The sequence below is a fragment of the Zingiber officinale genome, chromosome 10B, assembly GCF_018446385.1.
Source record: "Zingiber officinale cultivar Zhangliang chromosome 10B, Zo_v1.1, whole genome shotgun sequence".
Classification (NCBI taxonomy): domain Eukaryota; kingdom Viridiplantae; phylum Streptophyta; class Magnoliopsida; order Zingiberales; family Zingiberaceae; genus Zingiber; species Zingiber officinale.
The window spans coordinates 93,903,332-94,047,510 of NC_056005.1; the positions used below are offsets into that span (position 1 = coordinate 93,903,332).

Here is a 144,179-nt window from a genome sequence, read left to right on the forward strand (position 1 = left end):
AGTTGAAGTCTTCTCCGGACTTGCACTAATGGCAAGTCATCAAGACGACGACTGCGAGTCAAGCTCTTCCGAAATGAGCATCGAGAGTATCGATGAAGGGGGAGTCACGTTGGAAGATAGCAGCAATTCAGGGGGAGAAACGGACAACGAGATCAACAAGATAAATCAGGTACGATCTCTTCCTCCCGATAAACTCTTTAAGTTTATTAAGTTATTAACTAAGGATTACTGTAAATTAGAAAAGGAAATTAAGAATTTAAAAATAATATTAGCTAAATCTTGCCCGATAGAAAAGTTCGACAGAATTAAATTAGAAAATGATAATTTAAAAATACAAGTAAATAACTTGAAAATTCATGCATGCTCATCTAACACCCATGTTAGAAAATTTAACAATTTAAATTAGTATTTTAGATATCATAAGAGACAAATTAGGAACATTTCAAAAAGATATATCCCTAACAAATTTTTAGTCAATCTAGTAGGCTGGAACCTATATTAGATTCCAAAGTCCTGTTTAACTTGAACCATTAGTTAGATTCAGCACTTTTAGCGAGAAAATTAGACATTAAATTTCTTTATGAGGTTTTGTGTAAGAAAGTGGTTGTTACTCCAATAACCAAGAAGGCCTAGTGTCTCGCCACTGCTTAGAAGCCAAAATATTGAAATAAAATGTTTAATTAACTTTTTGATAAAACATTAAGATTGAAATTTAATAATGCTTTAAAAAAAATTTAAAATATTTTTGCCTACGTTAAAATTTATTCGGAAAACATTTTTTTTAAGAAACTTAGAAACTTTGTTGAAAATTATTGCAAATGTTTAAGTTAAATCATTGAAATTATTTTCAAAAATTTTCTAAGTTTTAACCCTTAGATTTTTTTTTTAACCCCATTTTTTATGTGATCAAAGGGGGAGAAGGAAAAATATAAATCTAGGGGGAGGTAAACTAAAATTTAAATTTTCTATCTTTTTTTGTACTTTATTGCAAAATTAGTTAGTTTACTTTTTATGTCTATTTACCTTATCTTAACTTGGGTTGCTCACATCAAAAAGTGGAAGATTGTTGGAACCTCAAGGTTGTTTTGGTGTGATCAACAAGTTAAGTTAGGTCCTGTGTATTTTTAACCTTATGTCTAAGTGTGCAAGAGCTAAGGAGCACAGGTAGTCGAGCGGAAGACGCGACTAGCGAGAAGATGGCACGCGGTGCGCCCGAGGGATGTGGTGCTGCAGAAGAATACACTGGCGGACGAGAAGGAAGTGTGCGGTGGTTCCGAGGGGCGAGAAGCCGGAGCGGAAGACTGCTCGGGGAGTAAGAGACGCAGCTAGTGAGAAGGTCGGCACGGGATGCGACCGAGGGACGAAGACTGCGAATGAGTACGCTGGCGAACGAGAATGAAGCACACGACAATTCCGAGGGACGAGAAGCCGAAGCGGAAGCCTGCTTGAGAAGACCGGAAGTTGGGTTCGGGTGAGCCCTATTCCGAATGGCTGAAATCACCCAAGCAAGCGGAGCTGGATTAGAAGAACTGGACCGAGGCAAGCAGCACCGGAGTAGAGGGCCCGGACTAGAAAGTCAACTTGGTTGACTTAGTGGTCCGGGAGCCCGGAACCATTCCGGGTGCCCGGAGTTGGACTTTATCCAGAGCAAGGTCAAAGCGTGATCCGTTCGTAGGGAATAAAATTGTATCCCCCATGGCACCTGGAACCCTTTGGGGTGCCCTGACCAAGAATATAAATACAGTCCTGGTCCAGAAGCTTTTAATCAACACAAACAATTTATTTCCAATACTTGTACACTTTATTTCTAGGTTAGTTTCTCTGTTTTGCGCTTTATTGCTGCTATTTAACCCCCCTTCTAGCTGGCCACCGCAATCCAACAAGTTAGACTTGTATCCAAGTCCGAATTTTATTATACATAGCTCTTTTAGATCCAATATCATGTTTAGATACTTGAATCATAAGGTAAATTTTTTCAACTGTTCTTATAATTCTTTAACTTGACTTTTCAAGATAGAATTTTCTTCCTCAAGGTTTGCAACTTGAGTTGAATTTCGGTCTTGAACTTGGTCAGTTAAGAAGGTCAAGCTTAGTTGTTTCTTAAGGATGTTAATTTCTTTAAGGAGGAATTTAGCGTGTTCCTCAGTTTTTATTAATTTTTTATTTAAGCAGGAAATTATTTTAAAAAAATTTACAGTATAATTAAAATTTACCCCAGTTGGTTCATCTGAACCGGATGTGGATCCATTGCTCGACTCATATTTAGGCTCGTCTTCTTGATCCAATTCACCTCTGGTTGCCATCAGTGCGAGGTAACTTGCTTGTTTTGGTTCGCCGACTTTTGATCCATCCGAGGACTTGTCCCACATCGCTTGGAGCACCTCTTTCTACTCTGTCTTCTTTGTCTTGTCTTCGTTTGAGCAATTGTATTGAAGTGCCCCTTCTTGTTGTAACAGTAGCACGTGACGTTCGCCTTTGGGTTGTTAGATGTGGACTTGGACATCTTGTTCATGTCATCTTTGGAGAAGTTTCTTTTACATCTAGTGAACATTTTTTTACCATATTCACTAGCTGCTCTTCTTTCGTCAGACTCCGAGTCAGATTCTGTCTTTGGCTCAGGTTCGTGGTTTGCCTTCCTTTGAAGTACCTACAAGGAAGGAGATCCCTTTCTCGACCTTTGTGGCGTTAATTTGTTCGTGCAATTCCAATTTACAAAATAGCTCGTCTAATTTTAACTTTGAAAGGTTTCTCGAAAATTTATAGGCATCTACAATCAATGCCTACAGTGCATTTCAAGGAAACAAAATCAGAACATACCTGATAATGTCGCGGTTTTTGAGTTGATGTATGATCATGTGTAGGTCGTTGAGGATATCCTTGATCCTCACATGTTGTTGGCTTGCAATTTCTCCATCCCGCATTTTGATATTAAATAAGGAATTCAATAGGAGGTCACGTTTCGTTACCCTCGAGTCGGTCGTTCCTTCATATAGTTCGACCAGTTTGTTCCACAGCTCCTTTGGGTTGTTGAACGGCTTGACTCAGTTCAACTCTTCCTTGGTCAGCCCGCATTGGAGGCTATTCAACCCCTTGTTGTCAGTCTAGGCCTTCTTCTTCATATTCGGGTTTCATTCCTCTAGGTCGATAGGTGTTTTGGCTGCTTTATCAACTAGAACCTGGTACCCACGTCGGATTGAGAACCACTGCTCGATGTCAATTTTCAAGTAGACCTCTATTCTCTTCTTCTAATACAGAAAATCGTTTCCGTTAAAGAGAGGAGGGCGAGCAGTAATGTATCATTCAAGTTAGGTCATTTGAGTTATCTTGCAAAAAACTATATGGAGAAAAAAAATGTTCTAAGACTAAGTCTTGAATTAGCAGAGTTTGAAGAGAAAAAAAAATATCGATAACTCGAATGGTGTTGCACCAACTTCGAGTGAAAACTAAACTAGAAAGAATTATTTGAAAAGGTAAATTTTACCAATTCAAATAAGATCCTAAAACCTGAAATCCAAAAAGAAATAAAATAATTACCCCTGCTTGATTGATGGTTGCACCAATTCAAAGCATAATCTAGCTCTGATACCATTTGTTGGATCGAAACACACATGAGAGGGGGGTGAATCACGTGGCTTTAAAAACTATTTCTTTTTCTTTTTAAAACTAAGTATGAGTGCAGCGGAATAACAAGAAAACAAGTAAAAAAGGCATACATTCGATTTTTACTTAATTCGGAGCTTTCAGCGACTCCTACTCTAAGACTCAGATCTCACAGACCTATCAATGAGTAATCCATTAAAAACGTCTTCTGGAATCGCCAGAAGAGAGGATCAAGTACAAAGAAAAGTCAGGACAAGTGTAACTGTTACACTTTCCTTTATGCAAAAATCAAGTACAGTATGAAACATTCATTACCCAACACCTTTGACGATGATCGGATCTGTCTCGGTGTTGGACAGCTCCTCAGCAGTAGTAAGGTGTAGCAGCGTCGTAGCAGAGCAACAGCAGGAAGTCAGAGGACTCAGAACATCGAATGAACGCGTAGAAACTTGTAAATGAGGTGTTTTTGAGTTCTTGGTCGAGAGCCTCTTTTATTGAGTGTTGAAGGTGTTGGTGCAACCTTAGGTCAAGGTTGACCTGGTTGACCCGACTCGAGGTGACTTGACTCGAGTTGTATTTTGATGTTTGACTTGGAAAGATTGTCGGTGCAACCTTAGGTCAAGGTTGACCTAGTTGAGTTGCATGTTGATGTTTGACACTCGTGAGAGAGTTCTATTCTTGATGTGAGACAAGAATAGATGGTTGGGAGATTATTGGTGCAACCCTAGGTCAAGGTTGACCTGGTTGACCTAAAAAGTCCAAGTATGGAGACTTGGCACTTGAAAAGTCCAAGCAGGGAGCTTGGCACTCGAAAAGTCCAAGTATGGAGACTTGACACTGGAGAAGTCCAAGCAGGGAGCTTGGCACGTTGGAAAGTTCTGGTGAGTGAAGCCAGGCAGTGGGAAAGTCCTAACTGGGATGTTAGGCAGTTGGAAAGTCCTGGTGAGTGAAGCCAGGCAGTGGGAAAGTCCTAACTGGGATGTTAGGCAGTTGGAAAGTCCTGGTGAGTGAAGCCAGGCAGTGGGAAAGTCCTAACTGGGATGTTAGGCAGTGTGGAAATCCTGGTGAGTGAAGCCGGGCAAAGAAAAATCCAGATGGATCAAGGGTGATCGGACATCTGGTGTTGGGAAGTCCAAGTAGATCAAGGGAGTGATCAGATACTTGGCACGAAGAGGAAAACCCAAGTGGGTCAAAGGGATTGACCGAATACTTGGTGGAGAATTCTAGCAGGTCAAGGGAGTGACCAGATGCTAGGAATGATGAACCAACAGGTCAAGGTTGACCGGATGTTGGTGTAGAAGCCTGAGGTTTAGGGCTGGGGAGTTTGGATCGGTCTGGGGACCGATCCAGTGATACACTGGATAGCCCGATCGGTCACCAGACCGATCAGTAACCATCCAGTAGCCTACTGTAGGTTATCTGATCGGTCTGGAGACCGATCAGACAACGATCAGAGGCGCGAGAAGAGAAGCCTGATCGGTCTACGGACCGATCAGGAGGTTCCCTGATCGGTTACGGACCGATCAGGAGGTTCCCTGATCGGTTACGGACCGATCAGGAGGTTCCCTGATCGGTCTGTAGACCGATCAGGAGGTTCCCTGATCGGTCCATGGACCGATCAGAGATGGAACAGAAGCGAAGGCTAGGGAATGGATCGGTCTGTGGACCGATCCACATGGAGCCTGATCGGTCTGCAGACCGATCCAGGCACTAGCCGTTGCGACGCAACGGCTAGATTTCTTCTGTCTTCGTTGCAGGTTTTTCGCAGGTTATAAAAGGAGATCAAGGCTTTGGTGCTACTTCTTTTTTTTACTTCTTCCTGACCCTAAGTGCTGCTGTGCTTGAGCTTTGTTGAGCTCCTCCAAAAGCTTCGCGTAAGCTTCCGACTGGATCACCTGCTGTTGTAGGCGCTTGGAGCTGTTGCTTCTTTCAGTCGACGAGAAGGCAAGATTGTTTTTACATTCGTATTGTCTTCTGCTTTCTTGTATTTCTTGTACATTCATCTTGCTGTTGCAAGAGTATTGTGGCGAGGTTTCTCCACCCAGAAGGAGTGTTCGTATTAGCCGGTTTTCCGGGGTTTCATCCACCGACGGATTGATAGACTTCGTCCACCTTACGGACACGCCGAGGAGTAGGAGTATCATCTCCGAACCTCGTTACATCGGTTTGTTTGAGGTTTATTTTCTTTTCCTTCGTTTCTACGTGTTATTTTCCGCTGCGCTAACCCTAGTTTGTAGAAACGCGACGATTTGGGGTCGGCTATTCACACCCCCCCTCTCTAGCCTCCGTACGAAGGATCCTAACAAGTGGTATCAGAGCAAAGGTTTGCTCTTCATCGGATTAACACCCGGGGAGCACGAGCTAGAGGATGGATCTACTCGGAGAAGATGTCACCATTCCACCTTTCTACGAATGCGGTGACTTCGCGTATTGGAAGGTAAGGATGAAGTACTTTCTTATGACTAACATAATGAATTGGTTTTGTGTACAAGAGGGTTTTACTCCTCCGGTGGATAAGGAAGGAAAACCTCTTGAGAAGAAGGAGTGGACCAGAAAACAAATTCACAAATCCGAAATCAACGAAGAGGTAACGAGAATAATTGAATTTTCATTGCCTACTAACATCTTGTGTAAGATAGGTTACAACAATGCCAAGGAATTATGGGATAACTTGGCCAAGTACCATAAGGAGAGCTCCACTTCAAATCATGAAGAGGAGACAAGTGAGTCATCAAGTAGCTCACATCATGGAGGAGAGGAATTAGAAGTTGAGGGTTACTCAACATCTAAGGACGAAGAGGAGGAGAGTTCTTCTTCAAGTTCGGAGCAAGAAGAAGAAGCTTCTACCTCCGAAAGGGATGAAGAAGAGAGCTCGCATCCACCCTCAACCCTAGGTAACTCAAGCAATTTAAGTTCAATTAAATTACACATTATGTGCTTTGAGTGTAGGGAACATGGACATTACAAGAGTAAGTGTCCAAAGAGGGTAAGAAAGACTCCACCGGCGCCAAAGGTCAAGGAAGCCGGAGTCCCGAAACGCAAGGGCAAGGAGCACATCGTGTGCTTCCAATGCAAGCAAAGGGGACACTATAGGAGCCATTGTCCGAGGGGGAGGCAACCTCACAAGGGCAAGAGACCGGGCACATCGATAGGGGGAGTTAAGGCAAACCCTAAGGTAACCTCTAAGGTTCATTTTTGCAATTCTAATAAAATGCATGCTAGGAATTTTATTGCACTTGTCGATAATAACAAGCATGATAACCTTAGGAATCAATACATGTGCTTAGGAGCTAAACATGTGAGTCTAGATAAGGATAATTCTAGAAAGGCTAACCCTAGGATCAACCCATCTAAGGCTAAGGATAACCTAGGTAGGAATCCTAAATCAACTAGACATATGCCTAAGAATACCTCAAGGAAGAGTGATAAATCAAAAATTGAGGTATTAGAGAAGGAGAATCAAGTCTTGAAGTCAAGACTTGATACTTTGGAAAAGACTCTTAAGAACATGGAGAAGTCATCCCTAGGGTTTAAGGGTCAAAAACCAATGTCCAAGGACAAGAAAGGTATGGGTCACAAACCTAAGTCCCAAGTGGTCAAGCCCACCTATCATGATGTTCCATTCGATTATGGAACAAAACCTAGGGCTAGGAAGACCACCAAGGTCACAAGGGGAGTCACCCCTAGAGTTGATCTTGATGAGTCCCAAATGACCAAGGCTTCAAAGCCTAGGAGGGTCATTAGGAGGGTTGCTAGGGAAGTCATCCCTAGTGAATATTTAGTGAACCCAATGAGCTCACATAGATATTGGGTTCCTAGGAGCATCTTCTCTATCCCATAGATGGGTTAGAGAGTGTCAACTCCAATTAGAAGGGTAGTTAACCCAACTTTGAGGAAATTGACACTCAAGGAGCATTTTCAAGGTTTTGATAACCTTTGAAAATGAAAAAGAATTATTATTTACTCCTTGAAGAGTAAATTGTGCCATATTTGAAAAATATCGATTTTAATATTATTTGGCACAATTTAAGAAAACCTAGAGAAATACCATAATTGGGATTTTGGTTTTCTCTTAGGGATATATGGGCAATCTAGGGTTAGATTTTAAGTTAGCTAAGGCTAAGGATACTTAGATAGGAAATTTAGGTATTTTATTTGTGCTAACTTGCCATGATTGGTTGCCATATTCCATGTCATGACATCATATTTATTTTATTATCATTTGAAATGTCATGATAATGCTTAGGCTAGTTTATATGTCATGCTTTATTTAAGTTTTCAAACTTTATGCCATGACATCATGACATTGGCACATGTTTTTACTTATGATATCATTATATGCCATGTCATCATCTTTTGCATTATAATCAATGAAATTGATTTGAGGACAAACATATAATTTGATATTGAGATCAAATTGGTGTTTAGAAAATGTATGAGAACTTAGCCTAAGTTGACCTTAACCCATATCTCACATCAAATTGACTTGAATGTGGTTTGATACACCTTAGATGTGTGTGAGATATTAGGGTCATGAGTTAGGATCAAGGTGCATTGTCCTTGTACCTAGATGACCCTAATTCAAGAAATTAAGGATCATAGGGAAAGCTTGTGTACAAGTCATGTACATCTAGCCCTAAGATTATGGTCCTAAATTCAAATGGTTTTAAAAGCATTTTAAAATTGATTTGAAAAACCTTGATGAAGCTTTCCTAGTGATAGCATTCATCATTGAACATTGTGATACAAAGTTGAGTTAAACTTGAACTATTTCAAAGTTTTTGAACTTTGTATCAAGATTGAAAAATGGAAGTTATTTTCATAGAAAACTATTTTTCCATGATAGTATATGTTATGAGGAATGTATCCTCAAAATTTCACAATTTTTTGAATTTTCTGGAATTTTCTAGGAGTTTCTGAATTTCGGGAAGGAAATTTCAGAAATCTCCTGTCAGAGTCTGGATCGGTCTGGGGACCGATCCAGGGAAGTCCTGATCGGTCTGCGGACCGATCCAGTGAAGCATGGATCGGTCTGCAGACCGATCCAGTAAGATCCAGAGAGCTTGGTACGATCTGGTGAAGGCTTGATCGGTCTGGTGACCGATCAGTGACGATCCAGTGCGATCAATAAAGCATGGATCGGTCTGGGGACCGATCCAGGGGGCTTTTGATCGGTCTGAGGACCGATCAGTGCGTGCCAGTTTCTGTTTTTCAGCATGTGTCTGAAATTTCAGTTTTTGGGAGTTGAGTTTCGGGTTTCTAAAGGTTTGAAACTCTCCAAGACATTGTTGGTGCAATGGTCAAGGGGGAGTTGACCTTTAAGGGGAATTTTTACCTAATTGTCAAGGGGAGTTAACTCTTAGGGGGAGTTTTTACTCCTTAATACTTTTGAGGATTAGTGACATAGGATTGTCACTAAGTTGATTGTTGAGTTTAGTATCAAGGGGGAAATTAAGAGTTCCTATGAAAGGTATGGGACTTTCATTAGGAAGAAAACTCTTGACCTTGATACCCTCCTTTTTCTTTTTGATGTGTGTCAAAAAGGGGAGAGTGTTCATTGGAGAATTATTGGAGAACCCAAGTTAGGTTATCGGGTTAACCTAAGCTAGGGGAAGAATGTCAAGGAATGTTCGAGGAAGAACATTGGAATTCTTTTTGATGTGTGTCAAAAAGGGGGAGAATTATTGGAAAACCCAAGTTAGGGTATCGGGTTAACCTAAGGGGAGAATGTCCAGAGAATGTTCAAGGAAAGAACATTGGACATTGGAAGATGGTTGGAAAACCTAAGTTAGGTTATCGGGTTAACCTAACTTGATTATGAGTTTTGTCAAAAATCAAAAAGGGGGAGATTGTTGGTGCAACCTTAGGTCAAGGTTGACCTGGTTGACCCGACTCGAGGTGACTTGACTCGAGTTGTATTTTGATGTTTGACTTGGAAAGATTGTCGGTGCAACCTTAGGTCAAGGTTGACCTAGTTGAGTTGCATGTTGATGTTTGACACTCGTGAGAGAGTTCTATTCTTGATGTGAGACAAGAATAGATGGTTGGGAGATTATTGGTGCAACCCTAGGTCAAGGTTGACCTGGTTGACCTAAAAAGTCCAAGTATGGAGACTTGGCACTTGAAAAGTCCAAGCAGGGAGCTTGGCACTCAAAAAGTCCAAGTATGGAGACTTGACACTGGAGAAGTCCAAGCAGGGAGCTTGGCACGGGAAAAGTCCAAGCAGGGAGCTTAGCACGTTGGAAAGTTCTGGTGAGTGAAGCCAGGCAGTGGGAAAGTCCTAACTGGGATGTTAGGCAGTTGGAAAGTCCTGGTGAGTGAAGACAGGCAGTGGGAAAGTCCTAACTGGGATGTTAGGCAGTTGGAAAGTCCTGGTAGTGAAGCCAGGCAGTGGGAAAGTCCTAACTGGGATGTTAGGCAGTTGGAAAGTCCTGGTGAGTGAAGCCGGTGGGAAAGTCCTAACTGGGATGTTAGGCGGTGTGAAATCCTGGTGAGTGAAGCAAGCAAGAAAAATCCAGATGGATCAAGGGTGATCGGACATCTGGTGTTGGGAAGTCCAAGTAGATCAAGGGAGTGATCAGATACTTGGCACGAAGAGGAAAACCCAAGTGGGTCAAAGGGATTGACCGAATACTTGGTGGAGAATTCTAGCAGGTCAAGGGAGTGACCAGATGCTAGGAATGATGAACCAACAGGTCAAGGTTGACCGGATGTTGGTGTAGAAGCCTGAGGTTTAGGGCTGGGGAGTTTGGATCGGTCTGGGGACCGATCCAGTGATACACTGGATAGCCCGATCGGTCACCAGACCGATCAGTAACCATCCAGTAGCCTACTGTAGGTTATCTGATCGGTCTGGAGACCGATCAGACAACGATCAGAGGCGCGAGAAGAGAAGCCTGATCGGTCTACGAACCGATCAAGAGGTTCCCTGATCGGTCTACGGACCGATCAGGAGGTTCTCTGATCGGTCTGTAGACCGATCAGGAGGTTCCCTATCGGTCCATGGACCGATCAGAGATGGAACAGAAGCGAAGGCTAGGGAATGGATCGGTCTGTGGACCGATCCACATGGAGCCTGATCGGTCTGCAGACCGATCCAGGCACTAGCCGTTGCGACGCAACGGCTAGATTTCTTCTCACTTCGTTGCAGGTTTTTCGCAGGTTATAAAAGGAGATCAAGGCTTTGGTGCTACTTCTTTTTTTTACTTCTTCCTGACCCTAAGTGCTGCTGTGCTTGAGCTTTGTTGAGCTCCTCCAAAAGCTTCGCGTAAGCTTCCGACTGGATCACCTGCTGTTGTAGGCGCTTGGAGCTGTTGCTTCTTTCAGTCGACGAGAAGGCAAGATTGTTTTTACATTCGTATTGTCTTCTGCTTTCTTGTATTTCTTGTACATTCATCTTGCTGTTGCAAGAGTATTGTGGCGAGGTTTCTCCACCCAGAAGGAGTGTTCGTATTAGCCGGTTTTCCGGGGTTTCATCCACCGACGGATTGATAGGCTTCGTCCACCTTACGGACACGCCGAGGAGTAGGAGTATCATCTCCGAACCTCGTTACATCGGTTTGTTTGAGGTTTGTTTTCTTTTCCTTCGTTTCTACATGTTATTTTCCGCTGCGCTAACCCTAGTTTGTAGAAACGCGGCGATTTGGGGTCGGCTATTCACACCCCCCCTCTCTAGCCTCCGTACGAAGGATCCTAACAGAAGGCACCTTCCATGACACTGAAGGTGCCTTCAACCCCCTAAAACTTATCCCGTAACTTCAGTTTCTTATTGTCGCTAAAGTTTTCTACATTGAATAAATTGACTATGTTATCAATTGAGAAAAAAATTATCAAACATCTCGATTATTCAAGCTTGATTGATATTTTTACATCTAAAATAGCAAGATGTGTGACATTTAAGTGATTGTTGATAATCTTTTACTTATGATTTGATTACACCATTTATACTTTGAATATTATATGTCATTTAACTTATATGTTTTATATTTTATACGTTTAATTAAAAAAATGTTATTCCATTTAGGGGGCCCATTTTTAAAATTCAATTCAGGCCAAGAAAATCTCAGGTACGGCACTGTGACTGCCTCCTTTAACTTTGGGTCCATTTTAAATTTAGTTAACTACATTGAAAACTAAACTTCTGTCACAAAGCATATAGATGTTAAAACAAATCGATCAAGCCATAAACTCAAGCTTAGTTAACCAATTTTTCTAATATATTAAATTAGAGAAAAACTTTATAAACCAACGACTTAGACCTATATTATATGAAATTAAATATTAGATTATAATTAAAAACATGAGCAGAAGATGAAAATTATAGAAATGAGGATGTTAAAATAGATATGCGAACATATAAGGATTGATCCTGTCCAAGCGCTGAGTCGACGGAAGCTAGGGACGTGGCACACTCCGCTGTCTCCGACTGTTGGTGTAGATCTCCGGTGAACCTGCAAAGAAGTCGAGCCGGGAGGGAATTTCCCGACGACGGCCCTCTGACGCTTAAGTCAGGCAACGAGAAATGAGAGAGGCAGTGTAACTGTGGCTACAGTGAGGATTGCGCATACCTTCGTCGACATCTGGGGGTCCTTATATAGGACCCCGTGGAAGCGCGAGCACGCTTCTCGATGCGTGCACGCTTCCCCAAACATACCTTAACGAACCCATGTCAGAAAAGTAACCCTGACGCCATTTCGCAATCGTCCGAGCATATCCCGGATATGATGGTGGAAGCTTCCACCGTATGATCCTGTGTACGGCTCGACCGCCAACCCTGCTGTCTGTCGGCGGCAGACGTCTCGAGGATGATGTTATCCCCTGTCTCCTTTTGTCCTCTTGCGCCTCCTGTCTGTTCCAGGGCCGAGCGGATCGGCCGCTCGGCAAGCATATCACTTTTGCCCCGGTTGTAGGTATCGGTCCGACTGGGAGGACTCCCGGTCATATGCTCGGATGAGATTGCTCCTGCCTGTCTTTGTTGCCTTGTGCCCCGGCCGAACGGGCATCCCATTCGGCCCTGAAACCTTTTTACCTTGAGCATCGGAAACCCGACCCCTAGTCGGGTTGTCTTTCCTTCGGCTCGGGGGATTCCCGGTCGGTCGGCCTTCTCAGCCAATCGCTCGGGTGGCCGGTCGACCCTCTCAATCTGGTCGGTCGGGTCTCAGGGTTGAATCTCTTGACTTTTGACCTCCACGTATCATTGACCTTCCGCCAACGAGGGTCCCCTGTCCTTACCACCGGATCACATGCCTCCCCCCAAGTCTAGTCAAAGGAGGCACTAAGTCCGACCGACTGGACTGCTGGTCGGCCGGAGTGACACCGCTCTGCCACTTTCTGGAATGTTCCTCCTCACGATCGCTCGGCCACTTACTGTCGCTGGCTTTGCTACCATGTCGACGATCAACGCTGACGCCCTTCGGATCTCCTCGGGATTCGTGTAAATCCTCTCCATTAAGACTGGGTACGCGCGCTGCGCGCCGTAATGGCACTCATTAAATGCGCCCCTATGGCATAGCGCCACGTGGCGTCATCGTGCAGCTCGGCGATGTGTCCGATAGGACATCGACGGTTTGAAATGAACGACCCGATGTAGGCCTCGGTTCTTGTGACCTGCATCCGACGGTTGAGCCCTATCGGGCCCGACCTTATAAAGCCTTCACCTTCTTCCTCCACCGCACCTTTGCCTTCGCGTGTCCCGCAGCCTTCTTCGGTGCTTCAGCATTCCGGCGACTCCGATTTTCCGTTTTCCGACGATTCCCCGCCTTCTTCCATCGATCCCCAGCTTCTTTGTAAGGTTCCTCCGCCTTTCTTCTCTGTTTCCCTTGTGTTTTTTGTCAAGTTCTTGTCTTCTGGTCGCTGTCCCCTTTATCATCTTATTCCTCCTGCTGTGTCCGACTTTGAACTCGTTCTTCCCTCACCATCCGCTCGGCCTCACAAACCGTCGAGCGGAGCTATCTGTTTTTTTCGCGACCAATTCACAGCCGGTCTGCGGTTTCCTCTCCACCCCTTCTTCATCGACGTTTGTAATTTCTTTGGTCTTCTGCTCGCCCAATTAGTTCCCAACACTTTTCGCCTTTTGTGTGGAGTGGTGGTATTGTTCAATATACAACGCATTCCTCTCCGTCCGGAAACTTTTTATTATTTTTATTATCCCAAGCAGTCCGAGCTGGGTACCTATCTATTCCAGGCTCGGCCCGGCCTAGTCTTCTTTGATAAACTTCTCTCCTCCAATAAACACTGGAAGGAGTATTACTTCTATCTTTGTCTCCCCGAGCGGGCTCCCTTTCAAACCAAATGGCAGGTCGGGCCGCCTACATCTCCTGAGCTAAAAAGATTTAAGACCCGACCAGATTATCTCCAGGTCGTGAACATGCTTGCCGGTCTGAAGCTCGATATCAACAAGCTTCTGCCTGAAGGCGTGCTGTACATATTCGGCCTGAGTTCGAGCCGAACTCCACTCCCGAGCAGCTTCGGTAAGAATTTCCCTTGGGTATGTACTTTGAGTGCTAATTGATTTTCTTCTTTTTCCTTTGCAGCGAATATCGTCATGGAGTCCGTGATGCTCGGGATTTTGAAGAGAAAAGCGGAGGCGCTTGAGGCGACAGTCGCCAAGGAGATGGAGCAACTGGGCATTGCTCCGGTCGGCCCTCACGAGGACGAGAGTGAAGAGCAAGCAGGCCAGTCGGCCGCTCAGGCTTCACCAATGGATGCCGCTGGCGGTGCATCTAGCAAAGAACCGGTCGTTCGGGAGGAAAGCTCCGATCCGGAGGACAAACTCCCGCTCGACAGGAAAAGACGACGAGTTGAGAAGCCCCTCCGTTCGGCAACCTCCGCAGTGCAAGCATCCAAGCGGACGGGCACCGCCTCTCTACGCGGCAAAGAACCATCGGTCGAGGCGCTCTCCTCCGACCGGACTCCCTCTCAGCTGGATGCGCAAGCGACCCCCTCGAAGCAGTGTCGGTTGCCTCCCTTCCTCCTGCACCACGGCGAGTCCTCCGCTCGGGCATTTTGTCCACGTTGTCCAGCTCGACCTCTGATCCTTTGGCTTCCGCTCAGACGACTCCGGGCCAGTGCCACACTATTAGGGCCACCTTGCACCTCCCTACTGAGGCGTTCATGGCCAAGTCCGATCGGCCGATGACCCCCGACCATATGATCACTATGAAGGGGCCTCTCGCTGAGATGTGGGCGGACGCTCGGGCCCGTGTGGCCATGATACCACTCGACAAGCTGGCTGATAGCCACATGCAGCTGTCCACAGGGGTAAGCTCTATTTCCTCTTCTTTATATAACCTTACCGATCGGCTTTTTAATCTTACTATGTACATCAGCGATGGGTGAAAGAGATTGCTGTCTCCAACCGACTGGTCATGGTGGATGAAGAGCTGAAGAGGCTAAAGAGTTTGGGCGGCCCGTCCTCCCAGGGCCCCTCATATGTCGAGCTGCAGAAAGAGCTCAAGAGGACCAAAGATTTGTTGGAGGCCGAGCGAAAGAAGACAGCCAACCAGGCCTATACGCTGGCCGACTTGAAAAACAGGTCAAAACTCTTGACCGGAAAATAAGCCTGGCCACCGATCGGAAGAAGCAAGCTATTGCCGATCTGGATAAGAAAAACGTTGAGGCGCGAGCCCTGGAGCAACGAGTTAAGGAGTTGAAGGAGCAGCTGGACGGCGAGAAGGCGGGCCGCTCGGGGGAGGCAACCAAACACAAGGACGAACTGAAGACCCTGCAGGAGGCTCTTGAAGCTTCTCGAGCTGCCTTCAAAGAGTATCAAGAGGCTGAGCCAGGTCGAGTCACAGCCCTGAAACTGCAGCACACCCGCTCAAACGAATTTTCTGAGAAAGTCTGCGAGCAGATGTATACTGCCTTTGAGTTGGCCATTGCAGCCACGACGGACTATATGAAGTCCAAGGGCCAGCTTCCCGACTCCGCTGTCATCCCGGCCGAAGACTACGCGACGCTCCTTTCTTCCATCTCGAAGCACGTTTATAATTTCCTTGAATGAAGTGTTTTTTGTAATCACTCCGACAGACTCTAATGGCCAGAATTTTAATGAAAATATGTCGTCCTTTTGTTAGATTACTCTTTTTTCGTCAATACCAGTGTCTTCCGATCGGAGCGCGAACTACTATCGTTCGCGTCCCCCACCGACTCGTTAATCGTCTCTCGTCTTGCCTTCCTTGCTTTCAAAATGAAGTTTTTACGAAGTATTTTCTGTAACTGGGTCGCTTGTCTGAACACATCCATCTCTTTAAATGGAATTCCCGTTGGATGTTCGCGAAGTACCTTTTGTAACTTGACCTTTTGTAACTTGGCCAATCGACCGCTCGACTCACAGGTCGACCTTTTTATTATCTTCTTCCGGCCGGAGGGTTTATAGTCGCTGGTTCGACTCTAAGATTTAACGTCGCTGCTCGATGGTCTTCAGGTCGGAGGATTTAAAGTCACCGGTTCGACTCTAAGATTTAACGTCGTTGTTCGACGGTCTTCCGGCTGGAAGGTTTATAGTCGCCGGTTCGACTCTAAGATTTAACGTCGCTGCTCGACGGTCTTTCGGCCGGAAGGTTTATAGTTGCCGGTTTGACTCTAAGATTTAACGTTGCTGCTCGACGGTCTTCCGGCCGGAAGGTTTATAGTCGCTGGTTCGACTCTAAGATTTAACGTCGCTGCTCGACGGTCTTCCGGCCGGAAGGTTTATAGTCGCCGGTTCGACTCTAAGATTTAACGTCGCTGCTCGACGGTCTTCAGACCGGTCCGACTCTAAGATTTAACGTCGCTGCTCGACGGTCTTCAGGCCGGAGGATTTATAGTCGCCGGTCCGACTCTAAGGATTAACGTCGCTGCTCGATGGTCTTCAGGCCGGAAGGTTTATAGTCGCCGGTTCGACTCTAAGATTTAACGTTTCTGCTCGACGGTCTTCAGGTGGGAGGGTTTATAGTCGCCGGTTCAACTTTAAGATTTAACGTCGCTGCTCGACGGTCTTCAGACCGGAGGGTTTATAGTCACCGGTCCGACTCTAAGATTTAACGTCGCTGCTCGACGGTCTTCAGGCCAGAAGGTTTATAGTCGCTGGTTCGACTCTAAGATTTAACGTTGCTGCTCGACGGTGTTCAGGCCGGAGAGTTTATAGTTGCCGGTTCGACTCTAAGATTTAACGTCGCTGCTCGATGGTCTTCAGGCCGGAGGGTTTATAGTCGCCGGTTCGACTCTAAGATTTAACGTCGCTGCTCGACGGTCTTCAGGCCGGAGGGTTTATAGTTGCCGGTCTGACTCTACGATTTAACGTTGCTGCTCGACGGTCTTCAGGCCGGAAGGTTTATAGTCGCCGGTTCGACTCTAAGATTTAACGTCGCTGCTCGACGGTCTTCAAGCCGGAGGATTTATAGTCGCCGGTTCGACTCTAAGATTTAACGTCGCTGCTCGACGGTCTTCAGGCCGGAGGGTTTATAGTCGCCGGTTTGATTCTAAGATTTAACGTCGCTGCTTGACGGTCTTCCGACCGGAGGGTTTATAGTCGCTGGTTTGACTCTAAGATTTAACGTTGCTGCTCGACGGTCTTCAGGCCGGAGGGTTTATAATCGTCGATTCGACTCTAAGATTTAACGTCGCTGCTCGACGGTCTTCAGGCCGGAGGGTTTATAGTCGCCGGTTGGACTCTAAGATTTAACGTCGCTGCTCGACGGTCTTCAACAATGAGCTTTTAGCTCGGATAATATACGCCCGGCCGAACGACACGGGGTCTTCGCCATCGAGCCTATGGCTCGGATAATTTACGATCAGCCGAACGACACGGGGTCGTTGGCATCGAGCCTGTGGCTCGGATAATATACGCCCGGCCGAACAGCACGGGGTCTTCGCCATCGAGCCTGTGTCTTGGATAACATACGCCTGGCCGAGCGGCACGGGGTCTTCGGCATCGAGCCTGTGGCTCGGATAATATACACCTGGCCGAACGGCACGGAGTCTTCGCCATCGAGCCTATGGCTCGGATAACATACGCCCGACCGAGCGGCACGGGGTCTTCGCCACGCCTTCATGCAGCTACCCGCTTGGTGCACAATGCTCATGTCTTTGCTTTGTTCTTATAACTTTCGTTCCTACAACCAAATGATACATCCGAACGGAATATTCATGAAATATATTACATCGCCGAACCTTTCATCCGGCCCGATAGGGCTAGAGGTGGTTTGCGCTCCATGGTCTCTCTAGCCGCCGTCCATTCTCATCCTCCAGGTAGTAGGCTCCCGATCGGAGCTTCTCGATGACTTTGAAGGGTCCTGCCCAGGGAGCCTCCAGCTTGCCTACCTCCCCGACCGGCTTCACTCGACTCGCGGCACTTTTCGAGCGGACTTGGCTTCGGCTCGGACCATCTCCACATAGCATCTTCGAGTTGTCAATTGGTCTCCCCGCACCTCCCCTACTTGATCTTCCACCGGGAACTTGATCTTCTGGCAGAAGGTAGAGACGACCGTCCGGAACTCGTTGAGAGCCGGTCGCCCCAAGATAACGTTCTACGCAGAAGGAGCATCAACCACGATGAAGCTAGTGGTCCTTGTCCTTATGAGCGGCTCCTCTCCAACGAGATAGCCAGCCGGACCTGGCCGACTGGCAAGACTTCGTTCCTAGTGAACCCGTAGAGGGGGATTGTCATTGGCAGTAGTTCAGCTCTGTCGATTTGCAGTTGGTCGAAGGCCTTCTTGAATATTATATTGACCGAACTGCCTGTGTCAATGAAAATGCGGTGAATAGTATAGTTAGCTATTACCGCTCGAATGATCAGGGCGTCATCGTGTGGGACTTCGACCCCCTTGAGGTTCCTAGGCCCGAAGCTGATCTCGGGTCCACTCGCCCTTTCCTGGCTGCAGCCGACCGCATATATCCTCAGCTGCCTTGTGTGTGTCTTTCTGGCTCTATTGGAGTCTCCTCCGGTCGGGCCTCCGGCAATGATGTTGATCTCGCCTCGGGATGTGTTGCCCTTATTCTCCTCCTCCCGAGCGGATGGTCGAGATCGTTCATAAAGGTAGATCCGCTACTTTAGCGGCCCCCTAGTGCCGGCCCCATGGATATGGAGGGAGGTTCATGCAAGTACACAGGCCATAGGCGCATGGCGAGGTAAATCCCAGGTCGTCAGTTCCTGAGAATCGACCCCTGGCCATTACGCCAGAGATACCATGCGCCCACCATCTGCGCTACGCCCTGGGGGCATGGTCGAGGTCATTCATGCGATGCCTGATGGTGGGCTCCGGTTTGCTGACGATGTTGCCGCTCGAGGGATCTCCTTTCTATTCTTTGAACGTGGCTCCGTTGTCGATGTCGCCGGTCTGGTGAAGGTGATCGGCGGCGGTAGCTCCTTGGCGCAGGATGAGTGATGGGGGGGTGTTGTGAGTAGCCGACTGATGGAGTGAACAGAACATCGGGGGTCCATACCTTCCCCTTGGGCTTGGCCGATCGACCGCGACTTGCTGGACGACGTGTGGTCGAGTGTGCTGATGAGGACGGGCGGCTTCGGCTCTCGGTCCTCTGGGGGGCTGGTGACTGACGGGCTGCTTCCGCTCGGCGTAAGCTGGTTGGTCATTCAGGGCTTCCTTTTTTCTCGCCGTCTGGGCTTCCTCCACATTGATGTACTCGTTGGCCTTATGCAGCATGTGGTCGTAGTCCCGGGGCGGCTTCTTGATGAGCAAGCGGAAGAAATCACCGTCCACGAGCCCTTACGTGAACGCGTTCCATTATTGTTTCCGAGGTGACCGTTGGAATGTCCATGACCACCTGGTTGAAGCGTTGGATGTAAGCTCGGAGTGACTCCCTCGAGCCTTGCTTGATGGCGAACAGATTGACGCTGGTATTCTGGTGGCGCCTGCTGCTTGCAAAATGATGGAGGAACGCCGTTCGAAATTCTTTGAAACTCGTGATAGATCCGTCCGGCAGCCTCCGGAACCACTGATGCGCCGATCTCGAAAGGGTTGTGAGGAACACTCGACACTTCACACCATCTGTGTATTGATGCAGAGTGGCAGTACTGTCGAACTTACCCAGATGGTCATCTGGGTCGGTTGTCCCGTTGTATTCCCCGATCGCAGGGGGCACATAATGTCTCGACAGTGGATCACGCAGGATGGCATCTGAGAACTGCCGGTTGATCCGCTCGGGTGACGCGTCCGTTCGGGGCGCTTTTCCTTTTCTGACTTCCCGGACGGGTGCTTCGTCTGATGAAGATCCTTTGTCCTGATTAGCCTGCGCGACCTCCGAGTGCGTCTGGAACAAAGCCCGGTGAAAAGGTATCGGGGCGGGCGGCGCCCCCATCTGGGTGTCGGTCGGTCCCTTATTTTGCCCCCATATTGAGAGCTGCTCCGGCCGCTCTTCGGGTGTCGCTCGGTCCCCTGACGCTGATGTCGCCTGCTGCGCTGCCCGCTCAGCCTGAGCTTTCTACTACTGCTCCACGATTTTTGCTGCTCGCGCTTGGATGAGCGCGTCGAGTTCTTCTGGGGAGAGCGTCACTGTGAGTTGGAGTCCATCTTCTTCCATCGTCTCCGCTCGGATTCAGGTGCGTTCCCACAGACGGCGCCAATTTGATCCTGTCCGAGTGCTGAGTCGACGGACGTTGGAGACGTGGCACTCTCCGCTGTCTCCGACTGTTGGTGTAGATCTCCGGCGAACCTGCAAAGAAGCCGAGCCGGGAGGGGGTTTGCCGGCGACGGCCCTCCGACGCTCAAGTCAGGCAACGAGAAATGTGAGAGGCAGCGTAACTGTGGCTACAGTGAGAATTGCCCATACCTTCGTCGACGTCTGGAGGTCCTTATATAGGAACCCAGGAAGGCGCGGGCACGCTTCTCGATGCGTGCACGCTTCCCCAAATATACCTTAACGAGCCCATGTCAGAAAAGTATCTCTGACGTCATTCCGGAATCGTCCGAGCATATCCTGGATGTGACGGTGGAAGCTTTCGCTGTATGATCCTGTGTACGGCTCGGCCGCCAACCCTGCTACCTGTCGGCGGCAGATGTCTCGAGGATGATGTTATCCCCTGTCTCCTTTGTCCTCTTGCGCCTCCTGTCTTTTCCAGGGCCGAGCGGTTCGGCCGCTCGGCAGGCATATCACTTCTGCCCCGGCTGTATGCTCAGATGAGATTGCTCCTACCTTTGTTGCCTTGTGCCCCGACCGAACGGACATCCCGCTCGGCCTTGAAACATTTTTACCTTGAGAATCGGAAACCCGACCTCTAGTCGGGTTGTCTTTCCTTCGGCTCGGGCGATTCCCGGCCGGTCGACCTTCTCAGTCCGGTCGCTCGGGTGGCCGGTCGGCCCTCTCAGTCCGGTCGGTCAGGTCTCAGGGTTGAATCTCTTGACCTTTGACCTCCACGTGTCGTTGACCTTTCGCCAACGAGGGTCCCCCGTCCTTACCATCGGATCAAGGATGAACACGGTAATTATTAAAGAAAAATTATGGAAGACATGTTTAAGATGATATGTATAATTTCAATTAAGCAATGAATACTTATTTAGTAATAATAAATTAAAATAAAATTTATTTAAATATAAATGATAATACAATAGAAGATATAGTCTAATGATATAAAAGGATCCATATATCCAATTCTACCTAGTAGAATAAAGTTTAATTGTAATTGTTGTATTGGATTAGACTATTATAGTAAAAGGTGATTACGCTCACCTCAGATATCCCTTACAGTCCATCCTCATGTTACGTAAAGGCATGTAAATTACGAGATCAGCTTATAACTAACTGCCAAGTGACTAGAGGGTGGGAAGAGTTTTTTTTCCCCGAGGATATGTACCTATCGAGAATTAATCCCTTGCCTATTATACTTGTATTAGGTTAGAGTAGACCTCATTTATCATAAAAATCATATGGAACATTATTTGTGGCAAAAGGTGATTCACTCACCCCAGCGCTACACCAATCCGTCCCTAGGTCAGCACAGAAGAGGTAAATCACGGATGACTATTAGTCATTAGTGTAATAGTCAGAGCATGGGGGAAGACATGCCCAGGCATGCTGAGTTTTGACTCTATGACCTAATGTGACAATATCTCATGTCTCAATTATCGCACCATCTCGAAGGAACATATGGAACATTATTTATGATTTCAGAGCAGGTGGAAAGATGATATAGTTATTTAATTGTTATTGTTATATATTTTCAAATTATCTATAATGAGTTTATAATCGGAGTCGATATGTTTGTTTTATGTTTTTAATTGATATTATATGATCCGGTGCTAAGACGAGGGGGGCTCGCCCGGCTGGAGGCCGAACACCTGGCAGACGTTGGACTGGGCGGATTACCTTCCTGATCAGCAAGAGGAATAGCCGACCCGACATTTCGACAGCTCGGCCTGACGCTGAGTTTCCAACGCTCATAAGGCAAAGCGAGAAGAGATAAAGGCCAAGCGGTCATCCCGCTCGGCTAACAGTAGACCCGGCGTCAACCCTGCAGTTGAGGCTCACTCGCTCAACACGATGGGTGCTGACACCAAGTCACCGACCGAGCGAGCATTCTCCCGGACGATGTTATCCGACGTGGCCTCCGCTCGACCCGGGAAAGGCGCTAGCCGAGCGGTTCCTCCGCTCGACCCGGTAAAGGATAGAGGGAGCAGGTGGTGAGATCTTCTTGGAACCAGTGTCGCTGACAAGAGGCATGGCCAGCGGCCTGGTCGGACAGAGAATTGTACGGTGGAAACTTCCATTGTCACGTCAGAGATATGCTCGTGCTCTTAAAGTAAGGTGTCAGACATGCTTTTTTGACACATCCATTCTACGTATGCTTTGAGGAGCGTGCACACCTCCGGGAGTGTGCACACACCTCTGGGGAGCCCTATATAAGGATCCCCAAACTTCGACAGAGGTATACTCACTTCATTACTGTAGCTACAGTTCTCGCTTTTTCTTTGTTCTACTTCTTTCTGCCGGAGATCTGACTTGAGCGTCGGAGGGCCATCGTCGGGGAACCCCTTCCCGGCTCGGCACTGTGTTTGCAAGTTCACGACGGCAGAGGATTTACGTCTTTGAAGTCTTCGACTAGTCAGCAGGAGCGCCACGCCTCCAGCGTCCATAGACTCAGCTCTTGGACAGGATCATTATATATTTAATTTACTCTATAATTAATTAGCTGATCAATTTGATTTGATAAAATTTTTTTACTAGCTATCAGGATAAATTGAAAAATAATCATGATAAACAATTTATCAGTCCAATATTTTTAGATAATCATTTATTAAAAAAATTCATTCATCAATTTATCAAATTGTTACTTGATTTTACACCATAGTCCTAAGCTATATCCTAGTAATGTTATCGAATTGGTTTTTGATATAGAAACATACGATAAAGACAAACATGGTGGGACTCAAATGCCATCCAAATCGGTGGAGCTCTTAATCTTATCTAAAAGAATGTCATACTAATTTTTAAAAACACCATTAAATTTGGTGATATTTGCTCTTCTTCTTTTTTTGTTTTTTTAATAAAAATACAAAAACAATGGATGATGTTTTAATTAACATAATTGCTAGGACTAATGTGGGGGAATTTTGCTTGTTTATTTGCCAGGAAAGTAGGAAGGAAATAATAAATTGAAATAAATAGTTAAATTTTGTTAGAAATGGATATGTTATCAGGTATTAGAATAAATTGAAGAGTAGTATTCTGACATCTTTATTAAGAAAAATATATTTATTAATTTAATATGCGGTCGATAAATTGATATATGAAATAAAAGAAAAAAAATAGTTTATATCTTTTGTTTTTTTTCATGCTTATGACTGTAATTTTGGCTACAAATTTTATTATTTTTATTTTTTATATCCTTTTTTCCGAATAAACAACACAATGTTTTATCCTATCTTTTATCCATCTTCTTCTTCCCTCACAAGTAAACAAAAGCAGTGAAAGTTCGAAACTGCCCTCGCTGCTAGAAACGCTTCCGTCGTGTTCCTTTCGCGTGCCTTTCTTTCTTCCTCCTTCCTCCTTCCTCCTTCCTCCTTTCTTCTTCCATGAAGCCTGTGGCTGAAACAGAGCACCTCGATTCCTTCTCCATCGCCATCTCAAAGAAGGGCCATCTCATGGCGTCGAATCCTCCGTTTTCCTCCTCCTCCTCCTCCTCCTCCTCCTCCAGTCCCCGGCCAAGTATAGCCCAGTTGAGCAACGATCACATCATCTCCGTACTCCTCCTCCTCCCCATCGAATCCGTGCTCTCCTTCTCCATGGCCTGCAGAAGGTTCAGATCCCTCGCCTCCTCGGACGCCCTGTGGGAACCCATATGCCGGCGGGACTGGGGCGGCGCCGGCGCCGTCGACGCGCTCGTCGCTTCCTTCTCCCCGCAAGAAAGGCTGCGGATTTCCTGGAGGCGGCTTTATGCTCAAGTTTCCCATCTCAGTTCCCTTTCTTGCCGCCGATTGTCTTGCAATAGTGGCGCCTTTCCCTCTCCCAGGGCTTCTCACTCCCTCGCCTTCGTCTCCGATTGGCTCGTGCTCTTTGGCGGTGGATCTGAAGGAGGTTTGCACCCTTGTTTGTACTTTTCTTTAGTTTCTATCATATTGAGTGCCGAAATGCTGGAGTTTGACTACAGTTATCTAAGAATTTTGCTGGTTTCAGTGCCCTGATTGATTCTGATTAATCATTGACTATTAGCATCTAATTTTTGCTTCTAGTTTGTCAGATTAAATTCATAGAGATTTTTTTTTTTGTATAGATAGTATGCTGCAACATATCATCCACTTTCGATTTAATTTTTCTTGTTTCCCGTTCTATTGATTGTTTTTCAATTGAAGATGCAAAAGTACAAAGTTGTAGATGATGCTTGTTCTACAATTGGATTTGCATTAGCCGCTAAATAAGTTACAAAGAGGAATCTAAATCACACACCTTCAATTGTTGGGTTTCTACATATTTGACTCATAAAAAACGTATGCAGAAGCACTTGGCAGTCAACAAGGTTTATATGAACCATTACTTTACCAGCTTAGTTCATGGATCTTAGATAATCCTGCTATTATTTGTGATCTAGTTAGGAAGACTTATTTTTTAGAAAATCTCAAATTGAAGCAATCACATGAGGGTGGAATAGCCAATTATGTTTAAAGTGTAACCAGTCTTGCCACTTAAATGCAACCTAGCAAGTTTCTAGGAAATGAACTCAAGTCTTGCTATTCCTAGCATTCTGAAACCAGACAGATTCTCTGCTAGCATTCTTTCTCAAAGTAAATAAAGATGGCAATCGACTGTTTTTCCTTCAATCCATGTTCAGAAGGATATGCTCTGTTGTCGTTCCTATTTCTCGTTCTGTACTTCAGAATGTTTAGATGATGGTTTGCAAGGAAGATTTTTCTCTTTTGGATTTCATCGTTTGACATTTTTGTTATTGAAAAATAAGCAGTTCTCATTTACTTCGACTTTTGGGTCCTTGTTACCTGATATACACTGCCAAAATCTAAGGAAAGCTCACCGTTCACTGCTATCGTTGGATGAAACTTTATGTAATACAACTTAAAAAATTTTAAATATTTTCTATACAAAAATTGAAATGTGTTCTTCCTGATTGTAGTTATCGTGGTTAATGTATCAACTGCATGTTTTGATGGACATTAGATAGAAAATTTTGAAGTATTATGTTAGAACAACTGTATAGATAGTTTAACAAAATGAGTAGCTCTGAAATTTTAAACTATCCCTTTGCAGCTTTACCATGAATTTTCACTCCTGGATATTGGTCTCCAAAGTAAAAAATTCATCAAAATTCGTCAGCATGAGAATATTATTTTGTTTACTTTTTGAACTGCATCTCGTTCTATTCTTGTATTATCTGAACAAATTAAGAAGAGTAGATCCATATCATCTAACTTTGTCAGTTACGAGATACCTATTCGAATTAGTCCAAAATATTCTAGAACGTATGCTAGAAATTCAATGTTCTTCAGACAGAATCTTCTATTTGCATCGGGGTTAATATCTAAGGTAGTTCTAATAAGTTTTTTTAACAAGTTCCTACATCAAATATTTGCGAAGTCTTATAATCATTTAGTCTGATTTATAGAACTATTGAACAACCATTCGTCAAGATTAACAGATACCATGAAACTTAGCAAAAATAGTTTTTGCTTAAATAATATGCCATTCTTTTTGTTGCTAAGGTGTTTTTTCCCTCTAATTATTAGGGCGCCATCTCGATGATACATGGATAGCATACGTTGGAAATGGATGCAACAGGGCACTAAGTTGGCAACACATTAATTCAGGCATCCCGAGTGGACGATTTGGACAGACATGCACTGTCCTCGGCAACTATCTAGTTCTTTTTGGTGGCATCAGTGATAATGGAGACCGTTTGAATGATACATGGATCGGAGAGACCTTTTATGAGGGACAAGATATGAGAATTGCATGGAGGCTGCTGAATGTGAATTCTGTAGTTCCATCTCCTCGTGGAGCTCATGCTGCATGTTGTGTTGCAGATTGTAGGATGGTGGTGCATGGAGGAATTGGGTTGCACGGCCTCAGACTTAATGATACGTGGATTCTGAATTTGTCAGACGACTTCAGATCTGGCAGATGGCATCAGATAAATAATGTTCAGTCGCTACCTCCGCCACGCTCAGGTCACACATTAACTTGGATTGGTGGAACATATATGGTTCTGTTTGGTGGGAGGGGATCAGGATATGAAGTTCTTAATGATGTTTGGCTCTTGGACATCGGTATCGCTAATTCCGAATGGAAGGAACTCAAGTACGAGCTATATGGTTTACCAAGTGAAATGCCCCTTCCACGAGTTGGACATTCAGCAACACTTGTATTAGGGAGAAAGATTCTGGTATATGGTGGTGAAGATTCACAGAGGCATAGGAAGGACGACTTTTGGGTGTTAGATGTAGGTGCTCTTCCGAGGTTCCAAACAGTAGGATTAAAGAAATCGCCAAGAAATTTTTGGAAAAAGCTGCAAGTTGAAGGTCACCACCCGTTGTACAGGTCTTTCCATGGCGCCTGCACTGACAAGTCTGGACGCTATGTCTATATCTTTGGAGGTATGGTCGATAGCATCATTCAACCTGCTGAGCCCTCTGGATTGACTTTTAACGCGGAATTGCATCAGATAGAGCTTGTTCTCCAGTTATAGCCATGTGAAGCTTTAGACGATATGGCGCACGCGTACAAGTAATATGATACAAAATCAGGTGCACCTTGTAAAACCTGTCTGATGATTAAACTTCGCACATGGACCTGCTTGTAAGAATAATGCTCCTCGAAAGTAAGAGTCCATAGTAATATTGGTTTGTTGACCACATGTTTGTACAGAGTTCAGGACTTTCTGATATTTGTTAAGGATCTAGTCTCGAAATGAAGGCTACCAGGAGGTTCCAGTAAGTTACATAGTGAACTTTGAACACCTAGGGTTTCTGCTGGAATTCTCAATTTAGGAATTAATACAGCAGTGCTTCATATTGGATTTCCAGAAGATGTTTTTGTCTCCAAAGAGTGTTTGTGGAAGAACACATTCTCCATACTCGCGACTCTGACAGCGTAGCATGACCAGGTTCTTCTGTCTCGAAGAGGCGATTTTCATGGTCCCATCTTTCAATTTTGAAACCGAGATTGACCTTAATCCATGTCCTTGACAGAATAGCTGGTACCATTCACCCAGGTCTATTGTTCTCCAGCCACGGGCCACTTTTAAGCGACAGGGTTATCGATAAAGGAATGTTTGTAACCAGTGAGGATGCTGTAGATTCTATTCCTTTGCAATAGATGATGGATAGATCTGGAAGTAGTTGTGACGTTGCCAAGCCACAAAACATGGATCTAGCAGACAATAATAGAGCATGGAGCTTCACCAGTCGGCTTGTCTTTATGCCTGGACTCTCATATGTTGTGGTCACTGGTTAAGCAAGAAGAGGGGACCGACAATTTGGCAAGACAATCTGGTCCTGCAGCTGATTATATCGCATCTGGACAGTTGCAATCTCAATCTCGATCCACTGAGCACCTTGTGATGTAGGGGACATGGCTCATGGGCGCGTGCCAACTCTCGGAAGTAATGTTGTTCTCTTCAAGTAAGAATACTAAACCCTCTGTTAAATATCTCTCTGAACAAAATTGCATGCCTTCATTGTCTCAGCTTGATGTTCTAATGCATTGCGTCAGTTCTCTTGGCTTCATTTTGTTTTTCATTCTCAATGAATATAAAAATGTAGATGGTTAACAACGAGATACAATTTATTTAAATATAGATAATTATATAGTAGATGATTGAATTCATTTTTACATGCCTACACAAAATCATTTATAAAATAGCATGTGTCCTTCGAATTTGGCACTATGCTAGGTGTCACAGAGTCAATTTCTACCTTGGAAATTTTCATGCGCTGACACCAAGTTTCGCACTTGATTCAACCCATAAACGCACCTCGAAAGTGCAAGAGAATACACAAGCCAAAGGCACAACAAAGTCATAAGCAAGAAACACACAATGTAGAAAAACTCTCAACCTTTATATTCACAATGATAAAGGACTACAAAGTGGACTCTTTACTAATTGCTCACACATTCTTTTCTCTCTGCCCATTGCTCCAATGCTACCTATTTATAATGCATAAGCAGAAGTTGGTTTGGCAGTTATAAATGGTTGCATGACAGTTTTGTCAACTATCATTCTACATACCTCAAACTGTTTGTCCACATCATTTGTTGTTTTGATACCATGCCAAAGGTCAGCCTACATCTTGTGCTTAGCCTAAGCTTGGCTCCATGAACTTAGGCAGAACAGCCCCCTTGTTCCTCCATTCATCGTGTTGCATTGCATGTGCTTGCCGCATGCCATGTCGCACATTTCCTACAAGCCTTGCTTGACTAAATGCTCAAACTCTGCAAGTTCAATCTTCACATCTGTTCATCACAATCAAAGTTGGCTTCCCGCTTGACTTGTACTTGGACAACCCCGCGCACTGCCGCAAATCCTATCGCTAATTGGCATGCCTTGCGCATATATCCAATAAGCTGGATCAAAGGAGCAACATACCAATCTTTATGCCCCGCCTTGCAATCAAGTTAGCGGGCTAATACTAGGGCATAATAATTTGGCACTAATAGACGGTCTTCCTCTATGGTTTATCTATTTGATAAATTTGCACAATTTATGCACACTTAGAGATCGATTTTTAGAATATTCATTTTTATCGGGATTCAAATTTTGATTCTCTTATTTGTTCCACTGCACTGTACTTATGGAGCCATCATGACTGACATGGACACACTAGTTGAGACGTAATGATCGTGCTAACCTGCTCAATATATACCGAATATATAAAAAAAAAATTTAAAATAAATTTTAGTATCATATCCTAACAATAAAAAAAGAATCTATTTCTATACATGTGCAAAATATAGAAAAAGTTATTTTTTAAAACAAATAATTTATTTAAAAAATATATATTTTTACAAATAAATTATTTTGTAGAGAGCCTAAATGTGTAATACCTTTAATATATTTTAAAAACAAAAAACGATATCATAAAACTTATTTAAAGTAATTTATTTATGAATTATTTATAAACATGAATAAAGGCGAATTCCCTTACTTTGAGCTTTTTCACAAGTCTTTAAAATGCATTTGAAACTTGTTAATTTGTATATTCTTAGTATTAAACAAATATAAATGTGGTGTAATCGAGTTAAATATCAAAATAAATGATAATGTTCCTAATTGTAATTCTCATTTAAGAAAGGGAAAAAAGGATTACGAAGCAAACTTAGTTTCAAGATTAAACTATTTCTAAAGGAACTAGATACAAAACTCTACAAACAACGACACTCTCCACATTCTTCCGACCTACAACCCTAAACACCCGACCGATTGCTATGTGAAACTTTTCCACCTTTGACGAAGGGTAGAGCTTGAGTTTCACATTCAGCCTCGCCGTAGAAAGACAAAGAGTGAACCCTTGGATCCCACCCCAAGCCTTATTTTCTCATCAATGTATGTGATTTGTAGCTTGACCTCGCTCTGAAGGCCGTACGGGAACTCGAGCGGCCCCACCTTCAGCACCGGAGGTTCGAATATGACTTGGACCCATTTACTGTCCAGCACAATCAGTTTACCTGAAAATGGCTCTTAGGTTAAAGAACTGAAGATGATCCTCGCAAAGAATTTCCGAACATGTTCATCGTGTGTCGGGTGTTTAACCTTTCAAGGATACTTCTCCATTGAGGACCCCCAAAATAGAAAAAGTAACTTTGTTCCTCACGATATCAGGAGCTTCCAATGCCTGTACCATTTCGCTTGTCTTGAAGATGAGTCGCCCAATTACGCTTCTATAGCCTCCTCCCGGCGATGTTGGCCTCGAACAATACACTACATCCCATTCTGAGGTGCATATCCAGGCATGAGCTTGTTAGACTAATACTTGGCACAAACAATCCTGGATGTTCATAGTTTCCTAAACTAGTGATAGGTAAATTCGATAGGGAAAACTAATAAGAATTGTGTGAGGTATGCTATCGAGAATTTGTTCATAGGCAAAGCTTGAAACATACCTCCAAAGATGAGAGGGGACTTGACCGGCTCATCGACACAATATCCCGCGAGCTGATCAGCCACATTCGACACCTCTTTGTGTCCATCGTTACTAAGCGCAATCCCTCCATCAGTTCCTTTGACCTACAGCACCAACCAATCTTACTGCCACAGTTACCCATCTATTTGCAACTAACCCTAAAACTACAGGCAATTTGAATTCCAACTCCCTCCAAAAAATTTGCTTTTACAGAAGTTGTTGAAGAAGAGGAACTTCAAATTGTTAAAATGGAGGGAAGGGTAAAATATACTATTTGAATTGTAGAGGATAAATTGGAAAATTCCCTAATAAAGTTGAAATCCAGTTCCCAAGAAAAGAAATTCAAATTTTGATAAAGTGTAGAAACCCTAGGAGCAGTGTGATTCCATCGATTTCTTGTTCTTTAGATGTGTAAAGGATAGAACCTTGGATAGGATGGAGGCGACGAGGTCGTCCGGCGCCGCCGCTACGAGGGGCTGCGACGAGACGGTGGCGCGGACGGTGGGGATTTTCCAGCGGCGTGGCAGCGGGATAGAGGAGGGAGGCGGCGAGACCGTAGGGGAGAAGAGAGGAAGGACAACGGAGGACGCCATGGCCGGCCGGCGGCGGAAGAAGGTTCTCGATCGTTTTCTTTGGCTGTGCCTCCCTTCTAACTTTGCCTTACGCCTCACTATATCTTTTTTCAAGTATTTATTTATTTATTGGAAACTATTTTCTCGTTTTTGATTGGATGGTTCTTGATTTCGGATAAGAGAGAGATAGTGGGGGCCACTGGCTACGTGGCGAATTGCTATGGCATTGGGCGTTTTCCGAAATCCAACCGATTCAACTCTCTGCCACCGAGTCAAAAGGACCGAGTTAAATAATAATAATAATATTCATTCTCGATTTTTTCAAATAAAATGGGGCAAATCTCACTGCTACATCGATATGTAAATGGAGCGCGTATCTTATCAAGTTTTTTAATTATTCTGCTTTATGAAATACTTTTATATAACTCAGTGAAAAAAATAAATTAAAAGTTTATTAATTTCCTTAAAAAAATTATGGACAGCATGTGTCGCTCACGTGCGTGGGGGTAAGCGTTCTGGAAGCGAGTTCAGTGGCTCAGCGACAGGACGCGACGCGGGGGAATCGGGACTCGGCGACCTCGATGAACCTCGCCGGCACCCCCGAGCACGCTTCGAGTCGCCGGAGCACCGCGCCCATGCCGCTCCCAAAATCTCCGGAACTGGAAGGCTCCTCGTTGCCATCCTCATTCTTGACGCCGTCGTCGCCCTTGTCATGCCGTGCGAAGATCTTGACGGCGAACCAGAGCGCGGCCGCGAGGGCCACCCGTCCCGGCTTCGCGCCGACGACCACCGAACGAGAAGAGAGTAATCGCGCTGCTGCGGCCGCGCATCGCCGCGCGCTCCTCAGCCCCAATTTGCCACTCCAAACACTCAACACCCGCTCTGCCCTCTCGTCTCCAAACTGGCGCCGCCGACCCCGCCGCTTCGACGGTCCTCGCTGCTTCTCCGGCCGAGACGCAGTCCTCGACTCAGCGGCGGACAGGCACGACGAGCTCGAGTGCTCGGCGCCATCGCAGTGGCTGCAGAGGGAGCGGAAGGGCCGAACCACGGCTCCGGAGACGACGCAGGCCCCACCGTCGACGGCGCGGCACTCCGCGCAGGCCACGCGGCGGACGTGCCGGGCAACGAGAAAGTTAGCGCCGTGGACGGAGGCGTCGCAGGACCAGCAGAGGAAGGCGTCGTCGGAGTCGCAATAGAGGGAGGCACCGCCGCCGCACAGCTCGCATTGCTTCTCCATCGGTGCCGTCGGAAGGATACGCCGTTGCGCCTTCCTTTATAAGGCGGCGAACCGGAAGAAGCCTGCTGCCGGTTTAGGTAAACCGGGTCTGGTTTTGTGGTCGGAAGAGGAAGAAGATGGTCAAAATTATTTAATTAGTTTTTTCTTTTATTTAATTATTAATTTAAGGCCAGAAATTTTAATAAGAATTTTAAAGAGAGCGCAATCGAGAGACGTGGAGTAGACGGAGGACGCGCACGTCGCTGTCGTGGTCGATGCCGGTTGGACCCGGTTCGGTTGAATTGACCTGGTCGACGGAGAAGGAGTTGAATTTTATGGAGAGCGGTCCACGGGATGGCCGATGACATGGACCATCGAGTGATTGGACGACAACGTCTAAATCGACTCGCCGGCGTCGGGTAATCTGGACACGTAAGCAAGTCCTAAACCGTTCGCCTCGGTAAGGAGCAGGGACACGTGTCGGTTTCGGGCATGGGAATGCGCCTAACGGGTGTTGTTAACTTGTTGGCAGTTGCGTTCACTCGACGATTTGCAGCCGAAGACGTTTTGGTAGCCGTTTGGTCGAAGGAATGGAAATAGTCAAATTTAAGAATTTAAAGAATATAAAGAAAAAATTTGATGAACGGATAATATTGAATTTGGGATGATTAATTTCGTAGTACGGAAGTTTTTCATTGATTGTCAACCTAAATGAAAAATACGCATAGTGAATAGTTTAAAAGTTCAGCGTCATGATTATATTTTTTATTTAAAGAAAAAATTCTTCTAAATATATCATAGATAGAAATAGATAGAATTAAATTGTTGATACCTAAATGATAACGTGATGTCTTTCACTACATCATAGTCTAAGAATTATACTTATTCTTATTTTCCTAATGTCCAGTCTTTTCCTCATGTCTTGACCATTTACACTAATGACTAGTAGTCACCCGTTATTTATCTCCTCCGTGTTGATCTAGGGACGGATTGGCAGAGGCGCTGAGGGCGAGCGAATCGCTTTTTACCACAAGAATTATACTTATTCTTTGTGGGAGCATTGAGAACGAGCGTATTCATCTTTTACTACCAAGAATTATACCTATTCAGAGAAACTTTTAAGATAGATATGTGAATATATAAGGATAATATAATAAAAATAAAATATTAGAGAGATAGTTGAAGTTATACCTACTAAAAGAAAAAATTTAAGAGACACTTCTAATCATATATGTGAGGCTGATATTAGGAGGGTCGTTAATATAGCGGATCTATATATTTTTAAGAGACACTTCTAAGATGATATAAATATGTACGTAAACAACTAGTAAATGTTACAATTTAGTGATCTTAAATTATAAGAGCATCCATAATAAGATCGAATATTTCTCCAAAATATTTATGATTCCCACATTTACATCATTAATTAAATATCTCATTTCTTAAATATTTTAGTGATTTCAAAATTCCTTCTTAATATCCCCTTCCAATGAGAGATATTTAAGATAGGGGATATTTAGAGAAATATCCCTTCTAAATATCCCTTATTGTGGACGCTCTTGTTGGGATCGTTCGTACTCGGCTAGAGAGGGGGGGGTGTGAATAGCTGCCCCAAATCGTTCGCGTTTCTTTCTACAAACTAGGGTTAGCGCAGCGGAAATAAGAACAAGAAACGAAAACAAGAAGATCAAACCTCAACGCGTCGATGTAACGAGGTTCGGAGATAAACTCCTACTCCTCGGCGTGTCCGTAAGGTGGACGAGCCCTATCAATCCGTCGGTGGATGAGTCCCCGGAGAACCGGCTAATAATCACTCCTTCTGGGTGGAGAAACCTCGCCACAAAGTTTTGCAAAAGCAATACAAGAAGGAGTATACAGCAAGAAGCAAAATACAATACAACTGTAAAACCTTCGCTTACTTGCCTTCTCTTCGACTGGATGAAGCAGCCTACAACAGCAGGAAACCATCGTAGAAGCTCACACGAAGCTTCGAACTCAACAAAGCTCAAGAGCACAACAGCAGCTCAGAGAAAGAAGAGGAAGAAGTTATCGCGCAGCAGCAGCCCTCGACCCCTTTATACCAGAAGACGAAGAAACTAGCCGTTGCGTCGCGGCTAGAACCCCGATCGGTCTGGACCGATCAGGTCCTGATCGGTCCCGCACCGATCGGTTAGTGCACGTAACCTTCGCGTACTCGATCGGCCGATCGAGGATCGGTCCACGGATCGATCCCAACTCGGCCGTGCTTCGCGACGCCGTCTCTGATCGGTCCCGGCCGATCGGACATAACTGATCGATGCGTGGACCGATCACCGCCTTCTTTCGCCTCTGTTAAGCTGCGATCGGTCACGAGACCGATCAGGTGACTCATCTGTTCGGTATCTAATCGGTCACCGGACCGATCGAGGAAAGTATCTGATCGGTCCGGTGCCCGATCCGAGCTTGGTTTTGCCCAAACCAAGTTCCAAGACTTCCAACCAATATCCGGTCAACCTTGACCTATTGGTACTTCATCCCTAGCATCCGTCACTCCTCGACCTGCTAGAACTCCTTGCCAAGTGTCCGGTCAATCCTTTGACCTACTTGGACTTTCCAACACCGTAAGTCCGATCATCCCCGATCCATCTGGATTTTCCTTGCCCGGCTTTACTCTAGGACTTTCCACCGACTTCACTCACCGTGATTTCCACACCGCCTAACATCCCGTTAGGACTTTCCCACTCACGGCTTCACTCACGGGACTTTCCAACCGCCTAACATCCCGTTAGGACTTTCCCAGCTTCACTCACTGGGACTTTTCCGTGCAAGTCTCCATACTTGGACTTTTCCAAGTCTCCATACTTGGACTTTTCCGATGCCAAGTCTCCATACTTGGACTTTTCGCGTGCAAGCTCCTGCTTGGACTTTTCCGTGCAAGTCTCCATACTTGGACTTTTCCATGCCAAGCTCCCTACTTGGACTTTTCCGTGCCAAGTCTCCATACTTGGACTTTTCCGAATCAGTCAACCAGTCAACCCTGACCTACGGTTGCACCAATAATCTCCCAAACATCTATTCTTGTCCCACATCAAGAATAGAACTCTCTCACAGTGTCAAACATCAACATGTAACACAACTAGGTCAACCTTGACCTAAGGTTACAGACAATCTCCCAAGTCAAACATCAAAATACAACTCGAGTCACGTCAACTCGAGTCGGTCAACCAGTCAACCTTGACCTAAGGTTGCACCAACAATCTCCCCTTTTGATGTTTGACAAAACCATAATCAAGTTAGGTTAACGATAACCTAACTTAGGTTTTAAATCATCTTCCAATGTCCAATGTTCTTTCCTTGAACATTCTCTGGACATTCTCCCCTTAGGTTAACCCAATAACCTAACTTGGGCTCTCCAATAATTCTCCCCCTTTTTGACACACATCAAAAAGAATTCCAATGTTCTTCCTTGAACATTCCTTGACATTCTTTCCCTAGCTTAGGTTAACCCGATAACCTAACTTGGGTTCTCCAATAATTCTCCAATGAACACTCTCCCCTTTTTGACACACATCAAAAAGAAAAAGGAGAGTATCAAGGTCAAGAGTTTCTTCCTAATGAAAGTCCCATACCTTTCATTGAAACTCTTAATTTCCCCCTTGATACTTAACAATCAACTTAGTGATAATCCCATATCACTAATCCTCAAAAGTCTTAAGGAGTAAAAACTCCTCCTAAAAGTCAACTCCCCCTTGACAATTAGGTAAAACTCCCCCTAAAGGTCAACTCCCTCTTGACCATTGCACCAACAATGTCTTTGAGAGTTCCAAACCTTTAGAAATCCACAAAACCCAACTTCCAGCTGAAATTTCAGACCAACAGCTGAAAATCAGAAACTGGCACGCACTGATCGGTCCCCAGAACGATCAGAAACCCCATGGATCGGTCTCGCACTCGATCGTCACTGATCGGTCACCAGACCGATCAGAACTTCCCTGGATCGGTCCGGTGACCGATCCACACTCTGAAATCAGAGATTTCTGATTTCCCTTCCCGGAAATTCAGAAACTCCTAAAAAATTCCAGAAAATTCGAAAAAATGTGAAATTTTGAGGATACATTCCTCATAACATATACTATCATGGAAAAATAGTTTTCTATGAGAATAACTTCCATTTTCAAATCTTGATACAAAATTCAAAAACTTTGAAATAATTCAAAGTTAAGTCAACTTTGTATCACAATGTTCAATGATGAAAGCTATCACTAGGAAAGCTTCATCAAGGTTTTTCAAAACAATTTTGAAATGATTTCAAACCCTTTAATTTGGGACCACAATCTTAGGGCTATATGTACATGACTTGTACACAAGCTTTCCCTATGATCCTCCTTTTCTTGAATTAGGCTCATCTAGGTACAAAAACTATGCACCTTGATCCTAACTCATGATCCTAATATCTCACACACATCTAAGGTGTATCAAACCACATTCAAGTCAATTTGATGTGAGATATGGGTTAAGGTCAACTTAGGCTAAGTTCTCATGCATTTTCTAAACTACACTTTGATCTCAATACCAAAATGTGTTTTTATCCTTAAATCAATTTCATTGATTCTTAATGCAAGAGATGATGACATGGCATAAATTAATAACATAAATGAAAACATGTGCCAATGTCATGATGTCATGGCATAAAGTTTGAAACGAAACTAACACATGACATATAGATAACCTAAGCATTATCATGACATTTCAAATGATAATAAAATAAGTATGATGTCATGGCATGGCATATGGCAACCAATCATGGGAAGTTAGCACAAATAAAATGCCTAAATTCCCTATCTAAGTATCCTTAGCCTTAGCTAACTTAGGATCTAACCCTAGATTGCCCATATATCCCTTAGAGAAAACCAAAATCCCAATTATGGTATTTCTCTAGGTTTTCTTAAATTGTGCCAAATAAGATTGAAATCGATATTTTTCAAATATGGCACAATTTACTCTTTAAGGAGTAAATAATAATTCTTTTTCATTTTCAAAGGTTATCAAAACCTTGAAAATGCTCCTTGAGTGTCAATTTCCTCAAAGTTGGGTTAACTACCCTTCTAATCGGAGTTGACACTCTCTAACCCATCTATGGGGTAGAGAAGATGCTCCTAGGAACCCAATACCTATTAGAGCTCATTGGGTTCACTAAATATTCACTAGGGATAACTTCCCTAGCAACCCTCCTAATGACCCTCTTAGGCTTTAAAGTCTTGGCCATTTGGGACTCATCAAGATCAACTCTAGGGGTGACTCCCCTTGTGACCTTGATGTTGGTCTTCCTAGCCCTAGGTTTTGTTCCATAATCGAATGGAACATTATGATAAGTGGGCTTGACCACTTGAGACTTAGGTTTGTGACCCAAACCTTTCTTGTTCTTGGATATTGGTTTTTGACCCTTAAACCCTAGAGATGACTTCTCCAAGTTCTTAAGAGCCTTTTCCAAAGTATCAAGTCTTGACCTCAAGACTTGATTCTCCTTCTCTAATACCTCAATTTTTAATTTTTCATTTTTCTTTGAGGTATTCCTAGGCATATGTCTAGATGATTTGGGATTTCTATCTAGGTTTCCCTTAACCTTAGATGAGTTAATCCTAGGGTTGGCTTTCCTAGTGTTATCCTTATCTAGACTAACATCTTTGGCACCTAAGCACATATATTGGTTCCCAGAATTATCATGCTTATCATTCTTGACAATTGCAATAAAACTACTAGCATGAGTCTTATTATTATTGCAAGAGTGTGCCTTAAATGTTACCTTAGGGTTTGCCTTAGCTCCCCCTATCGACGTGCTCGGTCTCTTGTCCTTGTGAGATTGCCTCCCCCTCGGACATTGACTCCGATAATGTCCCCTTGCATTGGAAGCACACCACGTGCTCCTTGCCCTTGCGTGTTGGGACTCCGACTTCCTTGATCTTTGGCGCCGGTGGAGTCTTTCTAACCCTCTTTGGACACTTACTCTTGTAGTGCCCAAACTTCCTACACTCAAAACACATCATGTGTAATTTGCTTGAAATCACAGTGTTTGAGTTACCTAGGGTTGTGGATGTAGATGAGCTTTCTTCTTCATCCCTTCAGGAGATAGATGCTTCTTCTTGCTCCGAACTTGAACAAGAGGAACTCTCCTCCTCTTCTTCCTTGGATGTTGAGTAGCCCTCAACTCCCAATTCGCTCCCTCCATGATGTGAGCTACTTGGCTCACTAGGCTCCTCTTCATGGCTTGAAGTGGAGCTCTCCTCATGGTACTTGGCCAAGTTATCCCACAACTCCTTGGCATTGTTGTATTTACCTATCTTACACAAAACACTAGTAGGTAATGAAAATTCAATTGTTTTAGTTACCTCATTGTTGATCGTGGATTGGTGGACTTGTTCCTTCGTCCACTTGTTCTTCTCTAGAGGCTCTCCTTCTTTATCCATTGGAGGAGTAAACCCTTCTTGTACACAAAACCAGTTCCACATATTAGTCCTAAGAAAATACATCATCCTTACCTTCCAATATGCGAAGTTGTCGTTGTAGAAGGGTGGAATGGTGATGTCTTCTCCAAATTGATCCATCTCTAGCTTGTGCTCCCACGGGTGTGAATCCGATGAAGAGCGGCCTCGCTCTGATACCACTTGTTGGGATCGTTCGTACTCGGCTAGAGAGGGGGGGTGTGAATAGCCGCCCCAAATCGTTCGCGTTTCTTTCTACAAACTAGGGTTAGTGCAGCGGAAATAAGAACAAGAAACGAAAACAAGAAGATCAAACCTCAACGCGTCGATGTAACGAGGTTCGGAGATAAACTCCTACTCCTCGGCGTGTCCGTAAGGTGGACGAGCCCTATCAATCCGTCGGTGGATGAGTCCCCGGAGAACCGGCTAATAATCACTCCTTCTGGGTGGAGAAACCTCGCCACAAAGTTTTGCAAAAGTAATACAAGAAGGAGTATACAGCAAGAAGCAAAATACAATACAACTGTAAAACCTTCGCTTACTTGCCTTCTCTTCGACTGGATGAAGCAGCAGCTTCAAGCAACGCCTACAACAGCAGGAAACCAGTCGTAGAAGCTCACACGAAGCTTCGGAACTCAACAAAGCTCAAGAGCACAACAGCAGCTCAGAAGAGGAAGAAGTTGTCGCGCAGCAGCAGCCCTCGACCCCTTTATACCTGCGAAGAAGACAGCGAAGAAACTAGCCGTTGCGTCGCAACGGCTAGAACCCTGATCGGTCTACGGACCGATCAGGCCCTGTGCTGATCGGTCCCCAGACCGATCAGTTAGTGCACAGAACCTTCTGTGCGTACTCTGATCGGTCTGTGGACCGATCAGGCTACAGCTGGATCGGTCCACAGACCGATCCGCTTCCGCGACATCGTCTCCTGATCGGTCCCCAGACCGATCAGCCTGCCTTTCTTTTCGCCTCTGTTCGCTTGCTGATCGGTCACCAGACCGATCAGTAACCGATCAGAGAGTTTCTGTTCGGTATCTGATCGGTCACCAGACCGATCAGAGCAAACAAGGTATCACTGGATCGGTCTGGTGACCGATCCAGAGCTTGGTTTTTGCCCAAACCAAGTTCCAAGACTTCCAAACCAATATCCGGTCAACCTTGACCTATTGGTACTTCATCCCTAGCATCTGGTCACTCCCTTGACCTGCTAGAACTCCTTGCCAAGTGTCCGGTCAATCCCTTTGACCTACTTGGACTTTCCAACACCAGAAGTCCGATCATCCCTGATCCAAAAGGACTTTCCCACTGCCTGGCTTCACTCACCAGGACTTTCCCCGTGCCAAGTCTCCATACTTGGACTTTTCCAGTGCCAAGTCTCCATACTTGGACTTTTCCAGTGCCAAGTCTCCATACTTGGACTTTTCGCGTGCCAAGCTCCCTGCTTGGACTTTTCCGTGCCAAGTCTCCATACTTGGACTTTTCCAGTGCCAAGCTCCCTACTTGGACTTTTCCGTGCCAAGTCTCCATACTTGGACTTTTCCCGAATCAGGTCAACCAGGTCAACCCTGACCTACGGTTGCACCAATAATCTCCCAAACATCTATTCTTGTCCCACATCAAGAATAGAACTCTCTCACGAGTGTCAAACATCAACATGTAACACAACTAGGTCAACCTTGACCTAAGGTTACACCGACAATCTCCCCAAGTCAAACATCAAAATACAACTCGAGTCACGTCAACTCGAGTCGGGTCAACCAGGTCAACCTTGACTAAGTTTGCACCAACAGCTCTAACAAATGTACACCTCAAGAAAGAGAAATAACAAAAAATGATTAGTAACGATAAAAAAATATAAAATTTATTTAAATATAAATGATAATATAATAAAGTCATGGCGTGAAATGATCTATATAATCAATCTCGCCTAATTAGATAAAACTTGAATATTATTAAAGTATGTATATTGTAACAATTATGAATCCGTAGTTACTTACTGTAATAGTACCAAACAAATTTTGTTTGGAATATATATATATATATATATATATATATATATAATTTGTTTGGAATATATATATATATATATATATATATATAAAAGCATTGCACTTTTTAAAATTTTAACCTAAAATAAAAAAGTAGCATTTAATTTGATATATGAAATAATTATTTTGCAAATTAACCCTTGCCATGATTTAGTACAACTTATGATTTCTAAATAGGGTTGTAAACAAGTCGAGCCAAGCTGAATCGAGTTTTAAGGTATTCAAATTTATTTGATAAGATAACTGAGCTAAATCAAACCGAGCTTAAAATGAACTAAGCTTTTAAAATAATTGTTCAAGTTTGACTTGGTTTATTTTTTTATGTGCTTGAGCTTGTTTGAAGCTTGACTTGAGCTTGGTTCGTTTAGATGTTATCAAGCTCTCAATTCAAATTTGGCTTGAGTTTGGTTCGAGCTTGACTTTAATTTGGTTTGTTTAGATATTATCGAGCTCTCAATTCAAGTTTATTTGAATATTTGAAACTTTTAGTTGTTCGATTGGTTATTGAGCTTTATAATTTAAATTTATTTATTTATTTTACTTTATTATTTATTTAGCATATTGAAAATAATTTTATTAATGAATATGATTTGTGAATGTTGTTTACAAATATTACTCACGAATGTTAATGAGTTAAACACATATGTGTTCAAGCTTGTTTATTTAATTTAACGAGCTATTCAAGTTTGTTTGTTTAATTGATCTTGGAAAAAATATCCATATGGTACCAATTGCGGCAAGACAAGCCTCATTCAAGTGTTGCATCTCAACATTCATATATAAGTTATCCAATAATGAAATTTTGGAGGACTAAAATGAAATTTCGTACATAGTTTTTAAAGTCACGACTCGAAGCAGGACCAAGGATTCGACATCTCGTATACCAATTCGCGACAAAAGTTGTTCCTCGTGCATCAGTTGTCGTTCGCGACATAAGTAGCGTGTCAGCTGGGAAAAGAGACCGCGAACCAACGCACAGCAGCGTGCTCCTTCCTTCCTTCCTGTCTAGGGTTTCTTCTTCGATCTCTTTTTCCTTTGTCCTTCCACATCCCTCTCTCGTCGGGCTGCAGATCTCCCTCTTTCGCCCTCCGATGGCGTACGTCGACCACGCCTTCTCCATCTCCGACGAGGACATCATGATGGGCGACTCCAGCTACGCCATCCGCAGTCGGCCCCCCATCAAAGAGATCGCCTTCGCCGTCGCCCTGCTCGTATTCGGCTCCCTCGCCATCGTCGTCGGCTCCATCATGGCCGCCAACCGCGTCGGCGGCGACCGCGCCCACGGTACCTGATTTCCCTCTCAATTTAGTCCAGTACCAACTCTTTATGCCGGTCCTTCTTCACACCCTATTATTGGGATTTTACGATTTAGGGATTTTCTTCGCGATTTTGGGGTCCGTGCTTTTCCTGCCAGGGTTCTACTACACGAGGATAGCTTATTATGCGTACAAGGGGTACAAAGGCTTTTCCTTTGACAATATTCCTGCTGTCTGAGAACTATGGATGCATTTCTTGGCTCGCCATGGATGATCCCTTCTGTATAGTATGCTTCGACAACACTTTACTAGGGTTTCTTTATCTCTTGGTCTCTTTCTTCTTCTTGGACAACTTGCATGTAATTTTTCGTTGAAATAATGATAATAAACTGTGTTATGTGAAGTCTTGAAGTTAAATTGTCTACGTGTGCTTGCTAGTTGATAAATTAGTGTAATATACATTGTGAACAATTGAGTTTAGAAGAACCTCACGAACTGCATTATTCTGTTGTTTGACAAACTGTTCTATATATATTTTTTTTGTTAGAATTTCCCTTTTCCCCCTAAATAGAACAAGTAGTATAACATACATCACACAATTGAGTTTAGAAGAACCTCGCAAACTGCATTATTTCTGTTGTTTGTTGACAAACTGTTCTGTGTTTACAGTTACCTTTTTTTTTTCCAGATATCTAAGAGATGTCCCCTTGTTAATCTCATTTTTAGCTCATTGCTTGATTTTGCATCTCTCAAATAGTTTGTATTTTTTTTCAGGAAACTGGCATATATATGAGGTTCAATCTTATGGTAATCTAGTAGATATATTCTCAGTACTTGCTGAGATTTAACTACTGTAAATGAACATCCAAGATTAAAGAATGCGCTTCACTGCATTAATGCCGATCATTTTATGTTTTCACAGTATTTTAGCAGAGATAACACTTAACGTATTTGGGTTCATTCTTATTTCTTGCGCAAATTTGAACTGTTTGAGTTGTTTCATCATATCCAATTACTGGTCTGATTCATCATTTTCTTTGTGTTTTTCTGAATCACACTAACAAACGGTTTTAACATGTTTTTTTCCAGACTTGTTTCCACTTATAGTTTTTTCACACCTTGGATTTTTGTGTTTAATCAGACCAGACCATTTTGGTGGATATATCAATAAACTTCCACATTATTCTTAGGAATATAATGTTCATTCGATGAATCAAAACAACCTTGTATGCCTACCAACAAATGGTTTCTCATTCTCTTTGTTGCCAATCAATATGACTTAAAAACTTCAGTTCCAAAATTTTTTGTATTGCCACCCACACGACCTATATGATATTGCTTAAGAACAACATAGTAGAATTGGTCCATGGCTCCGACTTCAGAATACATATTCGATTGTGTTTTACTCCTTATTTTCATTTTTATTTATGTATTTATGATTTTTTTTTTCAACTTCGTGCTTCTTCTATCTTAAACTGTGTTGCTTTAAAGTGGTACAATGATATCAAGCTAAACATATTTTGAATTTTGATGACTGTTGCATTACTTCTACGTGGGTTTCAACATCTAGCAAACTTGGACAGAGTTCATACAAGTCACTTGTTAAAAGCCACTAGTCATTAGGCTTTATGATTCTGTATAATTGTCAATCAACCTCTTCATCTTGACTTGTATGTAAAATTGCAAATCATTGTTGATGGTGTTCCCCCCCCCCCCCCCCCTCTTGAAATTGTTATTCCTGTTTGCTCCATTATGAATGGATTGAGTTTATGCAACTTTACAATGCAGTTGTTAGTATGCAAAAAGTTTGGTCAGAGAATCTACACTCTTGTTTTTTTAGTAATCTAAGTGTACTCTACGCTTTGTCCAACTCATTCGTGAGGTAGATATTCGTTTCATAGTTTGTTTATCGGATAAATTTTAAGTACAGACACTCAAAAGTTAACCTACGGAATATTCATTGAGAGATTCAAACATGTACATTCTTTTTTTGAGGCTGGTAATTGAATCTGTTTGAAGAATTTCATAAGATGAGTCAATAACTAGCCTCTGTGGGCTTTGTTTATTTTTTATTTTCTATAGTTGACACCTTGTATTTCTTTGGCTCGATTAATCTGGGGGTGGCCCGTCTGATCCTGTGTAAGTTCTCCACCGACTAGTGGAATATAAATTGATTAAATGTATATAGATGTTCATTTTGACAATCAACTTTTTTGGTCCGTTATCGTTCATAATAAGCAACGATAGAGTTTTGAATTTTAGAAACCTGGTCTGGCTTAATAATGGCACCCTCCGTGGGCACCTCCGCGGGCTTCTTTTACTGGTATCATAAGTCTGCATTGCTATTCAATTAAAATTGATTATAACACCCATCATCGTTAACGTTTTATTTTTTTAAAAAAATCTGATTTGATTTAATTAAATTTTATAATGGAGATTAATAGAATAAATTAAAATAACCAAGATTTTTTTTAAAAAAAATTAAAATTTTGTAATCGAATCGAATTTTTGAATTAAATGAGATGGTCGGTTATTTAGGTTTGGTTGAGATGTTATTCACCGGATCAACTCACGGTTAAAAGTTAATTTATTTTCTATTACAAAATATATTTTAGAATGTTAAAATCATCCGACTGCTCTTTTAAAAATTTACAATATTTTTAGGAAAATATTTGTTTTTATTTTGAATTTATTTAAAAATATAATTTATTTTGATGTGTATCAAAGTTGGTGCATCCGAGTTATTTTTTGAAGATAAATTATGAGGTTAATTTTTAAGTAAATTGTTAAGTGGTTAAGAGATTAGGGAGGGAATTTTTGTTATGAAGCATCCTTTACATATTGTAATAAAATATAATTTATTTTGAAGAGGATTTATACAGTCATGATTTTTTTTTTTGGATTATTTCATATAATTTAGAAGTGAAGTAAATCATGAGGTAATTTTTACTTGGGTCTTTTTAAAATTATTTAATATGATTTGAAAGAGAGGTTAATTATAGATGTTTTATACAGACATGAGATGCATTTAATTTCATGGAAGTTTTTAATTAATCATTAGGAAAAATTAAAAGATACTAAAAGACGAATATATTTATCTCCAGTATCCCGTCAAATTGTAAATTAAGGGTGTATTTGATTGAGGGTTATCCTTGATAATTTTGGTTATTCATCTAAAGTTATCAACAAAAATTCTGTTTGGTTTAGGTAATTGATGATTCCCGAGTAATGTTTTATGCCCGACATGTCAGTAAAAGGGGCATGCAATAAGGAATCGGAAAACCTCGGAAAAATAAAGTTTTTCTCGATTCCGGGGTTATCGATTTTTTTTATCCAAAATATCCTCGGATAAAAGGAAAATATGGAAAAAAGTAAAATGTAAAGAAAAAAATGAAAAATATAAAAAAAATAAAAAAAACATAAATTTTTTAAAAATAAACAATCATTAAAAAATAATAAAAAAAAATAAAAAATGGTAAAAAAAACTTAAAAAAAAATAGAAAAAACATTAATTTTTTTAAAAAATACATAAAAACATTTAAAAAAAATTTAAAAATAGAAAAAACATAACATAATTAAAAAAAATACAAAAAAACATAAAAAATAAAAAAATAGAAAAAACGTAAAAAATTTTAAAAAGTAAAAAATAATAAAAAAATGTTAAAAAACATTAAAAAATAAAAAATAGAAAAATATAAAAAACCCTAAAAAATAAAAAAATTTAAAAAAATAAAAATTAAAAAACATAAAAAAAAAATAAAAAAAAATATATATATATAAAAAAACGTGAAAATATAGTAAAGTAGAATAGCGTTTAAATAATAATAATAATAATAATAATATTATTATTATTATTATTATTATTATGTATAGTTGGTTTTGTAACTCAAGGTAATTTAGTAAAATATTAAATTAGATTATTTATTAAAACCTTCAAACAAATATATTTTTGTTGCATTACCTACATTGAACCAAACAACATTTGGTTATGTTTTATTTTTTATAATCTTGATTATGTGATTACTTGATAATCACATAATTAAAATTATATATGATAACTTAAATCAAACGTACCCTAAAAGATACTCACACTCACGGTCTATAATTTAAAAGTCTAATATTTTATAATTATGCGTCCTGTTTATATAAAATATCTTTATAAATACATCGTGATAGAACCGTGGTCCAGTAGGCACTGCATGTCATTGGATAAGTTTTTGTTGTTATCGTAAATAATTTATATGTTTTCTATGAAAATTTGGGGCTAAATAAATTTTTACCGGTCATTAGACCTTCTAAAATATATTTTCTGCAATCGGATCTCGAATTAATCAGTCGATTAATTCGATTCGGAAGCCATCCGGTCGGGTCCGGTTCGGTCCATTTATTAGGCAACGGCAACGGCGGCGGCGAGTTCAATCACCGACGCTGCGGCAAGCACAAGGCGGTGCAGTTATCCTTCGCAGTCTCCCCTTCCTCTTCCCTCCCTCCTCTCTCTCCGATCGCTTCTCTTCCTCCTCAGCCGATGCGTTCGAACAATTAGGGTTCGCCGATGACGAATGCTTTCCGCCGGCTGCTCCTCAATCACCGCCGCTGGAGACATCTCCCCTCGCCTCGTAACCCTCCTTCCGGTCCCTTTTCTTTCTTTGACTCGCTCTCTCTCTTATCGTAAGAATGACCGTTTTTTAGATCTTTGTCGTCGGCCCGATTCCTCAGACTGCTCGCTGAGTAGACCCTCAGATGGCCTCCGGATCGGGAGTTCACGGTCGTTTCATCTGATTCGGCAGTGAGTCTTTGATGCTTTAACAGTCTGTTTATCGGTTCGTGTGTGATTCACTTTGATTGAGTTTCTAGGTTTTCCACTGGCTTCACGAGTGTCCATGGGGAGAGGCCGTCGGCGGAGTACGCCAAACGGCGCAAGGAGTCGTTGGAGACGGAGTTTGGGCACATCCTCGGAGCCCACCGATCCGAGTCCTGGTTTTCTTATCATCGGTTTGGTCCCTTCTTGGCGCTGTATAGAGCGGCGATCATTTCCTTTTACCTGGCCAAACTGACCGTATGGCATTTCTTTGTCCGAGATATAAGGAAGCGAGCTGTCAAGGTGAACCAGTCATCCTCTATAACATCTTTTTCATGCTGTTTCCTAATTAATCGCAATTCATAAAGAGATTCAGGTTTTTTATCTGTTTTTTTTTAAAGAATTCTAAACTGAAAATTGCGTTTTTGTGTAGTGGAAGCTTCCCAAAATTTATACTAGTTTTACTAATCTTAATCACACCAATTTTGCCTTCTTTCACCTCTGTTTGATATGCGAATATAAATTAATGCATATTGAACAAAATATTTGTTGTGTATAAAGATTTACTCTTTAGCTTGTAGGAATGACTTAGAGATGAAAATGGGAATACAACAGCTACAGAATGCCTGTAATGCTTCCTGCATATTAAACTGACTTTATGTTGTGTACAAGGATTCAAGAACTTATTTGCAACCTGTAGAGAAATGAAGATGAAGGGTATGGTGTGCTTTGATCACTAATGCTAAAAAGAATGACAAGGGAGATATCAACAATTCTTGGCAGCAATCAGGCTAAGTGCAAATGTGTGTAACTTTGGCCATAAGTTGGGTCAATACAAGTAATTTGAAGTTGGTGTAGAAGTGTTTATAGATGGATCATGTTCAACCCTAAGTCAGTTTCTTGGTATTGTGGTAGATTGAATAATGCTATAGTTTCATTGTCTAATTAAGTTTTTTAGACTCTATATTCAAAATATCAATGAAATGGATGATCTACATTATCGGTTGGACCAGTACATAGTGCACACAATACTGTACTATATTAACAGAAAATAATTATTTTTATAGTGTAATATATCATACAATGTTGTATCAAATAGGAAACACTGTCTACTATCGACTGCCCATAATTGGATGTCTTACTACCTCCTGTTCAGTAAATAGCAGTCTTACTACCTTTTCACGAGTAAATATTAACTCTACTACCCGGTATTGTATATTTAGGCCAGTCTCATTCATAGCAATTTATTTTTGGGAACGAATAAGTGAGTAAAAAGATGATGGAGAGAATTTTGTGTATGGTTTATCTTGGTGACTCATATGTTTTCACCGAGCTTAATTTTGACCTGGATAAAACCGAAAATCAGTAGTAAATAATTTGCAGGTTGTTTTTATATACTTGTTTGTTGTCCATATTTCAATATATATATATATTTTAAATTTCACTGGAAATTAGTTTAATTATATTTTACTTTTTTTTTCTTTTCAGTTTAGGGAGGCTCTCATTAACTTAGGCCCTTTCTATATCAAGGTAATCCACTTAAGTTTTTTTTTTTCCTTCCATTCATATAATCATTTATTTGTCTTCCTCATTCCTATCATGAATGCCTCTTATTAGGCATCCATGAATATTGATTGTCAAAGTTAACTTCACTACTGAGTTTATTGATTATATAGAAAAGGGCATTTCTATTATTGTCTTTGTGCAGAAGTTTTCTGGTTAATGATATCCATTTTGTCTACATGCCCGTAACTGACAACTACATCACCTTTTGTACAAAATTATCTGTAGTAGTGGATTGGATAATCTTTTAACAGCTTGATGACAGCTGCTCAGGATCGTTTCTCAATTTTGTAAACATGATTAGTATTTTCTATTGCTATCCTTACAAAGTCTGATCTCAACGACTGGCTTGGATCCTTATACAATACTGCTTAGTCTATCAACCAATTATAATGAATTAAGTATGGTATTTTCAGACTCATGTGTTTTTTGACTGGTGGTACTAGAATTTCAATATTTTGTTTATTAATGTTTTTTTTTTTTCGAAAAATTGACAACTACCATAGCATGAATTATGAGCATATTACAATAGATAACTTTTTGATCTTAGATAACTGGCTATAGTGTGATTCTTTGTTATTATATTCTACGAACCCTGTTTCAGGAGTTTGATCATTTGTTTGAGAAGTATATAGGAAAAAAAAATTAAACTGCTTGTCTGATGTATGGCAAAATTATTGAAGAACAGAGCTAGCTTATTCTTCGGATAACTGTGCTTGCTTGTGCAACTTGACCTTCCTAGATATATATGATATGTGTGGTTATTTTTTACATCCAATCTTGCTTGTGGCAGGCTGGATTTCCTATAAAAAGGAACTGGAGTTTATTTATTTATTCCTTTTGTAATTGATTAGTTTAAACATTGGATTTTGCATTTTATATCTTCCAGCTGCTTGCCAGGCCATGATGAACTTTAACACATTATTTGCATACTGTGGAGCATGTAAATAGCTTTTGTATTATTTTTCCTTTTTTGCAGCTTGGGCAAGCACTTAGCACACGCTCTGATATATTGCCCAGTTCTTATTGTCAAGAGCTTTCCAAGCTACAGGTATTTAGAAGCCAATACATTTACAGAAATAAATTAGTGAACTTCAACTTTATGCATCTGATTCTGAATTACATAATGAGTCACAATACAACATATTTATGCTTGCGAACGCTAGCAGATGATTAGGCATGGGCATGTCCTACGGGAGATTTTATATGGTTTAGTAAATGAGCTTGAAGCCATTATGCATCCTTGTTATTCTAACTCTGGTGTTTGTACTTTCATTTAACATTTCTTAATCTGTATTTGATTTTATTTTTTAAATTCAGGATCAAATACCGCCATATTCTACTATTGATGCAATCAAGTCTATTGAATCTCAGTTGGGACTTCCAATTAATCAAACCTTTGCAGATATAAGTCCAAAACCAATTGCAGCAGCATCCTTGGGTCAAGTTTATAAAGGTTAGCAATCTATATCGATGCGAATGTCTTTGTTAACTCCCATTATGGAGCTCTAAATTTTCTGGAATCTCTGAGGTTAAACACATCCCTTTGATATATCAAGTCATGCAGCTCATCTACATTCTGGGGAGCTTGTGGCTGTCAAAGTACAAAGACCTGGCATGAGTTTCTTTCTGACCCTTGATGCGCTATTGTTTCATATGATTGGGGGGCAATTGAAACGATTTGCAAAGGCTCGCAAAGATCTCTTGGTAGCTGTCAATGAGATGGTTAGCTCAATCCTTGTTACTTTGTATTCATTTCAACTTATCGTTTCTGATGTTTCTATGTGTCTTTGATTTTTGTATTCTCCTTTAGGTAATCTCTTGAATAAGTTTGAGTGCCTATACTGAAATTGAGATGTTAATTTGGCAGAAGTCTCTAAATGGACTACAGAACTTTATTACTCGATTGCAATTGTAACTATTTAAAATTACTGACAGGGACTGACATTGCTAGAATTTTTACTTGGATCTTCTTTCCTCAGGTTCTAAATTCCCTTTATGAAAGGCGCATTGCAACTTTCATTCCTTAAGGGTGTGACAGACATAGTCATGGATTCTTTAAAAGGGAGATTTAGTTAGTAGTTTTTTTTTTTAAAAAAATAAAAGGATGTTTAGATTTATTTGGGGGTTCTTTTAGATTTAAAAAAAAAGTTGTTTAGATTCATTTGGGAATTTGTTAAAAGGTTTAGGTAATTAAGTGGTACTTTTACAAGAACTATCCTCATTACCTGCCTACAAAAGGTTAAGATCCCTTGTATTGGGTCTTTTTTGAATTAATAATATTTTACTATCTTGGTGAGTTGAAATGTTCCTTGTGCCACATCAGTGGTTTTGTGAAATTTACTAACACTAAAACTACAGACATTCAACAAATCCAAGGACGTGGCAAACCTAACCAAGAATTGCAAAATTCAAATTTTTTTATCAACCTTGGGCTTCAGTTTTTTTAGATTTTTGGGGTTGAGTTAATTTCCATATAAAAAACTCAAAAACACGATTTAACAATAACATCTAATTAAAGTTCCTTTTTAGAAATATAAAGTTTAAAAATTGTTAAAACTGTACCAGACCCTAGTTGATCCTAGTTTCTAACAAAAAGCTATTATTGAATAAAAAATAGACTACTAAAGTAATTTCTTAATAGTGGAATAACCTGAATCCCATCTTTGCCAGGGCAAAATCTATTCTGATCACTGTAGGGTCACTTTCTCTTCCAATTTCCAAAAGTCAGATCTTGGTTTCTATTTTATATTTTGCAATCACAATAGACTAAATATTCGCTAATCATGATGCTTGTTTATTTGGCTCTTCTCAGAAAACCTATAAGTTAAGGTTAGGAAAATCTAGTCATCAAACAAATGGGAGAAGAAAATAATCTTGATGACATAAGATTACTATATGATAAAGGATATAACTTATGGCTCACTTTAGTGTAGATTTCTTGCTTATGTATTACAATTTTCTGCAGGATAGCTATGATGCTAATTATTTAGCTCTTTTGAAGCTTGACACTCATGTTATATTCTGGTGGTTATTTTTTTTTTCTGTTCTCTGTAGTAAAAGCCTTGCTGTTATATTGTTGCCTATAACATGCTTCTGATCTGGTCTGACAATAAACAGGTTAGACACATGTTTGATGAAATTGATTACATCCTGGAAGCACAAAATGCGGAAAGATTTGCTTCCCTCTATGCATCAAGTAAGTTCAGAGCAGTTTCATTTTACCTTTATCTTTTTCAGTTCGAGCATTTGCATAATTAGATCTTTTAAACTTGAACAATGTTTTATTATTTTGACCCAAGTTTAGTTGGCATGGACACTATTTGGGTGTCTGTTGGTTATAACAAAAAAGAATTTGAGTGATGCAACTGTTACATTGTGTTTACCAGAAGATAAAACTCAGAATTGCTAGGAATGTTTTAATTATGAAAGCATTCAATACGTAATGGGATTAATTAATAATATCAAATAAATGTATTAATGAAGTATAACTTAATATATAAAACTTCGGTGTGATTTTGGTTCGATGAGTCCTAAAGGAATTTTGTCAATCCTCTTGCATCAACTTTTGAGTTTTTATTGCATGCCCCCACTCTAGAGCTTTGCTGCTGATTGCACCTGTTGCCGAATTGTTGACCATCATCATACTGTGAGTTTCATTACTCGCTTTAAATTTCGAGCCAATCCTCTGTGCATTATGCCTCTCATCCTTACTGTAAAGTATTTTGTCCATAATCGATATACATGGTCCTTGTTTGAGGCTTTGTCTCATGCCCAACTAGAGCTTTGTTGCCAATGCCTTGTTTGAGGCTTCACCTCATGCGCCAATTGAGATTTATTGCCAATTGCATTTGTTGCTAAATTTATTGATTGTCATTGTACTTACAAGCTTTGTTGGTCACCTTAGCGTCTTTGCTAAGCCTTCGTGCATTTCTCCTCTCATCCTTGCTGCAAACCTCACATCCCACCTGGACTCGACTTTATCATCGATTTTTCCCTCTTGCTTCCTTTCCTGCTTTTGTGGTTGATTTGTGTGTGATAGAAGGTAATAAACTTAATTTGATAGAAAATGACCAATTTTTTGATTCTTGGTTAATTGCATTTACTTTTCTTGTATTATTAGCCAAATGTGAGGTGCTTCTGTCAGTATTGATGGTTCTAGAATGCCGCATAGGAGTGATCATGAAATCAATAAGCCTTGGAACATCTATTATCACTTCCAAGTTGTATTACACATAATGTTTTTACCTTAGATACATATCTTTCCTTTATCTATTTTCATCCATTTTGTGATCGAATGAATATATCATGTCAAAAGTAGCTAATTGACATGCCCAATGAAAATGCTAGATCGTGATGCTGCTGATACTGAATCCTTCACTTGTGTAATACCGTGAATGGATAGTGCACATATCACTTGATGAATTACCTCTTATCCATTTCATCACAGGGGCTCTTTTATTGATAGAGATGGTTGTTACAATCCGATAACTTGAGGCACATGTCAAGCTAATATATTATTCCACATAACTTTGACTACATTGGGGCACTACAATGGTGGTCATGTTGCATACCTATATTAATTGCTCAAATACAAAAGTTCAATATAGTTTCTTACACGATTGATTTAATAAATTTCACGTTTCTTTGATTCTTTTTAATTATGACATTTATTTTCTTATCATTCTGTGTTTTATTTGCTAAATTTATTTATTTATTCTGCACTATCCATTTCCTTACATTTAAGTGTTGCTGATACTTTGTTTCTTCCATGGCTTAGAACTTCTTGCTTTATTTATCCAACTTCAGCTTATGATGACAGCTAATAGTCATGATAATCCTAGAACAGAATCCATCAAAGTTCCTAAGATCTACTGGAATTTCACACGGAAGGCTCTGCTTACAATGGAGTGGATAGATGGAATCAAGCTGACAGATGCTCCCCGTATAAACAAAGCTAATTTGAATCGGAAACAGTTAATCGATCAAGTAATTCTGAGCATTCTCTATTGTCATTTCTCTTTGATTGTTTAATTCAATTGCATATCCTGAAGAGGAAATTTGAATCTGTACTTTTTGATGCTTCATAATGTCTCATATTTCATTCCAGCAAGAAACCATATATGGGATGATGCATGGGGTTATTATATCCCAGTCAAATTAGTTGTTTATATATCATTGCATAACACAGTTTCAATGTAGTTTAGAGCTGTATGGACGAAAGAGACGAAAGTAGAGTGCACTGATTTTTTAATGTTCATATAAAAACTATTGAAGGTACTCTGTATTTATGATACCTCTTTGATTTAAGAAAGTAGTATTTCTACTGCAATCAGAAAATTATATCCATAACCTTACAAAGAGATGTCGTGCATTGATGTTGTCTTGAATTTATAGTATAAACATCACTCATTTTGTTTGCCACCAATGGCGTAGCCAGGGTCTTCAAATGCCCTGGGCTAAATTACGACAATAATAAAACATACATGTATACTAAACATTTAACAAACATATAACATTTATATACCAATATCCTTTTACATAGTTCAAATTTCATACAAAATACTTCAATATCTACTTAGCTGTGTTCAGCGAGATTTTAGAGTATAAAACTCATCTATTACTGATTCCAAGTCTATTTTCTCAGACAATTGTCGTTCTATGTAGAGAATCATGCAATCGGAAAGTAAATCATCATCCATCTTGTTGCGACGTGTCATCTTGAGAAATTTCATGGATGAAAAGGCTCTCTCTGCCGTTGCAGTTGATACAGGGAGAGTCAAGACAAGACGAATCAATCTCTGAATTATAACATAACTCTCAGTCTTTTTGGTCACAATCATTTCTCTATATAATGCAGAAAGAGTAGAAATTTGTTGAAACTCACGATCACAAACTATGTCAAGTTGATAATGTTCCAATTCAGCTCTCAAAGCATGCATTTCTTGTTGAGTAAATTCAGCCGGATAAAATTTTGATGCAAGCTTGCAAATATCGCCCATATTAAATTTTTTAAATGAATCAGTAGGATCCAAAGATGAACAAAGAGCAAGAAGTTCCATTGTTGCCTCACCGAATCTACAATTTAGTAGTTCCATCACTTGAAAATCTATTGCAACATTAAAAATATCATAGTGATAATGATGCTCAACTGTGACATGGTCCCGTTGTTGACAATAACGATTAACTTTATAACCACAGCTCATATCAGACATCTCAATATTATGTCGTTCACAAAAAGTCTTTACTTTCTCAAAAAATTCATCCCAACTAGCTTCTCTAAATTTTAGAAGGATGACTTTTGTGGTTGAGACAAATTTTAAAACATTCACAATGTCTTGTGATTTATTTTGTAGAGCTTGACAAAGAATGTCAGTGGTTTCTAAGATATTTTCCATCAAAAACAACACAAATATAAATTCAAATCTCAGTGAAAATGGGCCATTGGATTACTTGTATTCTCAAAAAGAAAGCATGGAAAACAATATGCTTTGTCCTTTGAAGGTGAATATTCTAGCCAAGGAAATTGTTTGAACCAAACATATTGAAATCGATGGTTTTGCTTTCCAATTTTTGTTCTTGGATACTCAACAAGTTTGGGTTGATAAGGTCCTCCTTTGATATATGCTCTTCTAATCTCATCCCGCTCATTAACAGAGTATTCACAAATCAATTTTCGTAATCCTGGATCTCGTTCAATAGAAGAAATATCAAATTCTTCTTCTCTTTGTTCTATTGGCCTAGATACAAAATGAGGTTGTAAATCGGAAGTAGAGGATCCAACTGTTGGTCTAAGAGGTATATCACATTACAATTGATTATCAGATTCAGATTGATCATCTCTTTTCCTAAAAAATGACAGGAATGTTTTTGGCTTTTTATTTGAAGGTTGTTGGTTTTCCATTTATAACCTAAGGAAAAAAATAACTACAAATTAATTATTTATAACTTAAAAACAAAAAGAAACTACCAATCAATTATAACAAACTCAATCATATTATTCATTTTATGACAAACTCAAACACAATAATAAATCAATTTATAATATCACATCATTCCCTAGTACTAGAATCATAATTTTCAGATAATTTAAAATTTTAAATAATTTCAAATAAAATCACAACTACAAATCTAAAATTACCTGTGAGGCCGTGATTTGTCACTTTAAGATAAAGAGAAGTCCACTGCCTACCCGTAAAATCCAGTGCCATGCTGAAACTTGAAATGCCTGAAATCAAAAACAAAAATAAAGGACTTAAAAAGGAAACAAATGTGGGAATTTAGAAGTAAACTTAGGACCTTCCACTTTTTTTTTCAACCACAACTATCACAAATAATAATGAGTATCACATTTAGATTGATAGAATTTTTAAATTTTTTCAGAAATTTAACCTGGGTTGGAAACAACTTTACTAAAAAAAAAATTAGGGCAAAGCGACTATGATTCTATGAAGAACAATCTCTACTGGTAAATCCATCACACACGGCGATCCTCAGATCGTCAAGACTAAACTCACACGATAGATTCTAAGAGCCATAGAATTCCCATAAGGGTGAAGCAAGGAAGACGAAGGAACCAAAGAATTCACAAATCATTAAAAAAACAAAAGTGGAAATTGTTGTTCTAGAACAGGAGAGCCAGGTGAGATGCCCCGTGCCCAATTCATTTTCGTCCCCCCCCCCTATTTCGATTGATTTGGAGAGGGAAAAAAAGGAGAGAGTCTTAGTCTTAGGTGAACTTGATGGAAAGGTTGGATTTTGACGAAGGACGAAGAAGATGTAGATGGAGATTACCACTTATCAGTGCTTCAAAAGGTATTGCAAGAGGCTGAGCGAGGAGAACCGGAGGCTGAAGAAGGAGATGATGTGCTGAAGGACTGAAGGTGGCAACGATCACTGCCTCAATGTGCTCGTCGTGCCAGAGGAGGCCGGCGAAAAAATCGCTGGGTTACATGCTTGCACTGGGCTTGATGTGTTCACCTGCACTGGGCAGCGGAAAAAAACTAGGGATTAGGGACTTAGGGTGTTAAAAATTGCTGGGCTGCACTGGGCTTCAGCCCAGTGTAGCCCAGTACTGGCTATGCCCTTGTTTGCCACAGTGTAACCTCTGTACGATTTCACTTAAAATTTTCATTGTAAGGACTCTCATTATCATGCATATTTATTCTTCTTTTCCATATAGTGGTATGATAGGTTATAACATGCTAGGACTGAAAATCTTCCAGTGTTAAATTTTTTGTAGAGTTATTTTCTTTCCTTTTTTCTTGATTCTAAAGCCTGAAAATAACTTTGGTCAGTGCAGAGCTGACGTTAGAGGTGGGCTTTTAAACACTGGCCATCACTTGGTGTATAACTACCCAACTAAGTCTATCCAAACAAAGTGTTTTGATTAAATTTTAAAAATAGTTGTAAATGCTTAAACAACATTAAGATACATATATTAATATTTTCTTGTTGACCACCCTTCTAATTGCTATCAAACATACATGGAGAATGGAACTTATCCATTAAACATGCTAAAGTACAAACTGTGGTTAGGTGAAGCCTTGCCAATCATCATTATTAAATCTGATGAGGTTAGTTCATGTTGGGAGAGGAACGGTTGTCTCATGAGCATCAACACATCATAGGAATAGATTTCACACTAGTCATTTACTCCTATTAGATCAGTCTATTTTCTCTCTTAATTTTAACTTATTGTCTTATGCTAATATTTTTACCAACTTCAGGGGCTTTATTGTTCATTGCGACAATTGCTTGAAGAAGGATACTTTCATGCTGATCCTCACCCTGGAAATCTTGTGGTCACTGAGAGTGGATCTCTAGCATATTTTGATTTTGGTATGATGGGTGAAATTCCCCGCCACTTCCGTGTAGGACTTATCCAAGTGGTGAGCTACATGATATGTCACTACTAACAAATCGCTAGTTCTTGTTTGTCCAGCGTCTATAATTTATTAGCGGATTCTGGAATTTACGATAAGTTCAATGAGTTGATACCTTATGCAAGTGATATCTTAGATCATGTGTATTGTGTTACATTAGAAATTTCTCTTGTTACTTGTTCAGAAATTATATTGTTAATGTGTTTGATTGCTTTGAGATGGTGTTTATCATTTTCACATGGAATTGCAGTTACTGGTTTGATCTGAAGTTTTTTTCCTAGTTTGGAATATACTTGAATCAGATCTGTGTTTTGTTTGTTTATGTTTTTGTTCATGTTTCCTAAAATCTTGTGAGCTTAGGTCACCAACTGTAACCCTTGGCTTTAGATTCAGCATGATCCTAGTATCGTGCTCGAATTGATCAACTAAACTGTAACCTCTTTGTAGTAAAATGTTCAATTCATCTTAACTTTCAGTTGGGAATGGGATATGTTGGTTGAATAATCACACATTTTAGACCCTCCCCGCTACATAACACCATTCACAGATGCAAATGCCATAGCTAGATCTGTGAATGCCTTTGCTGCTATCATTAGTACCCTTCTAATGTTAGCACCAAGTTATGGCATATTTGAAAGTGCTGGCACAAGCGAGAAGATTTTAAAATTTATTTATTATTGTGTGGTTGCCATATAGAGGATCCTATAACAAATGCCAGATCAGTTTAGTTATTGGTAACTACTGGGAAATTAGGACAGCCATAAGACGATAGAGTTTCTAAACCAAGGTATCATGGACATTGATAAGAAACGACATGGCTGCATATTGTGATTATTAGAAGGCTTTGCAACGGTGGATTTTAGACCATAAATTATGTGTCCTTGAATATCTCATAAAGGTCCAGTGACTTATTAATTGGAGCAGATGTGATTTTTTTTTGAAATGAAAAATTGTAAATTATGGTACTAACAATTTCCTGTTTAGGTGAAATATCTGTAAAAATACAACACCAATGTGAAGGTGTAAAATAGGAGTTTGTCATAAATCCATTATCTTATGAATCATGAGATTTCGATAATTGGATATTTGCCTTTCATCTTTTGTTGTACCCTGTTCATTTTATTTTATTTTCTACATTGATCTTCACCTACAAGTTGTTTCCTTAGTATAAAATAGTTTTTCTTATACACTCTCTCTTAGTGTCTTACTCAAGCAATTATCATTACATATTCAGCTTGTACACTATGTCAATCGTGACTCATCAGGCTTGGCAAATGACTTCCTTTCCCTGGGATTTATTCCTGATGGGACAGATATTCAGTCAGTTGCAGATGCATTGCATGAATCATTTGGTGAGGAAGGATCTAGGCATTCAAATGATTTTCAGGTTAGTTTATCATCTCATGGTAATAAAGTATACATGTATCTTGGGACCTTTATGTTCTTGAAAAGTTTCTTCTAGTGTTTTACTTGAAACTTTACTCAAGTTGTAAGGTTAGAGAGAAACCAATCAAAAACTACATTGGTAGGGGTCATGTGTAGTTTATTTATGGTTATCATCTTTTTTTGGATGCTATACTTTCTTCTCTCCGCAGGAAACGAATAATACTAGTTTGTTTAGTTTATTTGTGGTTATCATCTTTTGACCAATAACTATTATCCTAGCGTTGATTTTAAGATCTTAAGGAGAGTTGGACTTTTTAAATCAATCATCCTAGCTCATTTTGCTGACAAGGATTTGCTCATTCTGGGTCATATTGATGTAACCTATCATTCAAGAAATTTATTTCATCCATGCAACTATACTATGCCCTTGAACCTCGAAACTTTTTCTTGGGGCAAACTGGAAAGGCAGATTTGCAGGAAGAATGCACTCTATCTGCATGCAGATTCTGGTCCTGATTGTTAAATCATCAACTTAATGGCTGATCCTCTTGAAGCAATTATTTTATGGAAAAGAATTTGCAATTCTCTGCAGGGGATAATGGATCAATTATATGATATCATGTATGAGTTCGACTTCTCTTTGCCTCCTGATTATGCACTGGTTATCAGGGCATTGGGGTCCTTGGAAGGGACTGCTAAAGCATTGGATCCAAGTTTTAAAGTCGTCGAAAGTGCATATCCTTATGTGATAGGGAGACTTCTTGCAGACCCAAACCCCGATATGAGGAGAATACTGAGGGAACTGCTTATACGAAGCAATGGCTCTATTCGCTGGAATCGGCTGGAGCGTCTGGTGAGAAGAAAACATGAACCCACGCTTTCTTTTCCTTGATTCTTCCTTCCTTAAAGCCTTTTTTTATCACTCTAATTACCAGATTATAAAGTAAAAAATAGTACTTAGTGCAGTTTTCATTGACACTTTGCTAATGTTGATTGGTGCCTTCAGATAGCAGCTATCTCTGAACAATCATCTGACACAGAAAATGAAGCCACTTTGTTGCGGAAAGGGTTTGACATGCATTCTGTGGTTGCTTCCACAGAGGATTTGTTCAATTTTGTGTTGTCAGAAAAAGGTTGGAGAGTTCGGGTTTTTCTGGTTCAAGATATTCTCAAAGCTGCAGACACTTTTATTAATGAAGCAGGGTTGCCATGCATGTTTGACAACCAAAAGACAATGGAAAGTTCTGCGCTCGAGGTTAGTCACTCCAACTATTAACACCAACTAAGTTTTCACCATGGTTTTGCTGGTAACCTTAAAGATCAGTATGAGTTTGAACATTCTTACAAACTACAGTATCTGAAGTCCTGACCCACCAAGTGATCTCATTGCATTTTTTCTTCTTGTTTTCCTTAAACCTGCTATCATTTTTTTGGATAGAACTTATATGATGGCCATTTCACCAAAGATCTAGTCAAGGGGTTTTCATAAAATGACACGTGGAACACTAAGGTCAAAGCAGATTGGTAACTGTAGCACCTGCGTAATCAAGTTGTAGCACCTTGCAAAATTGCCAATCAAATTGTTCCACCAACTATAACTGAACCGTAGCACCTACCTATTGTCACGAAAACAAAAATCAAAATGTGGTGCCTTAACCAAATCATGAGTTCCACTATAATCGAACTATAACTTTTGGTGTGTCAATTTACAACAAAATCAAACTGTATCAGTTCAACTAAACTTTGACACCTAATATAATGAACTAGTAGCATTTGCTACAGCCATATGCGGCATACTATAACTGAACTGTAGCATCAATTATGATCAAACAGGTCATGTTACAAAATTAAACTATGACATTATGTGCAACCAGCCAAACTAGCATGTGATTAGTGAAACAAGTGCCATTATTTAAAAGCCACTCCATATATTTAAACTTCATGTTCTTTTTTACAGTTTTCAGTTTAGAATATCATTGCCAATTATGGCCATTCAAAGATTTCAGAGTGAGATTTTGTAGCATCACTTTTTTTTCCAAGTTTTTGTTTTCCTTTCAATTTCTTACACGGGCATTGCTTTTTTATGTTGGCAGAAAGACACATTAGCGACAAGATTGGTCGATGGGTTTTGCTCCCTGAGGCGAGCTATTAGCTTGGCACCAGAAGCATGGGGTGCCATGTTTCTACGAACATTAGCGAAATCTAACACCCGCAGATTTCTTCTAGACATATTTTCCTCATTGGCAGTTCATTTTGGCGACAAGATACCAGAAACATTTTTTCTTTGCATATCTAAATTTATTCATTGGTTAGAGAAGGAAGATTGTTGTCAAAGAGATTCATAACTTCTAGTTCTACTCATTCAATTTTCACCAGAGTACCTTTTTGTGTTCGTATAGATATTGATCACAATTTTGTTCCAACAACTGTAAGGCCTTAGGAAATCGTTTGCCCAGAACTTTTCACCAGCTATGTAATTTTTTCTTCTTTGTGCAGGCTGCGGAATGAGATATCTGGGTATAAACTGAGATACACATTCGTTACTTAATATATGCCCAAGATTGTGAGTCTACAATATTCCTCATGTCCATTGCACATGGAGGTGTCAAAAAATGGATCTGATCCGTCAATCCGACCCAAGTTGACTTGGAAAATTCGGGTTAGGGTTGGCGATTTTCAGGTCAGGGTTTTTTGGATTAGTTTAGGTTGTGCTCAGGTTGATTCGGATGGATCAGAATTTATGATTTAGGATTTTTTTTTAGGTTAAATTAAATTTTATTTTGAAAATTAATATATTTTATGTGTATAAATAGTAGCATGTTAGTATAATAATGATAAAATGTTAAAATAAAAATAAATAATTATAAAAAAATCATTAAAAAAAGATTTTTCTAGGTTGGTTGGGTCATTTGATTCATCTGAATTGAATTGACACTCCTACAGTTTGAATCATCATGCCTGTGCAAATCATAAGCAAAGTATATGTTGCTCTTATCGAGTCTAATATCTTACTAAAACTTAGTTTGGTAGATGAATCTTTAAATCTAAATGCCTCATAGGAGTTTCATCAACTCTTTTTGTTTTTTTTTTCCAATTTTTCTGATTATGAAATTGTTTCAAAATTATTTTTTCCTTTAAAAGTTTTCAACTATTTACTCTCTCCCAAAGAGTATTCATGCAATTTCAAGACTCCATAATTTAAAAGGTGAAATGTTTTAGCTCGGTTTGATTGGAAGGATTAAATGAATTATTTGAATCAATTAGATCGAGCAAACACAACAACGACCAATTGGATTTAGTATGTGCATCGAGTAAACAATTAGTCAAAACATATTATCAAATTAGAAAAAACAAACAAGTCAAATCGAATAAATTAAATAATAATTCTTTCCACTAATCCTACTATTTCATAGTTCTTCTCATAATTTACACATGATTGATTTGAAAATGGGAAAATTATACGATCCTATTAAAAATTATTTAAATTTTATGATACATTATTAATAATTAAAAAATTTTAAAAGTTATTTACATATAATTAATAATTTACAGATAAATGTCATTGTCGACATAAAAAAATTATTATAGGTATAATTTTAAATTAATTAGTAATTTAACTATATTCTAGTATAATAACACTAAATAATATTTATATTTTCATATAACAATAAAAAAATATAAAATTTCTATTAACACAAATAACATTAATCACGTTCAACTTCAAAAATATTCTATTGAAAAGCAACTGACATAGTAGAAGATATTGAAACCTTTAATTCAAACATGAATGTTAAAAGTAATCATCTGTTGATCCCGAAGAATACTAAGCAATATAGGCCGGATCCTCTGAACCATTTTTATGGTCTAGAGAATGCTCCCTTTACATGTATTGATAGGGATGCATAGTTCCCACTTATAAAATAGATAAAGACCATGTATCCCCACCAATGCATGGAAAGGGAGCATCCTTTGGGTCGCTAAAAGCGGTCCAGAGGATCTCCTCTCTAAGCAATAGACAACTCATCATTTTGAGAAAAAAATATAAAATATTATTGGTAAAATAACTTAAAAACAACTAAATAGATGTTTAAATAGTCTCTAAATAGATGTTTAAATAGTAAATTTACAAAGATAAAAATAATATAAATTATAAAATAATCAAAAAGATATAAAAACAATACTAAAATTCTTTCAAACTTTTGAAAAAAGTTTTAAATTGGACGGTTATGAATTTTACCTAGTAATTAATTGTAAATCTTTGAACACATTTCGATTTGATATATTATATATCTCATGATTATGATTCAATTCAAGTTAAAAATTATAGTCTATCGAACCTATCAATCTTGCTCTGATTGATTTGGTATTCTAGATTGTAGGACAGTATAATCTTATGATCTAAGATCGTGATTTTTATCAAACATGAATTCTACCCTTCCATTTTTAAATAAGTAGTTGTTATCTTTAATTTAACGCTATATCCGAGTAAGCTTTTCTTAAATAAGCAATTTGTTTATTAGCTAGCTTTAATTTAATAATTCTTACATAGCATCAATGGGTTCCATTTGCCTCCAAACTCCAGTCGTGATAAGCACGCAGCGGCGCAGCGCATCGCATCATGATTCGCACCTTCCCCGCCCTCGCCTCCACTGCCCACTTCGCCCACCTCCCTTCGTCGCCGAGATCCTCGATCCAGCGGCCAGGCCTCTACCTCAACCGCAACCGACCGCCGCAAGATCTGGGCTACTACCCCTGGTGGGATTTCTTATTCAATTCCATTTTTTTTAAGAATTCTATCCCCTTTGTTTTTTTTTTAAAGTTGGTCGGTGTCGAGAGTCGTGGCATTTTGCTTTGTTAATGCGAACGAGTTCGAGTCGGAAATACTTCCGCTCGTCGTCGTCGAGTTGACTTCCCTGGTTGTTGGGATCGAAATCTTTGGTTCTTTTGGTGGATGACAATGGAGAAATCGAGGCGTTTTGTTAAGGTAAGAAACTGGATCAATCCTTGTCTCTTCTTCAAGTTGCATTTAGGAAGAACTTAGGTCGGATTTTTCTTAAATATCTCATCTTTGCGGAGGTTTTACTTGAATTTGGACCTCTAATCAGGGGGTTGTAGTTGATCGGTTTGGAGTTGTACTTGGATCACTTTAGGTTTGCAGAGATTAATGACATAGGTTCTCTGCGTCCACCTGCTAGAGTTCAGTGACTGGTTGATCCTCATGCTTTGGCGATTGCTCTCCATCAGATCTTTTATTTTTGTGATTCTTTAGGTCGTCCGAGTGGTTACTTAGTTTCTCAGATGATTGAGGACTGCAGATTTCCAGGATTATGAAGATAATATGAATGAAATTACTGCTAGAGTCCGATTATTGATGGATTCTTTTCCAAGGTCGTGATCTTTTGGTTCTAGTTGCGGTGATTCTGATTAGACCTGCTTAATAACAAGTTGTTAATGTAACCTTCATGAGTAGTTACTGAAGCAGCAGGGTGTACCCTTTTCATGCATGATTAAGGAAAAGAAATGCAGTGGACAAAGGGATGAACAATTATTCCATTTCATTTACTGGAGCCTTTTGGTATTTGAAAATAATTAACCATAAAGAAACCTTTTAGTGTCATGCCATTTTCTGACATTGGAGGTATTCTTATACACCAAAGAAGTTTCAGTTATGCACTGCAAATTGGATGCCTCGGTTGGATTCTCGCTGTTAGGAACCATTGCCTATTCACGATTAGGCAATTGCTGCTTATTGTTTGTGTTATCCATCAGGTTCAGAAGAAAAGAGAAAAAAAATCCTCAGACCTTCAAGGCCCCTCTTACTCAAGGATCGCATATTTGGTGAAGTTCAGTTGTTTTATCTTAATTGTTATTCAGTTACCTATACATTTTATTCTTGCAGAATGTTTCTACTTCTAGTTCTAAAGAAACATTAAAAGCTAGTCCTTCAAGGAAGCCAATGTCATTGAAGGATATCGATTCAGCTTTCCATGGAGCTGGGCAAAAGTCGTATCCTGATCATGTCACTTTGTTACACCCTTGTTTTTTTAAAAAAAATTGTTGGACTTATGTTGTTTACTGTTGGAATTATTAAGTTAATTACAAGCTCTTGTTAGGATTATCACCCCAACCAAACATAGGTTGAATTTGATAAAGAAGTATTACAGTCACAATTAATAGTTAGAAAAAACTTTTGCATTCACGGATTAGATTCTAACTTTATAACTGTTTTACTTTTTCAATAAAAGACTACCTTCATCGGCACAAGAAAAGGCCCAAATTTGTTTGCCTAGTTTCCAGAGTTCATAGCGTTAAGCATGGTTTGGCATGAATCACAAGCCTACCGCAACAAACTCAGTTTTGACTAATACTCATTAGCTGTCACACTCCTGTTTAATAGATACAGACTTGTTCTATCATGGCTAGACATAAATGAACATGATGATCATGAAAAAAACTCAATATTGGACTCAATAAGGGCTCAGTTATCCTCTTTTGATATTAAAAATATATAAAATAAACAACCTTGAACATTAGTGAGCTTAGCTTATTAACATTTATGACAAAATTCATGAATAGTTCATGAATAAACTTATTAACTTATCTAAAGGTTTATCATGATATTGTTTTTTATAGTTCTTTCCAATATGTAAAGAATTAATAAGAGTGTACGTTTGAAATTATAATTTCAAATTATCTATGTTATGTAAAAAGTAAAATAACATGTTCCATTTTTTGGATCTATGTTTTAACTAAATAACATTCTCTCTAGATGAGCTTGGTAAAAGTTCAAGCTTGACAAGGTTTTACTTTTAATAAACAAGCTTGAACAAGCCCAAGAAGAAAAACAAACAACTTGTGCACAGTTAAGCTCTACCTATCTCATTAATAGCCCTAGTCATGGCATTTTTTAAGTGCTCAAGCTAGGCATGATGAATGGATGTATTAATTGATTGAGGAAAAAACAGATAATGAAACCTTAATCCTTATTATCCTATGAAACCATAACTGTTGAATTAAGAAAAACAATGAAGTTTGTTGATATAAATATTTTTATAAGAATTATATAATTACCATGAGATTTATGTAGGTTCTGTTGTTCCTCATTCTTCTGGTAGTTGCAAATGTATTGTCTTGTGAATTAGGAGGCCCACTGATTGATAAGGAGGGTCAACATTGTATATTGTGATGGAAACAGGTTAAATTTTCCTTAATGACGTGACAGTGGACTAGAGATATGGTGTATTGAAAAGTTATGCCCAGTCCTTTTGCAAAGTTCATCTCATGGGAAGTTTTTCACTGGAGATTCATATGTAATTTTGAAGGTACCTATTCTGCTCCATGGATAGGCTCATGCACTTTACTGTTAATAATTAATATGTATCTTTTTGAGACAGTAATTTGTATATTTCTTATCAAGTGTCCAGTTTAACACTGTAAGTATTTTATGAAGCTTTGTGAAAAGTAATAATACAACTTGACACTTGTACTCTATTGCTTTTTTTTATTTGTTTGAAAAAATCCATTTTGATTCTATATGCTAAACTTATATTAAGTATTACAAATTAATTTCTTTGATCCAGATTGTATATTAAGTTTCCTGTACCAACTTCAGTGCTTGACTTTTTGTTTCCAAGCTTCGTAGTCATGTAAATGATGTGATTCACTTTAACTTTGATATATCACTCAAATGATTCTGGAGAAAGTGCAGTAGCTTTCTGTAATTTACCTTTAGTGGCATATCTTTTGATGAGGATTAAGTTTTTCAATGTCCTTGTTCCCATAAGAAATTTACATGCTCTGGATTTTCTCCTTTAGATAATTGATCAATATTTGTTACTGCATTTTGGTCATGATCATCATTTACAAACTATTTCTTTTCCTATTTGGCTAGACAACTGCCCTTAAAAATGGTTCTCTTCAACATGATATTCACTATTGGCATGGTAAAGATTCTAGCCAGGTCAGTTGGAGGTCACCTTAGACATTTTCTTCACTTTGTTTTTTGTTTGTTTTTTTAAAGAACCTTTTGACGAAGATTGTTCAAGTTTTTCTATATTTCTGTTGCAAATAGGATGAAATTGGCACTGCTTCAATTAAAGCAGTTGAGCTAGATGCAGCCCTGGGAGGACGTGCTGTTCAATATCGTGAAATACAAGGACATGAGACTGATAAATTCCTTTCTTATTTCAAACCATGTATAATACCAGAGGAAGGGAGAGTTTCATCTGGGTTTATGCATATAGAGATCAAAGAACGTGAGCATGGGATGCGGTTATTTGTTTGCAGAGGAAGACATGTTGTCAATGTGAAGGAGGCAAGTTAATCTTCTAGATACATGTTATAGCTTAAGTAATTTAGTTATTCATTTTATTTTGAGTTTGCTGTTTTTTTTTGGTTTGCTTCTTCCTGGGAAAGGAAGGCTTGGGCCCACCCAAATATATTGGTAGAACTGGAAAGAGTATATGTAAGAGAAATGAATTTACTGCTGCAACTGTAACCAGGTTCCTTTTGCTCGCTCATCTCTCAATCATGAAGACATATTCATCCTAGATACTAAGTTGAAGATCTTCCAGTTTAATGGATCCAATACTTCTATTCAAGAAAGGGCTAAGGCTCTGGAAGTTGTGCAATATCTCAAAGACACTTACCATGAAGGGAAGTGTGAGGTGGCAGTTGTTGGTAAGATCTGAACGTGTCTGATGAGATATGTCAACAATAAAAGAGTTGTTCACTAATTCTTTCTCGGCAGAGGATGGGAAATTGATGGCTGATGCTCATGCTGGGGAATTCTGGGGTTATTTTGGAGGTTTTGCTCCCCTCCCCAGGAAGGCAGCTTCTGAGGGTGACAAGAAAGTGTACTCTTTTGTGAAGTTGTTATGGTAAGTTGTTAAAGTGTACTCCATTTTTCTTATACTAGATATATTTGTTGCATTACTTCAAAAGGAATGTGTGGTGTTAATGTTTTCCCAATCGCAAAAATCTTGTGCTCTACACTACAGTGTTGACAAAGGACAAACTTTGCCTGTTGAAGCTGAACCCTTGACAAGGAAATTATTAGACACATACAAGTGTTACTTGTTAGATTGTGGAGGCGCAATATATGTATGGATGGGCCGAAGTACATCCCTTGGACAAAGGAAAGCTGCTAGTGCTGCAGCTGAAGTGAGTCTCTTGTTATTTCTGATTGCTACTCTGCCAATACTTTTTTGGTGAAACTCTCAATTTTTTGCACTATAATTTTTCATAAACAAAAGAACTAAGGTGGTTAGGAAATTAAGTTGGAGAACCGCTGAGGGTCCATGATACATGCTCGTCTTGAAGTTTGAAACTTCATGACTTATTTTGTTCAAGAAAATTTCCTCTTATTGGTTAGGATTTGTTAGCCTGAGCATGTTACATATCCTTCAACCATGTTCTCTGAATGTCCTGTCTTGCTGATGCTGATGATGGACATCGGGAGCAATTTTTATCTTAGCTTGTACTTGTTGAAGCGTTTCTACTGTTAATATGATTGTGTCACACAGGAATTACTGCTTGAACCTCCCAGACCACATGCTCACGTGATTCGTATAATTGAGGGATTTGAGATGGTAACATTTCGATTGAAGTTTGACAAATGGCCCCAGAAAAATGAGGCAGTTGTATCTGAGGAGAGTCGGAGGAAAGTTTCAAGTTAGTAGAAACATAAGATATTGTTTCCTCGTTATTTCATCTACTTGAGAGTGAGCACTTGCAGTCCATGATGAAATTATTGCTTTGCTTTGGCAGCATTTCTTAAGCAACAAGGACTAAGTGTGAAGGGTCCTAAATCATCTCATGCACAAGAACAACCTAAACCATTCATTGATTGCACTGGCAATTTACAGGTGCTGTTAACCTTTTAGCTCAATAAGAGGCATTTGTATTTGTAGGTCATCTTTCTTGTTATATTCTTAATTTATTTCTTTACCCTAATGGACAGGTTTGGCGTGTAAATGGCAAGGACAAGAATCTTCTTTCATCCTCAGACCAGTGTAAATTTTTCAGTGGAGATTGCTACATCTTCCAATATGCATTCCTTGGAGAAGAGAAAGAGGAATATCTTATTGGTGCTTGGCTAGGGAAGAAGAGCATAGAGGTAATCTTGCATAATTTTTTTGAGCTTGTTTACCTATCACTTGGATCAATTATTGTTGTCACGCATGTGGCTCTCAAAGTTAAAGCTCAATCTACTAATTTATGATTTCCTGACAACTCAAGATTTTTTTTTTAATGTCGTGGCATCATTTGTAATATTCTTACCTTAAAAAATTTATCGCGCCGAAGATTCATGCCATCATACTTTGTTTAGTGCCAAATCATCAAAGTGAACAACACTTTTGATAGCTACAAGCCTACAACTGTAATTTGATGCTTGATGGTGTATCTATCAATGTTAGATTTGTGATGATAATAATTGACTCATGGTTTTAAATCTTGTTTCGTATTTTAGGTGGCACAAGTAAATCTTATGCCATTGTGTCGATCATGTATCACGTCATATTGACGTTCAACAAACCTTCGCATGATATACTACGCGTCAAGATGAATTGAAATAATATTTGTTATTTTTTTAGCTTGTGTCCATACAATATAGTGTCAAATGATAAACTTGTAACGCAAAGTTCGAACTTAGGAATATAGCTGTCCTCTTTTGTTTTTCCTTTCATCTTCTTCCCCCTCCAATTTGCAATCGATATCATATGTTGGAACACTGGCATGGTATTGAAATAACACCGAAACTATGGCATCGGTCGAGATTTTAATCTTGAACTGACTATAACTATAATGTTAAGAACAATTAAAAGTCTCTTGGTCCTAAATCAGAGGCTCAAATAGCAAAAAAAACCAATTGGATTTGGGTTCTCTAAGGAATCAATTGATTTTAGAGAACTGAACAACAAATTGAACTGACTATTTCAATATTTGCGTGAAAAATGATCTATTAATGAAAGAATATAAATGTTAACCTTTACATTCTAACATTCACAAACGTTGTTTGTTTGTCTGCCACTGAACAAGCCCTTTCAACTCTCCTATGCAAGTTTATATCTGAATAGACTAATTGGCTGTAGATGAGTTCCCTTATGTCTCACTTTATTTGCATTAGCACTTTGTTGAAAAGTGCCTCAGGTTTTTTTAGTAATCCAAGTCTTCTTCGAATATGGCCATACAAATTCTAAAATGACAAATCTAATTCAGTAGAGTTGAAGGTGTGCAGGTCGGAGGGAGACCAAAGAAAACTCTATTTAAAATAATTAAAATTTATCTAAGAGTTTTGATATAAATAGTGATATATTGCAAGTGTTCAATGAAGGGATTAGATCTATTTGGTTGATTCCAAATAGTTGGAGCGAACACAACTTGTTATTGCTGTAGTTAAAATTTTTGTCCATTTTAAATCTTCTTCTACCATATACTATCCTCATATCTACTTGTTATTAGATCTATTTGGCAGATCCCAAATAGTTGGAGCAAATACAACTTGTTATTGTCGTAGTTAAAATTTTTGTTCATTTTAAATCTCTTTCTACCATATACTATCCTCATATCTACTAGGGTGATATCAAGGAAAATTTCAATTAAGTAAAAGTATACTTGGTATATAACATGTATTTACTATTGAAACACTGAAATTGAATATCCATAGGATACTTGTATTCACTTGTGATGTTCATTGTCTTTTTGATAAAATTTGTCAGGATGCCTTTTTCTGAGTCATCTAGCGTACCCCTGTTCGAGTGTTTGCTTGCCAAAAGGGCTCCCCCTTGATTTGGTAATTGATATTGTTTAATGTCTGGCTGCAGGAGGAGAGAACTGCAGCAATCTCACTTGCTAGCAAAATGGTTGAAAGCATGAAGTCACAGGCTGTTCTGGTAAATTTTAGTTACAACAATGCATCACATAGTTTATACCATAGCAGTTTATTGATACTGAAATTTTCCCAATCATTGTTCCTCAGGCTCGATTTTATGAAGGAAAAGAACCTATACAGTTCTTCTGTATTTTCCAGAGCTTCCAAGTTTTCAAGGTTTGATTCTTGAAGGAAACCATCTATTTGGAATAAATTCTGGGTGTTAAAAATATAATGCTAAAATGTGTAGTTTGGGAAAGTCTAGTTTGCTTTCCTCTAAAACCTGAGAATGTAAATGAATGGATTGGAGGATTTTGACTTAATCTTTTGGGAAAACATTTTCAAGATCTTGTGTTCTTGTGGTGTTCTACTTTGAGGTTAAGAATCTTTGCTTGATCTTTTCCATGTTTCACACTTGATAGGGTGGAGTTAGTTCTGGATATAAGAATTTTCTTAAGGAGAACAACCTGGTAGATGACACATATTCAGAGGAAGGCATTGCGGTTTTCCGTGTACAAGGTTCTGGACCAGAAAACATGCAAGCAATCCAAGTTGATCCTGTAGGTTTTTAGTAAGCAATCTTTTTTGTCATCAACTTTAATGCAACTGTGTGTCAACATACTACTTTATCTAGCACTATTTTATACTATAGATTTTTGCTCGTATCCTTTTTTCTCTTAATCAGGTGGCTTCATCTTTAAATTCATCATATTGTTACATACTGCATTGTGGAAATACTGTTTTTGCATGGTTCGGAAGCTTGACCACTTCAGTGGATCAAGAGCTAGTCGAGAGACAGCTAGATCTGATTAAGGTGCGACAATTTCTTTTTAAAGGCTAAATTAATCTCATATTTAAAATAGAAAGAATTTAGAAGCTAAATTATTATCAACTTACTAAATAAATGACATCCTAAGGTTTAATTGCACAATTCCCCTAGTATAGTCCAAGCTCTATAGTTTCTGACGATTCTCTTGTACTCAACCAAGAATACTTTGGTATATTTTCTTGTTGTCCATTGATTGGTGGCCTTTTTTACAGCCAAATCTGCAGGCAAAAACACAAAAGGAGAGAACAGAAATTGATCAATTTTGGAATTTACTTGGAGGTAAATCTGAATACTCCAGTCAGAAAATTGCAAAAGAACCAGAATATGATCCTCACCTGTTCTTGTGCTCATTCTTTAAGGGTAAGAAGTTGGAGGTCTTGTTACATGTATATGTTTATGTGTGGATGTGTTTCTTCTTGTTTTGTGGATGTTCTAAAGTTCATCTGTTTCTTGTATATATCGCTAACTTATGCTGTATCTATATGGGGGAGTGAAGGAAACCTGAAGGCATGTTTTCCAATGAACTGTATCCTTGCTCTGCAACTTAGACTCATTGAACAGAGTGAAACTGTTGAATATGTTTGCATTGTGGTGGCAGGTGGTGGAGATTTTCAACTTCACTCAAGATGATTTGATGACCGAGGATATGTTCATTCTGGACTGCCATTCTGACATATATGTTTGGGTTGGGCAGCAGCTGGATGCTAAAATCCGGCAGCAAGCTTTAAGCATTGTGGAGGTTGGAAATTGTTTTATTTTTTCAGCAACCTGCATTGTCTCTTATCAGTAAAATTCTGTCTCTTATTGATTGTTTAATTTACCAGACATTCATAGAAAAAGATGTTATTTTGGAAAATCTCTCACGAAAATTACCGGTATATATCATTATGGAAGGATGTGAGCCACCATTCTTCACTCGCCACTTCAACTGGGACTATCCAAAATCAAATGTATGCATTTGTCCTCATAGTTGATTTTCCATGTTTGACCGTGTATTTATCTATTATCTAAACTGTATTGTTTGTGAGCATCCAAGAAGTTAGTGACTGTCTCGACTTCTGTTTGGTTGCAGATGCATGGTAATTCATTTCAAAGGAAGTTGATGCTTGTGAAAGATGGAGTCGTACCAACATCAGATGTAACTTCCCTACTCTAGATAACGACTCCTCTAGCACATCATACAATTAACTCCTTAAACTCATGCTGAAATTATTTTTCATAAAATAAAATTAGTACATTTTGTTTGATTTATTCATTTATCTTGTCAACCTCCAATACTCAAGTACAGAAGATATGATCAATATTAAAACGATTGATTCATATGAGAGGTGTACATTGGTTTTCAGATTGTTCTTATCTGCATTATGTTTCAAATATAACTAATTGCAAGAAAGTTTTCTATCTTGTTTTAAAATAACAGAGCTGTAAAGAATGGACAATATTGTAGAAAAGCAAGTAAAACAGGCTTGTGATCAAGATAACTTACCCCTCAATAATTATGTCAACTCCTACATCAAGAATTTGTTCCCCTTTGTGATATGTATTGCTATTATTTAAGCATATAGCCATTTTTGAAGAACATCCTCATCATATAGATTTACCCCATCTGCTCCATGATATGATGAATCAGTAGATCATTTTAACTTCAGAGTGAAGTTCTTGAGAATATCAAGAAATAGGAATACAAATAAACTCTTGGATGGTTTTCTCCAATTTTTTCTTTTCCTGTCCAGAGTGATCCTAGATTTGCATAACATGTCTGCAAATTACAACATATGGAAACAACACTACTATGATAATAATAAATATTCTCAGCCTTCAATATTTTGGTTCTGAAGAAATTTCTATAAACTTACAATTTTTAATTTCGCTCGTTATCAGAAACCCAAGCGACGGGCACCATCATCCTATGCAGGGCGGTCGCCTGTGCCAGACAAATCCGAGCACTCCTCAAGAAGCATGTCCTTCAGCCCTGAACGCATAAGGGTCAGAGGAAGATCACCCGCATTCAATGCACTTGCTGCCAACTTTGAGAATTCAAATGCTAGGAATCTTTCAACTCCTCCTCCATTAGTCAGAAAACCCTCTCCAAAGCCTGTGCTGCTTGATCCTACAAAATTGGCTCCGAAATCACCAACAATTGCTAACATATCCGCTTCATTTGAACGCCCAAAAGAAGTAATGATACCAAAGTCTATAATACCAAAATCAATAAAAGGTATATGTGACAAGTATTTTCTTTTAGAAAAAATTGAGAGTCCAAAAATGGATTGTGTTTTTTCATAACTGTTCTTTTTCCTGCCTATGCTTACTGCGAAAACAACAAATCAAAACCAGAGGCAAATGGCAAGGGAAACATTACAACAGTGAGCAGCAAAACTGAGATGCCCGTGAAAGATGAAAAGGAAGCCGAAGCTGAAGATGAAGAAGGGGCCATCATTTACCCCTATGAGCGTGTAAAGGCAACTTCTACTGATCCTGTTAAAGATATTGATATCACTAAGAGAGAGGTATGCTGTATTTCATCAGATCATTTTGTTTGGAAATCCTTTTCAGATCTAAACAATCTGCTACTTGATTGCAGGCATACTTATCTGCTAAGGAGTTCAAAGAGAAGTTTGGCATGACAAAGGAAGCTTTCTTCAAGTTGGCCAAATGGAAACAAAACCGACTCAAAGTGGCACTTCAGCTCTTCTGAAACCATACGAGTAGCTTCTGCACTCATCTTTTACTTATCAAACTAAAGAGCTCTGTGGATTTAGACTACTTTTATGTTTTCTATCCTCAGTTCAGATTCAGATTGGTTCTTCCTCGCACTTAGTTCCAATCAAGCCAGAGCGACGCGTGCATTGGGACATCATCCATGCTTGCTTCTGCTCCCAACTAGTTTGTATCTCGTCAACAAAATTTTGGCCAAATATTCTCTGCTTCCTTGTTGCTGCTTTGGTTTCATTACCTTATTCTTTTTTAAGATCACAGATTGTTTGTGAATTGTGAGCCTGCATCTTTTATTTTTATTTTTATTTTCTGTTTGTACCCAGAAATGGTGAGCTCAGGTGTTCCAAATGGTATTAGTATTTGTACATTTGATTTCATGTACAGGTGAGTGTAAAAAAACACAATAACATAGTCATTGGTGAGAAAACCAACTTGCACATTTGTTTGATTTTATCAATAACATTTGTTGTGTGAGTGAATGTTGCTAGGGTTTTCTGTTGCTAGTCCTAGCTTTTATTGTAGGAAAAAAAAGAAGAAATAATTGTTTATGATTCTTGCCCCATCTTAGTTGTTCACTTCCTATCTATAAAAAAAAACCAAATTCTGTAGACTTTTGAATATTCATATCTATAGATATATTTTGACTTTTTTTTTAGTAAATGTAAGACATCAGCCCTAATTAGAGATAAGTAAAATCTCAATTAAATTAAAATAATAAACGAATGAATCAAATTAAAAAATTCAGCTAATTTCATTTTTTTTTTTTAAAATCTTAACTATTTTGGTTTATTCTATTTTTAAAATTTGAATTTAGTTAAATCAATTAAATTGAAGTAGCCTCAAACTCTTATGTATAAAAGAATCTATTGTATGCATTGCAATTTAATTTAGGAGGGAAAACTTGCATGAGTATCTTATTTTTAATTCCAATATAAGTTTTTTATTTTTATTTATTTTGTATGAAATAAGTATTTTCACAAACTTCTTGTGTGCCGTTAATATTTTATTGTTAGAGGAGCATTAACTTAAGACACATGTTTAGCGTTCTTGATAGATTACCTAGGAGTAAGGATGAAATTATGTTGGTGAGTTTCCCTTAAAATTAAATTTTAATATTGCATGAAAGATTTAATACTTGTTCTCCGACTATTAGATTGATGAAGGGTAAATTATATATCATTAAAAAAATAGTACGAATAAATATGTGTCTAAAAATAGCTGTGTCTAAAAATAGCTGATCGTTTCTGATGAAATATCAGATCCGGATGGCTATCTAAAATATGAACTCCTAGAAAGCCCATATATATGTACGAGTATTCTTACTGTACCAACCTCTCAAAGTATATCCTCTAACATCAATCTCCCATAGTACCAACCAAGCATAGTAGCACTCATCAATCCTAGCCACCACCTACCACTACTGGCTGGGTCACCCATCCGTCTGAAGAGTACATCTAGCAACGTGCTCATAGTTGGCCAGTCAACATCTACTATCCCGTCCTCTTCTATCATCATAGCTATCCACTGAATTTGGCCTTCCTAGTGTCATCATGTGAGGTCCATCTCTGGTAAGTGGTCATCATCAATCTCAGGAGGTAAACACGATCTCTCCGATACTGCAAAGCCAGTCCCATCCAGCCAACCCTGTCTGCTAGATCATACATCGCCAAACATTTAGCCCATACCAAGTTGTCAAACATACTTTTAGCAAGTGGTCAGTTATCAACGGATTTGTCATGTCATTACTGCGAGCCGTTTGCTATGGATTAGAAAGATCAATATGGTGGATCTATGCACCATCCTCACATATCTCACATATGCCTCCTCACCCATGTCTCTAAGCAACAAAGAGTACAGTATCTCAAATATCCTTTTTCCTCTCAATATGGGACCCCTCACAGACAAAAAGATGTGGGACCCTATCAGTGTACAACCTCACCATGTGTATCAAAATATGAATCACTCACCCTCATACATGTGGTCCCACCCTCACACAAAAAAAAAACTAAGTGTGAGACCCTCTCACTATAACATGAGTATACTCCAACGAAGATGCAGAATCGCTCCAAGGAAGGTGTGATGCCTCCCGTATGCTCCATAGAAAGCATGCAACCCTACTCCAAAACAGGCTCCAAGAAGATGTGTCCGACTTCAGATTTTTTTTTTTCTCTGGATTTTTTGGACTTTTTATAACTCCACAGTATGTGACATGGCTCCAAAGAAGATGTGGCACAATTCCAACAAAGATGTGGAACCGCTCCAAAGGATACTCTAAAGAAGGTGTGGTATCTCCCATGAATGCTCCATCCAAAGCATGCAACACAACTCCAAGGATAACTCCTAGGAAGATGTGGCCCAATACCAAGGTAGACTCTGAAGAGGATGTGACACAGCTCCAAGGAGACTCCAAAGGTGTGGCTCCTGGCATGACTCCAAAGATACTGCATGGCACACCTCCAAAGAAGATGTAGCACGACTCCATACAAGACTCCAAAGAAGATATAACACAGCTCCGTAGAAGACTCCAAAGAAAATGTGTGATAGCTCCAAGGAAGATTCCCACTAAGGAGTGGTCAATCCCATGTGCCATCCAAAGCAGATCCAAAGAAGCCTCCATGGTACAGTTTTAGGGAAGATGTTGCATGGTTTTGAAGAAGACTCGAACAAAGATGCATAACAACTCCAAAGAAGGCTCCCAAGGTGTGGTGCCTCCCATGTATGCTTTATCCAAAGCCCACAGCAAATATGTGACACAACACCAAAGAAGACTCCAACAAATATGTGACCCAACTCCATGGAGGATTCAAAGAAGGTTCCCAAGGTATGGTGCCTCCTATATATGCTCCATCCGAAGCCTACAGCAAAGATGTCACACCACACCAAAGAGGACTCCAACTAAGATGTAGCCTAACTCCATGGAAGACTTAAAAGTTTTTTTTACTTAGATTGGCGCAACACCAGGTCTGAAAAAATATCCAAAGAATGGTAGACTTGGATTTTTCTAAATACAACATCTCCCTCAAATTTCTCACTCTCAAATCTCAAATGGTTGCAGGCCTGCCAAACATAGTGGATCATAGCGGCCAAACAGTGTGACATGCCCGCATCAACATCCTAACCCCTCGATAATGGCACGCAAATGCCCGCAACATCCTCCGGTATGTAGTCATCTCATGTGTCATGTGCAACCAAAGTCTGATACGGTCCCATAGTTGTCGCACCTGTAGGCATCCAAAGAAGATGTGCTCCTACGTCTCCCCTCCACTGTGCAAAAAGAGCAAGCTCTATCAGACTCCTCAAAGTACTCTAACCGATCTATGGTAGGCAACCTATGGTGTGCAAGTAACTATAAGGTAAATCTGTGACTGTGCTGGATATGCTTCTTCCATACTGTCTTTGCCCATGGCTTGCGAATTTCAGTATCTTAGAAAAAATCATATGCCTTTGTGATACCTCTATGACTCAAATTGTGTTGACTAAACCACCTGACTAATGCCTGTGTACCAACCCTGTAAAACCAACTGATGATACTATTTGATCCTGTATCTGTGCCAATCTCTTGAGGAGGGGGGAATCAATGTACTTGGGCTACCATCCCCATATATCAATGTCCTATAAGTAAGTGTGATGGACCCATCAAAACAAAAGAGCATCCTGTTTATCATGAATGCGCCAAAGCAATTCAGCAAGCAAAGCGGTGTTCCAAGTTGTCAACTCCTTGAATCCCAACCCACATTCTCCTTGGGTTTGCACATCTCCAACCAGGCAAGGGAGGGATGCTTGGATGTCCATATGAAACTACGGTACAAGTTGTAAATACGCTCCACAACGCCCACAGGCAATGGTAAGATTGACATCCAGTAGCATTTGACTCCTTGTACACTGATTGTACTAACTGCACTTTTCCAGCATATGAAAGTGTGAGTTTCGACCATGCATTAATCTTCTTTCTCAATATATCAATCAAGGATCCATAATCTGTAATTTTCAACTTCTCAGATGCCAAGGGGATCCCTAAATATTTGTGAGGCATTTCTTCTTCCTAGAACCCGGTGATGGCTAAAATCTCCCGGTGTGTGTGATCCTCAACTCCTGCCATATAGATACATGATTTGCTCAAATTTGGTTTTAAGTCTGCCATCATCTCAAAAGTTTCCAAACAGCTCATGAGAATAGTGGAGGATCGATCTCTCCTAGAAAATAACAAAAGATCATCGACGTATGCAAGGTGGGCTATTCTGAGCTCATAGCACTTGGGGTGAAAATGAAAATCTGCCTGTTGTATTTGTAGACTCAGCATGGGGGCTAAGTATTCCATACATATTCCAAATAGATAGGGAGAGAGAGGATCACTCTGTCGTAGTCCTCTGGCACCTCCAAGCAATATAAGTAGGGAGAGCTGTAGTCCTACAAGTGCCTCCATCAAGAAATCCCAGTGAACAGTGTCAAAAGTCTTCTGTAAGTTTACCTTCATAATGCTCCTAGGGGAGATCCTTTTCCTTGTATAATTCCTCATTAACTCCTGAGCTAGATGGATATTGTCTGTGATAGTTCTGCCTTTGTTGAAGGCTGCTTGGGCTGGGTGGAAGATATGCTCTACAACATCTACTAGCCTGGAGGATAATAGCTTTGAAATTATCTTGTAGAAAATGGTACAACATGAGATATGCTGAAAATTTGCAACCCTACTAGGCTGTGACACTTTCAACACCAAGCAAATGAGAGAATGATTCCACTACTTGAGTAGTGTCTCATGCCTAAAAAATCATTGATTGCTGCCACTAAATCACTTTTAATAGTGTCCCATGAGTATTTGAAGAATTTGGCTCCATAACAATCTGGGTCGGGTACTTTTTGGTCACCAATGCTGAAAAGGGAGCTTTTTATGTCATCCTCCGTGGACATTCTTTGTAGGGCAACTTGCTAGTCCAAATTCAACACTTTTCCAAAGGCTAGGCAATCCGGTTGGAAAGGGCTTCTTTGTATGCTTGTACCAAGTAAACCCTAGAATGTATCAATAAACCCATTCACAATCTCATTCAGATTAATGGTGCTACCACCATCCCTTTTCTCAAGCACTACAATTTCTCTTCTTTGATTTGTCCTTTTTACTAGTGCATGAATGTAAGTGGTATTCTAGTTTGCCTCTTTAAAGTATTTACACTTAGCCTTTTATGCACAAAATAGGTAATCTGCTAGGCTTAATTGAGTAGCTTGTTTCCCAACTATCTTGTAGTTCTCTTCAAAAGTGCTCGAGGTATACTCTAACTCCTGTAAGTGATGTAACTCCTCTTGTGCATGACTTTCTTTTTCCTTGATATGTTGAAAATGTAATCTATTAAACTGCTTAAATTCCGCCTTTAAACTATTCAATTTTTGTTTGAGTCTATACTGTGTCATGCCTTCATGTGTTCTTGAGTCCAAACTTACCCATGTACTGTCCACCATGGTACTATAATCCTCATGAGTGACCCACATATTATAGTACTTGAGCAGTTTGTTGATGCACTCTGTTTCCCCTATAATAGTCAGTAGGCATGGTGTGTGAGGTGTATGATCATATATGTGTCCAAGCATTAGAAATTTTGTCATTCCCCTCATGTCGTGTTCTAGCCATGTTTAGTTGACCATACATCTATTCAATTTACACAAAACATCTATATTTAACTATGTGTAGAAGCACTCAATTTGTGGAAGGTCTTCTAATCCATTTTGCATAACATAATCCTGAAAGTATGTAATTTAATAAGATGTAACCGGCATGCCATCTTGCTTATCTGCAACCAAAAGGGAGAAATTAAAATCTCCAAGTAGGATTCATGGTGCTTGAAGTTATGTACCAATAACATTTAGACTCTCCCATAACCTCCTACTACCTATAGTGAGTAGACCATATATAAATGTGATGAAATAACATTTCTATGTCATTTTGTAAGTGAGAATGCCATGTATGTACTGCTTATTCAAAACTAGTATATCAAAGATAATTTTTTGAGGATCCTAGATGACCATCATTCTGCTTCTAGAGAATCCAACCCTTATATGATGTTTCATTTCCAAGTGTCTGAATCTACTGAGTCTTATTTCCTGAAAAGCATGTTCCGTTAATTTGGTCTCTATGGTACCCATCACTACCAACCTATGTTTCAGAAAGAAGTTTTATATTTTCCTCTGTTTGGGGGTTTGGTTGAAGTCCTTCATATTACAAGAAGTTATCTTCATGTGAAGGTAGACAGTTGTAACCGCCTAGCCGCTTGATTCTTAGTTTGAACCATATCATCCATACCATCCGCAATGCTTAACAGGGAGAGGCCAGATCTGTCCATTGTTGTTCCATATTGTTTGCTTGATAGAAATTTGTTCTTTCTCTGCCTAGGCACTCCTTTTATCTTCTGGCTCACTAAAGGATGATGCTTGCTGGTATTCTGATGTTCTTTTGGCCTATGTCTTCTATTTTCTGGTCATGTAAACTTTGGTGATAACTTGAGGCAGGGAGTGTTGAGACAAATTCAAGTTCCTGCCCTGGTATTATACTAATGTGTGCTTGGTTTGCTAGAAGTTGTCTTCTGACAGTTTAAGCTCTGGTTTGCATTGTCCACTGCTATTCAAATTTAGTTTTTATACCAGTATAACTGAGACTTTCAGAGCTATTCTTGGTGGATCCTATCTTCAATGATGAGTAGTCTATGTTGCTTTCTGTATTTGATTGCACTAGGCTGTTAGCTTGCTCACCCTCATCCCCAGAATCAGTGTTTCTGCCATAATGATCAACATCTAATGTTCCCATGAAGCATTATTGGATTCAATGGCAAATTCAGCATGCTCATTGTGACCCACTATTTTCCCAACCCCTTCATTTCTTCTTTCTGCACTCTGCTCACTACTTCCTTTTATGAGATGCTGGTAATCTGCATGGTACTGTATCTTAATGTTTGATTGCTATTTGACTGTGCTCGCAGTCCCCATGGTTGCATTTTCTATTCCAGTTGATACTGTTATTTTTGTGTGATTGTTTTGTGTAGGAAAATTTGGATTGCTCTCCATTCGTGGCAATAAAGTGGGAGTTCCACTATCTCATGTGGTTTTAGATACATCTTCGCCACCAATATACATTTCTTTCTTGGATGTCTTCCTTCCTTGTTCAATATCTAAGTGTGATGATTTACCCCCAGGGGTAGTTTTCTCTTACTGTAGTACACTGATTTCTTCACACTGAGTTGATTTTGAAGTCAGATTCATTTATTTTCCTAGGCGTTGTGCATTGCTGTCAGCTCCAGCTCCCTGATAGCGATCATTCCCTTTGAAATTTCCACACATGATTGCTGCAATCCCCCGAACTCATGGGTACTGGTTTGGGGGAAGGAGGTCGGCAAATTTATAGTATTTTGCATCAAGTCCTTCATCATGTCTGAATGTAGAGAGATATCCTGCTCTAGATTGTGCTTCTTCGTATTGGTAAGTCTGGGATGCACAAATTTCATTCAAGTTTTTTGTATTTTAAAACCTACTTTCAGTTTAGCCCTCTACAGTGAGGTACAACAAGGCTTTACTGGAGTGAGCAGCTTGCTCTAGTAGTTGCTTTCTTTTTTCTCATTTCTTGTAGCCCCTGGCCTACATCCATTTGATGCCCTTCCTAGTAGCCTCACTGAGAATTCAAAGGTCCTCTTTCAAGTGACTTGGTCGACTTACTACCAATCTTCTGGTGCTGTGTTGTGTTATTTTCAGAGATTAGTTGCCCTTTGCTTTTGCTGACCACCAACTGCTTATCTGCCACTGGGATCTACTCCAGTCTAGGGTTTGTTTGTTGCTGTTGTTGGTGGTGATGTGATCTTTTGGGCTACTGCGAAGTGGACCCAAAAATTATGGCTCGAGTATCATTTTGTCCAATTTTGCCAGATTGGTAGGGATGACTGCTATTAGTGTTTGTGCTGATTATTTATGTAGTTGTGTTATACTTACACTATTAGATTATGGTTGGATTGACCCTAAACCAGATGGTTCCTGGGTTCCATTGCTGCCATTGAATCCTCATTTGCTTGTGCTTCCTTTTGTTGGTGATTGCCTAATAGTTTTGCCAGCTGGACTTGTTTCATGTGCAACGTGGTAGTTGGTGAGACACTGATAAGTACTATTAATAGAATTAGTGATGGTTCTGTACTGTAGCTTAGGCTTAGCCCTGTCATATGCTACCCTCTATTCAGTTAGACCACTCAACCCTTGTTTTTCGAAATTGTATTTCTCATGGCACTATTGTGTGTCAACCATATCTGAATGTGCAGGTCGTAGATTGCATTGTGTCAAGGCCCTGTCACCATAGACCAGTTGAGCTCTATTGGTTACCCTAGTAGCATAGTTTGTTCTCCTTATCTGGATTGCAGTCTTTCGATCGTTAGTAGGGTATCCTTTAACCTATAAATGTTCAGTTGCAGTAACTGGTTGTGCATCAAGTACAGTCTTTAGTGTTTGCTTTAAAGTTAACTGTTTCTCCCCTGTGTGTGTGTCCATTCCAATGACTGATGGTTGCAGTGATTGGTGTTGCTTTTGGTCAGTAATTTCCCCTTCCTCTATGCAGATATGCATCCTCACTTCCTTTGAGCATTCCCCATTCTTGGTTACTTGCTTTTCCCCCACTGGAAGTTCCTTTTCCTGTGTTAGTGATTGTGTTTCAGTGACAGAGTTCATATTGTTACTCACATATGCTATTCCCTGTTGGCATTCGTGGTGTTGGACAATCCTGTTGGTGGTGCTCAAGTTGATTACATTTAGTGTACAACTTTAACCAAGATTCAAAATATATCTGAAGATCCACCTCTTTGTTATCAAGCAAGGTGACAGTAATATAATCTGATAGCTGCTTGGTAATATCTACCTCCGTCAATACTCTAGCAAAACTGATTTTCTCCTTTTCTTTTATGACCCTATTCGTGTAGAGTGGGTTACCCACCATTGAAGTCACTTTACTTAGGCCAGAGACAATTCAACAATCCAGCGGCAATCTAAAGATTTGCATCCATATTGGTATTTGACTTTATGATTTAATCTGGAAGCTAAAGCATGACAGCATGAGTTTCAAGTATAGCGGGCAACTGTATGCAACATGACCCTCCCTAGAAAACACGATTAACATCATCTTTTTTCTCAAACTTGAACACTAGCCAAAGTGTATGGTGATGAAACATCTTATGGGGTGCCTTCCCTTGTCTAGTGAGATCCATAAGTGCTTGCCATCCAGGGAATCTCCCAATGAACAACCCAATAAGATAGTATCCCATATCATTCTTGATTGACTCCATATCAGATTGTGAAAGAATTGTCCTCTTCTCTAATTCTTAAACCCTATTTAGTGTCATGTCTGCATCATAATGTCTGTTCTTCTTAAAGAGTTCTGTCCATCGTTTGGTGGCCACAGGGTTCCTTTGACTTTCGCTGGGGTTACTAGTCGCAACACGGTGTCGCTCTGAAGGTTGATTGCCCTTTGTTGGCAATCCATCTGGCGTTGCCAAATGACCTTGAATACTTCTAATTGAATTGTGATCAGGGTGACTAACCTCATCTAGTGGGGGGCTTCACCCCCAGCAATGTGGCACCTTCGACCTTGGAATAGCTGGCATGGGTGTTAGCAGCGGCCTTCGCGCCCCGCGAGCGCACTTCTCGTGATGAAGATGATGTAGGGTGGTTAAGTTAATTGGTTGATGAATCTCAACTTCCAACCCGTTTTACCCTCCGTTAACTCGTAACCCATTGCTTTGAATTCAAATATCCTTTCCACAACTGCTATTGAGATTCACAACTCCACGTGACTTCTCCCAATGCCTAGGATGTAGTCAACCCACCGCTTAGCAAGGCAATTTACTGTTGTTATCTTCTCTGGCGTCGTTACTCCTTCTTCAGTGTTGTTGCTATCCGTTGTGCGGCAATGCTAGCTTCAAGCCGTTCCTGACCTTTCCATTCGCTTCAGAAAGTTCCCTAGTGTCGACCGCAGCTTAGTTGGAGAGAATTCCCATGACTATAGGCTGTCACACCACCACCTTTTGAACTTCCAACCACAAGTAGTTGATCCCCCCTATAGTGGGTATATTGTAGTGCCCCTTATCTTCAAGTTCTATTTTCCTGTAATACACACTCGTTCCTCACTGTGAAGTGAACAAAGCTGCAACCGCTATAGCAGCAACGTGCAAGCTACTTGTTTCCTACCTACGTTCAATGGCTTGGATTCTAGAGAGAAGCTGGAGCTTCTCTCTCTAGAACCAGTTGCTTGACGCCTGAGAGCTCTTTCACGTTGTCCAACTATTAGAGCTTGCATGAAAGATAGTTTCCCCCGAGGTAGGGTTGAGTTGATTACTATGAGGCAGAACTTGTTACAATGGATAGGGGTCGATTATGTGTAAAGCCGAACTAACAACCTCTCTTGTAGTAGCCAACTATAGCTTCTCAATTTACTTCCTCATATATGGTTGTGGGGCTTACCGTGTGGGGCCGCTAGGGTGGTGGATTCTACCTTGTGCTATAATTATTCAATTGGATGGATAAAATGGATGAGAGGATGGGTGGAACCATATATCTATTTGTTTAGTTGTTAGTTGGAAGGTTAAATTAATCGCTAAGTTGAAGGATATAGATTCTAATTTAAACTTCAGTTTTTTCCCACATCCGAACTGTTAATTAACTTGATTTGGGGAATATTTTATTTATTTATTGTTGAATAGGTGGTCTGGTTTGATTTTTATAATTATCCTTTGCATTACTAGGGATGACAATTCCCTTTGATGATGGTAGTTGGATAGAATGAAGAAAATTATTAACATAGGATATCCGATCTTCTAATGGGTATGGATGTATGAGTATGTGGATGGATATCTAATCCAAATAAAAGTTGAAAAATATTATTAATCAATTAGAATTTATTAATGCTTTTAGAAAATAGATGATTACACATTTAGATTAAGAATTTAAAAAGTTTGTTTAAGAAAACTTATAAAGTATTCAATTTTACTAAATTTATTCAAAGAGAGAAGAGAGGATAGGAGTTATATAGAGAAAAAGATGGTATTCTTTTTTTTCCCCTAAATTTTGTTGTCTGTTGTTTGACCCATCATTCCAACTTAATATATGAAAGGATAGATTATGATGGATCATTTTCATCCTTGTCTCAGTTTAAACAAACAAGCAAAATAAGATAAATTAACCATCCATCCATCCATAGTTGTTTAAATTTTTCCATCATTTCAACCCAACAAGCCCTTAGTCTATAGGATTGCATTAACTGACTTATTTACTGTAAGTTTTTCCATCTGAAGATTTTTTAATGATTTGCTCTTGTCAATAGATTAGAGAACAACTCTTACACCTTGTTTTTGTTTTAGCATTGGGCGACAATTCAAGACATTTTTAGTAAAATCCTATCCAATTCAGGAGTTATTAATTTTTATAACCAGTTAGTTTTTGTCATCAATTACTTTTTGGATTTTCCCTCGAGAATGATAATGCTCTACAAAATACCAACTGGCATAGTCATAATCTTCAACTGTCCTAGGTCAAAAAAGCTAGGCTTAAACATTTGTCATGTTTAAATAGGTGCCAATTTATTCTTAAACATGTGTTGAGGTCTAAAAATGGTGGCTGCTTGTAGGGCTGGCTGCACTGGGTTGGAGTCCAGCAAAGCCTTGCCTTGTCTACGCCATAAATAGGTTGAGGCCTAAAATTTCTGGGCCGGAGCTCAGGAAAGTCCAACCCTGTCTATGCCATTGAAAACACCTGGTAACAAATTCACCTAGAACATTCACATATTTCGTAAGTTTGCTTTACATTACTTTCTGCTTTATGTGTTTATTTTATTAGTTTTTTAGCTTCAACATTCTCTACATCTGATTTACCTCATCTTTGAGCCCACTCAGAACCTACCAATTCCTCAAACTATTTATCTTAATACATTATTTGAATCAGGTTCTTAAGCTGAAGAGTGATATGGCTAATATCTATCAGAAGCTCAAGGTAGCATATACATTGATTATAATAAAGAGAGACATCGTTGGAAATTTCAATTTGCTTGTTTAATCGAGATTTGGTGGTGAGGGTTAAAGAAAAAAGGTTTTTTGAGATCTATACCTACCTATGCATATATCTCCTTTGCATATCATTTTTTTTTTGTTTTTTCCAATAAATGTAGAGACAACCTGCCTTACCATTCTTATTTGTGCCAATCTTTACCATCTTGGAGGAATTTTCATTTCAAATTTCTTACCTTGCTATACTATATTTTGAATCTTGCGATATCATTTTCATTTCTAGGATTTACTTTTGCATGTAAAATTTCTTTCTATTTTTTCTTTTCTTCTGATGTATCTAAAAAGATAAGTGTATTTTGCATTTGCATGCTATTAAGGATCTACGGTCAGATTTTCGACATGAGGTCTTTCTTCTTATTCAGCCCATGCTTCAGGTATATCCTCAATATAAAAGTCCTCCAAAGTTGCTAGTTCCTAAGCTCATATCTTTACCATCTTGGAGGAATTTTCATTGCAAATTTCTGACCTTGCTATACCATGTTTTGAATCTTACGATATCCTTATCATTTCTACGATTTACTTTTGGATGTAAAATTTCTTTTTTTTTTCTCTTGAGTATTGTATTTTATATTTACAGGTTATAAAAAATTTACATATTTGGCATCAGATATCTCTTCTAAGCCCATGCTTTAGCTATATCCTTCCTATAGGCTTATTTGAAAAAAAATATATGCTTTTTAGATTCACTAATAAATAAATAAATAAAGCTTATAAACCTTCATTTTCCAAATTTTGATATACTAAATTTTTAATATGATATAAATCTCATATCATTCCTATTAAAATTATTCAATGTTTTAGTATTTTCGATATACTAAAATTATAAAAGGAAAAAAATTATATTTACCCAATTGTCCATTGAAATTGTTAGATATTTCATTATTTTTGTATATATGAAAATATTAAATATCATACCAATACAAATATAAAAAATTTCAATATAATATTAGATCGTACCGAAATTTTTGATATACTATTAATATCAATATATGTCAATTACTTTTGCATGTTAAATTTCTTTTTCCTTTTTCCTGAGTTATTTAAACATATAACTATATTTTACATTTGTAGGTTACAAAGAATTGCATATTTAACATCAGATCTCTCTTCTTATTCAGCCCATGCTTCAGCTATATCTTTCCTATGGAAAACCTCCAAATTGTTAGTTCCTCTAGTATTACACTGTAGGTGATATTTAGGATTATTTGAAACAAAAATATATACTTTTTAGATTCACTAAAAGCAAATAAATAAAGCTTATAACATGCATAAACATCTAAAGAAAATCTTAATTTTTGATTATTTTATTTCTGAATCCATCTTTTGTGTAAAACCTTCATTTTCCTTTTACAAAAGTTAGTTCGAAATTTCAGTAAAATTAAACTATAACTAATTGGGTGTATTAAAAACTTTATATCATATTATTTAAAATTTTAGTATTGGAAAAAAATATATTACTTAAATTTTGGTATATTAAAATTTATACCGAATTTTTAATATGATATAAATTTTATATCATTACTAAAATTGTTCGATGTTTTAGTATTTTTAGAGCGGTCAAACGGGCCAACTCATGGTGGGGCGGACCGGCCTGTGGTAGGCCGACCATTTGGCGGGGCGTGGCAGGGCGACCCGTCAATTTGGCGGGTTGGGAAATTTCCAACCCAACCCAATCTAAGGCGGGTTGCGGGTTTGACGGGTCAACCCGCGGGCCTATCATTTTTTTTTAAAAAAATTAAAAAATATTTTATATTTTCAACGTTTTACTTCGGAAATATTTCATCAACCAAATGTATCCATAAACATGTATTTTACATATAAATGAACACAAACGAGTAGTTATGTGAGATAAAAAGTATTATTTTTATTTTAAAATTATAAAAAGAAAGCTAATAAATTGGTAAAAAAAACTTAGCTTACATGTGTTTCTCAACCCGCGGGCCAACCCAAGCCCATCGTGGGCCGACCCGCGCGGGTCGCGAGCCTAGGCGGATCGGCCCATGGTGGGCTTGGGTTGATAAAATTCTAACCCAACCCGCTTAAATTATTTGGCAGGGTGGGCCAACCCGACGGGTCCAACCTAAATTGACGACTCTAAGTATTTTTAGTAAACTAAAATTATAAAAGAAAAAAATTATATTTATCCAATTATCCATTGAAATGATTAGGTATTTCATAATTTTTGTATATATCAAAATATCCAAATATTAAATCTCATACTAATATTGATATAAAAAATTTTAATATAATATTATAACGTACCAAAATTTTTAATATACTATTAATTTCAATATATGTCAGCATCATATATATATATATATATATATATATATATATCTATTAAAGTTTTAAACTTTTTTTCACCCCTAATGATCTTCTTTAGCGATTCAATTGAATTATTTCAGTCCCCATATTTTCTTTGGCACAATATCCACATCTTCTATGGTCAATTAATGATGTTGGATCTGTCATCTGGTTTATATTGAGCCAAGTATCATTCAACTCCATGTAGTGTTTTGTCTTGGCCTGTGGGACTGGAGTGCTGTCTAGTTTGATCAACTTGACATTTACGTTTGGCATTACTAAACCTATTCCTTACGTATAACACTACCTTTAATACTTTCTAATTTCGTATTTGATTTTACTTTTAAGATACTGGGCTTTAAGATTTATGCCTACTGCTTCACTTTTTAAAATTATAAATATAAGTTTTTAATTAATCTATTTTATTTTATTTTATTTATAAAAAACTGATTTTTCTTGTTTTAAATTTTTAGAATTTTAACTCTTTTTTAGATATATATATTTTAATTATGGGGCCAAAGAGATTAGTTAAACATGTCTGTGCCTCCCCAGCCCGTTGACACTTCTGCCTTTTTAATTAATCTTGAATTTTATTCAGTCGTAGTCATCCCAACACTGTATTCCTTTTTCTCAATTACGGCCTTGATTGGTTGAGTGTTAATGTTGTCTTAAGGTGTGAAGTTGGAAAGTTAGAGGGATGAAAATTTTATTGACGGGATGAAGATCAGCTCTGTGTAAAATCAAACGAAAATTAAAAAAAAAGGTCGTTGACCATCTGACGCTAAGTCAAAATAAGAAGAAGAAAATTATGAGTACTAAGGATAATGATTTTCTTGCTTCTTCGGATAAATGCCTATTTTATATCTTTTCTGTTAACTCATTATTTTTCCTATTTAATGATATTGATGGCAGACAGAGGATATCTTTATCTAGACTTCTTTTCATTAATGATAGATGGAGTATTCTATTTGATTTTCTCTTTTCTTTATTAATTATCTATTTTATTGCTTCATTAAGTGTATAACGCAACTCCATTCTTTGGGTCAGACGAGTGGCCCGCTCGGGCTCCCGACCCGCATAGTTTGTTCTCTTATCGACCAGACTAATTATACTTGTTTACTCGGATAACCTATCGGACAATAGTTTTTTTTTACTCGGATAGCCGATTAGACAAGGGCTTTCCCGATCGACCAATGATCCGCTTCCCTGGTATTGACCGTCTTAACTTTGATTTACACTATGACAATTGACTCGTACCAAATAGACTCTTCCTTATCGTCGCATCAAGTGTTATTCGATTCATCATTGTTTTGTCTCACATTCACTCGATTTGTTCAATGAAAATACGTTATTATGAGTGCATTTGGTTCGTACGTTTTCGATTTTCATTTTCTGAAAAATACGTATTTCTAAAAAATAATGTTTGGTTTATATTTTCTATGTCCTTTTTCTTACAAAAGTAGATAATATTTTTTGAAAAAATAAAAAAAAATCTAAAAATCATTTTTTATTTTCTAAAAAACACATATGTTTTTAGAAACTAAAAATAAAAACCTACAAATCAAACACTGTATTTTTTTAATTAATGTTGAACTTTTTTTCATCGTCATCCCAACATTGCATTCCTTCTTCTCAACTTCAGTATTCATGTTTTTTTTCCCGACCACTGCATTCACTCGGGTTTGTTAGTGAACATGCATTATTGCACTTCTGTACCTAAAATTTAATTTTGAATATCAGAAATATATTCTAAAAGAAACTTCAATCGGTAGAATAGGGAATACTTAGCATCCATACAGCCATGTGCTCGGATAAAAGACCATTAACTGATTTTTAAGTAGATTAAATGTACTCATAATAAAAATTAGTAAAATGTTTATATAAAAAAAAGCGTATTAGTTAGTTATTGGTGTAATTAGAATAATTAAAATGTGACGAAACAAGAAAAAGTTCATAATGTTATCATTTAAAGTTGATAATCCTTAAATATTAGTTTATTTATCACTTAGCTGATAAACCTATTGTCAAATCCAACAAATGATAGAACAAAAAGATGAAATAAAAATATAATCAGGCAGGCCATAGATTTGAGGATACAAGTAGATAAAAGCTATTGCAATTGTTCAATTAATTAAAACAAGTATTTTTACAAGTGAAATATCCTATAGCCAACAAACTGACCATACCAACTGTAACAAGAAATATTGTATAACTTATATATACCCACATCAATGCTATAAAACATCACAAATGTAGAATATAAATATATATCTATTAAAGATGGAGAAGAAAGACCAAATAGTGCTATACCGAATACAAGTGAACAAGGTGCAAAGAATTCTTAGCTGTGTTTCATTTTGGAAGCGCGTATTCTGTGAGGAATGTGACACAGCATCTAGGGGAGTATAGATTATGTATCTGTGGTCGTGGACGACGGTCCAATTAGCGGTCCGGGGCAACAATCACGGAAACGGACCGATGGGGAATTTCTCAACTAGCTTGGCTCTCAGATCCTTTCTCAAGATTTTGCCGGATGGTGCCTTGGGGATGACTTCAGTGAAGAAAACCTTGCTGATTCTTTTGTAGAAAACCACCTGCAAGGAATGAAGTTCAATCAAGATATTACTAACAACAATGGAATCTGGCAGCATTCTTGATAAGGTAATTTTAGAAGGTGATAGTGTAATTATTTTTTGTTTAGTTGGCACCCAATTAATCCTGGGCTGACCAATCCGGCCCACAGAAAATTCTCACTGGTCATAGAGAAATTCATCCGTTAATTCGTCAAAGCTGATACTCGATCCTTAGATGTTTGAAAAACTGAGAAGGCGTCTTGTCGGTGCACCATTGCCCTGAGGGCTTAAAAGTGTTATTTAAACTATACAACAAGATTCATTCACAGTTTAATAAGAAATAAAAATGATTACAACTGGTTCTAGGGTCCACCTACTGAGCTCCATCAAAGCCTGCTAGAAATATTTAACTCGACTAGATGTGATGGTACATAATTTATATATAACCAGCCTAGCTACAACACAAAGGGAATTATTGGAAGGTGAATCCAATCAATACAAGCTTTAATTCGTCTGTCAAAATTTAATCAAGGGGCCCTCTATGCCTCCATATAAATCACGTTTAAATTATTGTGTCCATAACCTAGCTCACCCATGCCCTTGCACAAAGCTACAAGGGACAAGAAGTAGGTGCGTATGGTCCAGCTCATTCATGACCATCCTTATTCCTTCCTTTCTTATTCATTCCCCATGCTTATCAATCAATAATGCAATCTAACAACATTACTATCTAATAAAATTTGGATCTATATGTGACCAATAAATGCGATGTAAAAATATAATAAATATGCACATCAAATAAGAAAGACTAAAGAAAACATGATAAAAGATAGATATATAGTCGACCAACTTAGCAGGATAAGATATTGTCTGGATTTATTTGTAAGGTCGACAAATTCATGAGAACTTGTTATGTAACGTTTTACCTGTCTGGAGATGTACTGCTTGATCTCATCTTCGGTAATTTTTGAGCCATTGGACCGCACGACAAAAGCGACAGGAACTTCCCCAGCAACTTCATCTTTCATCCTGCAAAATCAAAGCCCCCAACAGGTCAATTATTATTAAATCAGTGCTTGTAGATCTTGTGTGTGAATTAGGCAAGGTAATTGAAACAAACAATGTGTTGTGGAGCAGACTCACGGGACAACAGCTGCATCGGCAATTTTAGGGTGGGTAACGAGTAGTGCTTCAAGCTCAGCCGGGGCGACCTGGAAGCCTTTGTATTTGATGATTTCCTTGAGCCGGTCGACGATGAAGACCTCATCGTCGTTGTCCACGTAACCGACATCCCCGGTGTGCAGCCACCCATCCTTGTCGATGGTGTTCCTTGTTGCCTCTGGATCATTGATATAACCTGAATAGCTTACTGAATCAGTTATAGTTTCTTGAAGTTCAAAAGAAATATTGAGGACAACCTTGTTTTGACTTCCTCAAAATTATGGAATTCCCAAAATCTACTTCAGGGTTTTAAAATGATCAAAATATCATCTAGAGATTTAAAACTGCCGTCATTTCTCCCTTAATCATTGGCCCTATCACTTTATTTAATTGAAAATTGATGTGATACATACATAGCATATCATAAAATAGCAGTAGTTGACTAAGACATTGCACCAAACAAGCATTGTCGTTTGACAGGAATTATTTTTGTGGAATATTAAACAACACATATATCTACGAATGAGTCTAAGAGAAAACATATAGAATTAAGAATTTAACCAGAGTCAAACCAACTAACCAAGCTAGTTAGGTTCAATGTCAACATTTTTCTTTAGGAATGAAAGAATAACCATGGCAAAGTCAATTGAAGATAACTGAAAGCTATATATGCAAAGCAAACAATCTGTTCAGGCTATTCCTGGAAAGAACCATAAACTTGTCCATCTCAAATATCAATCAGCCAGAAATTTGCATATTAAAGTGGAAAATGATAGGAACCTACCTCTTGCAATTTCTCTAAGATTGTTATTGTTTCAGGGGTCCTAACTTAATGAAGAATGTAGATTAGTTCAATTGATAAGGATCATTGTAGTATAAAGTTTAAAAATAATGGGGTATTTTAATAATTGTACAACTCTGGAGGTATTTTAGGGGACAAAATGAAATTTTCTCGACCACTAATTAGTGTTTCACCTTTGTCAAGCCTCACAAAATGATAATCTAATCATCTTACCAGGGTTATGCCTCAAATCTAACATGATTGAACTCACATTGCAGAAGATTATTTTAAAAAAGTAGAAAAGGTTAGCCAATTCCTGACTTAGTTTAAGATTGTTGGCCTGTCACATGAAGGGGTGAATTATACATCCATTGTTTCCAATTAGGAATAGAAATGTTTGATTAGAACCATCAAACAGGAACTTTGATAGCCAGGCTGACCAGATAACAAAAAGACAGCATCTCGAGCAGGTAATAGAATTGAATAGATGAAGCTAAATCAAATTTGCCACTAATGAAATACTTTGCTATACCATGCTTCTTGAGTAGATGCATATGTATGATATGGGATAATCAAGTGGACATAAGCAACATTTGCCTTGTTATGTGATCTTTTTATTTTAAGGTCCACTATCTAAAAGTATGAACAAGTAATTTATTGAATGACAAGGAATTTAGCTTCAATGTGTCTCAATCGCATCACATTTTTGGTGAACAACCAGCTACCGAACATTGTATCTACTCATTAGATTATTTCCGATCTAAGCATGATTTGTTTGGCTTCAAGTTGGTACATGCCCTAACAAAAAATGGAAATCATACGTTTCCCTAAGGGTCCATCCGGTTAATGTGATAGAACATTAGCTCTAGATGCAGAGGTATGGTGGGGTTCCATTTCTTGGACCTTCTTTTCCTCTGTTATTGTTGGATATGCATTCATTATCTTCCTTGTAAGAAGAATAGTGATCTTTTCATTTATCCAATCTAGTTCAGTCTCAATAGCAACAAATTTCTTGTGAGAACATCATTTTGAAGAACAACAGCTAGTCATCTTGATATCTAATTGATCATTGGGTCTAACATAAAATGAAATGTCCTCACAAAAATCAACCAAGCCACCTTCTCAGATACCACCCAAACAATCCTCCTCAATTGCAATAGTTTTCCAACAAACACCTCTAACAATCCTCCTATTTTTCTTTGGACTGTAGATTAGATTACTCAATAGCTCGTACAATGTTTGATCATAACTCTATTCAGAGAATTTTGAATAATCTTTATATAAAATGGAAAAAATCTTGCCAGGCCTACTAAACGAATCATGGCATAATTGACATTAAAGCATGTTTGAATGGCAAAGTGCAGCATAAATTGTGCCATGCTCTCACCTTTCATGATTTGGGCGCCTCTGATGCAGATCTCGCCTCGCTGGTTCCGCCCCAACGCCGCCCCCGTCTCTGGGTCGACGATCTTCATCTCGGCGTTCCTCACGACGGTTCCGCAGGCGCCGGACTTCACCTCGAATGGGTGCTTGGCAAATGCCAAGCACATCGACAGCACCGGCCCGGCTTCCGTCATCCCATAGCCCTGTCAGATTTGAACAAGACGAAGAAAATTGACGCGTGAGCTCCGGTTCACTGCAAAATCCTTTCGCTAGATGTGTGCCCGAATAGCACGATCTGTTTGAGCCGGGGCTGAGTGGAGCAAGAAATGACTTGCTCCAAGGGCAAGGCATCGCGAAAAGTTGAAGCTTATGCGGTATGATGAAGAAAAGAGTAGAGGCCTCACCTGGCCCAGCCTGGCATTGGGAAGCTTAGCCATGAATTTTTCCTCAACCTCCTTGCCCATGGGGGCGGCGCCGGACATGACCATTCTTATCGATGAGAGATCGAAGCTGTCGACGAGCGGGCTCTTCACGAACTCCAGGACGATGGGCGGCACCAGGGGCGCGATTGTGATCCTGAAGCGCTGGACCAGCTCCAGCAGCGGACCGACCTCGAACCGACGCAGGATGAGGATGGCGGCGCCGACGCGGAGGCTGCAGAGGAGGACAGAGTTGAGGGAGTAGATGTGGAAGAGGGGGAGGACGCAGAGGAGGACGTCGTCGGGACGGAAGTTGAGGTTGGGGTTTTCGCCGTCCACTTGCTGGGCGATGCTGGTGACCAGGCTGCGGTGGGTCAGCATCACGCCCTTAGGCAGCCCGGTGGTGCCCGACGAGTATGGCAGCGCCACCACGTCGTCGGGATCGAACTCGACCGCCGGCAGCGCCCCGGCGTCGCAAGCCAGAAGGTCGGCGAAGGCGTGGCAGCCATCAGGGACAGGCCAATCGCCGACCGCAACGATAGTGACGCCGTGATCTGCCGCGTAGTCACGGATCTTGTCCACATAGCAGGACTCAGTGAGTATAAGGCGCGCGCCGGAACCATCCGCCTGCTTGTGGATCTCTCCAGGAGTGTAGAACGGATTCGCCGTGGTGGCGACGGCCCCCCCGAAGGAGGCGGCGAGGAACGCGATGACGAACTCTACCGAGTTACGAAGTAAGATCATGAACACATCTCCCCGCCCGATGCCGACGCTATGCAGCCCCGCCGCAAATCGGCGGGCGGAGGCTTCCACTTGGGCGTAGGTGAGCACGGTACCGGTGGCGCCATCGATGACGCACGGCCGGTCGGCGAACTCCGCGAGCCGCTTGAAGCAGTAGGTGTGCAGAGGAATATTGTTGTTGATCTCGATGTCCGGTAGCTTAGATCGGAAAATTGTCTCCTCCGGCCGCGCAACTGAACCCATTTCCACCAGATTCGCCGGTGCGGATTAGAAATCTGCCGACCACCGACGGGGAACACAAGTGGGAAAATTAGAAGGGAAGAAGCGAGCTAGTCTTGATATAACGGTGGAGTAGGTAATGGCATAGCGAAAATCAACACTCCATAGGAGGGCAAATTAGTCATTTAAATACTTGACGACTCTCGCCGACAACGGCTGGTTTGGCCGGAGGAAACATACGCGGCCAGTACGGTCGCGCCACGTAGACGCTTCCAACGCGGCGAGCTGGATAGCGGATCGGTCCGCTTACCTCATCTACCCATCGAACCCAGCTTAATTGGCGTCGGGCCGACCGGTCTAATCAGGAGCGTCAGTGGCTGATCGTACGGTCAGAAATCGGCATAAGTTGCGGTGTCTTTCTCGTGCCATCATTAGCTGTCTCCCAGAATTTGATCTAACTTTATACGCTTCTTCAATTACACAGATACGAAGGGATCAACTTTATACGCTTGTTCAATTATACAATTATACAGATACGAAGGGATCAAGTTGTCAGCCAAAAATACTATTAAAATCGTGTTTTTAAATTCTTCTTACAATGAAACTCATTAATTATTATATTATTAATAATTTTTTCAACCAACTTTCATTCCATATAGATAACTATATAATATATTAAAAGCTCCCCTTCCATCCAGAATTATTATAATAAATTTTATAATTGAAAATATTTATTCCATTATTGCTATAGAAAAGAAAAGAATTAAAATATCTAGAAATTTCTTTTACAATGTTTAATAAAGTAATTTATTATTTTTATTATTTTTTGTATTAAGTATAATATTAATATGAAATCAAAAGACTTGATTGCAATCAAAAAATCATTAACTTCACCACGTATTGAGTTATAAAACTTTCATCCATTATATTTTCTAACATGGTAATCACAGAGCTACATATCAATCATGTAACAGATTGAGTTAAAATTAAAATTTCAATTAGTTTTTTCAAGTCATAGTAAATTTCTAATTTGATTATCTCATGTTCACTAGTAATTATTATATGCACTTTAATTCTTTAAACAATGTAACTCAGTATGATATTCAGAAAATATGTTAATGAGATTATAAATGAAATTTAATTTTAAAATGAATAACCAAATGAATATTTTTTTTCCATAACTTTAGTTAATTCTAATTGAAGATGAGGAAAGAAAGAATGTATATATATACATGAATAATCTTTTAAGAAAATAGTTTATAATTTATTATAAGATCTCACATATATTTCTAGCAGCATCATATCATATTATTGTACCGTATATTATGGATAGTTGTTAAGTACTTGTTAAATTAATAAGGGAAAAATAAAGATTAATGGGAAAAATAAAGAAGGCATATCTAGCTAATTAATGTTAAGGGTAAAATAAGGGATGCCATTTTATTATGGCTCAATTTTATTAAATGTTTATCCTCCTGTAGCTCTCGCGCATTTATCAATTTTTAAAATAGTTTAATCATCCTATACGAGACTTGTTTCTGGTATTTAAATGAATTATTCAAAATATTAAAGTAATTTTGATTAAATTTTAATTAAAATAAAATAATTTCAATCAAATTTAAACAATTTTAATAAACTTAAATTTAAAAAAATAGATTTTTTTGATATTTTTAAAAATATTTTTATTTTAAAAAAATGATAATAAGAATAGTGGAAGTAAGAGCGAGTAAAATTGAAATGATTGATGGAACCGATTTAATTTAAAATTTTAATTCGGTTAATTCGAGTTGTTTTAATAAAATTAAATATTTTAATTTATTCGGCTAGATCTTATTATAAAATTTAGAAATAAATTAAATCGAATTGGAAGAATTAAATAATCAAATGATACAAATCGATTGGCATCCACAAGTAATAATCCGACTGACCATCAAACGATCTATTTTATATTGATTTGATTTATTCGATTTGGTTTCAATTAATTTGATCCGATTGGCTCGGTTTTAATTGGAAAACAATAATGAAGAAGTATTTTTTATGAACAGCAGGAGCCCAATTTTTTATCTTTGACAACGAACTGTGTAAAATTCCGTAAGAATTAAAAAATGACTTTTTCCCAAGTGGGAGTGAGTGCAGGGTCTCACGCCTTTAATGGCGACGTAACCAAGACAGCGATTTGACACCGATGGGCAAGCGAACGTGTACAGCGATAGAAGGAGAGCCATCACCGGGCAAATTCTTTGAGTCCTTTCGGAATATTTTAGTGATTAGTATATGAATAATATTTAAAATAAATATCTTTCTTATATATTAATCATTATTCTAAAGATTAGTAATCATTCATGATTTATTTTCTCCGCATTGATCCTAAAACGAAATGATGGAAACACTAAGGATGAGTATATTCGTTTTATATCATCATGGGTCAAATTCTTTACATAAATAATGAATAACTACTAATTATTAATATAAATAATTAAAATATCAAAAAGATATACTCAATTTCGACATAAAATCTCATATAATAATATCCCATCACTTAATTATAGTACCATCCCGAGAGAGCAGGTCAAATTCTTTCATTCTCAGTGGCATATATAGTTGAGAGGATAAGTAAGTGAAAATTTATCATACGAGGTGGAGGGTTAAATCTCAAAGTTGGCATATCTTGTTTAATCCATGTTTATCTATTTGTCTTTTTAATCATTATAATTTATCTTTTTCATATTAATCTTGAAAAAAATTGATAAGGATTCTTTCGGGGCGGTGCGATGGTTAAGATATGGGGTGTTGCCACATGAGGTCTTGGGGTTGAAACTCGACATGACTGAGCATAACCTCCCCCATGTCTTGGTCATTTGCACTAATGGCTAGTAGCCCACCCATGTTGGTGTAGTTAGCCTAAGGATGGATTGACGGGGGCGCTGAGGGCGAGCAAATCGCCTTTTTGCCACTTGAAACAAATTGATAAGGACACTGGGATGAGCACTTCACCTTTTACAGATCCAATTCCTTCATTCTTTCATGGGTTTGATCGCTCTATCTCTCTTACATTGTTTTTTCCTAAGTTAGATTCTGGATTGTTTTCTCAGTTCAAAGTAGAATTTTAATGTCTCCACATGTTGGTGTAGTTACTATAATAAATTTGAGATAAATTATTGACGAATATAAAATATTTTATTAGATATCTGATCTATCTAATAAGATATTTATCTACCTATATCTTTAAGTAGGATGATAAGATCAATCTATTTAAATAAACCCTTTAAAACTTTATTCTAACTTAATGGATATCTATTTAAATAAATCCTTTAACTTTTATTTTCTTTTCTAAAATAAATTTATTTTTCTTTTATATAAGTTAGATTTTTTTTTTAAAAGTGTCTGTTTATAGAGATTGAAAGATTAATATTTTTTTTATTAATTAATTCCACTTGACTATTGGTAGTCGGACCCTTCAAAGTGATCATCCTATCTCCTTTTTTTTTTTTTTTTTATTTTTTCCACGTGATAGACCCTCGAGTTTCTATTAACTTGGTATCAGATCCACAATCAACTTCACCATTGCCCTATAGTATTAAGCATCAACTTCTTCAACACGTCAAGCTCCCATCCACTAACTGTTGGTGCAGTTAGCGCTAATAATCAAATTTAGGTTTTGATGTATGATAAATTATTTAAAGTTAGTTGTATCTTCTAATCAATTTACCAAGTATACAGAGCTAAAAGACTTGATGAGACTTAACATCAGATTGAAGTCCAGTTAAGTCTGAAGGACTTAAAAACTGACAGAAAGACCAGATAGGTTGATATCTGGTAAGAAATCCAATTGGGTCTATGGGACTTGACAACTAACTGAAGTCCAAATGGGACATCTGGCAGGAAGACCTGGTGGATCAAGAGTTAAGTATGTTTGCAATAGTAAGTGAGGTAAAAGTGATCTAGTGAGGACGAGCTCCAGTGGGGCTATAGGCGCTAGTTCAAATTAGATCTATTTTGAAAGTGTAAGTTGAGACCATGGCTAGATCCTAATCTTGGGAAGATGGGATTTAATTCATACATCTTATTTTTAATGTGCTACTTTGTTTTGCAGGTTACCTTTTGTTTAGACTAACGTGTCTTGCAGGAACAAAGTAGAAGAGTTAACCTTGGATGAACAGTGCTTGAGATGCCTTGGAGTTGACTAGAGGTGTCTCAGAGCTAAACGGAGGCGCTCTGGACATGTCGGAGGTGCCCTGGATAGGTCGGAGGTGCCCTCGCGCAGATAAGTTTTGAAGATAGAGTTTCGCTGCACGGAGACGCCTCGAAGTGGACTGGAGGCACCTCAAAGTGCATTGGAGGCGCCACAGAGCTTATGGAAGGTGCCTTCACATGGATAAATATCAAAGTCTCCGAATCAGATAAGCGTCGTTAGAGGTGCCTCGGGTTGTTGAAGGCACCTCCAATAGTGTTTAAAAGGGGCATTCAACCAACATTCAGTGAACAACTTTTCTACGTCATTCTCGATAGTTTTATTGTTCCAACTTCGCACTGTTGTTGTCCTACAATGTTGCTTCACCCAACTACTGCAAACGGACCAACTCCAACACCTAAGCTAACAATTTCTTCATCCTTGTGTTGATAACGTTTGTTTAAAGTTATTTACTTTATTGCTCAAAGGAAGTGTAGAGTGTTACACTTTCCTCATACTTTATATTCGAGATTCAAATTTAGTGAATTGCCTATCACAAAGGTCTAAAGGACCTAGGTCTTGAAGTAGGAGTCGTCAAAGACTCTAAACTAAGTAAAACCACTTGTGCTCTACTTGTTCATTTGTATCTTCTTTCCTCTACGCACTCAGATTTAAAAAGTCAAAAAGATACGTTTTTAAAATCACGTGATTCATCTCTCTTCCCCCCCCCACCCCCCCTTCTCCCTTTATTCTCCTACACTAACAAGCGCATGGTTTTAATCCGAATTCAAGAGAAGAAAATCCATTCTGACATGACAATAGGAGGATCTCAACTTGACGCCAAATGGACTCTAGAATTTGAAGCTAAGCATAAGACAATAATGGATAAACTAGAAAAAATTGTAGCATCATTGGTCACAATAGTACAAGAATTGAATGATCGTTTAGAGGAGGATTCTAGCTAAGCTTTCTAATCAAAAGGGGAACAAATAGATAGTCTCGACAACAACAATACGACCATAGAGCTAACTCTTATGAAGATCGAGAGTACAACCTTCCACGTATGAAAGTGGAATTTCCTCATTAGGAGAACAATGATCCGATTAGATGGATTTCATAGGCCAAAAAATATTTTCACTTCGACGACATATCGGACTATGCATAGGTAGAACTAGCATATATAAATCTTGAAGGCAATGCCATCGGTATGACTAGCTTGAGGTATGCCATGGACCTCCAAAATAGAAGGATTTCAAATAAGAGCTCCTAAAACATTTGGTCCCTCTGGTTATAAGAATGTTGACAGAGAGTTGGTCAAAATTCGACAGACTACAATTGTATTGGAGTACCAAGGACGATTTGAGAGACTCTCCAATTGAACTCGTGACTGGTTAGAAAAGCGATTATTAGGCACTTTTATTGAGGGACTTCTCCTTGATATATGACGAGAAGTAAAATTGAATCAACCCCGTACCATGAAGACTGTCTTATCCTTTGTACGACTACAAGAAGAGAAGATTAATGAGGAAGGAAAAAGTGATAATAAGTAATTCGTGAAAACACATCAAGTTATTTAACACTCCATAAATTGACAAAAGAAGAGATTAAGGAGCAAATGACAAAAGGATTATGTTGGCATTATGATGAAAAGTAGCACTGTGGTCATCAATGCAAGCAAAAGAGGATATTGATGATTGAACCAATAGAGAACTCTAAGGAAGAAGATGATTTTGATGAAGGTGAAACACAAGAAAATATTGAAGAAATACAAGATGACTCTATAGCAATATCAGTTCATGCCTTAGAAGGATTACAAATTCCGTAAATGATGAAGGTAAAATGATTCATTAAAAAACAACAAGTGATGATACTTATACACTCGGGAAGCACTACAAGTAATTTTCTATATTCAACTTTGGCAAGAATGCTTAAACAAAAAGTAAAGCAAGCATCTATATTTGATGTCAAGGTGGCAGATGGAAGATCTCTTACAAATTCATGAAAGTATGATAGTATTGAAATTTTCTTACCAAATTCTGAATTAACCACATATCTCTTTCTTCTACCCTTAGATGAATGTGATGTCATACTTGGAGCATAATGATTGAGAATATTAGGAGATATAATATAGAATTTCTCTCAGATAATAATGCCTATCCAAGATCAAGAAAAAGAAATTTGCATCAGAGGCAAGAGACAAAATACTATCACATCAATTAGTAAAAAAAAGATTGACCAAGTCAGAAAACATTGAAGCTAGGATGACCAGCTCGACCCCAAGGAAGTTTTCCAGCGACTAGTAGGGTAAATCGGGGAAGTGCACATAGAGACCCATACTAACAGCCAGCATTCTCAGGTCTGCTACCCATTAACAGTGTTCAAAAAATCCCTGTTTAGGACCGCCTAGGTGGTTGGCAATAGCCCACCGCCCCACCTTTTGCCAAGGCGAAGAGGCTGGGAGGTGTTGAATAAATCGGTCGCTTAGGCTGCTGGGCGCTGCCTAGGATGTTGCCGGGCGTCGCCTTCTCGGCGGCACCCATTTTTTTTGTAGCGAAAACCTGTTCGATTTGATAATTCAGCATGTTGAATCGATCAGGTAATCGATTCGGGAGGGTTCTGTTTGATTTTTTTTTTGTGAAAACTCGCCCGAATTGATCACTTGATCGATTCGGAGTGTTGAATCAATCAAGTGATCAATTTCTGTTTCCAAACATAATCCTTCCGAGTCGATCAGCTGATTGATTCAACCCTCGAATCGATCGGCTAATTGAATCGATCAGCTGATTGATTCAAAGTAATGAAAAAAGGTCTTTTATATTTTTAATAACGATTTTGAATTTTCACTTTCAGTTTCAGCTGCAACCATAAACACCTAAACCCTAAACCGTAAACCTTCTTCTCCTTCCTCTTCTCCAACGATCCAACCTGTGGACCTAGCATCTTCCTCTTCAGTCTTCTCCCTCCCCTTCTTCGCATTAGCTCTTCTTCCTCCACAGAACCTGCCCTAGCCTCTTCCCTCTTCCTCTTCCTCTTCTCCCTCCCCTTCTCCCTCCACAGCATCAGTCGGCGGCCGGTGCTACCCTCTTGCTCTTCTCCCTCCCCTTCTTCTTCTTCTTCTTCATCAAAGGCTTCTGTTTGCCACTGCCAAGTGCCAACAATGAAGAGCTTGTTGTCCCTTCTTCTTCTTCTTCTTCATTTCCAACATTTTCTTCTGCCAGGTTAGTAAGTTACAATAAGATTCATTGATCATTAGTTCATTAAGATTTAGGAGTACATTTTAGCTTAGCCATTAGAATTTAGATGTTTAAGTTTAACATTGAGCTTGTATGTTGATTGTTGCTATGTTCATAATCCTATAATTTATAATTTTCTTTGCACTTGAGTTTACCATTAGACGTTTAACTGATTTTTTGGACTTGTCTTTGCAAGTCATACATTTAACATTTTATATCTTGTATGTTATTGCTTGGCTTAAATTGAGAATTGTTATCTATTGGGTTTTAACTTTTTATTGAATAATGCTTGATATTTCATATTTGTCAATTGATAACCATTACTTGTATATTCTTCTTCACAAATGATTTTTCATTTTTTTAAATGCTTGACTTGTAGTAAAATGTCAGGTAGTATCTCTTCTGAAGCATCTAATTCAATGTCGTCAAATGCTACCCCTCTGAAGAGTAATTCAAATGATGTTGGATGGAAATTTGTGGAGATGATGAATCCTAAAAATTTGGATAAGTTGAAATATAAGTTGTGTCAAAAATTACTAGTGATGGAATTTATAGGCTCAAACAACATGTTGCCCATATCAAGGAAATGTTGCTCCGTGTAAGAAGTCTTCGGACGAGGATAAATTGAAGTGTATGAATGCAATTGAAGAAGCAAGAACAAAAAAAAAAAACAAAAGAATATCAATGAAATGGAGGGTAGAGAAGAAGTTGTTCTTGAAAAATATGAGGAAGACGAGACAAGAAGGAACCCGCTTACTCTTGGCCCTATGGATATATTTGCAATCGTTATTGATCCCGAATCTTCATTGAGTGGAAGTAAGAAGACAAAACAATAATAAAATATTATTAATGCACTTTGGAAGCAAAGGGCACGCAGCATGTGCACCAATATTTAGCTCGATGGGTGTACGAGTCTGGTATTTCTTTTCATGACATTGACAATGATAACTTCAAAAGGTTTGTGGAAGCAGTTGGTCAAAATTGGCGTATCTAGTTTAATTCATCTTCATCTATTTATCTTCTTAGTCATCATGATTTATCCCTTTTATATTAATCCTGAAACGAATTAACAAGGACACTGGACACTTCACCTTTTACCACTTGATCCAATCCCATCATTCCTTCATGGGTTTGATCGCTCTATCTCTTTTACATTATTTTTTCCTAAGTTGGATTCTTGATTGATTTCTCAGTTCAAAGTGGAATTTCAATGTCTCCACGTGTTGGCATAGATAGTATTTACATAAGTATTTACTTCAATAGGTTTGAGATCAATTACTAATGGATATAAAATATTTATTAGATGTCTGATCTATCTAATAAGATATTTATCTACCTATATCTTCATGTTAGATGATAAGATCAATCTATTTAAATAAACCCTTTAAAACTTTATTCAGGCCTAATAGATCTATTTAAATAATTTTTTTTCAACTTTGTTTCCTTTTCTAAAATAAATTTATTTTTCTTTGATATAAGTTAGATTTTTTTTTTTTTGAAAAAGTGCCTATTTAAAGAGATTGAAAGATAAGTATTTTTTTGTATTAATTAATTCCACTTGATTATTGGTGGTCAATCCCTTCAAAATGATCATCCTATCCCCTTTTTATATTTTTTTTAATTTATTTCACGTGATAGACCCTCGAGTTTCTATCAACTTGGTATCAGAGCCATAATCAACTTCACCATCACCCTATAGTATTAAGCATCAACTTCTTCAATACATCAAGCTCACATCCACTAATTGTTGGTGCAGTTAGCATTAATAATCAAATTCAAGTTTTGATGTATGACAAATTATTTAAAGTTAGTTGTGTGTTTTAACTTATTTACCAAGTGTGCAGGTCTGAAAGACTTGATGAGACCTAACACCATATTGAAGTCAAGTTAAGTCTGGAGGACTTAAAAACTGACAGAAAGACCAGATAGGTTGATATCTGGTAAGAAATCCAATTGGGTCTATGAGACTTGACAACTAACTGAAGTCCAAATGGGACATCTGGCAAGAAGACCTGGTGGGTCAAGAGTTAAGTATGTTTGCAATAGTAAGTGAGGTAAAAGTGATCTAGTGAGGACGAGCTCCAGTGAGGCTATAGAAATTAGATCTATTTTGAAAGTGTAAGTTGAGACCATGTCTAGATCCTAATCTTGGAAAGATGAGATTTAATTCATACATCTTATTTTTAATGTGCTACTTTGTTTTGCAGGTTACCTTTTGTTTAGACTAACGTGTCTTGCAGGAACAAAGTAGAAGAGTTAACCTTGGATGAACAGTGCTTGAGATGCCTTGGAGTTGACTGGAGATGTCTCAGAGCTAAACGGAGGTGCTCTGGACAGGTCGGAGGTGCCCTTGCACAGATAAGTTTTGAAGATAGAGTTTCGCTGCACGAAGACGCCTCGAAGTGGACTGGAGGCACCTCAAAGTGCATTGGAGGCACCTCGAAGCTTATGGAAGGTGCCTTCACAAGGATAAAGACCAAAGTGTTCAGATCAGATAAGCGTCGTTGGAGGTGACTTGAGTTGTTGAAGGCCTCCAATAGTGTTTAAAAGGAGCATTCGGTCAGCATTCAGTGAACAACTTTTCTACGCTCATTCTTGATAGTTTTACTATTCCAACTTCGCACTGTTGTTGTCCTATAACACTGCTTCACCTGACTGCTACAAACGGACCAACTCCAACACCTGAGCTGACAATTTCTTCATCCTTTTGTTGATAACGTTTATTTAAAGTTATTTACTTTATTGCTCAAAGGAAGTGTAGGGTGTTACACTTGTACTTTGTATTCAAGATTCAAATTTAGTAAATTACCCATCACAAAGGTCCAAAGGACCAGGTCTTGGAATACAAGTCGTCAAAGGCTCCCAACCAAATAAAACCACTTGTGCTATACTTATTCGTTTGTATCTTCTTTTCATTGCACACTCAGATTTAAAAAGTCAAAAAGATATGTTTTTAAAATCACGTGATTCATCTCCCCCCCCATCATGTGCCTACGATCCTACACTAACAAGCGCATGGTCTTAATCCGAATTCAAGAGAAGAAAATCCCCTCCGACATGGCAATAGGAGGATCTCAACTTGACACCAAATAGACTCTAGAATTTGAAGCTAAGCATAATACAAGAATGAATACACTAGACAAAATTGTAGCATCATTGGTCACAATAGAACAAGAATTGAACAATCATTTAGAGGAGGATTCCAGCTAAGCATACTAATCAAAAGGGGAACAAATAAATAGTCTCGACAATAATAATATGATCATAGAACTAACTCTTATGAAGATCGAGAGTACAACCTTCCACGTATGAAAGTGGAATTTCCTCATTAGGAGAACAATGATCCAATTGGATGGATTTCACGGGCCGAAAAATATTTTCACTTCTACGACATATCGGACTATGCAAAGGTAGAACTAGCATCTATAAACCTCGAAGGCGATGCCATCGGTATGACTAGCTCGAGGCATGCCATGGACCTCCAAAATGGAAGGATTTCAAAGAAGAGCTCCTAAATCATTTGGTCCCTTCGGTTATGAGAATGTTGACGGAGAGTTGGCCAAAATTTGATAGACTACAATTGTATTGGAGTACCAAGGGAGATTTGAGAGACTCACAATCGAACTCGTGACTGGTTAGAAAAGCGATTATTAGGCACTTTTATTGAGGGACTTTGCCTTGATATACGATGAAAAGTAAAATTGAATCAACCCTGTACCATGAAGACTGTCTTATCCTTTGCACAACTACAAGAATAGAAGATTAATGAGGAAGGAAAAATAAATAATAAGGTAATTTATGAAAACACATCAAGTTATTTAACACTCCATAAATTGACAAAAGAAGAGATTAAGGAACGAATGACAAAAGGATTATCTTGACATTGTGATGAAAAGTGGCACTGTGGTCATCAATACAAACAAAAGAGGATATTGATGAATGAAGCAATTGAGAACTCTAAGGAAGAAGATGATTTCAATGAAGGTGAAACATAAGAAAATATTGACGAAATACAAGATGCCTCTATAGCAATATTAGTTAATGCCTTCGAAGGATTACAAACTCCGCAAATGATGAAGGTAAAAGGATTCATTAAAAAACAACAAGTGATGATACTTATACGCTCGGGAAGCACTACAAACAATTTTCTATATTCAACTTTGGCAAGAAGGCTTAAACAAAAAGTAGAGCAAACATCTACATTTGATGTCAAGGTGATAGATGGAAGATCACTTACAAGTCCATGAAAGTGTGATAGTGTTGAAATTTTCTTACCAAATTCTAAATTAACCACATATCTCTTTCTTATACCCCTAGATGGATGTGATGTCATGCTTGGAGCACAATAGTTGAGAACATTAGGAGATATAATATGGAATTTCTCTCAGATAATAATGCGCGTCCAAGATCAAGAAAAAGAAATTTGCATAAGAGGTAAGAGACAAAATACTTTCACATCAATTAGTAAAAAAAATGATTGAGCTAGTCAGAAAACGTCAAACCTAGGATGACCAGCTCAACCTCAAGGAAGTTTTCCATCGACCGCTAGGATAAATTGGGGAAGTGCACATAGAGGCCCATACTGATAGCCAGCATTCTCAGGTCTGCTACCCATTAACAGCGTTAAAAAAAATCTCCACCTAGGGCTGCCTAGGTGGTCGATGGCAGCCCACCCCCCTGGCCTTTTGCCAAGGCGAAGAGGCTGGACGATGTTGAATAAATTGGCGGCTTAGGCGGCTGGGTGCCCCTAGGATGTCGTTGGGCGTCGCCTTCTTGGCGGCGCCCGATTTTTTTTTATTACAAAAATCCATCCGAATCGATGATTTGACATGTTGAATTGATCAAGTAATCGATTCAGGAGGGTTCTGTTTGATTTTTTTTTATGAAAACTCACCTGAATCAATCACTTGATGGGTTCGGAGTGTTGAATCGATCAAGTGATCAATTCAAGAGGGTTCTGTTTCCAAACAAAATCCTTCCGAATTGATCAACTGATCGATTCAACCCTTGAATTGATCAGCTGATCGATTCAAGGTGACAAAAAGAGGTCTTTTAAATTTTTAATCATGATTTTAAATTTTCACTTTCAGTTTCAGCCGCAGCCGTAAACGGCTAAACCCTAAACCTTCTTCTCCCTCCCATTCTCCACGATCCAACTTGTGGCCCTAGCATCTTCCTCTTCAGTTTTCTCCCTCCTCTTCTTCCTCCACGATATCAGTCGACGACTAGTGCTACCCTCTTGCTCTTCTCCCTCCCCTTCTTCCTCCACGACATCAGTCGACGGTCGGTGCTACCCTCTTGCTCTTCTCCCTCCCCTTCTTCCTCCACGACATCAGTCGACGGTCGGTGCTACCCTCTTGCTCTTCTCCCTCTTCTTCTTCTTCTTCTTCTTTTTCATCAAAGGCTTCTATTTGTCGCTGCAAAGTGCCAACAACGAAGAGCTTATTGTTCCTTCTTCTTCTTCTTCTTCATTTCGAACATTTTCTTTTGCCAAGTTAGTAAGTTACTATAAGATTCATTGATCATTACTTCATTAGGATTTAGGAGTACATTTTAGCTTAGTCATTAGAATTTAGATGTTTAAGTTTAAAACTGAGCTTGTATGTTGATTGTTGCAAGGTTCATAATCCTATAATTTATAATTTTCTTTGCACTTGAGTTTACCATTAGATGTTTAACTGATTCTTTGGACTTGAGTTTATGAGTCATACATTTAACATTTTATATCTTGTATGTTATTGCTTGGCTTGAATTGAGAATTGTCATCTATAGGTTTTTAATTTTTTATTGAATGCTTGATATTTCATATTTATCATTTGATAACCATTGCTTGTATGTTCTTCTTCATCAATGATTTTGTCCCTGGGGCTATGGTGCCGTGGTAGGATATCTTGTTGGAACCCCAAGGTTGTTTTGGTGTGATCAACAAGTTAAGTTAGGTCCTGTGTGTTTTAACCTTGTGTCTAAGTATGCAGGAGCTTAGGAGCATAGGTAGTCGAGCGGAAGACATAGCTAGCGAGAAGGACGACACGTGGTGCATCCGAGGGATGAGGCGCTGCGGAAGAGTACACCGGTGGATGAGAAGGAGGTGTGCGGTGGTTCCAAGGGACGAGAAGCCGGAGCGGAAGACTGCTCGAGGAGTAAGAGACGCAGCTAGCGAGAAGGTCAGCACGGGGTGCGATCGTGGGATGAAGACTGCGGATGAGTACGCTGGCGGACAAGAAGGAAGCACGCGGTAATTCTGAGGGATGAGAAGCCGGAGCGGAAGCCTGCTCGAGAAGACCGGAAGTTGGGTTCGGGTGAGCCCTAATCCGGATGGCAGAGATCACCTAAGCGAGCGGAAGACTCGGTCTGAGGCAAACGGAGCCGGAGCAGAAGACCCGGGCTGGAAAAAGTCATCGAGGTTGACTTTTCCCTCCGGGGCACCCGGAACCCTTCCGGGCGCCCGGAGTTGACTTTTTGACCAGAACGTGTCAATCGCGATCTGAACATTGGGGGATAAAGTTTTATTCCCCCGGGGCGCTCGGAACCCCTTCAGGGCTCCCCGACCAAGGCTATAAATACAGCCTTGGTCCAGAAGCTTTTCAACAATTCCAAGTAATTCATTTTAGACACTTGTGCACTTCTTTTTAGAGTTAAGCTTCTGTTTTTTGTACGTCAACGCTGTAAGAGGCTTCTCCGCCTAGAGGAGATTTGTTAGTACACTTTTCGTCTGTCTTGAATTAACAACCTCTCCGGTTGTAACCAAGTAAATTGTGAGCCTCATCCTTTCTGTTTTATTTACTTACTCTTTAGATGCAAGTGTTAGTTTAAGAAGTCGAGAAGGGTTGTGCTTTTTGTTTTTGCAGTCTATTCAACCCCCCTTCTAGCCGGCCGTCGCGATCTAACAAGTGGTATCAGAGCGAAGGCGCTTCAGGAGGACTAACCGTCAATCGAAGTAAAGATAATGGCCGGACCAAGTATCTACCCGCCGAAATTCGAAGGGGATTTCGCTACCTGAAAAAAGTGAATGCAGGTATTTTTTACAATAGATTTTGAGTTAATTCTAATAATGGAATTTGGTTTTGTAGCTCCAGAGGGCAAATAAAAATATCAATGGACCAAAAAGGAGCATGCCGACTACGTGGCGAACGGAAAGTAGAATACCATATGGTAAGCGTTCTTCCGCCACAAGAAGTCAACTGAATCGGCAACTACAACTCCGTGAAGGAGCTTTGGGAGAAGTTCCTCGAGCTGCATGAAGGGACATCCGAAGCCAAGCTCGTTAAACGAGATCTACTTCGGAATCAGCTCACCATCCTGCGACTTGGGGAAGACGAGACAGTTGCACAACTGTACTCAAGAATTAAAGAAATCGTCATCGGACTTTCGAATCTCGAAGAAAAGGTAAGTAACCGAGATTCACTCAGGTACGCGTTAAATTCTTTTCCGAGAAATTCAAAATGGACGTCACTAGTCGATGCCTTTTACATTTCGAAAGACTTAGAAAAAATTTCATTAGAAGAATTCTTTTCCACATTTGAAGTGCACGAATCAAGATGTGTAGGTACAAAGGAGCCCAAGAACAACGTCGCCCTCAAAGCATCAAGAGATGAACCTAAGTCGGAGTCTTCTCTCGACGATGAGAAAATGGTAATGATGGTAAGACGGTTTAAGAATCTTTGTAAATCTAGGAAATCTAACCATCCGCAGGGGAAAAAAGAAAAGGACCATCCGCTGCTACCACTGTGACGAAGAAGGGCACGTCAAGGACAACTGCCCCAAGCTAAAGAACAAGGTCAAGGATAAAGGTAAGAAGCCTGTCCAAAAGCGCAAGGCCCTAAAGGCGATGTGGGACGATACGTCGTCCAAATCGGAAGTCGAGGTGTTCTCCAGGCTTGCACTAATGGCGAGTTATCAAGACGACGACTACGATTCAAGCTCTTCCGAAATGAGCATCGATGAAGGGGGAGCTACGTCGAAAGAAAGCAGCACTTCAGGGGGAGACACAGACAACGAGATCGACAAGGTAAGTCAGGTACGATCTCTTCCTCCCGATAAACTCTTTAAATTTGTTAAATTGTTAACAAAAGATTGCTGCAAATTAGAAAAAGAAAATAAAAGTTTAAAAGTAATACTAGCTAAATTTTGCCCTCTAGAAGATTTAGACAAATCAAAATTAGAAAATGAAAAATTAAAATCAAAAAATAAAAATCTGAAAATTCAAGTAGATAACTTGAAAAATCATGCATGCTCATCTAATACAAATTTTAGAAGATTTAATAATTTAAATTGGTATTTTCGATATCATAAGGGACAGATTAGAAATATTTCAAAGAAATATGTCCCTAAGAAATTTTTAGTTAATCCAGTAGGCTGAAACCTATATTGGGTTCCAAAATCCTGTATGACTTGAACTTGAATTAATCAGATTTAATGCTTTCAGCGAGAAAATTAGACATTAAAATTTCTTTATGAGACTTTTGTCTAAGGAAGTGGTTGTTGCTCCAATAACCAAGAAGGCTTAGTGTCTTGCCACGACCTGGAAGCCAAAATATTGAAATAAAATATTTAATTAACTTTCTGATAAAAACATTAAGGTGGAAACTTAATAATGCTTTAAAAAGGTTTTTAAAATATTTTTAAAATTTTCAATTTTTTTAGAATTTTTTTTTGCATAAAACTTTACATAAAAGTTAAAAAAATTTTCTGAAATTTCTGCTTAAAATCTTTACTTAGAAAAATTTTCAAAAAATTTTTTAAGTCAGATTTTTTTAAAAAATTCTCTTACTTTAAGCTTTAATTACTTAGAATTTTTTTTTCTTAGAAAATTTTTTTACCTAAAAGTTTTACTTAGAAATTGTTTAACTTAGAATATTTTTTGCCTAAGTAAAAAAATTCTTCTAAAAATTATAAATTATTTCAAAAATTTTTTTGGTTAGAATTTTTTTTTTGAAAAATATTTTTTTTACAAATTCTCTAACTTAGAGCTTATTCAACTTATAATTTTTTAAGAAAGTTAAAAAATTTTAACCTTAGACTTTTTCTGAACCCCATTTTTTTGTGATCAAAGGGGGAGAAGGAAAAGTATAAGTCTAGGAGGAGGTAGACCATAATTTAAATTTTTTATCTTTTTTTGTACTTTATTGCAAAAATAGTTAGTTTATTTTTTATATCTATTTACCCTACCTTAACTTGGGTTGCTCATATCAAAAATGGGGAGATTGTTGGAACCCCAAGATTGTTTTAGTGTGATCAACAAGTTAAGTTAGGTCCTGTGTGTTTTTAACCTTGTGTCTAAGTATGCAGGAGCTTAGGAGCACAGGTAGTCGAGCGGAAGACGCAGCTAGCGAGAAGAACGACACGTGGTGTGTCCGAGGGACGAGGCGCTGCGGAAGAGTCCACCAGCGGACGAGAAGGAAGTGTGTGGTGGTTCTGAGGGACGAGAAGCCGGAGCGGAAGACTGCTCGAGGAGCAATAGATGCAGCTAGCGAGAAGGTCGGCATGGGGTGCGATCGAGGGACGAAGACTGCAGATGAGTATGCTGGCGGACGAGAAGGAAGTACGCGGCGACTCCGAGGGACGAGAAGCCGGAGTGGAAGCCTGCTCGAGAAGACCGGAGTTGGGTTCGGGTGAGCCCTATTCCGGATGGAAGAGATCACCCAAGCGAGCGGAAGACTCGGTATGAGGTAAACGGAGCTGGAGCAGAAGACCTCGGTTGGAAAAAATCAACGTTGACTTTTCCCTCCGGGGCGCCCGGAACTGTCCGGGGTGCCCGAAACCCTTCTGGGCCCCCGGAGTTGACTTTTTGACCAGAACGTGTCAATCGTGATCTGAACATTAGGGGATAAAGTTTTATTCCTCCGGGGCGCTCGGAACCTCTTCAGGGCTCCCCGACCAAGGCTATAAATACAGTCTTGGTCCAGAAGTTTTTCAACAATTCCAAGTAATTCATTTTAGACACTTGTGCACTTCTTTTTAGAGTTAAGCTTCTGTTTTTTGTACGTCAACGCTGTAAGAGGCTTCTCCGCCTAGAGGAGATTTGTTAGTACACTTTGCATCTACCTTGGATTAACAACCTCTTCGGTTGTAACCAAGTAAATTGTGAGCCTCATCCTTTCTGTTTTATTTACTTACTCTTTAGATGCAAGTGTTAGTTTAAGAAGTCGAGAAGGGTTGTGCTTTTTGTTTTTGCAGGCTATTCAACCCCCCTTCTAGCCGGTCGCCACGATCCAACATATCCATGTTGTCACCCAGGCACCCGTGGTTTGAACCCCAGCTATGGTGTATTTGCAGGAATTTTTTCTCCAAATGGGAGGCACAATTAAAGGATGTTGGGCTTCTAGGCTGGCCGCCGTGTGCGCTTTCCGATTTACCCTGGTGGCTGGTGGAAAACTTCCGTGGAACCGGGCCGGTCACCCTTAGATATAGTCAATGAGGCTAACTGAGATTATCATTTTTTTTTCTTCATCAATGATTTTTCATTTTTTAAATGCTTGACTTGTAGTAAAATGTTGGGTACTATCTCTTCTAAAACATCTAATTCAATGCAGTCAAATACTACCCCTTTAAAGAGTAATTCAAATGATGTTGTATGAGAATTTGTAGATATGATGGATCCTAAAAATTTGGATAAGTTGAAATGTAAGTTGTGTCAAAAAATTACTAGTGGTGGAATTTATAGGCTCAAATAACATATTGCCCATATCAAGGGAAATGTTGCTCCGTGTAAGAAGTCCTCGGATGAGGATAAATTAAAGTGTAAGAATGCAATTGAAGAAGCAAGAACAAAAAAAAAAGAATATTAATGAAATGGAGGTCAGAGAAGAAGTTGTTCTTGAAAAATGTGAGGAAGACGAAGGGACTCAAGGGACAAGAAGGAACTCGCTTACTCTTGGCCCTATGGATAGATTTGCATATGTTATTGATTCCGAATCTTCATTGAGTGGAAGTAAGAAGACAAAACAACAACAAAATATTATTGATGCACTTTGGAAGCAAAGGACACATAGTGTGCACCAATATTTAGCTCGATGGGTGTACAAGTCCGGTATTCCTTTTTATGCCATTGACAATGATAGCTTCAAGAGATTTGTGGAAGCGGTTGGTCAATTTGGCCCGGGTTATCACCCTCCAACTCAACCCTTTTTGAAGAGGTAGATAGAATTAAAAGTCTATAAAAGAAGCAAGAAGAAGAATGAGCTTTGAATGGTTGCTCATTTTGACTGATGCTTGGATTGACCGAAAAAGAAAAAGTATCATGAATTTGTGTGTTAATTGTAAAGAAGACACAACTTTCCTTTCTTTTAGGGAAGCATCAGATGAAGCACACACTGAGAATTATATATTTGAATATGTGGACAAGTGCATTGAAGAAGTTAGACCTCAAAGTGTAGTTCAAATGCTAACGGACAATGCTTCGAATAATATGATGACAAAAGATTTGTTGAAGGAGAAGAGACCACGTATATTTTGGACTTCATGTGCAACTTACATCGTGAATCTTATACTTCAAGGAATTGGGAACCAACCTAAATTCAAAGGGGTGATTGAGAAGGCAAAGAACTTGACAATATTTATTTGTGCACATCACAAGACATTGTCAATGATGAGAAAGTTTACCAAAAAAAAGGACATAGTGAGGCCAGGAGTAACACGATTTGCAACCACTTTTCTAACTTTGCAAAGCTTGATGGAGAAGAAAAGTGAACTAAGATCTATGGTCGCTAGTGAAGAATGGAATGCATGCAAACATTCAAAAAGTGTAAAGGGGAAGATGACAAATAATACTGCTATGAGTGCCTCTTTTGGAATGAAGTAAGTTTTTGCCTGAAAGTGTTTGCCCCTTTAGTTAAGTTGCTTCGTCTTGTTGATGGGGATAAGAAGCCATCTATGAGTTTTGTATATGGAGAAATACTTAGAGCGAGAGAGGAGATTAAAATGGCATTAAAAAATCAAGAGCTTCACTATCGCCCGATTATTGATATTATTGATGAGAAAAGTCATAATTGGCTTGATAGTCCACTACATTTGGCGGCCTATCTCTTAAATCCTTATTACTCCTTCAATGATCGGAGTATAGGAAGTGAAGAAGTGGTCACGGATGAATTATTCATTTGTGTTGAAGCATTCTTTCCCAATGATATTGATAGTCAAAGTGAGGTAGTAAATGTGGAATTGTTGAAGTATATCAATAAAGCGAGGGAATTTGGAAGACCATTGGTTATAATTGGATGATCAAAAAATGATGAGAAATATGATCCAGGTAAGAACTACGTACTTAGTTACTTTATTTTGTAATTTTTATTGCTTGTTTGTTGTTTATTGATTTTATTTATTGTTATTGTTTGATTTATTTTTATATAGTTGGATGGTGGCATCTTTTTGGACATGGTGTACCTAAATTACAAAAGATGGCTAAAAGAATTTTTTCTTTAACTACAAGTTGTTCCTGGTATGAGAGAAATTAGAGTACATTTTAGGGGTTAAGTATTTAATTAGTAATTGCTTATTAACTTAATATTTTTATTTAATGTAAATCCATATAAAGAAAAGAAATAGACTAGATACTGGAAGGTTAAACAATTTAGTCTATGTTCAATTCAATATCAAGATCCTAAATAAAAAGATATGATAAGAAGAAAAAGGAGTGGATGTTCTACGTGCTAGTGAATCAACTATGACACAAGGATGGGTTGTTGAAGGTAGAGATGAAGATGCTAAGACAAATATTGAAGATGTTAGAGAACTTCATGAAGAAGAATTTGTATCAGATGAAGAAGAGGAAGAAGCCATGAATTTTGAGTTTGAATCCAATATAGAGGAAGTGTTGGAGAAATATGAAATGAACTAGAAGAAGAATTAGGGATATAGGAGATTATATTAGTTATTTCATGACTTATGAGAAAACTTTTGCTATTTTATTTGCATGCCTTGTCAATTTGTACTTTGTAGTTTATAATACTTTTGCTAATTTGGCATTTCTATTTCCATTTATCAATTGGGATCAAATTATGTTTGTATAATAGTTTGTAATTTGTATACTTGTCTCGATTATGATATTTTGCTTTCAGGATTTAAGGAAAATCCTATTGGATCGATTAGTTGGTTGATCCAACAGGATTTTGCGACAAACATAACCATACCAAATTGATCAGTTGATCGATTAGCCGTGTTTAATCGATCAGCTGATCGATCCAGCATGGTTCTATTTGTCACAAAATCCTGCTGGATTGATCAGCCAATCCATCCGGCAGGGATTTCTCGAAAATACCCTTCTGGATCAATCCGGAAGGGATTTCCAAACAAAATAGCCTAGGCAGCCGCCTAGGTACCCAGGCGCTAGGAGGCGGGCAACTGCCCACCTAGCGCCTTTTTGAACACTGCCCATTAAGGAGAAAAATTTCCAATAATATGCTGTAGTTGAATCTTGAACTCTAAATCCCTAATCTATCACTGGAGGACCTAACCATAACACCCTGCCCCTGGCAAGTAGAGCAGTTATTAAAAAAAGATTGCTTCATTTTTCTCATGCAACTCTCCGTCAAGAAGGAACCTAAAGGTATACCACATGTTTCCCAAGAATTAGGGACACTTCTTTCAAAATTTTCTATGTTATTTGCATAACCAAAGGGACTTCCTTCACCACATTCACATGATCATCGTATACCTCTAATACTGGGGAGTGCACTAGCAAATGTTAAGGCTTATCACTACCCTTACATATAGAAGGAGGAAATTGAGAAGATTGTACCAGAGATGCTTCAAGATAATATCGTTCATCCAAGTGTAAGTCCATATTCCTCACCAGTACTGCTTGTTAGAAAGAAAGATGGAAGTTAGCGAATGTGTGTGGATTATCGGGCACTTAATAAATTACAATGAAAGACAAGTATCCCATCCCCGTCATTGATCAATTACCTAATGAATTAGGTGGTGTCTCATTCTTCTCAAAGCTGGATCTTTGTTCAGGCTTCCATCAGATAAGAATCCATCAGTCAAACATTCCAAAAACAACTTTTTAGACTCATGATGAACATTATGAATTTTTAGTAATGCATTTTGGCTTAACTAATGCACATTCTGTTGGTGCAGTTTGCACTAATAATCAAACTCAGATTTTGATATATGACAAATGTTAAAATTAGATTATGTGATTTAACCTCTTGAGCTAAGTGTGCAGACTAACAGACTTAATGAATCTAGAGGACCAGATAGCTGGTAGGAAGTCTAGTTGGGTCAGGGAGGGCAAGACGACTTGCTGAAGTACATGTTGTTGGTGCGGTTAGCTCTAACGGTCTAACTCAAGTTTTGATGAATGACAAAATAGGTTAAGTTAGTTTCATTGTTATTTAACACTCTGATCGAGTGTGTAGAAGAAACCCAAACAGGTCGACGGACTGACCTGATGTCTGGCACGAAGCCCAGCTAGGTCAACGGGCCGACCGGATAGCTGGCACGAAGTCCAAATGGGTCGATGGGCTGACCAGACGTTTGGCACGAAGTCCAGTTAGGTTGACGGGTTGACCGGATAGCTGGCACGAAGCCCAGACGGGTCGAAAGGTTGACCGGACATCTGGCAGGTAAGTGAAGGTAAGTTACTGGAGGGGAGTGACTGTAAGGATACGTTCCCGGGAAGGGAACATTAGGCGTCGATCCGACTTAGATCTATTTCAGATATTTAAGTCGAGATCGTGACTAGATTCCGGTCTCGAGGAGACGAAATCTAATTAATATTTTTATTTGATAATAAACTGTGCTAACACTTTATTTGCATGATATATATTTACCTCGGACTAACGTTTTCTTGCAGGAAGGAAACCGCTAGAAAAGAAGGGTCTGTTGGAGGATCGGTGGCCGGCTAGAAGGGGGGTTGAATAGACGTACCCCGAAATCGATAGCTTCCTACGTATTCATTAGCTTGCGCAGCGGAATAATACAAATAAAACAAACAAGCTAAAGACTAAAGGAAAGAACAAGAAAGCAAACCGCTAACACGTTCGTTTACGTGGTTCGGAGATAACTTGCTCCTACTCCACGACGTGTCCGTAAGGTGGACGATCCCTCAATCCGTCGGTGGATTAGTCCCCGGCAAACTCCGGCTAGCTCAATCTCCTTGTGGGTGGAGAAACCTCACCACAACTCCAACCAAGAATACTTGGACACAAGAGAACCTTGAGCACTTTGGTGACTACTAATTAGACTTTAACCAACTCTAATTTCGTCACCTTGGCCGGCCATACCAAGCTCCTTCTTATAGAGCTTGGAACAAATCAGCAACTTGATTTGCCCGTTACTAGTCGACTGGTCCTTGCACCAGTCGACTGGTGCCAACCCAACGACTCTCTCAACGGCTCTCTGCTACAGTGTAACGCCCCGCCTCCTACTGACTAGGCTGTGAGGCTGAGCGTCACATTATGCTGTGCTAAATTACTATTGCGGAAATCTGAATTGATTAAAATTTTACTAAACTGATTACTGTAAAATCTGAACTTAATATTTTAGGTGTACCTAGGAGTTGTACATATGCTAGGGAAGATAATCTATGCCTCTCGGATGTCCTGCTAGCTGTAATCAGGCATTTCAATCGATCCATGAATCGATTGGGCTGTCGGATCGATCCAGTGATCGATCCAACTTGATACTGGCACGGAGAGAAACCCTGGATCGGTCGGCTGACCGATCCACAAACTATTTTGCTTCAGTATGCGGCTGGATCGGTCTACCGACCGATCCAGGAGTACACCGATCGGTCGGTAGCTTTGTACTTCTCTGTTCGCATCTGGATCGGTCGGCTGACCGATCCATAAACTCTCTGTTCGCGACTGGATCGATCAGCTGACCGATCCAGTGGCACAACCCACTTCTGATCGATCAGGTTTCTGATTTCGAATCAGAACCCCGGATTTCAGCACTTGTTCGTGTCAAAATCTCACACAACAATTATATAATGCATGGAAAACGTTCTAATATCTATCAACTAGCATTCTAACATGATATAGTGCGAGGTTTATTAATTTATAACATTTAAGCCACTAGAAATGCATAAAGCTATCTTAAGAAAAGAAACTAAGTTCTTAATTTGCTAAACTCCCTAAGGATCTTCGTTCCAGGTTCCTGCCACACACACCATCTCTGCATTGACCTCCAGCTTCCTCTGCTAGTCCATCTTCCCTTTACCTTTATCTGCAGTATAAGGGAAAATAGTATCTGTAAGCTTTAAGCTTAGTAAGAAACCAACTACCTCACTAAAACATGCAACGATGCAAACATGTTTTTAAAGAATGCTATTTAAAAACATGCATTGAATTTATTAAAGCATGGCATACTGAAGTTACATGGCATAATTACTGAAACATGATATAAATACTGAAACATGGCATGCATAATAAAATCTAAGCATGGAGCTATCTCATGGTATCAACTAGGAGAACTAAACTGAAACTGAAACTAAAACTGAGCTAACACTATATTCACATAACTAGATTAAGAGTTTGAAAGCTATTATCATAATAAGTGAAAATAGTAATCATGCTGCTGTTTGGGCCCGGCTACTGTACTTGCTGTGCGCGGATCCCTAACTAGACTCGGGGTTGCAAATTCCGAATCTAGTAGGGTTTACTAGGTTAGCTAAACCTAGGGACGACTGTGGGAGCCCAACCCAATGGATATCTAATCCAGTACAGTGCCACTGAAAGTAAAATACTGAACGTGAGCTAATAAATTCTTGTCTTGCTTTTACTAGGTTGTCTAAACCTAGAAATAGGTTATCTAAACCTAGAGGCAACTGTGGGAGCCTACCCATTGGACATCTAGTCCTGTAAAAACTGGAGCAAGACTAAATAAACTATAAAATGCTGCTACTGCATTTATCTAAGCTACTAAAATGCCTAAGTTGCATTTTTCTGTGCCAAACAACTAAAACGAACACTTGGTATGCGCTAATTCGCATCCTTTGTGTCGGTAGTCTACATATTACTAAACTAATACATGGAATTCACACGAAGCTACTTATACTGCAGGTGAGGGGTTTCTTACCTCCTGTTCGGATTTTCTTACGATTCTAATCGCTAGATTTCCGGAGGAGACGATCCTTTCGACGATCTTCTCGCGTCTATGCGTTCCTCTCGCGGAGGGGAACGTTCTTGTGCTGGAATCGCTGCCGGAAGGTGCTCTTAGGGCCCTAGGAAGAGAACCCTAGGGTTGGTGCCGAGAGGAAGAAGGAGAAGGAGAGTTGCGGCGTGGCTAGGGTGAGGAAAAGAAAGGTTGCCGATTAAAATCCTATCTCCCTACTTATTAATTCCTATTTATATTAAGGCATTAATTCCCCCAATTCTAATTTAAATAAAATTATTTCCCTTTCCTTTCAGCACGACCCTGCTGGGTTCATCCGGTTACTAAAGCTATCCATAAGTCGTAGGACCCAATAGGTCTCGGGTTCAATTCCCGCGTAGGCCATTTTCGTTTCCTATTTATTTTTGCTACTTCTGCTACCCTAAAAATTCCGGAAAAATATCTAAAAATTCCAGAATAATTATAGAATATTTCTAATATAGTTTTGAGAATTTTCGGGCGTTACATACAGTGCATCAGTCGACTGGTCTATGCACCAGTCGCCTGCTACAGTAACGCTGCAGTACCTGCTACAGTGCCGCTACAGTAAAATCCTAAAACTAGGATTTTACTCCGAGTACATTCTCTCATGCACTCGTACCCTCACGACTTATTTGACTCTTCTTTGCAGCCTTGACCTTTTGCCTTCAAGACTACTTCCTTTGGCTCTCATCCCTCGGATGCATCCAAGCCCGCGGCTTGTCCCCAATGCCATCCTTCGTGTATGCCTCGAAGTCGCTTCCCTCGGTCATTGCCCTTGCTGCCTTGTCCACGGTCCCTCGGATGCTCTATCCTTCACCGGACCTGAAGCCGTCAACCTGAGTCACATGTGTATCCTGCAAACCTGTACACTCACATACACATATCAAATAACGAGGGTAATCCTAACTTAAACTCTTTGCCCAAACACCAAAACACATGGTCCCATGGACCATTGGGATTGCTCCAACAGGGTCTGGGTGCTCGGAGGTAAATTTTATCCCCAATGTCATTTCGCCACGTGGAGATCCCTGGTTGGCTCGACTACGTCATATTTAGGACGCCCGAAGGGATCCAGGCATCCCGAACCTCCTATATAAGGAGGGTAAAGGCTGAAGTTACAGAACAACAACGAACAATCTGCTCTCCCGTGCTCTTGCGACGTCTCTCCAACAAAGTGCTGCTATTTTTCCTTTTCTTATTGTCGGTATTAATTTTCTATTAGCATTCTTGTACTTTAATTGTAACAATCATTTCGAATTGCTAGTGAATTTCCCAACGAAAGCACTTAACGAGTGCGGACCTTGGAGTAGGAGTCGACAAAGGCTCTGAACCAAGTAAAACACCTTGTGTTAGCGTTGCGCTCTCTTTTCGCTTTTTTTATTCCGCTACGTGCTTACTCGATATTTTTTAAATCGCTATTCACCCCCCCTCTAGCGAAACTTTTCGATCCAACAAGTGGTATCAGAGCAGGTACCGCTCTGATTTGGTGCAACCACCAATCAAACAGGGATGAAATTTTTCTCTATTTTTTTTAGTTCATTTTTTTTTTGTTTTTAGTTTTTCGTCATATTCCAAACTGATATTGTTACCTTTTTGGAATCTTTTTTTCACAATTAATCTGAATTGGTGTAACACCAATTTAATTTTCAATTTCCTTTTATTTTATTCCGCACTACTAATCCAAGACCAAGTCTTGGGACTTTTTATCTATTTGTTTATTTGTGCGTAGGATAATTATGTCTCAGCTTAAAGGCTTCAGCACAGTACGCCCTCCCCTATTCAACGGGGACGATTTCCCGTACTGGAAGAAGCAAATGGAGGTATACCTAAAGACGGATTTCGACCAATGGTTCAGCGTCACCAGAGGCTACAAGGCGCCAGTCGACAACTTCGGAAATCTACTGGACCCGGAACAGTGGCCTCCGGACATGAGAAAGAAGTTCTCTACAGACTTCAAGGCCCTAAATACACTACAATACGGATTGACGAAGGAAGAACTGAACCGAGTAGGACCGCATCAGAACGCAAAAGAATTATGGGACAAATTGATTGAACTACACGAAGGAACGAGTGACGCCAAGGTAACTAAGTGCAACCTTCTATTAAATAAGATTTTTAATATTAAAATGTAGGAAGGAGAACTGGTGAGTCAGCTTCACGCGAGGATCAAAGACATCCTCAACGGACTCCACGCGATAGGACATCAAATGGAGAATCGCGATCTAATCAGGTATACATTAAACGCTTTTCCACGTAATACTTTGTGGGCATCTATCGTAGATGCTTACAAAATATCAAAAAATATATCTAAGTTAAAATTAGATGAATTATTTTCTGAATTATAATTACACGAGCAAACTAACACCGGTATCGAGAAAGGTATTGCCTTATTTGCAGGTTCCTCCAAGGAAAGAACAAAGACCAAGCCTGAGGTTGAAAATGAGTCTGTCCAGGATTCTGAAGACGAAGAGTACCTGATGAACCTGGTAAGGAAGATGTTCACCAGGAGAAAGAAAAGCTTCAGCAAGAAGGACCTACAAAAGATCAACTCCCCAAATGAACCGAGAAACGTGACCTGCTTAGGATACAACAAGAAGGGACACTACAAGAACGAGTGCCCAAGGTCAAAGAGCGATAAGACGAAGACAACAAAAAAGAAGGCTCTCAAAACAACATGGGACGACTCTTCATCGGAAGAATCGGAGGCCGAAGACCAGAAGCACCAGAGTCACCTCGCACTGATGGCCCTCGAAGCAGAGTCAGAGGACGAATCGGAAGACGGGTCCGGACCTGAATCAAGCCACGAGTCTGTACTCGTTTCCGAAGGTCCCAACGAGGTAAACTTTAATTTGAATAGAAAGTTCTTTAAAATTATTGCATGTCTAAATAGGAAATTAATTACAATAGAAAATGAAAACAAATTGCTCCTGGAAGAGAATCAAAATCTCAATGAACAAATCAAAAATCCAAATCCAACTCAAGACCTAGCACTTAGGAGGAAAATTTATCACTAAAAATAGAAATTAATAAATTAAAAGATCTCTTAGAAAAATTTACAATAAGATCTAAGAATTTAGATCTAATTTTAAATAATCAAAAAGAAATCTACAACAAAACCGGACTTGGCTACAAGTCAAGTTCAAATAAAACATTTAAATCGTTAATAACCCAACACAAACAATCAAGTAAAGCTTGAGTTCCGAAAGCGTGTCTAACCACACAAGTAGGACTTAACCAATACTACATATCCAAAGAAAAAATAAATTATATAAAATCAAATAAGTCAAATCAAAAACCAAAATACAAACCTAGACCAACAAATTCAAAACCTAAAACCCCTCAAAATTTAGAATATCATCAAGTCAATTATAATTATAAAAGTAACAGACATAAATCAAAAATTAAAATTCAAAAATAAAGGCCAATAATTCAGGGGAGGCTCCAGAATAGCTGGCACCTCCGAAACTAACCTACCCGACAAGGTAACCCAAACTAACTTACCCGGCAGGATAATTAGGACTAGTTAGAAAGAGACAAAGTTTAACTTGAAAATTACTTTAAAAATTATTTTAAAAATTCTTTTAAGAACTTTAAAAAATTATTTTAAAATTCTTTTAAAAACTTTAAAAAATTATTTTAAAAAACTTTAAAGTTATTTTTAAAAATTCTTTAAAAAAACTTTAAAAAATTATTTTAAAAACTTTTTAAAATTATTTTATTTTTTTTTAAAATTCTTTAAAAAATTATTTTAAAAATTCTTTTAAAAAACTTTAAAAAATTATTTTTTAAAAAACTTTAAAAATTATTTTTAAAACTTTTAAAGTTATTTTAAAAATATTTTAAAAACTTTAAAAATTATTTTAAAAAAAAAATTGGAATCAAAACATAGGCTAACCTTCAACCCCTACTTATTGTAGGAAACAAAGTGGATCTCGGATAATGGTTGCTGCAAACACATGGCTGGGGATCACACCAAATTCACACAACTTACCTACAAAAGTTTAGGAACAGTTGCTTTTGAAAACAATGACAAATTCAAGGTAATTGGTATAGGTAATATTGAGCTTAAAATTGTCTTCATTATTACAAATATTCTACTTGTTGAAAATTTCAAGTATAAGCTCCTAAGTATCAGTCAATTATGTGACACTAAGTATAAGGTTAGGTTCTTATCTTCAGAATGCTTAATCAAACACCTAGATAATCCTAAGATAAGTCTAAAAGGGTTTAGAAAAGATAACATCTATGCAATTAACTTAATCACTTCTTCAATTAAGTGTTATTTAACACAAAAATAAGAAACTTGGTTATGACATAGAAAAATGTCACACACAAATTTCAGAAATATAAGTAAATTAAATGGATTAGTTAGAGGTTTACCAAAATTACCTAACTTAGACTCAACAATATGTAATACTTGTCAACAAGGTAAACAAACAAAATATACTCACAAACCAAATAATCAAACTAAAGCCAACTCAATACTAGAACTTCTACACTTAGACTTATTTGACTCTCATGGGGTCAAATCAAAAAATGACAGTTTATATTGCTTAGTAATAATAGACGACTATTCTAAGTTCACTTGGGTAAAATTCTTAAAAAATAAGGATGAAACTTTTGAAATTTTTACAAACTTTTACAAACAAGTTGAAAATGAAAAGACCTTAAAATTAAAAGAATTAGGAGTGACAATGGGGGAGAATTTAAAAACCATAACTTTAATAAATTCTGTCTTGAAAATAGATATCATCACGAATTTTCATATCCTAAAACTCATCAACAAAATGGAATAATAGAAAGAAAAAATAGAACTTTACTTGAAGCCTCTAGAACTATGTTGAATGAATATAATCTACCCAAATACTTTTGGGCAGAAACTGTCAGTACAATCCGTTATGTGCAAAATAGAACAACACTAAATAAAATACATTAAAAAAAACTTTTTTTGAAATATATTATAATAAGCAACCCAATATAAAATATTTTAAAGTATTTGGGTGCCCAACATTTATCTTAAACATAAGAGAACACTTAGGAAAATTCACCTCTAAAGTAGAAGATGGAATCTTTGTAGGATACTCCCTAAACAGTAGGGGGTGCAAAATATATAATAAGGTTACATTAAGAATTGAAGAAACTACTAATGTAAAATTTGAGGAATTTAAACAAAACCTAGAACAAACCTAACCTCAACCAATTGAATTTATTCAAGAAAATAGTAATCAAGAAGGAACCGAAGAAGAAGAACCTTTAGAAAATCAACCGCCTAGAACTATAAGAGTCAACCCAAATCATCCAATTGATCAAATAATTGGTGATCCAGACTTAAGGGTTTAGACTAAGTCATCTTTTAGAAACCTAAGTCAAATTTCTCTGATTTCAAAAACTGAACCCAAAACCGTAGCTGAATCATTACTTGATCCAGACTGGGTCATAGCTATGCAAGAAGAACTAGCTCAATTTGAGCGTAATGAAGTTTGAGACTTAATACCTCCACCCAAAAATAAGAAAATAATAAAAATAAAATGGGTGTTTAGAAATAAATTAAGCGAAACTAGGGAAATTACCAGAAATAAAGCTAGGCTAGTCGCTAAGGGGTTTAGTCAAGTTGAAGGACTTGACTATGATGAAACTTATGACCCGATAGCTAGATTAGAGTCCATTAGAATGTTACTCAGCTATACAACCCATAAAGGGTTCGGACTGTATCAAATGGACGTCAAATCTGCCTTTCTAAAGGACTGATAAACGAGGAAGTCTATGTAGGTCAACCACTTGGATTTGAATGTCTAGAACACCCTGAATATGTCTTTAAATTAAAGAAAGTCTTATACAGACTTAAGCAAGCACCCAGGGCTTGGTATGAAAGGTTAACCTCTTACCTAATATCCAAAGGGTTTAACCAGGGTCAAATTGACCTAACCCTATTCGTTAAATTAATAAAAGAGGACATATTTATAACCCAAATCTATGTAGATGATATAATTTTTGGCTCAACTAATTCAGAATTTTTAGAAGAATTCACAAACTTAATGGAACAAGAATTTGAAATGAGTTTAGTAGGAAAATTAACTTACTTTTTAGGATTGCAAATCAAACAATCAAATGAGGGAAATTATATTTATCAACAAAAATATACCAAAGAATTACTTAAAAAATCCGGGATGAAAAATACTAAAGAAATAAAAACATCTATGGCAGTTAATACTATTCTAGACGACGACCCAAATTGAAAACCAATCGACTTAAAATACTATAGGAGTGCCATAGGTAGCTTACTGTACTTAACTGCAAGTCGACCCGATATCTTATTTGCAGTGAGTATATGTGCTAGATACCAAACCTGTGTTAAAGAATCTCATTTAACTCAAGTCAAAAGAATCTTTAGATACCTTAAAGGAACAACAAATGTAGGAATTTGGTATCCTAGAACCAACAATTTTGAATTAATAGGGTATTCTGACTCAGATTATACTGGGTGTAAATTTGACCGCAAGAGCACAAGTGGTGGATGTCAACTACTAGGTCCATCACTTGTCAGCTGGTTTAGTAGAAAGCAACACTGTGTTGCTCTGTCTACAACTGAGTCAGAATATATAGTCATAGGAGAATGTGTTGCCCAACTATTATGGATGATGCACACTTTAAAAGACTTTAACTTAAACCTTACAAATGTATAAGTATTAATTGATAATATTAGCTCAATTAATTTAACAAAAAATCCTGTGCATCATTCCAGAACCAAATATATTGAACTCAAGTATATTGAGTTCAAATCTAATTTAGTTGACATATTTACCAAACCCCTCCCTGAAAGTGAATTTAGCAATTTACGTAGAAAATTAGGGATGTGCTTAATAGACTAGGATACTAAAATTGCAAAAATTATTTTAAAAAATAATGTTTTCAAATTTTAGGATAAAATCTTTATTTTTTAAAATCTTCCACTTCTAGAATTTTAAATCAGTTTTAGCCTTAGACTAGAACAATTCCTTAGAAAGCATGTTCCCTTAGGACTAGTACTTGAGCATCTCACCAACACCCTAAGATTCCCTTGTTTGTGATTGCCGAACATAGAAAGGGGTGAGATGCATAGGCAAATTGCCTGGACTTAAGATACTTATTTCAATGCATTGACATAAGTCTGGGCGTTAAATATCAAACAGACATTAATCAGGTTAAGTCATTCAGTTTAGTCAAACACTAACTGATTACAATTAGACTTAACTTGACTAACCAAGTGAAAGCTGCTATCCTCTAATAGTCAGTAAGTAGCTAACTTGTTAGACAGATTTTATAATGTCAAGTTCAAGGGGAGGATTAATTGTTTTTATACCTATTTTGAAAAATATTTCTTTAACACTAACTAAGTGTTTTAAATTTTTTTTTTGGATTTTTCAAACTTAGGGAAGGAGACACGTGAAAGAGCAAATGCTAAGCTAGAATCTTGGAGGGAAACACTAGAAGGGAAAGGTTTTAAGTTTAGTAGATTAAAGACAGAATATATGGAATTTAAGTTTAACAATATTAGAAGTAATGAAACAATTGTTAAGATAGGAGAGGACGAGTTGTCTGGAACGAAGATATTTAAATATTTAGGATTATTTTAACAAAATGATGGAGGGATTGAGAGAGATGTCTTACATAGAATACAAGTAGAATGAGTGAAATAGAGGAGAACGTCGAGTGTTTTATGCGACCGTAAAGTACCTCTTAAATTTAAAGGTAAGTTCTATAAAACCGCAGTTAGATTTGCTATGTTATATGGAGTTGAATGTTGGGCTATGACTCAAGCACATGAGCAGAAGATGAGAGTTGTAGAGATGAGGATGTTAAGGTGGATGTGTGGACATATGAAGATGGACAAAATAAGAAATGAGAGCATTAGAGAGAAAATCGGAGTTGCATCTATTGAGGAAAAATTTTAAGAGACACGTTTAAGATGGTACAGACATGTACTTAGATGACCAATAAATGCTCCAGTTAGGCGATGTGAAACTATGATAAACATGCATATCAAACAAGGAAGAGGAAGACAAAAAAAGACTTAGTTAGCAACAATAAAATAAGATAAAATTTATTTAAATATAGATGATGATATAATAGGAGATAGAGCTCAATGGCGTAAAAGGATTCATGCAGCCGACCCCACCTAGTGGGAAAAACTTGGTTGTTGTTGTTGTTGTTGTTCAAACTTAGTTTTGAAAGTTAGACTTATTTAATTTAATTGTTTAAATTTAGGTTTGAAAATTAGTTTTATTTACAAACTTTAAACTTTTCAAATTTAATTTTGAAAATTATACTTTTTAAACTTAGTTTTAAAATTTAGACCTTCCAAACTTAGGTTTAAAAAGTTGGTTTTGAAAAATAAACTTTATTCGAGTTTATAACTTAGACTCTTCATTTTGAAAATTATATTCTACTTGGGTTTTAAAACATATTTTTGGAGTTTTATTTTATTGGAAGTTACAAACTTAGGTTTGAAAACAAAATTCACTTAGTTGGATTTAGTTTTGAAAACTTGATTTGAAAATTGGACTTAGCCCTAATAATCTCTTTGTTAAAATGCTGTATTTGAAAATTATGTTTTAATTTTTTTTTAAAAAAAATTAAAGTTAAAATTACAAATTTTAAAGTTAAATATTTTTAAGTCATCTTTTTAAAGTTAACTGATTTTTTGAAAAAGATATCTTTTTATATTTTTAGCTTAAATTCCCCCAAGCTAATCTAACTTATATTTCTAGACTTCTTTGTATTTTTTTAATTTGTTCTATGTTCTTTTTTGATGAATGCCAAAGGGAGAGGGTTAGGTGGTTTAAGTTAGTTAAACAACAAAAGTTAAAACAAAGATAACTTAACAACCCTATAAATGCTTATTTTTTCTTGCATATTTTTCACTAACTTAACCAGGTTGTCATTGCATCAAAAAGGGAGAGATTGTTGGTGCGGTTAGCACTAACGGTCTAACTCAAGTTTTGATGAATAATAAAATAGGTTAAGTTAGTTTCATTGTTATCTAACACTCTGATCGAGTGTGCAGGAGAAGCCCAGATAGATCGACGGGCTGACCTGATGTCTGACACGAATCCCAGCTAGGTCGACGGGCCGACCGGATAGCTGGCACGAAGTCCAAACGGGTCGATGGGTTGACCGAACATTTGGCACGAAGTCCAGCTAGGTCGACAGGCTGACCAGATAGCTGGCACAAAGCCCAGACGGGTCGAAGGGCTGACTGAACGTCTGGCAGGTAAGTGAAGGTAAGTCATTGGAGGAGAGTGATTGTGAGAGCGTGTTCCCGGGAAGGGAACATTAGGCGTCGATCCGACTTAGATCTATTTCAGATATCTAAGTTGAAATCGTGACTAGATTCCGGTCTCGAGGAGACGGAATCTAATTAATATTTTATTTGATAATAAACTGTGCTAACACTTTGTTTTGCAGGATATATATTTGCCTCGGACTAATATTTTCTTGCAGGAAGGAAACCGTTGGAAAATAAGGGTCCGGGCGCCCAGAGGTAAATTTTATCCCCAATGTCACTTCGCCACGTGAAGATCCCTGGTTGGCTCGGCTACGTCATATTCAAGGCACCCGAAGGGATCCAGGCACCCCGAACCTCCTATATAAGGAGCTAAAGGCTGGAGTCACAGAACAACAATGAACAATCTACTCTCCCGTGCTCTTGCGACGTCTCTCCGACAAAGTGCTGCTATTTTTCCTTTTCTTATTGTCGGTATTAATTTTCTATTAGCATTCTTATACTTTAATTGTAACAATCATTTCGAATTGCTAGTGAATTGCCCAACGAAAGCACTCAACGAGTTTGAGCCTTAGAGTAAGAGTCGACAAAGGCTCCGAACCAAGTAAAACACTTTATGTTAGTGTTGCTCTCTCTTTTCGCTTTTCTTATTCCGCCGCGTGCTTACTCGATATTTTTTAAATCGCTATTTACCCCCCTAGCGAAACCCTTCGATCCAACACATATGGTGCATCTAGTAGGAGGACCTGGTTGGTCAAGAGATCAAAGTCTGCAATGGTAAGTGAGGTAAGCACTGGAGAAGAGTGTTCTAGTGAAGATGAGTCCCAATGGGACTGAGGCACTTGTCTAGCTTAGATCCATTTTGGAAGTCTAAGTTGAGACTATGATTAGATCTTAGTCTTGGTAAGACATGTTCTAATTAATAATATTGTCTTATTTCTATTATGAAAATTCTATTTTGTATAATACATTTGTTATTTGGACTAACGGATTTTGCATGAGCTAAAATGCATAACTCAGTCTCAGATGAATAGTGCTCGAGCCACCTTGGAGCTACAGGGAGGTGTATCAGAGCTTAGTGGAAGCACCCTGGATATGGTGGAGGTGCCCTCGTACGAATAAACTTCGGGGATAAAAGTTATGTCACGCCCCGGGGGAGCCCCAGCCGGTGAAATTTCGGCAGCATCTCCCTTGTACGGGTGACAATCTGAAACTTGTCTACTAGCCCTCAGGGCCTCTCAATCCTCGACCAACACGGTCGAAACAGTCAGTCTGGAGGACCGATTTGGCTACAGGTAAACTCTCCTGAGAGGAGTGTTAGGACCAAAAGTAGCTAGAGGGGGGGGTGAATAGCTCGTCGCGTGCTCGTTGCTCGGTGTTGCTTGTTTCTTCAAGATGTGCAGCGGAAAATACAGAAACAAACACAAACACGCTAACACTAGGATTTTACTTGGTATCCACCTCACAAGAGGTGACTAATCCAAGGATCCACACCAACGCACACACCCTCCACTATGAATAACACTCCTTTATGGTAACTACCAAAGGCGGAGAAGCCCTACAATACTCTCAATACAAGAAGAAGAAAGGGAAATACAAGTTAAGCAAAAGCTTACAAGATATGCCGTAAAAACCCTAACCCTAACTTCTTCCTCTTGCAATAGATCCGCCTCTTGACTTGGAATGCCTCCAAGAACCTTTAAGAACTGGCGATCACGTGCTTGTAGCGAGCTGTGGAGGAGCTGGAATGAATCTGAGAAGAGCTCGTGAAGAGATACCGAAGACCACGCTCGCCTGCGGCTTTAAACCCGACGGAACGGTCGGATCCCGATCGATTCGAATGTTCCCAATCGATCGGGGAGGCTTTGGATCGATCCACGGATCGATCCAGAGCGCCTCTGTGCTCAGGAAACGGGCCTGGATCGAGCCACGGATCGATCCAGCGGCTATCGCGCGAAGCAGCATCGTCCCGATCGATCGGTGATCGATTGGGACCTCTGATCGATCCACGGATCGATCCGAGCTTCTCGTCAAGAATCTGATCGATCCAGCGACGATCTACGCTGATCGATCCACGGATCGATCCGACCTGGGTTTTGCCCAAAACCAAGTCCCAAACCTCCCTAACCAACATCCGGTCAACCTTGACCTGTTGGTACATCATGCCTCGCATCTGGTCACTCCCTTGACCTGCCAGGACTCCCCACCAAGTGTCCGGTCAATCCCTTTGACCCACTTGGACTTTTACTCGTCGTGCCAAGTATCCGGTCACTCCATTGACCTACTTGGACTTCCACCAGATGTCTGGTCAACCTTGACCCATCTGGACTTCCTTCCTTGCCAAGTATCCAGTCAATCCTTTGACCTACTTGGACTTCCCAACACCAGATGTCCGATCTTCCTTGATCCATCTGGATTCCCCTTGCCTGGCTTCACTCACCAGGACTTTCACCTAGTTTCACTCACTAGGGTTTTCCATCTGCCTAGCTTCACTCACTAGGACTTTCACCTGGCTTCACTCACCAGGACTTTCACCTAGCTTCACTCACTAGGGTTTTCCATCTGCCTAGCTTCACTCACTAGGACTTTCACCTGGCTTCACTCACCAGGATTTCCTTCTGCCTAGCTTCACTCACTAGGACTTTCCTTCTGCCTGACATTCCAGTTAGGACTTCCCAGTCAAGTATCCAGTCAACCTTGACCTACTTGACTCTTCTTCAATCAATATCTTATTGTCAAACATCTAAACCCAAACCAAGACTCAGCTTGGTTACCCAGGTCAACCTTGACCTGAGGGATATTGCACCAACAATCTCCCCCTTTTTGATGTTTGACAATACCACAATAACACTTACAATCCCATATGTAAGTTAGGCTAATCCCATAGCCTCCTTCTTCATGCCACTAGGTAATGAAAGCATAAATTAAGCTTTTCATTCTCCCCCTAAGAGGGCAAACTCCCTCTAGGTAATGAAAGCCTAACTTACTCCCTTTCATGAGTCCTTTCATTCTCCCCCTATGACCTTCCCATAGGTAATGAAGGACTAAGCTTAACCATACATTCTCCCCCTATTGGCACACATCAACTCATCGTTGGACACACATCAACCTATGCTCCAATTCTGGACACACTTCAACAAATCCATTTGTTGAAGACTCTCCCCCTGAAGAGTTGCTCATCGTTGTTCACAACATCACTCGTTGTGATCAACACGATAATGAAGGTCCCATACCCTTCATTTATCCTTAACCTCTCCCTCAACGTTGACAAATACCCAACCTTGAGCATTTTCAACCACTTGAGTGTCCACTTGAAATAATGAGGATATCCACTCCCCATTTTTCCCATTTCAAGTTTAAATGCTCAACATTGAGCAAGTTTACAACAGAAGGTTAACCACCTTCCAAGGTTCATGAAAAATAATTTTCATGTCTTTAAAGAGTCCCTCCCCCTAAAGACATGGTGGTAACTTCTGTCATTGCACCAACAATGACTTGGAATCCCTAAACCATTAGGAAACCCAAATGTGGAAGTTTTGAGGTTCAAATATTCAAAATTTGAAACAACCTCAACCTAAACTTCTACTTAGTCTTCGTTAACCAATCCATCCTTGTTTTCAACATGAAAACACCCTTTGTATGTATACAAATGTATTTAAGGGGTTTGGAATGGTTACCTAGACTCAAAGAGGTTCAAAGATGCTGAAATCAGGCCTTCCCAGCCAAAATCAGCAATTTGGATCGATTGGAGTTGGGTTCCAATCGATTGAACCTTTCTGAATCGATCCACGGATCGATTTAGAATCCCTGGATCGATCGGCTGATCGATCCAGCGAGCTTCTGCTCGCGGGAATTGCCGTTTGAATCGATCCATGGATCGATTCATGGAACTCCAATCGATCCATGGATCGATCGGAGCTCTGATAGTTGCTGAAATTCCATTTCAGTCAACTTCAGAAACCCCTAGAAAATTCTACAAAAATCCAAAAATTATGAAATTTCGTGTAGACATTATTTAGGGCATACTTAATCATGGAAAAATAGCTTTCTATGAAAATACATCATATTTTCAAAGATTGACACAAACTTGAAAACTTGCAAAAACTTTAGTGTTTTTCTTCAAGTTTGTGTCTAACTATTCAATGATGATTACTATCAAAAGATAGCCTTCACCAAGGTTTTCCAAAGACATTTTAAAAACATTTTCAAAACCAATATCCCATCATGTTCCTTGGGCATAATGCACATGACTTGTACATTAGCTTTCCCAATGATGGGAAAACACATAACTATGTGTTTTGATGAACCTAAAACTCAAAAGAATGCACTAAATCAACATCTTGAGTTTTGTTCATCATCCTAACATCTCACTTGTATATAATATGCACTAAAACACATACAAGTCACCTTATAGTTCTTTGTGAGATGTAAAATTTGGTTTTGCCCTATTCTAGGGATCATGCATATCTATCTAGGCATTTTGAGAGGTAGACATCCACAAAGGATGTTACTTGTCAATAAGTGTCGTTAGATGCCATTTGTCCTTAATTACAAGGAATTAAACTTAATGCATGATTATGTTATGGCATACATCAAAAGAAAATAATTTTCAAAAGAAAATATCCTATTGCTACATGATGTATGAATGTCATGACATGGTATTTTTGGATTTTTCATAATAAAACATGAATGCAAAAATAGACATGATGTCATGGCATATGATGGGCAAAACAATCATGGCAAGATTTAGCATAAATAAAATATACCTAGATTAACTATCTAAGTATCCTTAAAGTCTTAGCTAAACTTACACCTTAAACCTAGATTGCCCTAAAGTGCTTCAAGAAAATGCCAAAGCCTAAGTTTGCATTTCTTATTCCCTTGATTAATTTATGCCAATTAAAATAAACATGTCCTCAAATGTTGGCATATTCCATTTTTCCTCAAGAGTAGCACTTTTAAATTTAAGGCCCGGATTGCCTTAAATTGCCTAAGAACATACCAAAAACCCAACTTGATAGTTCTTATTAATTTTCCAATATGTGCCATTTAAGATTAAAATCAATTCTTCCACCATTAGGCACATTTTACTCTTTCAAGGAGTAATCAATAATTCCATTTCATTTTCAAAGGTTAACAAAAACCCTGAAAATGCTCCTTGAGTGTCAATTTCCTCAAAGTTGGGTTAACTACCCTTCTAATCGGAGTTGACACTCTCTAACCCATCTATGGGATAGAGAAGATGCTCCTAGGAACCCAACACCTATTGGTGCTCCTTGGATGCTCTAGGTACTCACTAGGGATAACTTCCCTAGATACCTTCCTAGTGACCTTGTTGGGCTTCTTAGAAGCCTTGGTCACATTTTCTAGGTCAACTCTAGGGATAACCTCCCTTGTGACCTTGTTTGTGACTTTCTTAGACTTCTTAGAAGTCTTAGTCACATTTATTGCAAAAATACTCTTAGGGATGACTTCCCTAGTATTTTTGGCTTGACCACTAGACCTAGGGTTTGTTCCATAACTATATGGAACTCTATGGTAAGAGGGCACATCCTTCTTAGCCTTTGGTTTGTATCCCAAACCTCTATGGCCATTAGATGACCTTTGTGCTCCTAGACCTAGGTTATGCTCATTTTGCCCTAATAGGATATTTTCCATCCTTTTTAGGGTCTTTTCCATTTTATCAAGTCTTGACCTCAAGGCTTGATTTTCTCTCACTAAGTCCTTAGTATTTGACCCATGAGCATTTTTGTTTCTAGGCTTGTATCTAAAATCCTTAGAGTTTACGCCTAGATTTTTACCTACAATCCTAGCCTTAGGTGTAGTAGTTTTAGCATGAAAAGCTATATGTTTTTCTTTAACACTATCATGCTTTCTATTTTCATGGTAAATAGCATTAAAATGATAAAAGTTAGAACCATTATGCTTTTTACCATAATGTAAAGGAGTAGGCTCAATAAATGTTACCTTCTTCTTTACCTTGGAGGCTCCCCCTTGCCTAGTGCCTCCTTGAGCCTTGACCACCTTCTTCCCCTTGGGGCATTGACTCCGGTAATGCCCCTTTTGATTGCAAGAGAAGCATATGATATGCTCCTTGCTTTTCTTTGTCCCGGGGGTGGTCTCCTTGGGCTTCTCCTTGCCCTTTTGTGCCACTTGGCCCTTCTTCTTGGCCAAATTGGGACACTTGCTCTTGTAGTGCCCACTTTCCCTACACTCAAAACATATTATATGATTTTTATTTTTAATTGAAACATTTATACCTTTGCTTGTAGGGGTGGCATCTTTTTCTTTGGCTCCGGAGGTAGAAGCTTCCTCTTGATCGGACCTTGATTCTCCTCCATTTGATTTTTCTTGACTTGTGGAGGTAGAAGCTTCTTCCTCCTCTTCTTCTCTTGACCCGGATGTAGAAGCTTCTTCTTCTTCTTGATCCGGTGTCACCAAGGATTGCTCCCCCTCAATCCTAGAGGTGAAGGCTTCATCATCTAGAATATGAAACAAGGAGTATGCTCCCTCCTTGTTCCCTTCGTTGCATTCCCTTGAGGATGAAGCTTCTTGGATTTCCTCTTCTTCCGAGGTTGAGCATCTCTCAACCTCGGAGTCCTCCTCTTGGTCTTGCTCCACAGAGTCACCCTCTCTGGATTCTTCATGATCTTGTACAGTGGAGGGGATCTCTTCATGAAGCTTGGCCAATTTGCTCCATAGCTCCTTTGCATCTTCAAACTCTCCAATTTTGCAAAGGATGGTGCTTGGCAATAAATTGACCAAAAGCTTGGTCACTTTGTCATTTGCCTCGCACCTTTGAATTTGCTCTGAGCTCCATCTGCTTTTCTTTAGAAGCTTGCCCTTGGAGTTTGTTGGAGCTTTGAAGCCTTCCATTAGAGCAAACCATTGCTCTATCTCCATCATAAGAAAATTTTCGATTCTTGATTTCCAAGAATCGAAACTCGTAGAAGTGTATGGTGGAGCCACCCTTGTGTCAAATCCAAGCCCATCCTGGAATTGCATCTTGAAGTTGAGCTTGATAAAGTCTTGAACTTGAAGAATTTGCTCCAACTTCTTCACCCTCTAGCTTTTCTTGATATGCTTGACCCTTCCGGCGATGATTCCGGTGAAGAGCGGCCTTGCTCTGATACCACTTGTTAGGACCAAAAGTAACTAGAGGGGGGGTGAATAGCTCGTCGCGTGCTCGTTGCTCGGTGTTGCTTGTTTCTTCAAGATGTGCAGCGGAAAATACAGAAACAAACACAAACACGCTAACACTAGGATTTTACTTGGTATCCACCTCACAAGAGGTGACTAATCCAAGGATCCACACCAACGCACACACCCTCCATTATGAATAACACTCCTTTATGGTAACTACCAAAGGCGGAGAAGCCCTACAATACTCTCAATACAAGAAGAAGAAAGGGAAATACAAGTTAAGCAAAAGCTTACAAGATATGCCGTAAAAACCCTAACCCTAACTTCTTCCTCTTGCAATAGATCCGCCTCTTGACTTGGAATGCCTCCAAGAACCTTCAAGAACTGGCGATCACGTGCTTGTAGCGAGCTGTGGAGGAGCTGGAATGAATCTGAGAAGAGCTCGTGAAGAGATACCGAAGACCACGCTCGCCTGCGGCTTTAAACCCGACGGAACGGTATCCCGATCGATTCGAATGTTCCCAATCGATCGGGAGGCTTTGGATCGATCCACGGATCGATCCGAGCCTCTGATACGCGAAGCGCTGGATCGATCCACGGATCGATCCGGCGCTTATCGCGCGATCCAGGCTGTTCGATCGGGACCTCCGATCGATCCACGGATCGATCCGGAAGCTTCTCTGGGAAGAATCTAGATCGATCCACCGATCGATCCACGGCTGGATCGATCCACGGATCGATCCGACCGGTTTTTGCCCAAAACCAAGTTCCAAACCTCTAACCAACATCCGGTCAACCTTGACTGTTGGTACATCATGCCTCGCATCTACTCTGCCAGGACTCCCCACCAAGTGTCCGGTCAATCCCTTTGACCCACTTGGACTTTTACTCGTCGTGCCAAGTATCCGGTCACTCCATTGACCTACTTGGACTTCCACCAGATGTCTGGTCAACCTTGACCCATCTGGACTTCCTTCCTTGCCAAGTATCCAGTCAATCCTTTGACCTACTTGGACTTCCCAGCACCAGATGTCCGATCATCCTTGATCCATCTGGATTTTCCCTTGCCTGGCTTCACTCACCAGGGCTTTCACCTAGCTTCACTCACTAGGGTTTTCCATCTGCCTAGCTTCACTCACTAGGACTTCCTTCTGCCTGGCTTCACTCACCAGGACTTTCACCTAGCTTCACTCACTAGGGTTTTCCATCTGCCTAGCTTCACTCACTAGGACTTCCTTCTGCCTGGCTTCACTCACCAGGACTTTTCTTCTGCCTGGCTTCACTCACCAGGACTTTCATTTTGCCTAACATCCCAGTTAGGACTTCCCAGTCAAGTATCCAGTCAACCTTGACCTACTTGACTCTTCTTCAATCAATATCTTATTGTCAAACATCTAAACCTAAACCAAGACTCAGCTTGGTTACCCAGGTCAACCTTGACCTGAGGGATATTGCACCAACAAGGAGTAGGCGAGGACACACTCCCCGGTAAGGGAACAGTAGGCGTCGGTTCGACCTAAGATTTCTAGGAAATCCGAAGTCAGAATCAGACAGTCCGATGACTATCAAACACTTATATTTATCTTATTTTACTATGCTAACTTTGTTTTGCAGGACATACTTTGTTTATAGACTAATATGTTTTGCAGGAATGAAGCTACACAAGAGAACTCTCGGATGAACAATGTCTGAGGCGCCTCCGGGCTGTTGGAGGCGCCTCGAGCGCCTTGGTTGTGGCTGCGCAGGAAGCAAGGCTGAAGGGGCTTGAAAGCGCCTTGGACAACTGATGGAAGACGCCTTCGATGGAGCTTGTAGGTGCCTTCAGGTAGATAATTAGCGCAGATCGGGGAAGCCATCGTCTCCGACGCGGAAGGGATAGGATCTGAGTTGGAGGCGTCTTCCATGGAGTTGGAAGGCGCCTTCAACAACCTATATAAGGCTGCCGAGCAGATGCCCAGAGAGAACAAGAAATCACAATCCTTCCTTCTGTGTGCTGCTCAAAAGACAATTCAGTGAAGTTCTAACATTGCTTCGACAACCAAGAGCTCAAATTTCAGATATTCTGTTGTCGGTATAATTTTGATTATTGCATCTAATCAGCTGTATGTTGGTGTAATATCCCTTGAGTCAAGGTTGACCTAGTTGAAGCTTGAGAAGGCTCAAGCTTGAGTCATGATGTTTCAGTTTCGATATTTGACAATACATGGAGATTGCAGGTGCAATCGTTCATTTGGGGAGATTGTTGGTACAATTCTCCTATGGTCAAGGTTGACCAGTTAGAAGTGAAGAAGAGTCAGGTAGGTCAAGACTGACCTTGACTGGGAAGTTCTGGTGAGTGAAGCCAGGTAGTATGAAAATCCTAGTGAGTGAAGCTAGGTGAAAGTCTTGGTGAGTGAAGCCAGACAGATGGAAAATCCTAGTGAGTGAAGCTAGGTGAAAGTCCTGGTGAGTGAAGCCAGACAGATGGAAAATCCTAGTGAGTGAAGCTAGGTGAAAGTCTTGGTGAGTGAAGCTAGGCAGTTGGGAAATCCTGGTGAGTGAAGCCAGGTGAAAGACTTAGTGAGTGAAGCTAGGCAGTATGAAAATTCTAGTGAGTGAAGCTAGGCAGTAAGAAAATCCTAGTGAGTGAAGTTAGGTGAAGGTCATGGTGAGTGAAGCCAGGCAGGTGGAAAAACCTGGTGAATGAAGCCAGACACGTGGAAATCTAGGTGGGTCAAGGTTGACCAGACACTTGGTATTGAGAAGTCCAAGTAGGTCAAAGGGTTGACCGGATACTTGACACAAGGAGAAAACTCCAAGTGGGTCAAAGGGATTGGCCAAACACTTGGTGAGGAAGTCCTAGCAGGTCGAGGGTGACCGGATGCTAGGCATGATGTCCCAACAGGTCATGGTTGACCGGATGTTGATTTTAGGGATTTTGGACTTGAATTGGCAAGTCACAAGTGAGCCGAATCGATCAACCGATCGATTGACTCATGCCCAATCGATCGGTTGATCGATTGGGTGAGTCCCGCGATAACACTTCCTCTCAATCGATCAATGGATCGATTGGGAGGGAATCGCCGTCGCACAGAACTCCTCCCAATCGATCAGTCGATCGATTCAGAACCTCCAATCGATCGGGTGATCGATTAGGAGGCTGGAAAATCGCGAGAAGCCTTGAATCGATCGGGCAATCGATTCAGGCGATTTCCAGAGAGCATAGAGGCCCTCTGGATCGATCAACCGATCGATCCAAAGCCTCCCCAATCGATTGAGAGTCATTCAATCGATTAGGATCCGATTGTTGGCGATGGATAAAGCCATTTTGAGTGTCTTCTTCAGCACTTCTTCGCCCGATTCTTCTCCGATCTACACAGCGACTTCGCCGAGCTCTCACCGCCAGTTCTTGAAGGTTCTTGGAGGCAAGTGCTTGTGCACGTCCAAGTCAAGAGGCAATCTATAACAAGAAGAAGAAGCTAGGGTTAGAGTTTCCAGTGTAAATCTTGTAAGATTTCAATTGTATTTGCTTCCCTTTCTTTCTTCTTGTACTGAGAGTATTGTAAGACTTCTCTGCCTTTGGTAGTTATCGTAAAGGAGTGATTTCATTAGTGGAGAGTGTGTCGTGTGTGGATCCTTGGATTAGTCACCTCTTCTTGAGGTGGATACCAAGTAAATCCTTAAGTTAGCGTTGTATTTTTGTTTCTTGTACATTCCGCTGCATATCATCATTAAGAAGCAAGCTACGACGAGCGCGACGAGCTATTCACCCTCCCCCCCTTCTCTAGCATATTTCGGCCCTAACACTGTACTCTTTTGTAATATTTCAAATTTATAGTGATTGCCTATCGAAAGTACTCTTATGTGAGGGCCTTGGAGTAGGAGTCGCCACACGCTCCAAACCAAGTAAATCTTGGTGTTTGCGTTTGTATTATTTTTTTCCGTTGCATATTTACGCGAAACGAAAGTGAAAGCCACGAGCGCTATTCACCTCCCCCCTCTAGTGATTTTCGATCCTACAACCTATCGATGATGTAATATGGAAGTTATATGATACAATTCAAGAAAATTGTCTATAATTTATTGCTAAACAACTTTGAGGACAAGGTTATTTTGAAGGACGGTGGAATGATAAGATCCTTTAATAAATCTATTCAAATAAATCCTTCAAAACTATATCTTATTTTAATGAATCTATTCAAATAAATCATTTAGCTTTATTTCCTTTTCTAAGATATATTTATTTTTCTTTTATAAATCCTTCAAAACTTTATCTTATTATAATGGATCTATTCAAATAAATCCTTTAATTTTATTGTCTTTTCTAAGATATATTTTAATTTTCTTTCAGATACGTTAGACTTTTTTTTATTGAAAAGTACTTTTATGTGCTTATTTAAAGAAATGCAATGTAACCTTTGGAAGATAAGTAAATTTTTTTAGCTAATCTTCTCCACATGATTATTGGAGGTCGATTCCCCTTTTCATTTTTTTTTCCTTCGATTTTTCACGTGGTAGGCCTCTGGATTCTTATCATAGGACCGATGATATTTGATTGCTTGGAGTGAGTGATATTGTTTTTTACTCCAAAGTGAAATTTTAAGAGTTTATTTATTTATTTATTTATTTATTGATAATTATGTATCCAACTCTTCAAAGTAATTAATCCTGAAAATGATTCATCTGATCCTACAAAAGTTTCCTACTAATCACTAGAGTAAATCTAAAAGGCACAAGTGGACCACGAGGAGATCCCAACTTTTCACTAGTTTTCCAATTCTGTAGGCATTTAAAAATGCCAAATTCTCACTGTATAAGAAGGAACCCTGTCATTTTAACACCACACCGTACCTCGAGGAATTAAGTGTCTCTTTTCACAAAAAAAAAATGATAACCCTTGTTACTCTCATTGACTATCTCTGGGGCGACCGACCCGGCTCCACGAAATTTTTCCCACTGGTCATCAGGGTAATCGGAAAACGCACGCAGCGGTCAATCCAGAAGTCCGGTATCCTTTGATTATGCCCCCCCTATTTAGAGGAAAAATTCTTGTAAATACACCGTAGCTGGGGTTCAAACTACGGGTACCTAGATGATAATTTGAATGTCCTATTGCGATACCATGACCCCGGGGATTGAGTGTGTCTTTTCACTGTGGCAAAAGACGAACACACTCGCCCCCAGCGCCCTCACCAACCCGTCCCAAGGCCAACACGGAGGATGTAAATCACGGACGACTACTAGCCTTTGGAATAGTGACTAGCACATAATAGAGGTATTTACCTCGGCTTTGCCGAGATTTGAACCACAAACCTCATTGAGGCAACACCTCATGTGCTAGCCACTATACCTAGAGCTGTCAAACGGGCCGACTCGTGGCGGGGCGAGTCGGCCCGTGGTGGGTCAACCATTTGGCAGGGCGGGGCGGGCCGACCTGTCAACTTGGCGGGTTGGGAAATTTCCAATCCAACCCAATCGAAGACGGGTTGCGAGTTTGGCGGGCCAACCCGCGGGCCTATAAAATTTTTTAAAAAACTTTCATATTTTCGGCAAGCTTCTGCAGCTTGATATGCAACCTTTAAAAGGAGAATAAAAAATTACAGCTTAAGATAAATTCACAGAAAATGTTGCTTGAAGAAGAGATTGATGATTTACAAGAGACAATTAGAAATATCAAAGCAGCGAAGGGTGAGATAGATGGATTGTGGGCTATACAAAAGTTGATAGTTATTGGCTAGCAGAAGCAAATTTAAATGCTTCAAGCTAAAAACTATTCAGCCATCCATGAACTCAATCACATAATCAATAAAGTCGATAGCCAACTAGAAAAACTTTCATATCTTAAATCATATCGTGTCCTTCTCCACGTCCACGAGTATGTGTTTCTCAACCCGCAGGCCAACCCAAGCCCGTCGCAGGCCAACCCGCATGGGTCGCGAGCCTAGGTGAGTCGGCCCGCGGCGGACATGTGCTGATAAAATTTCAACCCAATCAATCCGCTTAATTGGCTTGGCGGGGCGGGCCAACCCAACGGGTCCAACCTAAATTGACGGCTCTAACTAGACCCATCCGAGAGGACAAAACTGTATGGATAAACTTTTTATAGTGACCGACACCATCGCCGAAACGACCCCTTATCAGAAACCCCCGAAGGGATTTTTGGATGAACGGTACCACTTAATTGATAAAAGCCTGCGCAAGAGGGTGCTCGAACCTGACACCTCAGTTAAAGTGTATAATGTCATAACCAGAGTATCCCTGGTTCGATGGTATGTGTCTTTTCACACACATTGATCTGGGGGATTTTCATACCGTCAATAATGACGGTACCACTTTGAAGTGAAGAATTACTAAGAGATTGCGGGGATCTTCAGACGGTCTGTATTGACGGTGTTGCTTTGAAGTGAAGAATTATTAAAAACTTGTAGAGGACGAAACCCCTTCGTTTCGAATTAAAGCCCTTGGAAAGTTGTTAGGCTTGAGCATTCGGTCACAATAAGATCACATTTACTTTTGTGAACCTTTAAAAAGCCAAACAACATTCAATGCTTTTGTATCAAACATGCTTCAATGATTTTATTTAAAATGCCTTCGATTATATTGATAATCCCAGTTAGGTTTATTAACTATCTCTAGAGGTGATCGGTTCGATCATATGGAAGTTTCCCACTGGCCACCAGAATAAATCGGGAAGCGCACGCGGTGGCCAGCCTAGAAGCCCAACATCCTTTGATTATGCTCCTCATTTGGAGGAAAAAATCCTACAAATACGCCATAGTTGGGATTCAAATCGCGAGTGCCTGGGAGACAACCTGAATGTTCTACCGTGACATCATGGCCCCGGGGACAAAATGCCTTCGATTATAGTCCTGGTAGTTGATTGAAATTTCCATCCATTCAAATAATCATGTTGCTAGTTAACTATAGAGTTATAAATGAACTGCACATTCGTAAATAAATTTGGCGTTTAACTTGATAAGAGCTTATTTATGTTTGTTTAACATATATTACATCAATTAAATAAATAAACTTAAACAATTCGTTGAACTAAATAAATAACCTCAAACGTATATATGTTCAACTCGTTAATGTCTGCGAACAATATTCATGAATAATGTTTGTGAACTATATTCGTCAATAAAACTCTTATCAACATACACAAAGAAAGCTTCAAAATGAATAAATAAGTTTTAAATTATCAAGCTCAATAACCAATCAAACAAGTTTAAAATGCAAACGTTTCAAACAATCAAACAAGGTTAAATTGAGAGAAGCTCAAGCCGAACTTGAATTAAGCTTATGCTCATAAAAAAAACTAAATCAAGATTGAATAATTATTTTAATAACTTGATTCATTTTAAACTCAATTCAGCTTGATTACTTTATCAAATAAATTTGAACACCATAAAAATTGACACGGCTTGACTTGTTTACAACTCTATTAAATTAGAAACAAATGTAAATATTTTGTTATTGGGACTCTAATTAGTTAGAGTCTCACTCTCGAATTTACTGGGAGATATTGACTGACATCCTTATAAACCTATATAGAATTATGAAATTGAAGACTTTTACAACCTACCTGGTGCATCATCTCGAATGAATGAATGATGCTGCCTAAAGGTTTGCAAAGCTCAAAATTAGATTCTCTCCTAATTTCTCACAACTCATGTGTTAGTTGGTCGAGTGCACATGTCGTCCCTTCACTCTCGACAAGTCCATCTCAAGCTACCTTGGGGTTACGACCATATTAGGCCGTCAGTTCCTCTAATGCACCGAGCTTCTTCGCATGTCATCCTTTCCTTCATCTACCAAGCTCATCTCCCATTAGGTCGTCGAGCAATTGAACAATCTACAACCAAATACCTCAACCATATTGAGTCATCAAATTTGTTGATCTTCAATATAAATGATCT

The 144,179-nt window shown here is 39.1% G+C and overlaps 7 protein-coding genes across 11 annotated transcripts; 4 read left to right on the forward strand and 3 right to left on the reverse strand.

The window, feature by feature from the left end:
- Positions 1-23,539: 23,539 nt before the first annotated feature.
- LOC122028868 (F-box/kelch-repeat protein At1g51550-like) lies at positions 23,540-27,764 on the forward strand. Its single transcript, XM_042587809.1, has 2 exons — positions 23,540-24,108; positions 25,767-27,764. Exons 1-2 carry the CDS (start codon positions 23,607-23,609, stop codon positions 26,723-26,725), a joined length of 1,461 nt encoding a protein of 486 aa, XP_042443743.1. The 5' UTR covers positions 23,540-23,606; the 3' UTR covers positions 26,726-27,764.
- A 1,577-nt stretch (positions 27,765-29,341) lies between these two features.
- On the reverse strand, positions 29,342-30,826 carry LOC122028869 (probable plastid-lipid-associated protein 8, chloroplastic). Its single transcript, XM_042587810.1, has 4 exons — positions 30,584-30,826; positions 30,139-30,262; positions 29,789-29,968; positions 29,342-29,703 (listed from the first exon to the last, which is right to left on the reverse strand). The coding sequence occupies exons 1-4, from the start codon at positions 30,749-30,751 to the stop codon at positions 29,513-29,515; spliced, it is 663 nt and encodes a 220-aa protein (XP_042443744.1). The 5' UTR covers positions 30,752-30,826; the 3' UTR covers positions 29,342-29,512.
- A 439-nt stretch (positions 30,827-31,265) lies between these two features.
- Positions 31,266-31,967, reverse strand: LOC122029280 (B-box zinc finger protein 32-like). The gene has a single exon (XM_042588214.1). It carries the CDS (start codon positions 31,965-31,967, stop codon positions 31,266-31,268), a length of 702 nt encoding a protein of 233 aa, XP_042444148.1.
- Positions 31,968-41,385: 9,418 nt separating this feature from the next.
- Positions 41,386-42,671, forward strand: LOC122030511 (transmembrane protein 230-like). 2 transcript variants are annotated; one of them, XM_042589725.1, is made up of 3 exons: positions 41,386-41,733; positions 41,822-41,992; positions 42,480-42,671. In XM_042589725.1, the coding sequence occupies exons 1-2, from the start codon at positions 41,541-41,543 to the stop codon at positions 41,941-41,943; spliced, it is 315 nt and encodes a 104-aa protein (XP_042445659.1). In that variant the 5' UTR covers positions 41,386-41,540; the 3' UTR covers positions 41,944-41,992; positions 42,480-42,671. The 2 variants fall into 2 exon arrangements, with proteins under 2 accessions (XP_042445659.1, XP_042445658.1); XM_042589724.1 differs by lacking the exon at positions 42,480-42,671 and having other exon boundaries at positions 41,822-42,225.
- A 3,403-nt stretch (positions 42,672-46,074) lies between these two features.
- On the forward strand, positions 46,075-60,735 carry LOC122029475 (uncharacterized protein slr1919-like). Of its 2 annotated transcripts, none has more exons than XM_042588470.1 (14): positions 46,075-46,321; positions 46,395-46,491; positions 46,560-46,806; positions 47,992-48,033; positions 49,046-49,117; positions 49,387-49,522; positions 49,634-49,791; positions 51,187-51,265; positions 52,889-53,055; positions 56,796-56,957; positions 58,186-58,338; positions 58,930-59,190; positions 59,344-59,592; positions 60,431-60,735. In XM_042588470.1, exons 1-14 carry the CDS (start codon positions 46,258-46,260, stop codon positions 60,680-60,682), a joined length of 2,139 nt encoding a protein of 712 aa, XP_042444404.1. In that variant the 5' UTR covers positions 46,075-46,257; the 3' UTR covers positions 60,683-60,735. The 2 variants fall into 2 exon arrangements, with proteins under 2 accessions (XP_042444404.1, XP_042444405.1); XM_042588471.1 differs by having other exon boundaries at positions 46,076-46,321; positions 52,916-53,055.
- Positions 60,736-62,892: 2,157 nt separating this feature from the next.
- On the forward strand, positions 62,893-74,243 carry LOC122029342 (villin-3-like). 3 transcript variants are annotated; one of them, XM_042588287.1, is made up of 24 exons: positions 62,893-63,092; positions 64,237-64,343; positions 65,560-65,659; positions 66,229-66,297; positions 66,409-66,651; positions 66,839-67,016; positions 67,087-67,216; positions 67,337-67,499; positions 67,862-68,009; positions 68,106-68,203; positions 68,299-68,454; positions 70,163-70,231; positions 70,318-70,386; positions 70,632-70,769; positions 70,895-71,023; positions 71,251-71,398; positions 71,535-71,545; positions 71,637-71,777; positions 71,863-71,988; positions 72,111-72,176; positions 72,920-73,256; positions 73,376-73,548; positions 73,623-73,746; positions 73,827-74,243. In XM_042588287.1, exons 2-23 carry the CDS (start codon positions 64,294-64,296, stop codon positions 73,734-73,736), a joined length of 2,856 nt encoding a protein of 951 aa, XP_042444221.1. In that variant the 5' UTR covers positions 62,893-63,092; positions 64,237-64,293; the 3' UTR covers positions 73,737-73,746; positions 73,827-74,243. The 3 variants fall into 3 exon arrangements, with proteins under 3 accessions (XP_042444221.1, XP_042444222.1, XP_042444223.1); XM_042588288.1 differs by having other exon boundaries at positions 73,832-74,243; XM_042588289.1 differs by lacking the exon at positions 62,893-63,092 and adding an exon at positions 63,162-63,321.
- Positions 74,244-90,221: 15,978 nt separating this feature from the next.
- On the reverse strand, positions 90,222-95,498 carry LOC122029363 (4-coumarate--CoA ligase 1-like). The gene is made up of 5 exons (XM_042588310.1): positions 94,428-95,498; positions 94,028-94,226; positions 91,842-92,055; positions 91,625-91,727; positions 90,222-90,719 (listed from the first exon to the last, which is right to left on the reverse strand). The coding sequence occupies exons 1-5, from the start codon at positions 95,424-95,426 to the stop codon at positions 90,588-90,590; spliced, it is 1,647 nt and encodes a 548-aa protein (XP_042444244.1). The 5' UTR covers positions 95,427-95,498; the 3' UTR covers positions 90,222-90,587.
- Positions 95,499-144,179: the final 48,681 nt, after the last annotated feature.

What these genes read in the sequence shown, in the direction of transcription:
- LOC122029342 (XM_042588289.1), top strand. Translation starts at nt 63,289, where the DNA reads ATGACAATGGAGAAATCGAGGCGTTTTGTTAAG. An exon ending in ATGTTGTCAATGTGAAGGAG is followed by an intron (nt 66,652 to 66,838) that starts GCAAGTTAATCT and finishes AACTGTAACCAG; the next exon opens with GTTCCTTTTGCTCGCTCATC. An exon ending in TTGATATCACTAAGAGAGAG is followed by an intron (nt 73,549 to 73,622) that starts GTATGCTGTATT and finishes ACTTGATTGCAG; the next exon opens with GCATACTTATCTGCTAAGGA.
- LOC122028868 (XM_042587809.1), top strand. Translation starts at nt 23,607, where the DNA reads ATGAAGCCTGTGGCTGAAACAGAGCACCTCGATTCCTTCTCCATCGCC. An exon ending in TGGCGGTGGATCTGAAGGAG is followed by an intron (nt 24,109 to 25,766) that starts GTTTGCACCCTT and finishes TCTAATTATTAG; the next exon opens with GGCGCCATCTCGATGATACA.
- LOC122030511 (XM_042589725.1), top strand. Translation starts at nt 41,541, where the DNA reads ATGGCGTACGTCGACCACGCCTTCTCCATCTCCGACGAGGACATCATG. An exon ending in CGGCGGCGACCGCGCCCACG is followed by an intron (nt 41,734 to 41,821) that starts GTACCTGATTTC and finishes TTTACGATTTAG; the next exon opens with GGATTTTCTTCGCGATTTTG.
- LOC122029475 (XM_042588470.1), top strand. Translation starts at nt 46,258, where the DNA reads ATGACGAATGCTTTCCGCCGGCTGCTCCTCAATCACCGCCGCTGGAGA. An exon ending in TCGTTTCATCTGATTCGGCA is followed by an intron (nt 46,492 to 46,559) that starts GTGAGTCTTTGA and finishes TTGAGTTTCTAG; the next exon opens with GTTTTCCACTGGCTTCACGA. An exon ending in TGCTTCCCTCTATGCATCAA is followed by an intron (nt 51,266 to 52,888) that starts GTAAGTTCAGAG and finishes TTATGATGACAG; the next exon opens with CTAATAGTCATGATAATCCT.
- LOC122029363 (XM_042588310.1), bottom strand. Translation starts at nt 95,426, where the DNA reads ATGGGTTCAGTTGCGCGGCCGGAGGAGACAATTTTCCGATCTAAGCTA. An exon ending in GCCGATGCAGCTGTTGTCCC is followed by an intron (nt 91,728 to 91,841) that starts GTGAGTCTGCTC and finishes TTGATTTTGCAG; the next exon opens with GATGAAAGATGAAGTTGCTG. An exon ending in AGCAGTACATCTCCAGACAG is followed by an intron (nt 90,720 to 91,624) that starts GTAAAACGTTAC and finishes CATTCCTTGCAG; the next exon opens with GTGGTTTTCTACAAAAGAAT.
- LOC122028869 (XM_042587810.1), bottom strand. Translation starts at nt 30,751, where the DNA reads ATGGCGTCCTCCGTTGTCCTTCCTCTCTTCTCCCCTACGGTCTCGCCG. An exon ending in TCGCCTCCATCCTATCCAAG is followed by an intron (nt 30,263 to 30,583) that starts GTTCTATCCTTT and finishes TTGGTGCTGTAG; the next exon opens with GTCAAAGGAACTGATGGAGG. An exon ending in GTCCCCTCTCATCTTTGGAG is followed by an intron (nt 29,969 to 30,138) that starts GTATGTTTCAAG and finishes TATGCACCTCAG; the next exon opens with AATGGGATGTAGTGTATTGT.
- LOC122029280 (XM_042588214.1), bottom strand. Translation starts at nt 31,967, where the DNA reads ATGGAGAAGCAATGCGAGCTGTGCGGCGGCGGTGCCTCCCTCTATTGC.